The 130,013-nt window shown below is 38.5% G+C and overlaps 4 protein-coding genes across 10 annotated transcripts; 1 reads left to right on the forward strand and 3 right to left on the reverse strand.

Annotated features, from left to right (window-relative positions):
* Positions 1–353: 353 nt before the first annotated feature.
* LOC134804798 (transcription factor BCFI-like) lies at positions 354–54,339 on the reverse strand. Of its 7 annotated transcripts, XR_010146182.1 has the most exons (10): positions 32,735–32,948; positions 31,183–31,552; positions 14,916–15,028; positions 14,340–14,572; positions 13,960–14,017; positions 8,941–9,155; positions 7,868–8,032; positions 6,523–6,622; positions 1,169–3,432; positions 354–1,114 (listed from the first exon to the last, which is right to left on the reverse strand). XR_010146182.1 is itself a non-coding variant. In XM_063778047.1 (9 exons), exons 1-9 carry the CDS (start codon positions 53,985–53,987, stop codon positions 3,179–3,181), a joined length of 1,551 nt encoding a protein of 516 aa, XP_063634117.1. In that variant the 5' UTR covers positions 53,988–54,339; the 3' UTR covers positions 354–3,178. The 7 variants fall into 7 exon arrangements, 6 of the variants coding, with proteins under 6 accessions (XP_063634117.1, XP_063634118.1, XP_063634114.1 ...); XM_063778047.1 differs by lacking the exon at positions 32,735–32,948 and adding an exon at positions 53,945–54,339 and having other exon boundaries at positions 354–3,432; XM_063778048.1 differs by lacking the exon at positions 32,735–32,948 and adding an exon at positions 49,146–50,002 and having other exon boundaries at positions 354–3,432.
* A 7,660-nt stretch (positions 54,340–61,999) lies between these two features.
* LOC134805318 (diamine acetyltransferase 1-like) lies at positions 62,000–66,987 on the forward strand. The gene is made up of 4 exons (XM_063778638.1): positions 62,000–62,191; positions 63,290–63,341; positions 64,225–64,430; positions 65,147–66,987. The coding sequence occupies exons 1-4, from the start codon at positions 62,093–62,095 to the stop codon at positions 65,315–65,317; spliced, it is 528 nt and encodes a 175-aa protein (XP_063634708.1). The 5' UTR covers positions 62,000–62,092; the 3' UTR covers positions 65,318–66,987.
* A 1,382-nt stretch (positions 66,988–68,369) lies between these two features.
* Positions 68,370–82,103, reverse strand: LOC134805286 (uncharacterized; the record flags this gene model as incomplete). The annotated part of the gene is made up of 13 exons (XM_063778601.1): positions 68,370–69,032; positions 69,374–69,491; positions 69,924–70,075; positions 70,146–70,323; positions 70,631–71,088; positions 71,233–71,373; positions 71,846–72,017; positions 73,585–73,734; positions 74,082–74,375; positions 74,475–74,595; positions 74,887–76,307; positions 77,598–77,951; positions 81,878–82,103. Coding segments are annotated over 13 exons (4,077 nt in total), but the record flags the coding sequence as incomplete, so codon positions are not given.
* Positions 82,104–101,853: 19,750 nt separating this feature from the next.
* LOC134805287 (uncharacterized) lies at positions 101,854–128,455 on the reverse strand. The gene is made up of 5 exons (XM_063778602.1): positions 128,334–128,455; positions 121,120–121,224; positions 104,552–104,619; positions 103,308–103,456; positions 101,854–101,979 (listed from the first exon to the last, which is right to left on the reverse strand). The coding sequence occupies exons 1-4, from the start codon at positions 128,453–128,455 to the stop codon at positions 103,317–103,319; spliced, it is 435 nt and encodes a 144-aa protein (XP_063634672.1). The 3' UTR covers positions 101,854–101,979; positions 103,308–103,316.
* Between the last annotated feature and the right edge of the window lie 1,558 nt (positions 128,456–130,013).

Genomic DNA, 130,013 nt, shown 5'->3' on the forward strand with positions numbered 1-130,013 from the left:
TGATTTGCCACCCTACTAGTTGTCTGCTTCAGGGGCCTAGAAAATGTTATTTATGTAAAATATATTTTTTTTGCTACGGGCCACCGTTTACGAGTCATTTACGAAAAACTATAAAAATGAATATTTGAACCCCACTTTACCCGTTAGCTTCACCGTGTCGGTACTTTTAGTATGTTATTTAACACGCCATTATCTACTACTATGCCAAAATTCGTTTGTACACGAATTATTTCTCCTACCTACGTTTGGCGGCTTCATTGGCATTTGACATTATAGGATTGGCAACGGCCTGATGGTATTTTTTAAAATGTTGGTGTTCCACTAACCGCTAAAATAATAATATATTCAATATATTGAGTGTAGTTATTTAATTGAAAGCATTGCTAACATAATATTTACACGCTGTAACATAAAGGGGTGGCTAATGTTGGCATCAGCTAAAATGTACCTATATTTTTTATTTACTTATAAATACCAATCGGAAGGATATTTCCTTACGTTTTCGCTCTACTAAGTTAATGCCAGCAAAAGCCACTTCTTTAACATACAACTCATTCAAATTACCTAAATCAAATTTCAGTATAAATTTCATTTAACGTCATAATATATAATATTAATATTCTTCTTTAACATGCAGTTTTTACTACACAAATAAAATACAAACGAGTTACATCAACAATATAAGGAACTATTTCATGAGGCACAGTCAAGACACTTTAGAGAGGTTACAATCAGATCTATGATGTTTTGTTTAAGACATACTTATATTTTCGATAAAATAGAATGTGTGTTATTGAAATCCTTAACAGCCAGTTAACAGTGTTACGGTCAATGTACCATTTCGTGCCTTTTTACAGTGACAAACATATTTTCTGGCGTACAATCTAAAAGGCACTGAAGGTGAGTAAGTCCTGACAAATATAATAATGTAATGATGTAAATAACATGTTAAATTTACAGGGGTTACCTACTATTTGTACCCTAAAGTTCAGTTCAGGCCAAAGGTATCACATTGTCGGTTGTCAATATGGGTGAGACCACTCCGTTCCGGGTTTAGCTAGACAACCTAATATGTGCAATTTATCAATGAGGGTAGAAATTCCTTGTAACAGACCTTAAATAACGACGTAATCTAAGGTCCGTTACAAGGAATTTCTACCTATTGGACTACTACGTTATGGCAGTAACACCTTATTACCAATCGACATTAAGTTACTCTTTGCTTAACGGCACATTCTGACAACGTTCTATTAAAGTGCGTCATTACATATGTATTCGATTTGCCTGGCCATAACTATATTACTGAGCATGAAATCCATTATCTACATTGTACCGTTATACCGTCCATTTTCGCCCTGGAATCCTCCAGGTCCAACAGTTCGAGTTCACCATTACCCAATTGTGTCATTTATCCCTATTGAAAAATCGTATAAAAATTATACATAGGCAATGGGGAAAACGAGCAGGGGCCCAATTTTTGAATTTCGATCGCTCGATTTCGTCACTCGAAAATCGGTCGAAAACGGCGAAATGCAATTTTTTTAAATACGAGCGATAGAAAATGGGAACCGAGTGGTATTGACTACTCGTTTTCAATTATATTAGTAGAATTTAAATGCCTAGTATTGGAGATATTATTGAACGAAATACACGATATCGAGCGGTCGAAATTCAAAAATCGGTTCCCTGTACTCAGATATTAATTAATTGTTTGATTATCACTGACTTGATGAATGTTTGATCAGTGACGACCTTTCCGTACACGGCGGGAAGAAGTTGATAACTGGCGGGAAAAAGTTTAAGAGATTTGAACCTTATGTAATTCTATTTTAAGAACAAATTTCTTCAATTTTATACCTCGTGTTATGAACTTCCTTTCCGCCGTGTACCGCTTTATACTTGCAGGGCAAAGTTGTAAATTGTCACTCACTGTATCTATTGTATTTAAAACTTCAATAAAATATAGGGAAGGAATGTTTCAACATACAATATGTGTATTTACCTACAGTGTACGTTCACGACTTCACGTCTACGACATTGATCTCCATACTTGATGCGAGTTCAAAAACGTTGCTTATACACGATCCATCTTCATTTATACAAGTATCAGTCGAATTAGAGACTATCTTATCATTTCTACAATGCTTAAGTGTAATAAATTTAAGGAATGTTTAACAAAGTCATGGAGTTTGGAGTTATACTACAACAAGAAGTTGGTAATATAAAACATGACGATAGCCTCCTAGCGGCGTGTCACACAGATAGGGCGGGATGCTCCGTCCTCTAGCGTGTGTGGAAGGAAGGCAGGCAGTCGTAGGTACTCGTATTATTTACGAGATTAATATTTGGTAACAAAAATAAACACAAACAATTAAACTAAATGTGACGCTCAGTATTTGAACTTCAATTCGTCTCACTTATGTTGACAGGTGTCAGTAAATTATCTTTTATAAATGTAATTGCAGTTACAAATATATCAACTTAATAATCTACAATGTAGATGTAGACTCTACATATAAACTAATAATAATAATTACATCGCACCGGACTACATAAACTGTGACCTTCAATCTGGCGGATCATTTTCATCTTAGACATTTAGATAAAACTATATAGGTATATGTATATTGTAAGTTTAAGACTTGTGCACATACGTGTCTAGTAAATTATCCTCGAATATGGAAGATGTAAATATTTACAAAATAATAATATCCGACTGTACACATTGAATATTTGGTCAACTAGCTACGACTCTTTGGTCGAACTCGCTCACATTCCTAACCTAAACTACTTTACTAAATAAAGTACTTGCTTAACTAAGTGAGATTCTATATTATTATTCTCAACGTTTAAAATATATTATTTTACGCAAGGAGTCGGTGAGTTTTCCTAGCTAACTCCAGTTTGTTCCGCCGTAGTGTCACGTTGATGACATATTAATGAATCGCTACTTATACGTACAACAGCAAATATTTATGACATTTTATACTTTTGTACCCTGATTTGAGTTTAGCACATAGGTACTAGGTAGGTTTTTTAACCAAAGTCACCGAAACTCATTCTTTATTTGAACGATCACGCAAACACCATTGATAGATATCTGTTGTCGTCGTCGCGTTCCTCGAAAGGCTCGCTTCGAGCGACTCGTCGGAGGTGTCAGGATTCTCAGAGGTCGAGCTCAGCTGCCGATGGAGACGACGGTGGGGCGTTCTAGGCGATCGGCGGTCTCGGGTGCGCGTCGAAACTCGTCCTCGTAGAGTTGTTGCGCGTGCACGTGGTGGAGGAGCGCGGGCGCGTGCGCGTGGTGCACTAGGGCGCCCCCGTGCGCCGGAGGCGGCTCCTCTCGCTTCAGCTGCTGCTGCACGTAGTAGCCCAGCGACAGCCCCCGACTGCTCTCGCCCACGTTCGACGCCGCCGTTGCCCCCGCGTCCACTGCACAATTACAAGCAATAGCTTTATTTTTTCTACCCATCATACTTATTGCTGTCCTAAATAAGTTGGTACAGTACCACGCAAAAATACTGTAAAATTAAAAATTAAAGTATACATTATTTGCCTCATATCGGCCTTCGGTAGTTACCCTGCCTACAAAGCAGGAAGTCCCAGGTTCGAATCCTGGTATTAAGGGCATTTATTTGTGAGTTTATCACAAATATTTTTTCCTATAAAAGTAAGTAGGTATAAGATAAGTAAATAACTATATAATTATATACAGAGGGCTTTTGTTATGTTTGACCATACTCTGAGGGTTGAATATGTAGGTCATACTAAACAACTTTTACTTAGGGCCTAACCCCGAACACGCAAAAATAATGTGCTGTCTCATACATTTTGGCGAAACTCATATTAATGTTTTCTAATGAACAGCAGTTTTTTATTTCGACTTCGGGGTTGGCCGACCTATTCACCCTTTACAGTATGGTCAGACATAACAAAATCACTCTGTATATCGTCATCTAGTACCCACAACACAAGCCTTACTGAGGTCACTGTGGGACTAGGTCGATCTGTGTAAAATTGTCCTATAATAAGGCACTTGGAGGTAATAAGGCCTGTAGTATAATAAGGCTTACCTGAAAAATAATGTACTTTCAACAATGTAACCGTCTTGGTTATTAGAGTAACATATAAAATGATGTAGGCAATTAAAAGCTAACAGCAATCAAGTACCTCCATAAATGTTATCGTATGTGCAGTCACGGACTTTAGTGGTTGAGCCATTACGGGTGCACTTTACATTGGACGTTTCATACCGTTAGTATTGACAACCAAATTAGCTTGAATCCTAAATTGATCAACAATTAAAGTCTGTGACCGTACTTCTTATGAATTAGTTTTATAAAAGTTTCGGTTAATAAGGCCTACTTATATGTGCTTCACGCAATAAAACCTATATATACCATTTAACTAAAGTAACGAATTTTCTGCAAATAATGTTTCGTACAGTTGTAATAACAAATACATATACTCGTATACTTAATGTAAACAACGGTGAGTGCTTTCTAAATAAAGTTAATTGCTGAAACATTTTTCATGATATTGCACTTTTACGAAATCATACAAATGCCTTAATAAACTACCAGGTTTTATTTACTTGGTACATGATTTATCTTTTAATTGTAGTGAAAATTCTGACGCTTGAACACGTGTATTTTATGTGTATATTAGTCTAAATTTACAACTAGCTATTTAAATAAAACATAGGTATATTTAATAAATAACGATTTAAAGCGATTTGAAGTTAGGTAGGCCTTATTATACCCTCAGCCCCCTCAGGTCCCTTATTTATCTATTATTTAAGGTGGTTCGACTAGGTTACTCAAAGCTTATACCTCGCTAGACGGCGCCACTTTCGCAAATTATCTGGTTTTATTTTTTTCTGGAATAGTCTTTCAATTCTGGCAGTCAATAACTCCAGTAGGTATAGTTTTCCGTACCTGGGACTAACTAAACCTCATCCATCATCAGAACTCGAGCTTGACAAAAATGTGGCTTAAAAACTTAGCTTGCTTAACAAACATAACGAAGAGGAAAAACCGCCAAACGTGAACTATGCGTCGTTGAAGAGTTCTGTTCTGGTCATCATCAGCAGTTCCACTTCATCAAATGCGACAGTTTTTAATGAAAATGCTTGATTTTCTGATGTAAATACAAAAATCTCTATACGCATGCCTTTAAGATTTGAGGAGTTCCCTCGATTCCTCATGGATCCCATCATCAGAACTCGAGCTTGGCAAAAATATGGCTTAAAAACTTAACTTGCTTAACAAACATAACGAAGACGACAAATCGCCAAACGTGAACTATGCGGCGTTAAAGAGTTCCGTTCTGATCATCATCAGCAGTTCCACTTCATCAAATGTCACTTTTTTGGATGTATATGCTTAATTTGTTGATAAAAACCCAAAAATCACTATATGTATGCCTTTAAGATTTGAGGAGTTCCCTCGATTCGTCATGGATCCCATCATCAGAACTGGGTTTTGACAAAAACGGGACCAATCTGTATGCATATACATACAATCAAAAAAAGAATTTTCAAATTCGGTCCAGAAATGACGGAGGGGTCTCTATTGTTTTCCAAATAGTTTTAAGTCATAATGTATTATGTGTCCGAATTTTCGTTAGTCATAATTGGTTTTTCTCAGAAACGCGTAACTTTTCAGGATTACCATAAAACAAACCTAACCTAACCTAACCTATCTATAGAATAACCTTACGAAAATCCTGAAAAGTTCACGGTTTCAGTTTTATGACTAACGATAATATGACAAACAATATAGGTACATTATGACGGAAACAAAGGGACCCCATGACGGGTATATGGAGTAACAAACATAAAAAAAAAAAAAAAAAAACATACAACCGAATTGATAACCTCCTTCTTTGAGATTTGGAAGTCGGTTAAAATGTGGGTGGTTTTACCTCCTTTTCTACATAGCGCACCATCTACAATAATCTTTCACCGGGCCCCATAGAAGTCGGTTTTTTTTTCTTAAAAATTATTTGTACTATTCATCGTTGTTAGCACATAGTACATTAATTAGCACGAATTTTAATTCATAATTTTTCTAACAGATGGCGCTAGTAGTAATACAAAGTGTTATTCCTTTTTTTTTTTTTTGGTTTATATAATGATATTTTTATGTTTGATAACACATCTAGACATGAATTTAAATTACTATGTTAAATTTGAAACCTATTAGTGCGATAGTTTTTCCGTAAAGTGTACCACAAGAATGCATAGTTTGTCGAATAGTGATACTAATAAAAATTGCTTTGTGTTTAAAATTATATGTATTTACATAACATAAGATAATAATTGTGCTAGTATAGGTCCAGCCGGTTTTAAAAAATCGTGACCTCGTAAAAAATACTCAAGTATTTTTTTCCCACTTCGGTCTCAGTTTTATCTAGAAATAACATAAAAATTTGAAACCTAAAAATGTAATGTTATTGTTATTTATGTACGTTCTACAGTTATATCGTACTGTTGAGTAGGTATTGTTGATAAATACTTACAGAGATTTTCCATTTTGACTGCAGTGGAATGCGAGTGTTGGCTTAAATTTTTCAAGCTGCGCTCCGCTTTCAGGCTGTTCTTAGGCTTTCGCTTTCTCGTCTGAAATACGGTAAAAACAATCTGTCAAAATGATATGATTTATTTTCCAAAATTGTGTCCAAGCGTATCCGGTCGTCGCACTTGTATCTACTACGATGTTATGTTATGCGGCAATTAAATTACATTGTCATTAAGTAGGTCGGTCGCCGCATGCAAACAATTACGCTTACTTGGTACCATGGTCTAATAAAACATGGTCTTCCATTCCCAGAGTGACACGGGCCTACGTCACAATAACATTGCCACTTTATTTCAACATAACATGTTACATGGGTACATTATACCTATGGTTAATAAGTTAAAATATTACTTTATAATTTTATAATTTTCATTTATATGTATTTTAGCTTAAATTTTACAATAACACGTCATTTTTAATTACTCGTTAGCAATATCTTCCGATTCACGAAAGAAATTTCAGACTTTCGGGTAATTCTGTTTACATTACTGGCAACACAGGATAGCGCTGTGCACATTTGACAATTCGGATCTAGATAACTTCATGCCCTGACCGTCATCCTTGTCGAACGCGTGTTAATTGTTATTTCCTTCTCGCTCAGTGTCAGCAGTCGCAGTGTTTTCCAAACTTTTCACGTCGTAAGCTTGGTAATTAATGTGTAACTGTGAATTAGTTTTTTAAACGTTTGTCTTGTATAGATAAATAAAGTGTAATTTAATACATTAGATTTGTTTTATTTTACTATGTTTCTACATGAATAACTTAAAATTAATGCCGTTAAAATAATTTTCACCGTTGGTTAAAATTCTCCCACATTTCAAAGTTTGAGAACCTGTAAACAGCATGATGACGTAGGCGCGTGTCAGTTAGGTCATACGCGAATCTCGGAATGGAGTACCAGGCGGAGTATATTATTATACCATGCTTGGTACCTAACCTTACGTTAGGATGCGGCGCCCGAGTAAGGGGAATTAAGGAGTTCAAGTACTTATACAAATAGTCTCTAAATAAACTCACTCTCCATCTGATGGTAGGTCAACGAAATATTTGGTAGTCAAATACCCAAATTATTACTATAATTACTAATTATGCTCCCAAGTGGATTTTACCCTTATTTTTTACCCTTACATTTCAATCACAATTTGTGGAAAACCTCTGGACCAATCAATTGTTGGCCCATGTTAAGGAGCCAACTAGTGCGGGACTAAATATAAATAGGTAATGCTTGTTCAAAAATTGGCCCAGTCAGCTGGATTGAATCGAATAGATAGATAATGGATAGCTACCTGTATGGAGTCTTTCTTCATGGCCATAGGACGGTTGATGTTGTGTAGCTTGTAATAGAGGCCGCAGGCGTTACACACGGTCTCCCCGTGCGCGTTGCGGCGCCACAGGGACGTCATGGTCGTGTGGCAGTTGCTGCACGATAGGCCCGGCCTCTTCGTTCCCATCTGTGCATTCACAAGTCCATGTTGTTATCTCACTACTACGTTAGGTACATACTACTAAACTTTAATGGCTATCGGCTGTCTGTGTCCATTGGGGGGCCTAGCCAAGTGACGATCGTTTATGGAAAACGCTAAACGAAAGTTAAATAATGAATGGAAATGATCACGTCGGTTTTTCGTTTCATCTTCCCGATACATTTTTACTTTTCGATTGGCATTTGTCGATATACATACGAAGTCTTGGCAAAAAGCCGGGACAACGCTACTAAGATGATTTACGATTGTCATCTTGGCTACGGTCCCTGTTCTCTCTCTACATCTGACTGCACCTATATTAACTAGGTATATAGTCGAAGCGATAACCATTAAAATTTTGATAGTAGGTACTGGTTAGTATTTTTGTTTACATAGGTAAGTAAGTTTCTGTTTTTTTATGAGTAGGTACCTACATATACATATAAAAACTTAGATTTGATTTTATTATTTCATGCGTGATGATTAAAGCTTGGTAGAGAAAAGATACAGCAACGTGTGTTAAAAAGCCAATGCATTAAGTATGCAAGGGATCGGATGCAAGGATTGGACGGATCGAGATTAGGGGAGGACGTACCCCTTTCTTCGTTTTGTAGTCAGAGGGGGAAGGGCCGGCGTGCGACGACGCACACAGCGGCGCAGGCGCGGGCATAGAGTGCGCGTGCGGCGACGCGACGCCGTTATACAGGAAGCCTTTGTAGAAATCCGCGCCCGGCGGGGTCCCCTCCGCGGCCACTGCAACTAATACAACTGTCACTACGAGTCGGGGAAGTGGACGCTCGACGGGGCGCGGATTTCTGACGGGCGTGGGGCGATATCGGTGGCGGTGTGAAAGGTGGCGAGTGTTAGCTGTGTCGAGCGGAGGAATGTCTGCGTACGTCGTTGGCGGGGGCGGGCACGGCGTGCGCCGCATGCCGCTGACGTACCAGCCGGCGGGGCTGCTTGGGCGGCCGGTTCATGCCGTTCATCTTGTTGTAGAGGCCGCACGCGTTGCACAAGTAGTGGCCGGTGCCGTCGCGCCGCCACAGCGGCGTGTCGATGGCGCCGCAGTTCACGCACTCGCGCCCCTCCGTGAAAATCTCCGCCATTTCGACTGCGCCAACACACCGTACGTTAGCTCACCACACACCAATCCCTCACTCACTCAATTAAATAACTTATCCACGTCAGCCGAGCGTCCATTTTGAAATACTTTGTACATAAGTTAGTTAATACATCGAATAGTATTCCAAATCGGCATTTATCAGTATTCGGCCTTCATATTATCTTGCAGGAATACGGCGAAATATATAACACAATGTTCAATTAATATGATTGTTGAATTCTCTTAGTCAACCTCGCAAAAAATACTAATAAAAACCTAATTAATGAATTAGCGCCACTTGCATCATCCCACTAACCCGGAGTTAACCGGTTAAACCGTTAACCCAGTGTCAAATTGTACTGTCAACCATGGTAACTCCAGGTTTAACCGGTTAACCCCGAGTTAACTAGTGAATGCTGCAAGCGGCACTTGTTACGTGGGCCACGCATCTTTAAAATACGATGTCATGTTATAAATCTCGGAAGAATTTTTCGTCAATTTAATGAATCAATCAACAAAAGCCGAAGCAAAGCGTGGCGTGGATCGTTTCCGTCCTTGGCAATGACTTTGTTCAGATCGATTCATTGATCGCTAATACAAATCGCTGAGTCGCCGCGGCCACGACGCCGCGGGCTGCCGGAGACGCCGCGCGCCGCAAGAGCACGTCGCGTCAAGGTCGCGCCGCCTGCCTCAACGTGTGCGCGCGTGACTCTTCATATTATTCTTTTGAACGATAATTCATACTATCCTCTCGCATATATTATTATTACTGTTGGCCGGAAGGAGTAACATGAACTTCCAGGAATAACATGAGGCTGTGTAGATCGTATAGTTAGACATAGACATAGAAAAACTTTATTTAACATCACATTAATGGTACATTTGAACATAGATCTAATAATGTGTATTTAGTCTAAGTTATATCAAGTTTGAATTCATCAAATTAATTTCCTAAAGAGTCAAATCAGCTTCTATTTATGAAATGCCATTAATATGTATATTTGCTACTTATGAGGTTACTATTTATTTAGACGCCGTATTAATTTCATTACAACCTTTTTTTGTTAACTTATTTAGATCTTAGGTATCTACTCGTAAATTAAAAAAAAATATGTTTACTTATTTTTGTAATAAAGTTTTACTCGTAAACGTGGAATGTGGCCTGTTATGTATTTAGAGTTATACCCTGTCAGATTTTAACATATGTATTAAGTATATCTATTTTATCATAGTATTGCATGTTTAAATATAATTTATTAATAAAAATATGTTTTAATTCTATCGAAAATCTTACCAGCCTAAACACAAACATGAACCGTTGGGATACAATTACACGCGTGTGCAGGACACTGGTCTGGTCGCAGAGATTTTAACCGGAATGGGTTCTGGCGTTTCCAATTACTCATAATAGCGTTGGCAGTTGAGTGCTGGGCGAATGTGGTTGTCATTAGGCGTATTATGTTATTGAGTGGTGTAACGGGAACCGAGGCCATGTGCGTCGACGCCCGGCTTGCGCTTGCGCTCATCATCGTCCTAAATCTGCACATTCTACTTACTGACTTTTACACATAGCCATAAATATAAATTGAAAAGAAAGTAAATTATAGTCAATATTTAATTAGATACCCTAGGCTGTAACTTTAAATAATTACTGTTGACGTTCGTTTGTGTTGTCGCTTTACTTAGCTAGCCAACGAAGTAGAACAAAGTTTAGTGCATTGTCTGTCGACAGGGGCGCGTGCGGTGCGGGTTACGTCATGGTTCAACTATGCAACAAACATCATTAAGGGAGCTTTCTTTTCGTAATTCCCTAAGAAAGAATATTATGAGTAATCCGGACTACTCGTCCCGGTAGAGATAAGAAGTGCAACACATTCGAGACAGTATTAGTAAGCAAATATGTGGAGACGAAATGTAGATATCGTGTGCCAGTTTGTTCTGTGTTGGCTGGTCTGTTTGCAGCGCCGGCCCTCGTCCTCTGCTCGGGGCTCGGGCCGGTCGGCCGGACGCGGGCGATGTTTGCGCGCGGCACGTGCCTTATCCGATACCATTTACGGAATGCGATTTTAATGCGCTTAAAAGGGAACGACTTTATTTTAAAAGGAGACAACGTTTTTTGTCGGGACCTATGCAAACACGCGGCTCGTTCGTTACTTGTCTGATGCAACATACATGGTGCTTTGTTTTAATTTATTTTTATGAACGTTGGTCCTTTGCTTCGCTTAGTTGATAATACAACACTATCATCACCACAAACTATATCTCTAGAGAAATTACCTAAGGTAAGACTAATAAATTTATAAATAACTAAGGATATTAATATTTGGTTATACCTACCTAATACTGCCCGGGGTAAGTAGGTAATCTTATTTATCTAAATGTTATTTTGACGCCAAAATATAAGCCCGGCTATTACCCTATTGTTATGTACTTAGCCTCCGTGCGCAGTGATTCTACCCTCTCAGGACTTAGGGATTGAATTACAAAACCTTCATTCAAAACTTTAAAAATATATATATGTTACAATTTAAGTATGTTATATTAAAGTTAAAGTAAATATTGTATAAAAATCTACCAAAAAGGCAACCAAAAGATACCCACCCTTCACGTATTGGAACTGCACACAGTGATATGATTGTGTAAATTTATACACAATAACTAATTTAATATGTTTTAATAAATCCGAAATAATCTCGGTAAGTACCTACCAAATATATTGCGTAGGTACCGTAAGCAACAATAATACCTATCTATTGCGTACCGAAAAACAAAAACCATGGAAGGATCACTCTTAAACTTTAAATAAGGTTAAGTGCCGCTCGTCAACATTTTTATGTTGGCAAATAAAAAATTACAAGTGTGGGTTCCGATCGCAAAAAGTAATATTTTAGGAGGCTTGTACGAGAAATCTATTTATATCTACTATCTATTTATAAACTGTCAAACATATTAACTAATATTATCTTAGTAAGTATGTACCTATATTGTAAAAAGTATTAAATATTAATAAATAAGTCGAACGTAACGTAGGTAGGGAACTAAACAAACTTAACGTTTGGTCATTAGAGTACGTTATTTAGTCAGTAGAACAGCTAGTTACTGTCATACGTGTGTGCAAGGATAACACGTATGTAGGTACCTAACTACTTAAGAGACACCTGATATACCTAGTAAGTTGGCTTAGGGCCACTTGCACCATCCCATTATCCCGGGGTTAAGCGGTTAAACCGTTAACCCAGTGTTAAATTATACTGGTAACCATGGTAACTCCAGGTTTAGCCGGTTAACCCCGGGTTAGAGGAATGGTGCAGGTGGCGCTTACGACTTGATTGTTGTTGTTGCTGTATGTTTGTAGTTACCTAATTTAAAGTCGATCCTGCCAGAGGAACTTAAAAAACTCGAGTTAAAAACTACAACTATGTAATAAATTATAATAAATAAGTTTCACATTGAAAAACACTGCCCTTATCACACGTTTTGTTTATCACAATGACAATACATCTCCACTGTTATTTAGAAAAGAATATTTTATAGTTTTGACAGTCGACCGGGGTTATCGCAACGACCCGCAGCAAAAAATAAACACACTAGCTCAAAGAAGCGAGTGCTCGCTCAGTACTGGTATTGGATAGTTGTAGTATAGCTACGAGTGTAATTCACTGAACATATAATTTTGACGCTGCTAAACCCTATAGCCCATCTGCCATCATCACCCCAAGCACATCTAATCAGGGAGCCCGCTTATTCTGGTTTGCCAGAGACGAAGCTCCCTGATCCCGACCCATCCGGAGCCGAGCACACTCGCACGCGCCGCCATGTAGATACTTCCTGCCCAACCACCATCGCATCCCACTTTTATCATGTTATGTCTTAAAATAACAATAAGTAACTTAAACTTTTTGTTTATGTGTTCTAATAAATGTGTCAACAACATAAATGTTTTTTTCTAAATGTACCCTTTATTTTATTTAGTTATTTTGTTTACTTTTTTAGTCCATTAGATGTGAAGTCCAATTTAATTACTAGTACCAAATAATAAAAATATATTACCTACCTATGGAGGTAGTAGTAGTACCAGCAACTTATTCACGAATCATAGGGTTCAGTTCTTGTATTATTTTTATACGTACCTACGCGTGGGTACAGTGTTCATAGATAGGTACTTTGATTCATAAATAGGTTGAAAATAATTACTAATTTACCTAGTTGATTTAGTTTTGAAGAATTGATCTTGTTTAATTATTATTTTTTGACTCAGACTGTCCTAATCAAGGTTCGTACAAGGTACGAAACAATTCCGCCTCACGTTATTCTAATTGGATGTTCATTTATTTAGGTAGAGTAACGGCCTAAAACAGCTTTAATTAATATTGTTTAAAAAACAATTCGTGGGGGCTAACGCAAAATTGTATTGTTTTTATATTGAATTTTTACACGTTTTAATCAAGGGCCAATGTCACCTTAAAAGGTTAAAGTTGGCTCGATAGATAAAATAAAAACTACCAAAACATATTGTCTATTTATCCCTTATTTTCAGTTGTACCTACTTTTTATATCGTTACAATGCATACTATAGCAGTATAAATTAAGTATAAAATTGCTAGCCGAATTGATATAGCCGAAATCAATTTTTAACATACCTAAGTACATACGTCTGTTTTCAGAGTAAGTAATTGAAAAAAACCCGCGCTTTTATCTTTCGTCGCAAGTTTCACGCGGACCATTATATCTTTTGTTTCCTTCTAGTTTCTTGGCTTTACACCCTTTCTTAAGTTTAGTACAAAAAAGATTTAGAAAGAAAAAAGATCCTTACTTGCTGACAGGTTGGCGGCGGCAGAGTACTGTCGGCGACTGCCTTCTAACCATACTTCCTGAAAATATCAAAATGGTTCACTTTATCTCAAGGGGGACAATATCATAACTGAAATACTATACATAAGGTAGGTATTATGAATCTGTGTTACCTACTGTTAAAATGATAATATAGTATATACTTACATACATCAAACATAAGTACATTTACATATTTTTGTTTTCTTATAGATGGTGGTGTTAGTAGGTGCATGTAGGTACCTTATTTTTACTAGATCTGTAAATTGGATTAGTTTTTATTACTTTTTTTATATATTTTATTGAAATAAATACGAGAACGTGTGATTTAAGGAAACATTAAAATAGATCAATCTTAGGTACCTGGGGCACATAGGCGTTAGAAGACAAAGCTGTGGTCCCGTAGACTGTGGAAGGGCGCGAGGTGGCACAAGCGAAGGGCGTCCCACCGAAGCGGGTGTTGAAGGCGGGTAACGCGCCGCCACTGCCGGGCGAGCCTCCAGCGCCTCCGGAGCCCGAGCCGGCGCCGTCGCCGTACTCCTCCAGAACCGCGCCCGGCGCGCTGCCACTCGATCCGCCGTACGACGGCGATCCGCCTACGAACAGGCTCTATGTTCACTCGACAACCACCACATCACACAAAATCTACAAAGTAAACGCATCTTTCATCGACGTAAACCACTGTATCCCATCATGTTCCTAATTAACTCCAAATGTAGCCACGTCAACATTGCATTTTTACCTATTTATGATATGAAATTAAGCGACCCTAAACTTTAAAATTCCATGCATAAATTTAAACATTCGCATAGCGCATAACAAGATTGAATAAAATCGCTTGTTCACTTAGCATTGCTTATATTCGCTAGAGGCTCCATGTGTAGTATCCTAAAGTACAAGTATGCACAAATAACAAAATTTGTGGATTGTGTTCTGTACCTGCACTAGAGGTCCAAATCTGCGGCTGCGACGACAGGTCGGCGCCGTTGCCGAAGTAGGGCGCGCTGCCGGGATACGCGCAGCGGGCGTACACGCCGCTGCCACCGCCGCCTCTGCACATGCAAACATTCACTCGCTCAGTACCTATGCAGACACATCTGCCAGTCAAAGAGTACATGTGATCGATAAGAGTACATTATACCGGGCCGTCCGGGCCGGGGCTTCACAGGCGATTACTTTTCTATGACATGACAGGCGATCACGTGATGTTTTCCATAGAAAACGATGCGCCGGACGCGGCCCGGTCTAACGCGAGTCATCCTTAATTAGGTAACCAGAGTTTAAGCAAAAGTAAGTAGAAATAGTAATCTATCTTCCTCGGTCTGCAGGAAGTAGAAGAGAGTTTTGCTCTATAAATGTCCAGGCGAAATATACCTAGTACCTATTACCTACTGTAGCTATTTTAGTCTCTAAGCTTTTTGTGCATTACACTTTTATAAGTGTTTGTGGTCCTAAAGAAATGCTCCCGGTACTGAATTAGAATGACAAGAACTGGTCATTCTCTGTTTTGGTACGGTTTTATGTAGAAAACCAGTAACGGAACATACCCGCAGGCGATGGATCAACTCAACCTGCAATAATACCAATAACAGTTGGAAATTCAGGCCCCAGTGCCTGAGAGCTGCGGGCAAATCTCTCCTTTCAACATTCGTATTTAGGTATCGATTGTTTTATGACCATTCACCATTAAGCAATCTAGCTGCCCTAGTAGGAGCCACACGCCAATAGCAGTGCAAAATTATTTTTTAGTTACTTGTGTGGGAGCTTTCATTACTTATGCTACATATCGATCAAAGCTGTAATATTGACTGAAGCTAAGATATTACGGGTATGAAGTGGCGGTAGGTAAAATGGAACGCAGTCACTGAGGCTAATGGCTCGGAACGTCTCGGAAGTGCCCTGTGTTGCTGTGCTTATCGCTCCTGCCCCTCCCCGCCCGTCGCCCGCGCCCTCGACCCGTTTGCATTCATTACCGTGTGGTGACGGAGCTACCGTTGCACCAACACAAGGGGGCCTTGTACCGTACCGATGCTGATAACGAATACAAATTCAAGTGATGTCTATATTGACAACCCCGTAACAGACGAAACTTCGTCTGAGTTTTCAATGTATTAGGTCCATAAAACTTATTAATCCCAGTAGGTCCTGATACCTAAACTATAATAGCTTACTCAGCGAAGATAAACCGTAACGGCCGGCGGCGGCGAATGCCTTGTGAGGAAACGAACATATGGAAACACGGATATTTACAGTAACTAAACACCGGCTCACGTCGAATATAGTGAGTCGTGGTCTTTGAACCTAACCTATTAAAAATAGTAGGTACGCTACCAATATCATACTGCTGCGGGTAAGTCTTGCTTCAATTACTTTTGTGTTGAAGTACTTATATTTATTTCTGTTACACGTGTTTGAATTAATAATGGTCTCTAAAACCTACCTACCGAGAAGAAATATGTACTGAAGTTAGGGCAAACATAAGTGACACAAGCCCGCATCAGGGTACGGAAGCGGTATAAATCGAGTACACGAAGGTGTACGCACTCGGTGCAGGACAGTATCACCCCTGCTGCTGGTTGTCGAAGCGTGCGCGGCCGCACCGCAGCCCGCGGGCCGTCGTGTTCTGTCCACTGGACCTCAACACACGACTCTCATCTCACACAGATATCATCCTGGGTACCTATTATCAGTCATTTCCGAAGTGCCCGCAGCCTAAGCTTTAGATTTTCCAATGTATTCATTTAGTCTTATACGCTTAAAATTAGCCGTTATTTGCGCATCATCACCCAGGATTCACAGCAGAACGTTAAGTGCCTATACAAATAAATCATTTCGAGACACTCGACCCGTCATTCGACGAGGACAAAAAATGAGTGTACAAATTTTGAAACGATCCAAGGGCTCTTAAAACGTGTAAAATGGCGCGATAAAGGCAGATGAGAAACAAAAAGTGTGGTTATGTTGTCAAGGGGTGCGAGCGAGTGGCGAGGGGGTGGCGCGGCGACGAGCGAGCGCCGGCTCGGCTCAGGCCCTGCGCCTCGCGCCTGCGTCACACGCTATAATAAATAATCATATCATATTATAATAAAAATATTCAACAATATTAGATTTCTATATTTTCGATAGGTATTAAATTCATAAATTATTCGGTGCCCGACCTATTTACCTGTATTCCTGATAGTGATTAGGAATTATGATGTAGGGACCTACCTACTCCTTCCTACTCTTTGTTATTATAAAAAGTATATAAGATAGGTACTCGCCAATAGGTACATTTGGAAAGGTAAGCAAATAACTTAGTTATATTTTCCTTATATTAATTACTTGTTGTAAACAATATATTTTAAATAATTAGGTAGACCTTACAGGAAAATGTAGTTATTGTGTGGCAATTATTATACTCGTGACTTAATAAAATAAATGACAAATTATTAAACATGGTACTGTTGCGAAGGATACGGACGGTAACCACAATGTACATACTTAACAAACATAATATATTATTATGTACAAATATGTATGGTGATGGTTGGGTTAAGCATAGAAGTTAGTCTATTAAATTGGTCAAATAAGAGGAACTCAAGATTAAAGAAAACGTAGGTATTTATATAATGCTGAAAGTAATCAGTTTAATTAGCATATCATCGTATCTATTGGTTGATAAAGAAGCGACTGTTTGTGGCAATAGAACTAATAGGTATAAGACGTTTGGAATGAAAGAAACGAGGGATTTTTTTGCATAGTTGATCTGTGAATAGGGGCTATATTTATAGTGTAGGTCATTCACCAGGAGATGTCTCGTGGAATGTATGAAGGTAGGTATATTAAATGTTGTTATGTGTGCAGCTTTCATTGAATATCGTCTGGTTCTCACGTGCGCCGGCCGCTCACCACGCGCGCAGCCGCGCACCCGACACCGCGGGCGCACTCCCATCCAGATCTGACGTCATGCGGTCAACCACACACACATTATTGTCATTATCATACTACTCTTTGTGCACACATTTCTACAGCTAATCAAAGTAGGTAGAAATGGCTGCTGATGGTTTTAATCCAGTTAACTGCGGTTTCTACTTTTCAATATGCACCAGTCAGTCAGTAACAACTTTTCGCAAACACACTTTTGTTGTGTAAACACCCTCTTTCTTCATCATGCAAACAACCCCATTTTTTATATTCTTCCGCTGGAGTTTGAAGTTTCTTCCCTGTTTGTGACAAATAAAAAAAGTCCCGATCCTATATTATACCGAGCACAAACGCCTGAGCTAGCACAATATTTGCATAAACAATTGACTTTATTTAAAGGTACCGTGTGCTTTTAGTTTTAGAATGTTTGCCATAAATTAATGTGAGTTTGGGTTGTGAAATAGCGTGTGTGAGCGTGATGCGAGGTGTGCCCGCCGAGTTGGAGCGCTGCGTCGTCGGAGGCGGTAGGTATACGCAGGATCACATCACCGGAAGTCGATGCCATAATCATATTTTCGTAGAAACCACAATGAGGCTGCTCACTTATAAAAACAATTGCCTTTGATAGTTTTTTGCGTTTTAATTACCTAACTATTACTGTTACGACAGTAAATTCGGTCTTACTTTCTACACGTTACCACTTGAACACATTACTAAAATGTAGTAAATAAAGTATAGGACTTAGTTACATTGTATCTTTAAAGTAATGTATGAATCCATCGTGCCCTTAGTAAATCGCAGGAGCATTTTATTCGCAATTGCAAGCTTAACAAAATATTCGCTTGGCAGCATAAATGAACAAGTGTCCCCACTTCACAACAAACTTTAGAAAATCTTGAATGCATTCATTTTCGTCAGTAGGTATCATGTCCTAAAATAATTACAAAATTAACACCTCAAGTGTTAAAATTATGACAATCTATTCAGACATTAAAAATTACAGGGCACGCTAATGAAAAAAAAAAACGCAAATTTTTAATTTTGGTTATTTGGGGATGATTTAATTAAGATTTTTCAAGAATTTATAATGGCACTGCTACCTCAGTCACTAACAAGCATAGCTAAACGAACTATACAACCTACACAGTTCTTAAGAAATACATCGACAGAGCCCTCTGAAAGAAAGACGCACGGAGCAAGGACAGCCGAGGCAGCCGCAGAGGTATTAATGCGGTTCCGTTAATCATCCTCGATATGGAATACTAAAAAAATGTTAAATGAAAAAAGACTAATAACAGTTTAATGAACAATGCCTAAAAATGTCTATCTAATAACAGACTGTATAGAAAATACGTTTGAATTCTTTGTTGTCTGGAAAAGGTATGGAAAGGCTCGTCTCGTACGTAATGGCAGACATCATTAGACGACGAAGTGATCAACTTTCAGGGTTTTAAGTGTGTGTAGGTAATAATGGGTGTTCTACCTAACCTTTTTGATCGAAACTAAACAATTTATTCAAGTTTAGTGTTACCTGATATTTTTATTCATAAATAAGTATAAGTAGTTATTCGGACCATTATTGATCTAGATTGACGTGACCGCATGCTTAGAATAATTTCCTATAGATACGAAATGCATACCTAATTATTTGGGCCAATTCCCATGGGGTTCTTATTTTTTTATAAGAATGGTAAAGTATTATTTATCGACCTCACTAATTCTATAATATGGTATAATAATAATGTGGTCATCAATTTTGACTCAAATGATTTAGCTGCTTAATTTGTACTGTTTTTTAAACCACGAGGGTTATGATTAGAGATGCCCTGAATAGTGGTTTTGGCCGACTACCGAATATTCGGCCCCTCTCTCGGCCGAAGCGCCGAATATTCGGCACGACATGCGAACATTTTGAGTCACAGCAACTATTATGACACTGTTCGCCAACAAAGTACATACAACGTTTGCTAAGATATATTTTTTTTTGAAAATAATTCATGAATGTAGGTTAGAGCCAATCAAATCAGACTGATAAAAATAAATTATTTTGTAATCAACAAATACTCAAAAATAATCATTTGTTTTACAAGGGGGCAAAGTTGTTGTTTAACCGCTCGTGCTAATATTGATACCCGAGTAAGCGAAAGACTCCAAAATTTAACCACGAGCGTAGCGAGTGGTTCTTGAAGTCGAATCTTGAGCGTTGCGAGGGTTTCAAGGCACGAGGGTTAAACAAATTTTGCCACCGAGTGAAACACAACATTTTTCACCACACCAACGCGAGGAAAATACCAACTGTAAAACATCAAAACAAAATGAAATTAAATCAAATCTAATCCAAATGGTTATTATTACATATTATTTGTCATCCAAAATCATCATTTAAAGAGCGTTTCTTTTATTTTTTGCCATTTTTATTATTGTGACCTTTTTTGTCACTTTTGTGTTATTTCTAGACAGGATCGCGAGCCCTATTCATCCTTAAAGGAGCAAAACAGTGTCCTATAATTCCCATACATTTTTCAAACTTTCCTTTTTGTTACCGCCATACAAAGCATATGGAGAAATGGTAACACAATAGGAAAAAAACTCTAGGACATTTTTTTATCCTATCAGGATCGAAAGAGCTCTGAGTAGAAATAGAGATTCTGAGTAGAAATAATACAAAAGTGGCAAAAAAGGTCACAATGTATAAAAATGACAAAAAATAAAAGAAACGCTCTAAAAGTCCATTCTATCAGCCAACATGAGCAAACAACTCAAAATTTGCATAATATTACTTTGCCTCACATGTGGATAAAATACAATTTCTTATCAGTTTTTGAAGTGCAAAGTAAGCCTTGCCGAGCTGGCGTGGTGAAAAGGGTCTTCCTATTTAACTTCTTTCCAAGAATACGTTTTAAATATTATGTATACCTAATTTTTGGTTATTTATATTGTGTAATTTTTCTTTTTAGGTAGGCGTAAAGATATTCGGTGGTCGGCCCAATAGTAGGTAACATTCGGGCGAATACCGAATATTCGGCAAAGTGGCCGAATAGGACGAATACCGAATAGTTGCCGAATATTCGTGGCATCTCTAGTTATGATAACACTAACGATAAACTGACACTATAAAAATATGTAATTTATTTAAACAGTGTAATTTGTTATTATTAGTCAAAGGCGGAGAGCAGGCGAGTAGGGCCTGACTCCACAGTAAAAAATAATAATATTGCAATGATGTCGGAGTACGGTCAACATACCTAGTATGTAATTACGTATCGAGCAGAGCACAAAGCGCAGTACATAATAATACCTACACAGTACACACGCAGTCGAGCCGACTGCTGCTCTTGCTTCGACCCGCACACACCCACATGTATGTATTGTATGCCTGACACACACAACCTCTAATTGAACACCACACAATGAGCTGATAACGGTAGAGGACAATTGGCATCCGTTCCACACTACCACCAAAATAATATGCAACGTGTCTTGTTAGGGCTCCACCAAAAAAACCAGAAAAATACCCATTTAGTTTTGTCAGGCCCAAAATTAAATGGGTATTTTTCTGGTTTGAATTTATTGTTTATAGCTACTCTATCTCTATATTCTCTATTGGTAAGTAGGTACATTATGTGACTGACGGGCATTTATTAATTTTATTTTTTCTGTAGACAGTGTATACGTAAGGGTAAAGGTTGACTCACGTTAGACCGGGCCGTGTCCGGGCCGGAGCTTCCGGCGCTTCTATGACATGACAGGCGATCACGTGATGCTTTCCATAGAAAACGATGCGCTGGAAGCTTTGGCCCAGACACGGCCCGGTCTAACGTGAGTCATCCGTAAGGGTATTATCCTGGTTTTTTTTTGGGCGGAGCCCTAACAAGACCCGTTGCACATTATTTTGGTGGTAGTGTTGAACGGATGCCAATTGTCAGTGGCACAATATTTGATAGGTCTGAAAATCATACTTGAAGGTTTCGAGAAAATCTCCGTCACTTTCTAACCGTATGTTCACAAAAATGTGATAACAAATCAAGTACCTACATATAAATAACACAATTACTATTAGTCTTAAAAACGGCTTTCATGTGCCTTGAAAGAACACTCGTTTGTTAACTACACTTTCTGTTTTTCTCTTTTAGTATAACGTGGCGGTACGGAACCCCATATCGCGTATGTTCCGACACGCACCAGGCCGGTTTTTTACTTAACGGAAACGTTCAAGTGACACACTGATGATAGATAAATTGGGCAACAAAATTCTTTTAAACTAAGACGACTTCTTCAACTCTTTACTTAATCGAATTATTACACATTAAATGGTTATCCGTAAATGAAGTAAGCTATTAAACAGACCGCAGTCTAGCCGGCCGGTAGATGTGACCGCTGACCGCGCACGCGGCCATTCCGATACGAAGCCAAATTACAATAGGTACTTACTTAATTACTATTTAAGGTCTTGAATCCATTGACAATCTTCACGTATAAAAATAATAGTATATATTTTAATATAATCCTTATTAAATTTGGCTAACTTATATTCGGTATTTCCCTTTTAATTTTTTTGACTACACATTTATTGACAAAAGTCTTGCCAAAAGGGCATTGTAACAACATTGTTAATTTACTAATTTAGTTGAAGAAACATATAGGTGCCTACTTAATTTTGTCAGATGACAATTATATACCTACATTTCGTAGCTGCCCGTATTAGAGTCAGTCTAAACTAAAGGATGACTCACGTTAGACCGGGCCGTGGTCGGGCCGGAGCTTCCGGGGCTTACTTTTATATGACATGACAGTCGATCACGTGATGATTTCCATAGAAAACGATGCGCCGGAAGCTCCGGCCCGGTCTAACGTGAGTCATCCTTAACTAAGCTAACTCTGTGCAGAGTTAACTTGACCCGACTCTAATGTTTATTTCAGACACTTTTTATCCTGTACGGGTATGATAATAATACCGTTTGATGATCGCATATTTCATTTTATATTCTATCGTGCCAAGCGTAATTTTCGGACTACATATTTTAGACAAAATGTCACAATTGTCACAGCTTTTTGATCCGGAAACTATAAGACTACCTATGATATTATTTAGAATGCTAATATTAGTGTAGTAAATGAAGCAAGTTGTTGTATGGAGACCCATGCATTAATTTCTCAGTCGATGAAATTTAGCTTGGTTATTGTATAGTATGAGCCGAGACTAACATTATACATATCCAAAAAAAAAACACTCCTAACCCTAATAGCATTTTCTTGTAGGGATTTGGTTGGGCCTTTGTTTACGTATTAGTTGGGCAACCGTTATATTTGGCCGTACGATTTGCTGGAGGGCCCTCGACAAAGGCCCTCCCGAAGATTCCCAACAGAGGGCCATAAGAGTAATTTTTTCGTTGGGCCTATTTAAATAAATCATACAATTATTCAACGGTGGTGGTTTTGGTTGGGCCGTGGTTGGGCCTATACATATTTGTTTGATGGTTGGTTAATTGTTACATTTGGCCGTACGATTTGCTGGAGGGCCCTCGACAAAGGCCCTCCTGAAGATTCCCAACAGAGGGCCATTAGAGTAATTTTTTCGTTGGGCCTATTTAAATAAATCATACAATTATTCAACGGTTGTGGTTTTGGTTGGGCCATGGTTGGGCCTATACACATTTGTTTGATGGTTGGTTAATTGTTACATTTGGCCGTATGGCTTGCTGTAGGGCCAACTGCAAAAAAATAAAAAAGGGCAATTTTTTCGTTGTGCTTCTGTTTGCAAATTCAACAATTACCCAACGGCAAGTCAGGTAGGTCGGTAGGTAGTCGTGCACCAGGTTGGAGGCCCAACACAGCTTGTCCCACAAAGGGCCAACATTGTAACTTTAACGTTGGGTCTTGTGTAGGATTCTTACAATACTACCATAGGTAAATAGTTGTGTAATTTATAGTGGGCCTACAGTCTAATTATGTAATGGGCATTTGTTTACGAGTCCTACAGTTACCCTACGTTAGGTAAGTGGTTGTGTAATACGACGTTGGGCCTTTGCTGATAAATATTACAATTACACGACGGTAGGCATTGGTTGTATACCCACATGAAGGTCCTAGGCACCAGTTGTTGTTAATCTTCTCTGTATCGTTCCAATTTTAGTATATGTACTGCCGAAGCAAGTACACTTACTATACACTCTAATTTGTATATATACTAACCGCACTTCAAAACTTCGTAAGCGAGATTTATGTTTTTTGAGATTTAAATTGAGAAAATGTTGGTAAAATACAATTTTTTAAATTAATGTATAAATTTTATAGTTATAGCTATTAGATTTATAAGTTACTTTTAAAAAATATTATGATTATATCCGGAATAATCGAGAAAATAACTATAACTTCGATGTTTGGAGACAGTAACGCCATCTAGTGACGCCACAAGCAAAGTTCCACAGCCAATGTTGGTAAATGCGACATTTGTCGTCATTGGGCCATCGGATGATATCGTTGATTAGCCAACGTTACCAAAGTAAACAAAGGAGGCCCATTGTTGGGCATCAGTGCCACAGCCAATGTTGGTAAATGCTATATTTGTCATCAGTGGACCATCGGATGATATCGTTGATTAGCCAACGTTACCAAAATATACAAAGGCCCATTGTTGGGCATCAATGCTACAGCCAATGTTGGTAAATGCGACATTTGTCGTCATTGGGCCATCGGATGATATCGTTGATTAGCCAACGTTACCAAAATAAACAAATGCCCATTGTTGGGCATCAGTGCCACAGCCAATGTTGGTAAATGCGATATTTGTCATCAGTGGACCATCGGATGATATCGTTGATTAGCCAACGTTACCAAAATACACAAAGGCCCATTGTTGGGCATCACTGCCACTGCCAATGTTGGTAAATGCGATATATGTCATCATTGGGCCAACTAATATTATCGTTGTTTAGCCAACGTTACCAAAATACACAAAGGCCCGTTGTTGGGCATCAGTGCCACAGCTAATGTTGGTTAATGCGATATTTGTCATCATTGGGCCATCGGATGATATCGTTGATTAACCAACGTTACCAAAATACACAGAGGCCCATTGTTGGGCATCCGTGCCACAGCCAATGTTGGTAAATGCGGTATTTGTCTCCATTGGGCCAACGAATGTTATCGTTGTTTAGCGAACGGTAGCAAAATACACAAAGGCCCATTGTTGGGCATCCGTGCCACAGCCAATGTTGGTAAATGCGGTATTTGTCACCATTGGGCCAATGAATGTTATCGTTGTTTAGCGAACGGTAGCAAAATACACAAAGGCCCATTGTTGGGCATCACTGCCACTGCCAATGTTGGTAAATGCGGTATATGTCATCATTGGGCCAACTAATATTATCGTTGTTTAGCCAACGTTACCAAAATACACAAAGGCCCGTTGTTGGGCATCAGTGCCACAGCCAATGTTGGCAAATGCGATATTTGTCATCATTGGGCCATCGGATGATATCGTTGATTAGCCAACGTTACCAAAATACACAAAGGCCCATTGATGGGCATCACTGCCACTGCCAATGTTGGTAAATGGTATATATGCCATCATTGGGCCAAATAATATTATCGTTGTTTAGCCAACGGTACCAAAATACACAAAGGCCCATTGTTGGGCATCTGTGCCACAGCGAATGTTGGTAAATGCGATGGTGGGCCAATACAAATTTTAATGTTGGCTACGGAACGAACCTCATCCCAACGTTTTCCCTACCGTTGGCACCGTGGGCCCCAACGAAAATGCTACTAGGGAAGTTAGGTAAAAACACAAATCTGATTATATATTGAACCGAGTAATTCCTCAGTCCAAAATTATTTTACAAAATAACTTATTTGTATCAGTATGTGATACTAGAAAAAAATCTAAAAGTTTTGTCAAACATGAGAATATTTTTTTATGATACTTCCTTTTTTTGGCGCTCATTTTCATCGGAAAATTGCTCTGTCATTTTTTTCTTCTTATATGATCTTAGAATATAATTTGGCGCAGTGGGAAAAAAAATCCAAAAAAAATGCGTGTCGAAATGTATGTATTATAGAACTATTAAAAACTGAGAGTGGAAAATTTTTAGATTTTCATTTTGTAGGTATAAAACGGCAATAAAATGGCATTCCAGTGAAAAAATTAGACTGAGCAATTTTCCGGTCCAAGACACGCCAAAAATTTTTATTTTATTAATACTGGTATTTCTGCTGGGATAATTTTTTGATATTTCATATATTGTTGCAATACGTTACATGAATATGTCTGGTGAAGAAAGTTTGAACGGAGCATTTTTCCGTAAAAAGATATTAACGATTTAAGACTTTAGGTATTTACTTTAATTCTATTATTATTATTCTTTGGAAATTTATACAATACTTTTTATTTATTGATACTTTATCATACTGTAAAGTTTTTTCTGGCTGAGGAATTACTGCGGGGTCCACTACCTTTATTTACTACACTATATATACATAAAAGGCTATAATTTGTAAGGCGCTAGTAGTTTTAGAAACAGGCCAAGAGTATGTCGGGCCATGCTCAGTGTTGGGTTCCGTTGTTGCCCGTCCATCACAATAGACTGACTTAAAAGGATTTTTTTATAAATATTATGGACTTACCTAATAAGCAAAAGGGAGTATATCCGAAGATGGGGTTAATTTTTGTGTAAAACTCAATAAACGGCTTAATTGATAATGTTCGAAATATATTTCATTACCTACAAGTGATTAAGCTTTCCTTTCAGTTTTTTTTAACACATTTTGTTATATTTCAGTCCAATTCTTTCTAAAAATATAAACTTTGTCAAAAATCGCTTCTGAAGACCCCCCACCCCATTTAAAAAAAAATACCTTTTCAACGACACCCCCACTCCAGAGTTGTAAATAACAAAAAATCACTCCCAGTGTAAGTAATACATACCTATAAGAATAACATATTTACTTAAGTACAGTACCCGGCGATAAATATTGCACATCGGTCTTTAGAAAGGGAATATTGGTGACAACGAGAGAAAAAGACAACGCTCTACGAAGCCGAAATTCCAATGCAATGTTTATCGCCGGGTACTGTACGTGCAGAGGAGCAACCTTATAAACATTTTGGTTTTTATATTTACCACTTTGTCGGCATTATTTTTCGCACACAATCTGAATGAATTGGAATTGTTAATTTAATTTTGTGGTGCCGACGCAAAAATGAAATGCAAGGACATTTGGCACGCCGCAATTTGATTGTCCCGTCTGGGCTGGCTTTTATTTATATGTACTAATGATCACTGAGGACGAACACGTGGATGAACAGACAGACATGGTGAAACTATAAGGGTTTCTAGTAGACTATGGAACCCTAAAAAGTAGGTGGCGACACAATACTTACATGTATCTAAAAGTCCGATGCCGTTAGAGATATACCTCTTTGAAATAATGAGAGGTTAAATAACTCGAATTACCTGTGCATATGCCCCTTTGTTCAATCACAAGTATTGGTAAAATATCAAAAACCAGTACCAGTATACCTATACAGATAAATAAAAATAAACTGGAAATGAAGTAGTTTGGGTCGAAAATGCTTACTATAAGAAAATAAATGTGAGGGTGTTGTCAAACACCAATTTATTGGGTATGATCGTCAATGTTTTGGGCAGATGTCAAAGTCACGTGTCCGTGTATAGATACAATGTTGGAATGTTTTCGTTGTGTCGTGTTGCAACCATGTCCGCACAATGTGTCACAACATGCCAAGCGCCGGCGCGGGCACGTAGCGAGACGTCGCACGTGACCGCGCGGCGCATGCTGCCCACCGAGCTCACAATCACTTTCATAATTCGGATACATCTTGGAAGCACCAACAACCAATAAAGCATGTGATGTATTGTCACCTCAGGGTCTGAAACATTTTACTACAACTTGGTGTCGGCTGCGTAACAAAACTATGGTACTTCCTCAAGGTGGATATAGCACGAAGGGCGGCGACGACATGACCGACCGAGACGAAGATGACGGATCGACGATCCGGGATCGTCCTGAGATGTTATTTCAATCTCTTACCGAGCGTAACCGTATCTGTGTGTCCTCCTCATCTTTATCTTTCTCGCTGTTGCATTCTAAAGGAGCACGGGCTCCACATTGATAATCTAATCCTAAAATTAGCGCAGGCACTTTATACCACTAAAGAGGTTTTGATCGGTTTCCTCCGAAACTCAATTGGTAGGTAAATATCAAATCATATTTCCTACATAATCTTAAAGAAACCTGGAGCCCGATTCTGATTCGGGCTTCTGGTACAGGTGGCACGTGTACCAGCCGGAGTTCGAAAATACGCACGTCTTCCCATGCCGTCTGTTCACAGCTATATGTTCTGGATATATTTTAGTCACTTATTATTAAAAACAAACGTGCTAGTAGTCAGATGAAGGAGGTAGGGAATATCCAGCGCAATAGAAGAATAATTATGGGCTTCAAAATGTAAATCTTAATCAGCGTACCCCGAACCAAAACTTTACATTTATTATCCAGCCAAATGTAAATTAAATACATAATACACGCGCAATAGGTACTTTTCTGATACACGGAGTGGTAATGAAGTTATGTCGTGGCACTTATGTACTTAATTAACTACGAGTCACTACAAGTACTCGTAATTGTTACCGATTCTTGATTTACTAAATGCTTTGTTTTACTATATGGCTTGCATTGTTTAATTTACTAACTTTGTGCTAAACTGTATGTAATTTTGCGTTCCTAATCTAATTGTTGTTTTGAAGATAAGGATCGAGAGTACTTCGCGTATGCACTTGTTATTAAGTAGTTGTTTTTTGATGATAATATGAAGGTATTAATCCATCCATCCGAGAAATAATTATTACTTTATTTTCGTATTGTGTTTCGTAAAGCAATGGTGGCCGAGTGGATATGACGTCCGACTTTTAATCCGGATGTCGCGGGTTCAAATCAAATCCTGGCTCGTACTAATGAGTTTTTCGGAACTTATGTATTTACGAAATATCATTTGATATTTACCACCAGCTTTTCGGTGAAGGAAAACATCGTGAGGAAACCTGCATACATCTGCAAAGAAATTCAAAGGTGCATGTGAAGTCCCCAATCCGCATTGGGCTAGCGTGGGGAACTATAGCCCAAGTCCTCTCGCACTTGAGAGGAGGCTTGTGCCCAGCAGTGGGACGTATGTAGGCTGTTACGTGTAGGACGTATGTAATTATTATTATTATTCCGTACTGTGAAGTTAAGAGGATATCATTGTCATCGCCTGAGTAAAAAGGTGTCAGCCAAGGCATTAAATGGAAATGGTACAATTCCATATTTCGAACGAAAGTGGAAGATTTTGAGACTGATTGAGAAAAACAAATCATGTTATTATTTAAAGGTGTAAATGAGTTGTTACTAATGTGCTGAGTCGTTAGCTGGAGGTCGACAATCGTCGCGGCGCCCACGCCATTAGAGAGCCAGCCAGCCTAGGCTGTTGTTCCCACAGTGGGCCAACCACTGCCGAGCGGTTGTTTGAGGTGAACCAGCATAAGCCTTATCACTGTATAGGTACGCATTATTGGATGGATCTAGGTCACAGTTACTTTAGCCGAATGCTCGCTTGGACGCGGTGACCGATGAACATTATGTACAGAACTTGTAGCTAGAGACGCACTGCAGACAACGAATTCAATTAATAATAATACCTATTATAAACGTCAGTGTAGCCAAAGTCACTCTTTGTCTATATTTGAGTTAAAACGGGCTATTCACATGCGGAAATTATGAGATGGGATAATCGTTGGACCACATGGTTTTGATTTGGCAATTTGACGGATGGAGTGAAAAGGTTTTCTAAGAGTGATTCGATTGAGGTTCAGAAAGTCGTTCTAGTTATATTAAATGCATTGTATACACATGCCCAGCTATACCATTGATAACGGAGTCCAACTAAGCACAAGTATACCCAAAATAGGTACTCATCATCATCCTGGACCTTTATCCCTATTTAGGGTCGGCCTTCTTTGTCCTAAGCAACACGTGGCACGGTTCCTGGACAGGTTCTTGTCGATATTTTGTGCTTAAAGGTCTTTTTGGACCGTCGTCCACCAAGTGGCGGAGGGCCTTCCGCTTCCACGCTTCGTCATCGGCAAGTATAAGGCTGTTTTGACGATATGGTCTTCTGGTCATCTTTGTATATGACCGTACCATCTAAGGCGTTTCTCAACAACTTTCTCCCCAAAATAGCCGAAATAGGTACCTACTGCCAGATACTTTCAAACACATTTTAATTTTTGTAGTATTTTAGGTAGATATTTGCTATATTTAGCGTATCGGATAGCTGCATTGATAAATAGCTAAGCTATTATATTGGTAGGTTATTTTGGAAAGTTACTCCTTAGAGGACGAATGGAACCTACATTTATCAGTTAGGCAATTATATCGTTTCAGTTTCAACGTATCATCGTACATATCCATTATAAAACTTACTTTAATATCTAGCTAATAAGATTAGTACCTACATACCGCGTTGTGAACTTTGAATTATTTGAATACCCCTGCGGGAAGACTCAAGAAATAAATAGGTCAGGCGAAGCTAATAATGCTTTATTTTCCTGGTAGTTGCACGATCTTAAAACAATGAATCATAAAACATTATAATACAGCGGTTATTTATAGATGACTACTACTTTGATTATTACCTAAGTATTTATTCTAAAAATGCTAAATTAAATATCAAAAGGGAATTTTCTAAGGGAGCTACATAAACACGAGTCATTCCTTCATTTTGTTGGTTTTAAGCACGTATGATTATAGTTTCCACATGAGGTTGTCCTGTTGAGGTTGACCTATATTTAAGCTCACATACTGAGTCAATGCCATCCATTGCGTATGCGCAAGAGTTCATAGAGCCTGAAAGTTACCAAACACCCTCCTTTTCTCGTAAGAAAATATAGACAAATGGGACCTAATCCCAAATCTTGATATAAGAAATCCTTTAAAGAGATACATATATATAATTCGATTCTACCTACTATTATTTAAGGACATACATAGGTTTATAACGGCTATAAGCAGTGCCACACCAGATTGGATGGCCCAACCGACTGAACCTGAACTATCATTATATTGCCTCATTAGGCAGACAGCGTCTTCTTTAAACAATAACTCTGAATAATATATTTTTATATAGCTAAATAGGTGACTTTAAGAAGATAATATACCTACAACAGCCGCTCTTACGACGTAAATAAAAATTAATTTAAATTATCAATAATACAGGCATATATAGGAAGAGAATGAGACTTACCCGTCGACGTGATGATGGTGATCGTGGGCGTAGGCGGGCGGCGGGCCCGGCGTGTAGGCCTCATAAGGGTGCACAGAGCGGTAGTCGTCGCGGCGCTCCGGCGACGGGCTCATCTCGGGGCTGCGGCGGAAGATGAGCACGCTGCCGCCGTCGGTGGAGGACGGCGTACCCGCCGGCTTGAACAGCGTCTCCTCGAGGTGCGGGTAGGTCTGCATGTCGCGCGCGTGTGCCGCCGGTCGCAGCTCCTGGTAGCTGCGCGAGTGGGACGGCGACAGCCCGCCCTGGTGGGCGTAGCCGAACGCCGGCAGGGGGGGCGGGCTCTCTGCCTCGCCGCCGCCCGCGCCCTCCGCGCCGCAATCCGCCTCGCCTTCTGCGCACACGCATACATGTTTGGTTTATGCTATAATCGTTTCACTGGACTGGACTTAACATCGCACACAGTTGTCTTATCCGAAACAACGATTGGCGTATGCGTCCTCGTTATTTGTGTTGTAATTCTACGTTAGACAGACACATTTTGCCCACCAGTATATTGTGTATTCATGGCTTTTAGTTCCTATTGCGCAGATGCCCTAGTGTATTCGCATACAGTTACTAAGGTATTAGGTTTAGTTAATGCACTTTTTTGTAGAAGGCCACAATTTAACCATAAGACAAGTCAATTGATAGTTCAGTAAACTTTAATACTTAGCTCAATTAGGTTAATAGGTCATAAAATGTTTTAATACAGAGGACCTATTTATGCTCTTAGTTAGACTTTCTTCTTTAGTATGATTAACCAAACACAATGTTCCTACGTAGGTATTGTATATTTGCCTGAGACAGGACTCAGAACGAGATCCCAATTGAGGTAAGTAAGAACAAGAGAAGAACTCGTCTGTCCTTGCCTAAATAAGTGTCAGGGACATCTTTTTTTCTCGGCATCTTTATTCTAGTAAGAAATGACAGGTACATACTCTGTTTTTATATCCCAGCGCAGTTCCATTGCCCAATCTACTACCCAGTCTATATGGTTAAAAATTCTACTATCTTCTGGTTACAATATTATATTGGGTATAAAAACAGTTTAATTAAAGCTTTATTTAATAAAGATTGGAAATGAACAAGTACGTTATGTTAGACCTAATTGCGTTGGTTAGGTATGTAGCGTTAAAAGTTAAAATATCAATAATCGACAAATTTCCATCAACAAAGTTTAAACCCGTTAATGGTCTACTTAATAGCGATAAGGTCAATAAACAGTTTAATTACGAGTGCTCATTTAGGAAAAAGTTAGAAAGAGTAGGTAACTAGGTACCTAATTACTTAGCACACTTAATTTGTGCTAACAGTTACTTTCGTCTCAAATGTTTATGTGACATACGAGAAAAGTTACGAGGGTACTTTTTAAACACATCATAATGTTAAGGTGCGGTTACTTGGAGTTCGTTTTAAGGTAGGTACCTACCGAAATATTATATGTTTTGTTTTATAAAGCTTTTCCTAATCACATAGATTTTTTTGTATTATTAACTAGGTACCTATGAACTAAGAGAAGGAAGCTGCATATTACCTTTAAGGCAGTTGTTGTTTACTTCAGCAATGAGAGCGTCCAGTTCGAGGATTTCTGTTTTGAGCCAAGGGCTAGTAATGCCGGCCGCCGTCCCGGGCCACGCTTCGTGCAGCATGGCGGGCTGTGTTTACGTATTCAGTTACAAGTGAAAAAGGAAGTCGAGCGACGTGTGCTCAGTAGTGCTGCACACTGTAGACTGTCGGAGCGCGGCGCGGGCGCCGCCGCCGATACGCCGAAGCGGGCGCGAGGCGCATCCCCGCCACGGCGAGGCTCATTGGCCATTCACTCCCCGAACTTTTTTGGCCCTATTCCTTTTTTTGGGAGGGTCCAAAGCTCTCCGTAACCGCATTTATTCAAGCCTATTCATGCTATTAGGCAATTAAATTTGTGGCTGTCCACACAGAAGGGTCCTTATGCTTTAAGTGCAATAAGGTCCTTTTATCTGAAATTCCAACAGAAGTTCTTGTCATCATTGTACATGAAGCATAAGGACCCTTCTCTGATGGATAGCCACATTTATAGGTACTATTACTTGTCTATGTCTAGAAAAGTTTATTTCCACGATCTTATGGGGATAGATTTAGGCAGATAGGTTAAGAAAGATATGTACCTAGATTTCGATTTCCTATAACGTTTGAATGGCAGGTATGTAAATGTATAAACGAGGGTGGTGTGGCATTGAAGGCACAGACCTATTCGGCATCCAGCCACGATTCAATATTATATAACAATATTTTAAACGGTTATTAAATTAATGAAATTAAATATAGTTAAACGTAAACAAAAATATAAAATTATACTTAAACATACATACACATATGTTAGTGACATTAATGGCTCTAAAAGCTGGTTGGACCACTGTGTAGTATCTGAAGCGGCACGGAAAATTATACGTAGTGTAAAAATACATTATGACGTTTACTGGTCGGACCATCATCCGTTAGAATTAGTTTGTAATTTAAATTTAATCAGAAATAATAATATGAATAATAATAAAGTATGTAACAGGATTATTTGGGGAGAGCGTGACGCTGCACAATTGACATTATATGAGAATTATTGCAATGAAAAATTTAAATATATCGATTTTCCAATTGAATTTACCGAATGTAGTGACATAAAATGTAATAAGACTGAGCATAGGTTATATATTGACAACTTGTACGCGAATATTATTAATACTCTCGGGAATGCCGCCAGTTATAGTTATATTGACGAGTAAGAAGCGTCATGTGGTAGGTTGGAACAAACATGTACGTCAAGCTCATGCGGAGGCTCGGCTGGGGTTTCAAAATTGGGTCATGTGTGGAAAGCCAAGGGCCGGGGTTGCCTATATGAACATGATTGCATCTCGGAAAGCTTTCAAGGACAAATTAAAATGGTGTCAGAACAATGCAGAGCAAATTAAAATGGACATTTTAGCTACACACCATTCTAATAAAAATTTTAAAAATTTCTGGAAGCAAACCAATAAATTGAGACCGAGGGCGGGCCTCCCTGTGAGTGTAGAGGGTGTTAGCGAGCCTAAGGAGATAGCTGATTTGTTTCAGAAGCATTTCAAGGTTGAGTCTCCCTTGGGGCCCTGCGGGGGCTCACCTCCAACGAGGTGTGTGCGTTCGGGGCCTCTGGTGAGAATCACAGCTAAGGAGGTGGCATCGGTGGTGAAGAACATGACGCGAGGAAAGTCGCCAGGACACGACTCCCTTAGCATTGAGCACCTGCAGCATGCAGGGGTAGACTTACCTAGAGTACTCGCCATGTTCTTCAGCTTCTGTGTCAGCCATACTTATATACCGAGCGACATGATGAGAACCGTGGTAGTACCAATTATTAAAAACCGTACAGGAGACACCTCGGACATTAAAAATTATAGGCCCATTTCGTTGGCTACGATTGTAGCAAAGGTGTTGGACAGTGTGCTTGACAAACAGTTGGAAAAGCACACGGTGCTTCATGACGCACAATTTGGATTTCGGCCGGGCTTATCCACCGAGACGGCAGTCCTTTGTCTTAAGCACACTGTCCGATATTACTCAGACAGGAAAACACCAGTTTTTGCGTGTTTTCTTGATCTCTCGAAAGCCTTCGATCTGGTGTCCTATAACAGACTTTGGCAGAAACTGTACGAGGAGACGTCTTTACCCGGGGAATTGGTGGAACTGTTCAGGTTTTGGTACGGCCACCAAACTAATGTCGTTAAGTGGGCGGGCTCGCTATCCGATGAGTATAGGTTGGAGTGCGGGGTCAGGCAGGGGGGGCTTACGTCGCCCAGACTCTTCAGCCTATATGTCAATCGGCTGATCGAGGAGCTCAGCAACACTATGGTCGGATGTTCAATAGATGGAACGTTCGTAAATAACATCAGTTACGCGGACGACATGGTGTTGCTAAGCCCATCGATCGACGCCCTTAGGATACTAGTAGGTGTTTGTGAGCGGTATGCGGAGGCCCAGGGGCTCAAGTACAATGTCTCTAAAAGCGAGCTGCTGGTTTTCAGGGGAAGAACAGTCCAATTAGACGACCAAATGTTACCTCCAGTGAGACTGAATGGCACTCCTCTTAAAGTAGTAAGAGAATTTAAGTACTTGGGACACTGGGTAACCGCATCGCTAAAAGATGACGTAGACGTGGAAAGGGAGCGTAGGGCGCTGGCAGTAAGAAGTAATATGTTGATTCGTAGGTTCGCAAGGTGTACTAGCAACGTTAAAATCACCCTTTTTAAGGCGTACTGCCAGTCATTTTACACCTGCAGCCTATGGATCAACTTTACTCAAAAAGCTTACAGCGCTCTACGCGTCCAATATAATAACGCTTTTAGGATGCTGTTGGGGCTGCCGCGCTATTGCAGCGCTAGCGGTATGTTCGCGGAGGCGCGCACCGACGGCTTCCACGCCATCATGCGCAAGCGGGTGGCGTCGCTGATGCGGCGCGTACGCGGCAGCGCCAACAGTCTCCTAGCCACTGTAGCAGACAGGATAGATGGCGCTTTCTGGGAGTACTGGAGTAGCGTACATGTTTATAGAAGTTAAATAAAGCACATAACATAGATAGTCACTAACATAGGTTAAGAGTAATAATAATAAGCTACTAATATATTATGGAAATTTAATTTCTGAAATAAATAATTATTTAATTTAATTTAATTTAAACGTCAGTATATTAAAAGAAAAACTCATTTACGATACTTGGTTTGTATTAAGTAAAAAATTAAAAAAGGTATAACTCCCTAGGGAGTTATAGCTCCATAGTGATAGTCGATAAAAATGGAACCGTGCTGAGCCCGCAGATGCCTTTATAATCAGCTGATTGGTTATTTTTTTATGTTGATGGTATCACGCTTCGTTCCTACTAGGTAGCTGTCAATGTCAAATCGTACAGATGTAGAGCATACCTAATTGTTTTCCATCGTATTTTCTTGGAAGCGTTCGTATTTGTCATGCTACTTCAGTCAACCTCAGTACTTATTGTACCAAGAGTAACTGAAATAGCAAGACACGATCGTACGTTTCCGTGAAAAAACGATGGAAAATAATTATGCATTACATCTGTAGACGTTTTTTGGTATTTTAACACATATTTTATTTAGAAATGTAACACGTTAGTAGTAAAAATACGGTAAAAACCTATTTCTTAAATTATATTTTAATTTAAGTGTATCCAAAAGCGACTTGGAGGAACTGTCATAGGGATCATCATTCGCCGCGTCAAGAATATTTATTTTAAAACTTAGGTTCTGGCTAAAGTTATTTTTAGTTGGTACAGGCATATATTTTTAAATATGCTTAATTTTGTTAATTATAATTATTTTATTATATATTTAGGTTAGATAGAGGGGTAGGTAGAGGGTAGATTACTGCAGGTTCATCTACCAGGTAGGTACCTCCTTAAACCTACTATGTAGGGTGTTTAAGTTGACATAATATATACTACGTAATGCTTCTTGTATTTTTTATTAGATTTAGTTTTGAGTTTTAATTTAGCTTGCATTTTAATTTTGTGCTCAGCTCCAGTTTAGTTGAAATTTCAAACATTACAATTATTTTGTGTGAAATAAATAAATAAGTAAAATAAAATGCATGAAGGCCATGTCCAGAGCGGGACGTATGGAGTATAGGCTATAAATATTCATAGTCATATACATGTACTAGTAGGTATATATATATTTAAACAAATGTGAAACTGTTACATGGGTTAGGTACAAATTGGATGTATGTAGGTAGGTACAAATTAGATGTCGATGTCGTGACCAGCTGGCTTCACGTCGAACTTGTACTATTGAGTATGTTATCGTCTTCGGATGGCAAGGAAGTATAATCGGTCGCGTAGATATTAATTACAGACTGTATGTCTAGCGTGCGCGATGTTGAACGGATCAGCTGATCAGCAGCAGCGCTATCGGCGGCACGGCGGCGGCGCGGGCGTCGTTGATAAGCCGGTATATCGACCACGTGCGCGCACCGGCCTTATCGCATACCATCTCCCGACCTACACTTACTAGATATTATACCACCTAACATTTCTACCGCAGGCTACTTACAGCACAGGACAGGCTTAATGTATAGCTAATTGGCGGGAAAATATATTGCAAGTGTATCCGTTAGACCAGGGTATCTAGAAAACTGTCCAGTGCATAATTATAAGACCGCAGTTTGCCTACTGATCTTTGTAGTCCGGCGTTCCTAGGACTCAATTAACTCGATGTTGCCAGTCTAAAAGAGGTCCCGTTACCGCCACCAGTCGTTTGGACTACCTCTAATAGGTAAATCCTATTACCTACTGAAACAGGACTGAGCTCTTCTGACGGTGATTGCATGAATATGAGAACCTTAACCTCTTATACGAGGAGAACTAGTGCAGAATAAACCTACTAACACTACATCTAATCAAAGTTTCGCTTGCAGTTCCCGCTTAATTAAGTAGGTAAATAATAGCTAGCACAAACGATACATATTTTTAAGGAGTTGACTAAAATACTGGCTGTCAACAGCATGTTTCGATAAATGTTTTCTGCCAGACGCGATGCTGAAACACAGGGCTCGCCCCGAACTGAAGGATTAATCGCTTCGCTCCCAGGAACCAATAAATTTTATCGTATTAGTGGTAAAAAGGTTGTAAATCTTAATAATGCTTGTCGTTTTTCCTGGTTCCAAGTATTAGCATACGGCATGCGTGAAAAAAAGTGTTGTGACAGCGAGTCGCGAGAGTCGACGCCCCGTGGCGAGCGGCGCGCGCTAATCCCACATAAATAAATATCCATAAAACCAATAGCTATTAACTAGTCATCATCGTTGACTGATTTTACTGCCGCCTGTTCCCGGGTCCCGGTCCCGACCGCCCTTTATCTCTATTTTAACAACTATTTTAGTTCACGCTACGCTTGTTATTGTTTCATTTGCATTTGTTTACCAAATGTCAACAAATTAGGGAACAATATATACTTTTACTAATAATAATTACCTAGGTAATTATTATTTAAAGTGACTTCAATTCGGTGCCCACATTACAGACCTAATTTACATATTTTTTATTAATGGATGACTGTAGGATTTGTTTTTAAAATCTGCATTTTATATCGATGACAGGTTACAAAATTTTCACATAGGTACCTACTTGCCTATATATCGGTAATTCGATTGGATATATGGTGGTCTACAACATTTTTCTATATGATTTATATTTATTTCATTACATTTATTAATTTGAACTTTATTATGTATTTAACCCATTTAACAATTGTTCTCACCGCATACAGATAATAAGGGGTCCATTAATCCATTTTTATCCCGAGAACAAAATTAACTAATCATAGACAAATATTATAAATATAACTGATACAAAACCGGCCAAGAGCATGTCGGGCCATGCTCCGTAGTTACTCTTCCGTCACAATAGGGATGAAATGGTGCCTTTCACCCGAGTTAAATTTTCATATAGAATGCGACAAATGCGAGGAAACCAAGCTTCTTCTGAGCGTCGGCGTCTAGTCAGCGCTATGGAAAACGGCATCGCTGCGCAGAACGTTACGCCAACGTTGCGACGAGCGGCAACCATAGAGTACCTAGAGTTGACTAGACGCCGCCGTCGAAGGTCGGGAGACGCTAGTGTGGGGTCTCTCTAAGGGTTCCTAGTTGACTACGGAACCCTAAAAAGACAGTCCTAGCTAATTAAAATTTAATTACTATTCACTCATAGCGCAGACTAACACGTTCTGTACTAAATAATCGATTGAGTTATACATTCTTAGTTCAGATTATAAAACTTACGGAACACTAACTTTCGGAACCCAAGTAATAATCCAGTGAAATTGTAGAATTTTGTAACGTGGCTCTTCTGCGTCAAATCCGGTAGTTCTGATTTTTTGCAGACTTATTTATGATGTTGGCCCAATTAATAATCCAAGTTTGTGACCTTGAGCGCCTAACGCAACTTTGTCAAAAATCGAAAAACCTGCGAAAATTTCGGTTTTTATTTAGTTTTGGGCGATTCTAACCCTAAAGGACTAGTTTTTGATAGTACCTTCAATACACGTTTTTAAAGAAGACTAAATTTGCTACAATACGAGTTTAGAACTGTCTCTGTAGATTGAATAGTTTCCGAGATAAAGGCTTTCAAAATTTAGATTTTTTTGAAATTGAGCTCGTAAGCTAAGTGAGTGCAGTGAGTATGCACTTTTGACTCAGGCGATGCCGCTTGGCACGATTGTTCCTAAGGTCAAACAAAGCTGATTTGGCCCAGTAGCTACGAGATCGTACCGTGCATACCCCCCAAAAAGGGAGGGGAAAGGTCGGATCCCCAGGTCCAATCTTTGCTATATTTCTTCCTACTCTTAGGAGCTAGGGCACGTTATATATCATTTTCATATAATTGTAGCAAATTTAGTCTTCTTTAAAAACGTCTAAGGAAGGTACTATCAAAAACTAGTCCTCTAGGGTTAGAATCGCCCAAAACTAAACAAAAACCGAAATTTTCGCAGGTTTTTCGATTTTTGACAAAGTTGCGTTCGGCGCTCGAGGTCACCAACTTGGATTATTCATTGGACCAACATCATAAATAAGTCTGCAAAAAATCAGAACGACCGGATTTGCCGCAAACGCTAAATGTATAATTTTACTGTATTATAAGTACATATTTATATCATTGAAAAATCAGTAGTTTGACATTTATGAGATTGATTAGATAATCAAAATTCAACATAGGTACCTACAACATTGCTACTTTGCCTTTTTGTATTTTAACTCAAAAAGAATGCAATCCCAGGTAAAAACTAAGTAATGACTCAACTCTCAGCAATGATACGGTGAGTTAAAATAAGCTAAGCTGCAACGTCTTTATGTGTGTGTGTCTTTGTGTATGTAGGTGAAAGTGATACATACCATAAATTATCAGTCAGAGTAAAATGTAATATAAAAAATAAAGAGCAGCACAAAATCTTGCCCACAAAATTGAACTCTTAAAACGTAGGTAAGTATACAATATTTATATTCTTATTCGTGTTATTGGATACGTTTTGTTTTAATATTAAAAATACACAATATTGATTTAATATTAAAAAATACCACAATACCCACTTATCGCTAATATACCGCCAATTTAAATCTTGGAGGTCCTATTTAACGAAAATCACGGTTCGCCCCTTCTGAACATTCTCTATCCACCATGAGTAATTAAATTTTAGTTATTTCTCACGGTCCAATTCCTACAAGTCGAAAGTTCCTGTAAGGGATTAGTCGAAGGTGATTTAGGTGATCCTATTGTTTCGACGTATAGGCTAATGAGGTTCGGGGAAAGGAGCGGGCGTGTGGCGCGCTTCTAAAACGCAGCGCACCGTCCGCATGGCCTTTCACACCCAGCAAAGCAAGTAGCTACAGGGACCCGTCACTATTGTTAACAAAACCCATGCCATACGAGAACACTTTAACATGGTCACTGTGGTACTGGGTCCGGTCTATTCGACCCCTTACATATTGATTGACTGACTAATTGCCGTCTGTTAAGGGGAAATATTTGTGATAATTTCACCATACAAACGTTCTTGACATTTTCGTCTCTGAATTTTAGCCCTAGATGAATATTTTTTTAGGTATATGAGTTCAATGTTACCAGTACCTGTGTCTGTACGTTTTGCTTTTTTGATACTTCAAACAGCGCTAAAAACGGCAAAATAAATACGCCTTAAACAGACGCCTTAGCGTGACAAGTGCACTCGAATAATTAAAGAACGTATCCGTTCTATCCATCTGACCGCTACGACGCCACACAGATAACAAATATTAGGTACTTATACGCATTTATAAATACACTCGCTACACTTAATAACACCCCTCGATATCCCCGATAATAATTCGCTCTAAGGGCAATCGTGTTGACAAACAAAAAGGATTAAATAGGTAGTTCAGGTTGACGGTTTTGCAGTAAGTAGGTAGGTATTAAGTACATACATTGATAGTAGGTAAATTATCCACTTAATGTATTGTATACCACTCAACGCCAATCCTTTCCCTTATTAGGTCTAATTAACTTTTTTCAGCGTTCGATTTCGACGACGTCTTTGCCTTCTATTTGGATTATATTTTGAATAAAATTGTACTAGTATCCTGTCAAGACATATAAATTAGGTACCTACATACCTACTCTTTATTGCACACCTTAATAAAAGTAGGTTAAAATAAACACTTGATTAATAATAGCGATCTCTCCCTGACAACCTTTGGGTAGCCGAATTAGAGAATTATAATAAAAAAGTGCGGGTAAACTTCAATAGTTATTCTTTTACGTGGATTAAACCCATCAGTCATAAAATTAGGCTGAAGGTATATATAGTCCTTAACTTTGGATATTAGTATTAAGTACATACATTGATAGTAGGTAAATTATCCACTTAATGTATTGTATACCACTCAACGCCAATCCTTTCCCTTATTAGGTCTAATTAACTTTTTTCAGCGTTCGATTTCGACGACGTCTTTGCCTTCTATTTGGATTATATTTTGAATAAAATTGTACTAGTATCCTGTCAAGACATATAAATTAGGTACCTACATACCTACTCTTTATTGCACACCTTAATAAAAGTAGGTTAAAATAAACACTTGATTAATAATAGCGATCTCTCCCTGACAACCTTTGGGTAGCCGAATTAGAGAATTATAATAAAAAAGTGCGGGTAAACTTCAATAGTTATTCTTTTACGTGGATTAAATCCATCAGTCATAAAATTAGGCTGAAGGTATATATAGTCCTTAACTTTGGATATGTTTCAAGGAGAGACGTGATGTTGTGTATGACTCAATCACCATAATTATATTAATCTTAGTGACTTTTGCCGTATCATACTCGTAGGTCTTAAGTAGGAAAACTCGCATTATAAGCTAATTTCTCATGTTTATACATAATCAACAACAAAAGCCGTATATGGTTACTACACTAGATACTAATTCTAAATTACAATAAAAGACATAAAAGCGATCTACCTTTTCTGCGTCATTAAAATTTTCTCATCTGTTTAGCTTTATACCATATTATTCATAATATTAATATTTACCTTAGGTAATGATGGTACCAACATACATTAAATCAATTACAATTATTACCACCGATAGATATTTAAGTTTTTTTAATTGAAATATTGTGTAGCCTTAGCCTATTTTTCTAAAATGTTCAATAGGTTTCCCTCTTGTCAGCTCTTGTCACGCAGTTGAAGAAAAAATATCAAAATAGGTATTACAAGGTTACTGGGTGACTGGATTTACGCTTTTGGCATTAAATGTCAATAACATCAACAAGTCTCGTGCTCGTGACCCACGACCCTGCGAGTCCGTGGATGTTGAACATTTATCATTCATTTGTAGGGTTCCGTCCTCCAAAAGGAAAAAACGGAACCCTTATAGGATCACTCGTGCGTCTGCTGTCCGTCTGTCACAGCCTATTTTCTCGGAAACTTCTGGACCAATTAAGTTGAAATTTACTACACTTATGTAAATTAGTGACCCAAAGACGGACATGTAACGTAAACAAATGAATTTTAAACATGGGGGCCACTTTTGGGGTGTAAATGAGAAAGTTAAAAAATAAATCTTTTCAAACTATATCGTGTTATAGGTACATATATCAAATGAAAGTGCTCATTTTGGGGATTTCAAATATATTTGTTTTTATAATTTTAAAATAAATAGGTTAGAAGTTATTTAAGAAAATAGCCAATAAATGTCCCCCCCGACTTGACTTAACCCGTGGAGCGCCCTAAACAGACACGTGTGCTGGTAACTAGTATAGGAGTTCCATACTACGGTAATTCTCGGGCGCTCCTGACTGTTTTGGAAAATGTTCTTTGATTTACGGCTTATAAATCATCTTCTTTCATGAACAGAAATAATTATGCAACCGTAAAATATGTATGAGACGATCTTAAGACAAATAAGGTTCTGATTGAATTCGAACACAGAACTCAAAACTTTGCATCTGCAATTTCAGCACTGCAGTGTCTAATTAATAGGACTTCTAGCTTGAGAAAGCACTGGATTGTTGCTTGAGTAAAGTAAAATGAAGACGTTTACTGGTTCTCTATCTGACTACCGTGTTCTGTCTGCTCTACAAGCAATCATAGTAAGAAAGCGTCATCTCCACTTGCCACTCACCTCTTTATAAAAAATGGACATAATAGCTTCTTTTTTCGAGATTGAATATCCTTGTCAATGACTAAAATACTTCATAAGGTATAATTAACATATTATAGTATTTATGTAGAAATGTTACTTCGCTCAAAAGTTACGTTTTGTTTGTTATTTCTCACTGCACCCACCGTTGAAGCTTTTCTGTTTTGCCCTATGGTTGACTGTTGTACTCTTTTTTTATGTGCAATAAAGTATAAAATAAATAAATACTTACGTTCAATAAATATCTGAGTCGCGTACATACAAAACGTAATTAAGTACTGAGGTACTTAGTAAGTTAACACAAACATCTGCGCCACTGCCATTTGTATTGTTATTACTTATAACCGACTCTTCGTTCGGTTCGGAGACGTAAACACATTAACTAATTAACTTTGTTTTATTTTCAGTGTAATTAAAAAAGTATAGGTTACGAATATAAATACATCACTATTTGACCTGTCGATTATACGTTTTACAAAATTATTCTAAATGTGGCAACAACTATTCAACAAATTGCCTTTTGGATATTAAAAAAATGGTTTTAATAAATTAGAAAGTATTTACATGTATGACTCTAATATTTGTCGTTAGAAGATGTGTGAAGGTGCCTCTGGGATTAAGGTTCATTAAACTTGTACAAACTATCTATAAGTGCCTACGGAAAATTGAGTTAAGAACATGAACAAAGACCGAACGAAGGACTACGGCTTAAGATTTCGAGCCTTGTGGGAATAAAGGTTTATTACTGGTAGTATGACCAGATTGATGAAAGCAAATCATATTAGAGTCGGACTAAAATCTAATTTTGGGCAGACTTTGCAATGACAAAATGCGCAAGTGGCACCATGTATTTCTATAAAAAATTGACTTTTACTGTTACACTTCTAACACACACTTTGTCACGTTCAAGTCGGTGGTTAGCTATGTAAGACGGACTCTATGCAGAAAGACGCTAGAAGATCACGACCTCAGACATGTAGGAACAACTACCTACTAAGAGAGTTTATAAGTAGGCATGAGTTATATTTGTGGCAGTAACGAATGATTTGGGTTAAAATGATAGACACAGATAGGGCTAGCTTAGTTGCTTCTTGGAAAAACAGTTTCCAATAAACCTAAGTTATATTTAGAACCGATTGTTTGTACCCTTAAACGTTGAATATTGTCGCCGCCCTCAACCGCACTGTATGTATTCATTCCTTCAAATTTTTATGCCGCGACGGTGGCTAGCTAGATGGTAAGCGATCACCGTAGCCCTTGGACACTTGCAACTTGGAGCATCAACATGCGCCATGTTGCAGCCGTGTACGAGGACTCAACTTTATAATCGTACGTTTGGAATTTGAAGATTCAATGTTTTGACAACTTAAGGGACAGGTGTAGGTTTAACACTTTCTTTTCGAAAAGCAGGCCTATTGTTCTAAATGCTTACTATCTTATTGTTAGTAGCATAATTGTTGCCGTAAACAATGGTATATTAAAGTTGCAGACTTACCGGAAACGGACGCATATGTACTCGCTCCCTAAGTCTGGTTTTCTATGCCCGCATTACCAACCTACTCACCCAAATGACTAATGCACTAACGAAAATGCCATACGTCACACGTCATCGGCACTACCTACTGGCCGTGTGGTAATTGTACCTTACAATAATAGAGAATAGCTAATGAAGGTGGTCCTCCATTAGTAGGTGTTTTTTGTTTTAGGTATTATTAGTTAGAGAAATAATCACAATTACATTTCAATACTAGAAGCATAGGAAAATTAGGTTTTCATAATTATGCAGTGGAGGGTAAAAAGGGAAAGCTTTCTGTAACCACGTAGATAACGAAGCTTTGCTACCAACTTGTAAAAGGTGGTACCTACGTGGTTTTCCACCAAATTGGTTTGCGCCCCTACCAGAGTCAGGGTGGCATTGAGCCGTCGGAAGCCTCGTTTCCAATAATGTAGTAGGTTGTGAAGTCTAAATTCATGGCATTATATTGCATGTTATAAATAGTTACACCGAAAATTGAATTAAATAAATAATTGAGATTTTAAGGTCAGTTTACTAGAATTAAGTCCGGGGTACCTATTATGGACGGGCTATGGGCACACTGCCAGGTTCAATTTACTTAGAATATATTCAACAGAATGTTCTTTTCCAAAGACATTACGGCCATTTGTAATTTATACCTATACGGCTATTTAGCGCTTATTGTGTTATTTATATTTATATTTTTTATTTAAAAAAATCATAAACTTCGTCGTAAATATAAAAGAAGGGCTCACTGTGCTCGCACATAATAGGGTACCCTAGGTACCTATTAGTAATCTCCGTAATCATAAAACATTTTGAATAGGAGTCTATCTAAATATATTATTTTAGTTAGACGTTATCTTTAACACATTTACCTAATTTTCAATCTTATGTATTTATATCGTTGACCCTAAGATGTTTTACGGGAAAGTCATAAAATGTAGGATCCTGATCTATGATACCCATGTATATACAATGTACAACAGTGTAGATCATTAAAGAGATAAGTGCGACAATGAGTCCTTGTGCAGGGTGTAAGGGCCGAACATTCGGGGTAGTGCAGTGCGGGGAGAGAGGTAGCTCGTGTTTAAATAAATACAGATATAATATTTTTAAACGCGAGGCCGGAGGTCGCCGGTCCAGCCGTTATCAGCACCGCCCCCTCCCCGGAGCTCGCCCCCGGTGTCGCCTCACGTTTCTCGCTTTGTGGAAAGTTACTCATTAACATGGCAACAGGGTATATTTTAAATACACTTTACATCACCGTCACGGGCATTTTGTCGCCTGTTAATATAATTGTAAAATGGCTCTCCGTTGTCAATTGATGGCGTAACATGTGATTAACATCTCAGAAGGTGATAAAAAAAACTGATAAGGAAATGTTCAGTCCCTATATTTATGGCCCAATCCTCATAGTACGGGGCATTTGTAAAATACGATACTACGTGAAATTACGGTGTATATACCTGTAAAGGAATTTCACGCCGCAAGTCATAAACATTCTTATACCATTTTCAAGGAAATTAAATATATCTTAGATTTTACATAAGTACCTATTTGTGATCAACCGGTTCGGTGGTTAGAAGAAGATAAGATTCCTTACCTTTATCAAAAAACCTAATTCATAAAGTTTGGGTTATAAATATTACACGCCAGCTACGACAAAAGGGGACAAAGTCGCTTTTATTTACCCTCAAAAGTCAAAAAGTTATTAAATTCGAACATGTCGCACTGATGTGACTTTAACTTTTTAAATTGAACATGAAACAAATGTTAAGTACGTCGTAAAAAACCAAAACCATCGAAAACCTAGATCTACTAGCCTGTCAAACTCATGCTGCAGATATCATTAGGTACAGAAGAAAAACTGACGCGTCCTTTGGATACCCAAACGGCCAACATAGTTAAATTAACGGATTTAGCAAAAAAAACTTATAAAGAAAATATTCAAACAAATAATACAGATATAATAAAATACATAAACTACAAACATAAAATAGGAATTAAACGTCGACTGCTTAAATAATGTCGTGTAAGCGAGCAGTCGGCCGCCAGCCGCGTTGGCGTCAACACCAACAACGTTCATTTCTCGGCGAACTGCTGGGCTGGGTGTGCGAGCTAGATTGGCGACACAAGATAATAAGGACGGTTTCAGACTAGCGTATTTTTACGCCCGTATACGGTCGTTTGGATGTTACGGGCTTATACGCGCGTTACAATTTCCTACTTTAGATATAGGTATACGCGCGACAACGCGCGTACGCGTACGCTCGTATACAACGCTAATATGAAACCGCTCTTAATTAAGATAAATCTTTTCCAGGACAATTAATTATAATCGGTTTATATCCCTACCTTCTGTCCTTGCGCCGATACATCAATTCAAGAAAACGGAAGTCAATCGAATTTGTCAGTATATTCTATATCATCAACGACATCAGTAATTTAAAACAGAGTGAAAGTGATACTGATACAGTTTTCCCAGCATGCGGGTCTCTTACATTGACTTTTCTTTCTTTATTTCCCTGCACATTCATTTTGTAGATTTACCCGAGCTTGCGGAGTAGGTTACACGTATCCAAAGTATTTAAAATGTTTCGAAGTCTGTTGTTATGGAAAGTCATGGTTTCTTATCTGTTTTCTTTTATTTATTTAAAAAATATAGTTTTATAAAAAACCATACTTCAACACCACATCTAGAAGGCGTTGGGCCACACCCTTTGAGCGCTGGTCTTCATGTCTCTTTGCTTCGTAAAGGAAAGATGAATGTCAAAATCGATCTTCGTCGACATAAGATTCGGTATTGATAATGCTTTGTAAATATCTACCTATGTACCTAACGGCTGTTGCTTTTTACTACCGATGCAATTATGTTACTTATAAAATGTACTGAAATGCATAAGCGCAAAACAGAACGTGCAGTTGCAGCGCGCGTGTCGCAATTCCAGCGTCCGATCGATAACCGAGATCGACGTCACGTTCTTACACGGCGTCGATGTAGAAACCGCGCCGTACGCAGCCGCTGGCACGTTCTTCGGCTGCTCTGCCGGCCCGGCCGTGCATGCTCCTCCCGTGCGTGATGCTTATTTAAATATTAATAACATATTAACTCGTTTATGACTTCGATCATTTTATTAACTAAATAAGTATAAAAATATTAAACCGTACTTAGATAAGAATAAAATCATTCAATAAATAGTAGGCTAGTAAGAAACAGTAATTTAATTTAATGTGCAGGATGAGTGAGAGGGGTCGGGTAGAGGAGAGACGCACGGGCGCGGGCGCGGCGGTCGCGGGTGTTAGGCGGGTGATCTCCGGGGTCAGCGCGAGCGCCGCTTATCGCCGCCGTAGCGTCGGCTCCCGCCCCACGCCACTCCGCGCGATCTAATGAACTATTTATTACTAAACCATTTTGTTCTCAACCTAACTGTATCTATAAAAAGAGTATCTATGGAAACCATAACCAAAAATCACACAGCATCGAAATGTTTGCTAGGTGAAATATTCATTTGTATTATATTCCTGTCAATTGTAGGTACATATATAAAGCGATGTTCGGTGTTCCTACAGTCGTCACCAATAATTTTTCTACTCTTTTTTGCCAGGCTACACAGAAAATACATCCTGCCTATGCTTACATCTAACTTGATCCTATCGAGACGCTTGACGGAATTCATGACAGGTTTAGCTTTAAACAAATATAAATTGTAATTCGTACAAGTTTTATGTAAGATGAAGAATCAATGAGGTGTACAATTATGAAACCTTACTCGTATTATGTAGGCAGTAGCAGACAAAACTACGTATTGGGTATCTACCTACCTAGTTTTGTCTGTTTGTGGTTCCTAGGGGGATAGTGTTAATTATGCGGAGTAAGTACGTTATCGGGCTACCTTAGAGCTACCATGCTAAGCACAACGAAAAAACAAACGAGTATATTAAGTATTTTTTTTAAATAGGCTATTAATTTATTTTGTTATCGGCAGTAGCCGGAAGCGGGCGCAGCGCCCGCGCGGCGCGTAGCCGCGCTCGCTCGACCAGCTACTTCGAGCTCAATTTATTGCCAGCGTTCTTCAACATTGCTTGCATTTACGAACAATAAAAAGTAAAAAAAAATACTTTCGCTTAGAGTTGCTTCGTGGCCTTATGGTAACTCGTGTATATTTTTTTAAAGTTTAGTAAATTTTATTATAGGAATGCGCCATGCGTAAACTGTTAGGTGCACTAAGTATTGACTTACATAATTGATATTTAACTGTATTCCTTGGTCTCGTCTGTAGTAGGTATTAGGTACTTAATCGCATTAACCATTGCAAGGTTCTGTTCTAGTTGCGAAGTAGGTACCTATTACAGTAACAAAAACTTGTAAGTGCATTTTCTATGCAGTTTTTGACGTAGACCGGGAGTGTAGTTAGCGTTTGCGCCTGGTGGTGCGGCAGAAACCGGGTCAGCGGCACTCGCGCGGTCAACATTCGCTAACAATAACAAGGAAGCCTGTGCCCGGCGCGCGGTCGTCTCCGCTGCGCGCGCTCTGCCACCTCGGCCCAACATTTCAATCACACAGTGTAGGCCCATAGTCTGGGAGGCATAAATTATAATGACAGGTGTGCCGCTCTTTCAGCGGCACCTGTGACTGTTGCACCCGACGCGACAGTCTGCTCACACGAGGCGCGCGATGCGAGCAGGGCGCGCGCGAGCCTACTGCCGTTCACTGAGTTTGAGCGATTTCGCTTTATCTAATCGCCGGATGATAAAATGCTACCACGCTTGCTTCGTATCGACTCTAGATGAAGCCGCCCGTACCGACTTTAGTAATTTCGACTTTGTTAAGGTTTTTGAAAACTGTAGGGCAAATATTCCATCCCACACTATTAGAAAAGCGAGGTAGATGTCGTGAACTCGAACTAGTGCACAGGATATAAAAATAGTATGCGAGTGTAGAGCGATAAGAAACAGTAAAGTAGAAGTAAGTAAGGGCAGGAAGCGACGACGAGCAAACTTCGACCTTGCGGCTCGAGCGCAGCGCAGAGGCCTCCGCGCGCAGGCGCGGCGCTTGCGGCCCTCCGCCCAGCGCACTCCCGCGCAGGCACTAAAGTCGCACGCCCGTTAAAACCTACTCGCAATAAACCTAGACTTCGATGCAAACAATGAATTGTGTTTTCGTGCTCACTGCTCTTTCAGTTCAACCGAAGTGTAACTTTTAAGAAAGAGCTAAATCATTTCCAATGAAAATAATGGCAAGTCGTTGGCAAAGGCAAACCTAGATATGAAATATCCCGCTAATTATTAAAATGTAGGTACATTAGGATTTAATTTTAGCAGCATTCCTACATGACACATTTCGCGTCATTTGTTCAATGTGTGTTTGGTAGCCTTCGCTTACCGCGAAACGGTAAAATACAAAGTTGGTCGTAGTTAGGTAGGTTGATTAAGGGAGCCACTTTCTCTTTTGTAGGTAATTTTAACCCATCACATAAAACAAAAATGTAACATTTTTGCACAAATGCACTTAAAAAAATTAACAAGCATTTATAAAGATCTACATACATGCATCAATTAAGGCATTATTAAAATATTTTATAATTGCCTATTATATTAGGTTTCCAAAATATTCAATATTTACTTTCTTGAATTTTATAACTAATTTAAAATGTCATAATATTGTAGGTACCTATCATAATAAATTATTTTGGTTTTTGAGATTATTTTTGCATTGGAAATTATTGAATATTTATCCTATGGCTTGTTTACACGTTAGTAGTAAAAACTTCTCCAGAATATAAAAAAGCAAGTAAATAGTAAAGAAGAGACGCTTTCCATATAGACATTGGCAACCGGCATCATGGGCGGGACAGCAATATAATTATTATACGAGTGCAATAGAGATGTCAACAGTACAGTACAGTAGAGGTGTCAATGTACCAAAATCTATATGGGAAGCATCTCTGCTTTAGCTGTTGCCAATGAACGAGTGATAGAGTCTGTGCGGAAGCGATTGCCTGACTAAAGTAATTACATGTCGTTAACGCAATTTGACAATGTTTACAAAATCAACACATATCTATGCTGATCGGTGGCATCGGTTGACATTGACCCCTATCTTCATATAAACTATTTTTTATAAAATTTTATTTTATATTGTAATTTACAATTATGTAGGTACTTTATAAATATTATGCCTCAATCCCTGTACCACCGAATAAATAATAGTACTAGGTACAGAAGACTCACTCTCTAACAAAACGCGTCTGTTACTATCAGGACAGATATGGCCGCTAGGTGGCGACAGCGCCACGCGCGGATTATGGCTAGCCACCAAAATTGGTGTGGAACGGATGTACTTTTAGCTTCGAGCAACACGGAAGGGAGGCGGCATTCGCACTATTTCCCCTCTGCCGAGGTACAAGATTAGCGCGTCAATCTAATCTAGCGCGGGTAATAAAACTAGTTGCACTTGGATTTTTCACTAGACCGAGTCCAGACGCGCGCGTGAACACTGCTGCACAAAAATGCCTATTTGCTCGGTTTTTTGTTATAAAAAGAGGTCGGGGACATCAAATTTACAAAAAGAAAGTGTTACATTTCGCATGTAATATTTTTTTTTACATATCATACGTTTAATTACATTCAAACACAATTATTGTATTTTAGTCTCATGTAATTGTTGGATTTATCGATTTTGCTCGCTCAGTACAAATTGCGGATCGGTCGAGCGACAAATCCGACTTCTTATCTCTCAGAATACAATAACATACTTCAACGAAAATGTGATAGTGTGCGTGTTGTGACACTTGTCACTCGTCCGTACACAAAAAGAGATCGAGGTTTGCCAGATTTGTGTCATCATTATAGATTGGATTTTGTATGTAAGTGTGTGAGAAGTGCGACTGTGTGCACCTTTCCCCCCGCGAAAAATGGCAGAAAGATTTGTACGGTGAGATATCGCTTGGGCCCCTCCCTTCCGATGTGTCGGAAGCCGGTGTTGCTCGAAGACTTTTAGCTACCTGTAGCAAAGCGACGAAATCGCGGAGTGAGCCACGCCTGCCTGTACCAGTTTTTGCAAACATCCTTTTTCCACATCTACTCAAGTGAGATTTAATGAAATGTCACTTGATTTGGGTTAATGAACAATAAAAGTCTTTGACACTGACATATCATAACCATAACAAGTCCGTAACCTGTTAGTACAATCAGAATAGGCCCCCTCAGGTATTTTACTTTAAAACCATTGTCTTACGTGCGCTACTACGGCATTTTTTGTAAATGCTTATTTATCATGGGTTTCGAAAATACATCAAAAACGGATTTACTTATTACTTGCGTGCGGTAAGGTAGCTGACGATATATGTATATTGAATCTATTGAGTGATTGAATATGACATCTTGTGGAGTTTTACATTTAAAATTTTATTATCTTGTTGAAATCCTCATTGCATTTTCTTTAATCAAGAAATTACACTAAAACATATAATGTTTCTTGCTATACTAAAATATGCCAAAATCTGACACTCTTCTCCTATATTTTTAACGGCCTCGTAGCCTAGTCGGTAGTGACCCTGCCTACGAAGCAGGAAGTCCCGGGTTCGAATCCTGGTAAGGGCATTTATTTGTGTGTTCACCACAAATATTTGTTTCTGAGTTATGGATGTTTTCTATGTAAGTATATAAGTATTTGTATATATGTGTGTATTATATATAAAAAATCCAAATAAACTGACATGTAGGAGGTTTCTCGTCTAATTAAAATTATCTTAGATAGGTATGGAAAATTATATGGCATATTATCTAGGTCTTAATTGTCAATTTCTAGAGTTAAATCAAGTTAATTTGTCACTGATTGCGGAAACGTTACAATTGCGGTATTTTTTGGACTTGTTCAAATTAGGAGACGGTTCAGGCAGGTAGTGGATGTGTTAAATGTCCATACAGTGCATGTGTTAAATACGCACTTTACATTTTACCACTTAAAAATTAAGTATGCAATTCACACAAACAATTCCACCAGATTTACATCAGAGTAAAATTATAATCTTAACAATCAATACATCTTATAAAACAAAGTCCCCCGACGCATCTGTCTGTTTGTGTGTTTGTAAATATGTTCGCGATAAACTCAAAAACTACTGAACGGATTCTCATGCGGTTTTCACCTATCAATAGGGTGATTCTTGAGAAAGGTTTAAGTGTATAATTTGTTAACCCGTGCGAAGCCGGGGCGGGTCGCTAGTTAATTAATACCAGAAGTATCATGTAGGCACAAAATATTTCTTACCTATAAAACCTTGCCACTGGCAAACCACTGGTACGTAAGTACCTACGCTTATTTTCTTATCGGATATTCGTCTTACGTACCTAATGTTATTTGACAAAAAGATAATTGTTCTTAATTTTTTCATAATTGGTGTATTGATAGTGAATACGTACATCATGTTACCAAATGATAATGTGAATCTTTAGTCAAATTTGCATAATAAAATTGCATTTGTAATCATTGTTTGTTGATATGTACTCCTTAGTTGTATGGTAAAGTAAAGACGTTTAGATATTTGCTTACTGTAATTTTAGTGGGAGATAATGAAAAATATGAACTATCTGATTTATTATGTCCTTCGTGTCCCCTCGTCTAGATACTATGAATGGGGAAGTCGATTGGGCAATCGAACTGTCATTTTTCACTCATCTTAGTAGCTGGGATGTAAAAACAGAGTTCAAGAAAAAAATTAGCCTCCTATCTCCTAACGAATAAACTTACCGTAGAGCTATCGTAGCAGGCAGGGGTGCTACGAATTCGCTACGCTCCAATGAGACTCGCTATTCCTCCAAAAAGTGTAGCTTCTTCTGTGATATATTTTTCTTAATGTATATCTTTATCAAATTTTACAAAATTATTCTACAATCGCTTTTAATGCTCTATGTATTGGTATGAATGTTTAGTGGGACTGGTGGACAACAATGGGGAAGTTTCTTTTTGTATAAATAGAGAGCCACGGCAGAATAAAAAGTTCATAATAATGTTTATAATTGTCAAATGAAACTTACCGAAGTGATATTCGTGTTTAGTGGTCGTCATAATGGTCTCCATCTGCACGAAAGACGATCGTTATCGTGGTGAAGGGAATGAGTAGGTTTGTAAGATCCGAGTGCAGCATCACCGGATGAGACAGGCGTCCGTCTGTATGTGGCTGACTTTGGAGCACATCGCTCTGCAGAAGAGACGAGTGTCGCGGCCGCGGGACGTGGATCGGCGCGTGCGCGCGGCGGTCGTTAGCGCGCGAGTCCTCGCCGGGCGGCGCGCAGAGCCGGCGCGCCAGCGCGCGCGCCCCTCGCGCCGCGCGGCCGCCCGCCGCGCTGACGCAACCGAAGACGTCGCCGACACGCCTGACCCGCGGCCCCCGGTCCTCCGTCTGCTGACAAATGGCGCTCCATCACACCCTGACACCAACCCCTACCAAATCTTCTCCTATCCAAAAAATGTCGTCAGAATTGGTGAATAAGGTAGGTAAACGTACTGGTGCTCGACGCGGTCCCAGTACATGTCATCTTGAAGCTTAAGTCATTGTCAATAGAGTTATTTATGTGTAGAAAAATAATTATTAAAAAAATAATATGGCAAGTAAGGGGTCATCTATTAATTACATCACACGTTTAGGGGGAGGGAGGGGGTCAAGAAAATGTGACATGTTGTGATAAGGGGGAGGAGGAGTCACAAACTTTGTGACGTCACTTTAACTTCATCAGTAACCGAAAATGTATTTAAATTATTTTATACGCTAATATACATTTAATTAACAAGTTTTTGAAACAATAATCGTTTTTATTCGTTTAATTTTATTTCTTAATCAGTTTTGGGTTATAAAATTACTAATATTTCTTTTGTCAAAAATATTTTGATATAATATTAAATGAATAATTGCCGATTTCGTTGAAGAAATGTGACGTCACACCAGGGGGGAGGGGTTTGCTAAATGTGACCAAGTGTGACACGGAGGGGGGGAGGGGTAAAAAAACCTAGAAATTCGTGTGACGTAATTAATGGATGACCCCTAAGTAGTGAATACCCTAAAATACAAGTATTGACAACTCCGCGTCAATAGATTGTGCCAGTACCTACGCAAAATGGAAGCAACTCGACGATTCATAAAATATGAGTTGTTGATATTGTCACCTAGTTCTTCGTGAATTAAGGCCTGAAGTTCGATCACATTTGAAACTTATATATGTACTTACATATATAGGTAAACTCATATTGTTAGAAACTTAATAATAGCAAAATAGCCTATGAATGTTATATCGTATCCATCTTGCGTGTTTTTTCAGGTTGTTCTTGTATGCGGGCCATTTTTAAAGGCCTATACATATTTTAATTAAAACATAGATGTGTTACGAGTGAGTCGATTTCGTAAAAACTAATGTCTGTGTCAAGTCTTTACTAGCGTACTCCAGGCTCCCCAAATGAGCCGTGGCAAACAACGCTAGGAGGATGACGACGTACAGTATATTCTCACCTTTTAATGAAGATGTTGTTAGGTTGGACGTGATGTTTAGTAGTGATGAATTGGTACCTAGTTGGTTGGGGATAAGAATGTTAAGGATCATAATGTACTTACTTACATTAAGATTTTATTTAAAGTGTTATTAAGTACAATTATTTTTCTTTCACAAGCCTTTACCTTTTTTTTGTACAAGCCTTTATATGACTGGCATCACTGCGACCATTCTTAATCTATTGTGACCTACTACAGTTCTCGATCTAGCTCTGCAACTTCAAACAACTATAGACTCGTTTTGATCTAAAGAAACTTTAAACTCCTCCGGGAGTAAAATATACTTTCCCAGAAGTGAGTCATGAGTAGAGATGCCACGAATATTCGGCAACTATTCCGTATTCGGCCACTTCGCAGAATAATCGGTATTTGGCCGAATGTTCCCTACTATTCGGCCGAATAACGAATATCTGTTGCACCTACCTAAAAAGAAAAATTACACAATAAAAATAACCACAAACTAGGTATATTTAATATTTAAAATATATTCTTGGAAAGTTGTTAAATACGAAGACTGTTTTTTGAGCATTTGTTGATTACAAAATATTTTATTTTTATCATGTGCCTGATTTGATTGACTCTAGCCATTAGGTATACCTACTACATTTATTAATTCCATTCAATGAAAATTATATCTAAGCAAACGTTGTTGCCGAATATTTGGTCACCGAATATTAGGCGCTTCGGCCGAGAGAGGAGCCGAATATTCGGTATTCGGTATTCGGCCAACACCACTATTCGGGGCATCTCTAGTCATGAGTGCGCTTGAACGAGTCAAACCTGGTGTTTCTCTTCAAATTCAATTGATTTTGTAATACCGGTACGTCTTTAGGATGAGTCTCGTTAGGCTTTTGGGGATACTATAGGTTTAAGGCCGCAGTGCTTCCCCTGGTCCTGTTCGTTCGAGTTCGTCGGCTTTTTCATTTTATGTTGCCTGCATGCCATGGGATCTGTTCATAGACCCAAGGTCGTCCTTACGTCATAGAGGTTAGGGATTAAGTATCTTCTAAGATTTACATAACTAATTGTACTTCGTTGTATTGCATTTTTCAAAATTCTAAATATATTTTTATTTACTTCCTGATGATAGAATACGCTATAGTAGAGCGCTGGTGGCCTAGCGGTAAGAGCGTGCGACTTGCAATCCGGAGGTCGCGGGTTCAAACCCCGGCTCGTACCAATGAGTTTTTCGGAACTTATGTACGAAATATCATTTGATATTTACCAGTCGCTTTTCGGTGAAGGAAAACATCGTGAGGAAACCGGACTAATCCCAATAAGGCCTAGTTTCCCCTTTGGGTTGAAAGGTCAGATGGCAGTCGTTTTCGTAAAAACTAGTGCCTACGTCAAATCATGGGATTAGTTGTCAAGCGGACCCCAGGCTCTCATGAGCCTTGGCGAAATGCCGGGATAACGCGAGGAAGAAGGATAGAATACGCTATAGTAATATATTCAATCTAGATTTTTTCGCGGCTAAATTTGTAATTAAGATTTATTGCTGCTGTGTTATACCTGTAGGTGAGTACATTATAAAACACTACTCTCCCGCCCCCTCCCCCGTTGGCGTCACCCCCTCCCCCCTTGAAAAGTGTCCCATTTTACAGATTTTCTCAATTTTCAGGAAAACGATACAAGCTAAGATAAAATGGTCAGGGACTAAATTATTTATTAATAAATTTCCTACAAATAAGTACTAACATTCATTTGTATACGAGTTATAGTTTTCAAGCTATGGTGCGCCAAAGTTTTAGTCTAACCTGTTCACTTAAAAAACCGCAAAAGATGTACAGGCTAGCCGTTTGGCACACGCATACTAGAGGTCCAAACAAAATTTTTGACCCCCAGTTCCTAAAAAGTATTCCCTTCGGAGGGGAGTGCTGAGTCATTGTTTTTTTTGTATGGCAATTTTTATTTTATTTCAGAAACCTATCGTGTGTGGTATTATATAAAAGGTCTTTTTGAGACGATTCTAAAAATATATCACATCATTACATTTCCGCCATTTTTTTTTTATTAAAACAAAAATAATTTTCAAAACATACCAAGTTTGGGCTCCTCCAGATACGATATGGCTGATTTTTTTTTCGTACAATATACCACAAACGATACGTGATATCCTCATATCTAACCCTAAAAACCATTTTTTAAGAATAATTTCATTTAGCATTTCTTATTTAGTTTTTCAATTTTACTAAGTGATAAAGTCCTACTTCAGTCCCAATTTTACGACACTTAATGGAACTGTACATTGTATGATTAATAATATTAATATGCACCGTATCTGCAGTATAGTTCCATTAAGTCTCGTAAAATAGGAACTAAAGTAGGACTTTATCACTTAGTAAAATTGAAAAATAAAAAAAAAATTTAATGATGTGATATATATTTAGAATCGCCTCAAAAAGCCCTTTCATATGATACCACACACGATAGGTTTCTGAAATAAAAACAAAATTCCCATATATAAAAAAAACAATGACTCAGCACTCCCCTCCTAAGGGATTTTTTTTTAGGAACTGGGGGTCAAAATTTTTGTTTTGACCTCTAGTATGCGTGTGCCAAACTGCTAGCCTGTACATCTTTTGCGGTTTTTTAAGTGAACAGGTTAGACTAAAACTTTGGCGCACCATAGCTTGAAAACTATAACTCGCATCAAAATTAATGTTAGTACTTATTTGTAGGAAAATTATTAATAAATAATTTAGTCTTTGACCATTTTATCTTAGCTTCTATCGTTTTCCTGAAAATTGAGAAAATCTGTAAAATTGGACACTTTTTAAGGGGGGAGGGGGTGACGCTAACGGGGGAGGGGGCGGGAGAGTAGTGTTTTATAATATACTCACCTAAAGGTATAACACAGCAGCAATAAACCTTAATTACAAATTTTGCCGTGTTGCCCATACATTGAAATCTAGAATGAATCCATTATAGGTACATATCCGCGCTTTAAGTACCTACTGTACCAAATTATGGCACAAAAAGGTGTATTTCATCCATTTTTTGACAATAACGTTTAGTCCACAATGGTCAGATTGACACTGGCGGGGTGGCTGCCTTTAGTCCCCGTGGGTTCAAGTTCTCCTCTCACGCGTAACCGAGATGGCTGTGGGTGCGGCGTGCGGATCACGAATATGGTTTTTGTATATTCGTAATATCGATGTAATTTTCGTAATATAATCGATGTGTTCGATCAAAAATAAAATTGCGCATTTTTAGAATCAATTCTCATATTTTTAGCTTTTGTGCATAAATTATTACAAATGTTTAAGTTGCGTTTTAGACCTATGTTTGTTATTTTTTTATCGAGAGAAAGTCAAGAAATCGGTAAACCGAAATAAATGTCATATTTGAAAGAAAAAAATATCAAGGCCTCCAGTGTCCAGAGCTGGAATCGAACCAGCGTCCTCTGTTTACGCGACAACGGTGGCATGGGAAAATCAAGAAATCAGGTTTAGTATCGATGAAGTAACTAGAGAAAGGCGTCAAGATTGTTAATAAAATTTTTGGCAACCGTATCGTGACCGAAAAAGGCGCTACGATTTTTCAAAAACTCTGCTGGCTGAATCTAAACCTGCACCAGTGCAACTACGACGTAAGCATTGTGAATATGGCATCGTTTCTGGCTTAGTGCTAGCGCGCATACATAGCCACACACACCATCGTCTTATGAGCGTTTTCAGTCTGATGGCAACATCGAGTTACTTGAAGCCTAGGAAAACGTGGCGCTGTTCATCAAAACTATATGAAAAACGCTGGAGCGTCCATCAAATCTGAAGGTCGTCGGACTTATTAGGAGTCGTGGGGTAGCGGAGACTTTTGGATCTGGGTGGCTCCGGCGCTGCGGAAGAGCAGCCCTTCCGCCCTCGCGTGACGAAGCACGGTCACTACAGTCGGCTCCGCAGCTTTGGCTTGCTGGTCGTCTTCGGCAACCACCTGCCGCATTCGGTTTTGGCTGACCTTGATATTTTGGTGGGCGTGAGGATGGTGGTGTGGTATAAAAGTTAATATAAATTGATAAAACAGTAAACCATAGTCACCGTCAGACAACCCTGCAACCATCACGTTTACGTTGACACTATTGAGCGCATTAACAATTTGCCTTCAGCAATTTGCATAACGTTTCACGTTTGAAAATGACGACGCCTTTTGTAATTTGACTGCGACATATACATATTCATTTATTACATCGGATAGGAAGTTCAACTAATTACCCAACACCCTATGTTACAGGTTTGGTTACAGGCAAACAATGTACCTACATACTCATCTCTATAAAACGTTTTTCATGTAGAGCCGAACTAGTGCTGCCATCTATTTCAGATATATTTAATATCAGTTGATATCAGCATGGTATCTGCTGAGTAGAAAGTAAAAAACGTGACCGTAAGGAGTTTCCATACAAGGGGAACTAGTGCTGTCAAAAAAATTATAAACAAAATGTACCTACTCTATTTCTATTAGGTACTCTAAAGAGTAAGCCACGAGACAACTGTAGCCATTCAGGGAAAATTCAGCTTTTTTGGTAGTAAGTACCAAAACATTCCATGTAAAATGTTAGTGTTGCCAAGACTAACAAGCACATATAGCTTTAATACTAAAAAGTTATTAGATCTCGCAGTAGGTAGCAAGACTTTTACGCAGTTAGTCCTAACTTTATAAGCTCTAACTGTATAAAGCCAACATCTTGCTCAAACTTTCGTTGGTGCGTCATAAGATAGAGCAACTGTAGCTGTCTCAGTTTTGTGTAGTTGGTAGGGCTGTTAGAGTATGTGCGGAAAGAGAAGAGTCGTAGAATGTATTGGTTCCCATATAATCCACGACTCTTCTCTTTCTAAACAGACTCTATTATGTTGACCGTTTTATGCATATAAAGTAGAAGCGACCGGCATTAGAATTTTAATAAAAACTGATCTGTATTTTAACCATATTTGACAGATTTTTAAAGCTCGAATGCTGCCATCTATAATCAAGCTCATAAACTATGAAACGTATCAAATCAGTAGACGAACGGAAATACTTTGTGAAGGTACGCAGTGAACTAGTTCAGATTGTTTCCTACAGATGGCAGTATATGTACAAGTGCGTCATGTACAATACGTTCTATTCTGGAGCAACGACCTTGAATATTATTATTGGATATATTATGTCATTCGTGTCGTGTAGGATAAAGTTACAAAATTATGATGATTATTAAGTAATTGCATGATTAGTTAGATTTTATGTCAGATTTCAAAAAAAATTACAATATTACTAATTTACTGTGGGACTAGGTTGATCTGTGTAAAATTGTCCTATAAAATATTTATTTATTTATATACTCTCACTACGGCTCACTAAGACTTAAAATCGAATTATTTAGGTTTTATTGTCCGCGTTGATATTATATTTATTAGCAGATAGATGCAGCTTCCTAGCTAACGTGGGCCGTTATTATATGTTACTAAATACATTTTTTTACACAAATACAGGTTTTAATTTCCTCTAAAATATATAGGTTTAAGTTTCCTCTAATTGAATACTTATCTGGGAGACTTTCCAAAAGAGTTTATAGTAAGTATGACTTCTATGCATGTAGGGTGTCCGGGAGTTGATAAATAGCGTGTACCTATATCATTATACATGTATAGTATGCATAGCGTAGGGACGGGTGTGAAAGGATTTCGATAACGTTTTATCACAATATAATTATGTTTTGAACGTTACGCCTATATCGTTTAGTTTTAATAAAACCAATAGGTATCGTTTCACAAAGTCAACATCCTAAAAACGGATGTCAAAACGATAGGTACTTAATGCCTTAATGGCATTAAATTTCAATTCAATTTCACTAGCTGTACCTATTCAGTAGCGTTGCCGTCTAGTTTTAGTTAACGGGTAATACGGATGTAGTGAATAATCCTGTACCATCATATTTTCATGGAAACGCACGAACGTGTTAAGGTGTATTCGGGTATTACCGAATGTCGGATAATTCCGAAATTCAGATGAAAATCACCCTTAATTCCATCATAATAAAAGTCTCTTTCGGAATTATCCGACAGTTTTCGACATTCGGAATTACCCGAGTAAACCTTATGCTATTTCAGGCATTCTCAGCACAAAAAGTTATTTTTATTTTTTATAAATTTCTATATACTTACAATTATTTATATAAAAGATATTAAATAATAACTAGCTTAAATCTAAAATAGGCCCTTGAGGCATTGTACCAAGGATGCTGGCGGCATTTCCTCGTTGTGAAAGTTATTAGATCAAAGAGGTAAGTACCTACAATTGGAATCATATCAAATCATCAAATGGCCAAGTCACGTGTTGTTTTTTTACATTCACAACAATATCATATCAATTGCAATATTTAACTACTTACTGTGTAGTAAATATTAGCCACCCATCGCATATTTTTGAGCAAGCAAGTACGAAAATAACGATATTACAGACACCGTTACAGTAGGTATGATAATGGTTTTGATAGTAACCTAAGCGCAACGTTGTCGCGGCTCGTATAATCCGGACTCGCGGCATTAGAGAGGAGGGAGCGGCGGCCGCGCTCGCGGCTCGAGGACGCAACACGTTGTTTAGTTGCCGCCTGCCATGTCAGCTTGCAGCACGTTCGCTCAGCAACATTATAGCACCAGTAATTAACATGGCTGATCATGCTGACAGTACTGAACCGGAATCGGTCGAAATAACAATCCGCCTAGCGCGCCCTGAAGACATGAAGATTGTCCATGATATGATACAAGTGAGTTAATTTTCACATCTTGTCCAACTATGTTTACCTATTTAATATTTATGTACATTCTATATGGTTACAATGATTAAAATAGCTAAATTATCTATGCATTATTGATTATTTGCATAAATCATCTGTCAAGATGTTAAAGGCCTGATGATGATGACGATTGATTATTAATTTATTTTATTTATTACCAGTGATCGTTAATTTTCCAGCAATTTTGGTGCAGCATAGTAAAAATAAAGGACTTTCTTCAATTTTTTCTAGGGAGAGGATTGGTTAAGGTTAATATTACTGTCATTAACCCTAACTATCTATTCCACCTAGAGTAGGGCATACAGATGCTTTTAACCAACAATGCACCAAAATTGCTGGAGAATTAACGATCACTGTTTATTACTATTCGGATATTGGTTTTATAAATGTGATACAAAACGCCAATCAGCAAATACAAATTAACAAAAGATTGGTGGTTAGCAACTTAGCACCATTGCACTATACGTATATTTTAACGCCAAAGGCAGAGTAACTATTTTTAATTCGAATTAACTAAAGAAGATTCAAAAGCAATAAAGAAAAAATACAGCACACAATGAAATTTCAATCCCGTCAATCAATAAAACCCTCCGTCAGGATACGCCGCACAGTTTGGATTAGAGGATTAGAGAATAGAGCTTTACCTACTATTTTAGGGTTCAGGTCAATCTGTCGGTACCTACGCGGATCAGAGAACATAGAAATAAGTTACTACGAGTAACATAGAAATAAGTTACCTCTCCGACCTTTAGATGTAAAGCTGTATTTTTTGTATGTTATTTGTCTTTTTAATATCTAACCTTAAGATGCGGCTCACAAAATAAGCCTTATGGTCCAAATTCCATTTATTTAAATATAGCTTATATGTATTTTTCGAGAAAAAGGCTATGGCATACGGACAGACGCACATGGCGAAAGTATATTTTTGCTATTTTGGCTTCGGAATCCTAAAAATTTCAAGTACCTACTTAAGTCGACTTTAGGTAGGTTCGTTTGTTTTTTACACTTTGAGGTAAGTATATTGTACCTTTTGGTACAGTGATATTAATAATTATTTTATCATTTCAGGAATTGGCTGTATATGAAGGAGTTCCCGATGGTCCCAAACTAACAGTGGCAGGTAAGATAAAAGTATATTCTGTAAAAAAAAATCACTGGGCACCCATTCAGTTTATATTAAATCTTCGCTGGCATATTAAATCCAAACTATTGCTTTTCTTTTCGTTTTGTAAATGTATTCCTCCATACACCTACATTCTAACTTAACGCACCTACATACCTCCATTATATTTGCATGTACCTACTTGACATAGGTACTTACTTAACAGATTACCTTCTTCGATTAGTTAGACTGGTGGTTGGTGGTGGTGGTGGTGGTAGAATTAAGTAATTACTTAGTAAATTGATTAAGTAAGTAATTACATTGTAATTTTCACAAATGATTCTTAAGTCAAAACAGTCATTTTATGGTTTTCTTCAGCAGTTATACTTCATATGAAACAGTGTTTACGCGAGAGTTCCTTTAAAACATAGGTACCCAAATCATTACATTTGAAGTTCTATAGAGTCCTCGACTTCTATAGAGTTCCATCATTAAATTGTGACATGATGACAATTCCTCTGAAACAGAGAACTTATGTAGTTAAATACAAATTGGTGTAGCCGTCTTGGGAAATCCTTTATGAAATCTGATGCGTTATGAACCTATGTGAGCATTTTCGCTTCAGTGAGAAAGGACCCACGACGAATTTCATACATTAACCAGCTTTGAGCGGACGAGAGCGGACAAGACTGAAATGATGGTCCGTAAAATAACTGGAGTAATTTGCATTAACAAGCAAGCGCACTCAAATTTCGAAAATGCGATCTTGAGTTGTTGTTTTTGGACGATGCTGATTCTGTTTCAACCCAATGTATTCAATTAGCATTCCTAGTACCTATTTTAGTTGTTATAGTGAGATTTGGATGGGTAAACTGTAGCGCATTGTGTTTATGTATTACAGATCTAGTGGAAGATGGTTTCAACAGTGAACACCCGTGGTTCTTCGTGCTGTTGGCCGAGAAAGGCAACGTAGTGCTGGGGTCGGCGCTATGCAACCGCGCGTATTCGAGCTGGTCTCGCCGCGCCTTTTACATCGAGGATCTGTTCGTGCGGCCCGCGGCGCGTCGCCAAGGCATCGGTCTTATGCTCATGAGGGAGCTCAGTCGGGTAATATGTAGTTCTAATTTGTTTTTTTTTACTCCTCGTGCTAATATTGATACCCGAGCAAGCGAACGATTCCAAAATTGACCCATGTGCGTAGCGATTGGTTCGAAAAGTAGAATTCTGAGCGTTGTGATGGTTTCAAGGCACCAGTGTTAAACAAAGTTGGCTACCGAGTGATACAAAAATTATTTCACCACACTAACTCGAGGAAAATACTAACTGTAAAACGTTATAAACCAAATCAAAACGAAGCCTATTAAATATTTATCATTTAAAGTCAATTCCGTCAGGCAACATGAGGAACCAACTCAAAAGATGCATAAATTGCTTTGCCACTCTTGTGGATAAAATGCAATATTATCATCAGTTTTCAATAATAAAGAGAGCCTTTACGAACTGGTGTGGTGAAAAGTAATGTACCCAGGTACACACTACTATAAATAATAATGTATTTCGCGACACATATATACGAGACATTATGTTAGAGATTGATAGATTTAATGCTGACCGTACCTATGTGCAGTTTCTTTTACAGCCTTAATCAAATGCTTTTCGATTGAGTTAACAAGATAGGTACACAGTTCGCCACGATGTGGATAAGCGTCATCATTTTACCTCCACAATATTGTCAGACGCAAATATTAGTTTGGCTCCCTCTCTCTGATATACATTACGATCCTTGTCGCGTGATAGACTAATGATCTGTTTTTGGTTAGTAGCGGGCGGTAATCGAAGGCGTGAACCGTATAGACTGGCATGTGTTGAAGAGCAACACCAACGCGTTGGCATTCTACAACCGGCTAGGTGCGCGCGACCTGCGCGTCACCGAGGGTCGTACGGCGCTGCGCCTGGACCGCGACTGCATCGACGCTCTCGCTTCAGGAAGCTAAAATATATATTAATACTACGATAATTATTTCACTACGAGACAGAGTTCTTGACTGATTTCTTCCGAGGTGTAGGTTCTGTAGGTACAGTCACGACACGGGATTGTTATGCCATTTACGGTTCTTATTAAATTGGAAATTCTATAGCGTAAGTATTAAACAACCAATTTAACTAGGACCCTAAATGGCGCAACAATTGCGGTGCGTGATGGTATATACTTATGAGCAGTGATCGTTAATTTTCCAGCAATTTTGGTGCAGCATAGTAAAAATAAAGGATAGGGAGGGGATTGGTTAAGGTTAATATTACTGTTATTAACCCTAATTATCTATTCCACGTAGAGTAGGGCATACAGATGCTTTTAACCAACAATGATGCACCAAAATTGCTGGAAAATTAACGATCACTGCTTATCAGCGGGTATGGAGGAAGGTAGACCTTATCGATGACTACCATATTGGTGTCTTATATTAATCGGAACCAATATTTGGGACCAAAGCAACTCGGTTTATTTTCCCTTTTGTGTTATTTTTATTAGTTAGGTACATACATACGGTATGCAGCATAAGTTGCCAAGCGGCGAAGTATTCGAAATTAACTGTAGGTACCCAACTTTATTTTTATAAGAATGAGGGTGTGCAGGTGCTTTTCAGCACCTCACGGATACCTAATAACGTACCTATATGATACCCACCGCTGCTGCACTATCAAAGTCGCCCGCGTTCTAGTCGGGGGGCGACGAAAACATACAGAGAACGCAAATGAAAACACACGTGGACGGTTCACTTAATTCGTGAATACAGGGGGGCGATTTTTGAATTTCGATCGCTCGATTTCGTCACACGAAAATCGGTGGAAAACGGCGAAATGCTAATTTTAGAAATACGAGCGATAGAAATTGGGAATCTAGTGGTATTGACCACTCGTTTTCAATTCTATTAGTAGAATTTAAATGCTTAGTAGTGGAGATATTATTGAACGAAATACACGAAATCGAGCGGTCGAATTTCAAAAATCGGCCCCCAGTTGGTAATCCTTTTGGCGGAACTTTCTCGCCGTGAGTTTGTTGTATTTAGGTAAGTAATATCTGGGAGACCGAGCTTTGCTCGGATAATATATAAAAACTCAAAAATACGCGTTTTCCCAGTGATAAGACCTCTAGCTAGATCGACTTATCGCCCCCGAAAACCCCTATATAGCAATTTTCATCGAAATCGTTAGAGCCGTTTCCGAGATCCCCGAAATATATATATAAATAAATAAATAAACAAGAATTGCTCGTTTAAAGGTATAAGATAGAAACCGCTACACTGCGATTCCTCGGACCTCATGCACGAACCACTTATAAATGATTCAAGCTTGAAAAAAAAGTTATTTTCACCTATTATTTTCAGTGTGCTTAGAATTTGTTTGAAGATGTGGACTCATTGTCGAGCTTTAAGTTATAAGTGCCAACTTACTTTATATTTAAGTACCTAAGTATTGAGCTCTGTGATAAAACTGATAAATGTGAAAAAGATAAATAAAGATAGATCGACTAAATATATGTGTTCACTCAATCATTGTTATGGAAGACTTTATTTAATAACATAATAAAAACACTAAGAACTTATAAATAAAAAATAAAACTATATATTGTGCATATACATACATATGTATATATATAGCAGATCATGCAATTATTGTACCTAGGTAATCGAAATAAATATTTTGATAGCAAAATTTGGTTTGCGTTTTAATTTAGCAGTATATCATCATCTATCATCGTATCCTTCCAGTTTGAAAAATACTATAGGAAAACAGAGCTTTAGCATCGAATTAATAGAATTTACATCAATTGCATTCAATCATGCACGGACCTAGATGATCCTGGATACAAAATATTCTTCTTATCTTTCGTATACCTACCCATATCTATAATTAGCAAACATGAAATGATCTTCTGTTTATGGGAATAAAATTGTAGGAACGTACTTACTGGAGAAAAAACTTCATATTTTTTCAAATTTTAAAATATTCACAATTTAAATTGAATGATTTTAGAATTTCACGCGAAGTGTGATAAACGGACCCTTATCACTGTGCCACCGCTATCCGTCTGTACCATTTGTCTGTCAGTCAGCAGGCTTTATCTCAAAAACCTTAACAGGTTAAAAACGTAATGGGTAGGTAGGGTTGCCAGATGGTCTGGATTTGGTGGGATTCTCCCGATTTTTAGCATGCGTTTCCCGACAAAGTGAAAACCGTCCCGAAAAACAGCTTCACGTTATAAAACAATAATTTCAAGTTCCGAACTGTCGTCGAGCGAGCGAGCGACCCGCGTCGAGCCGCTCGCCGCCGCGAATTTTTGTTTGTTTGTTCAAGATCTCAAAGAATTTATACTATTTTTTTTATATAAAAATGTCTATGGGCAGAGCAGCTGACGTAGTGCCAATAATGTAAAATATCGTTGTTTTTAATACAATGACTTTCATTTGAATGATTTTTTTCCGACTTAAGTCCCTAAATCCCGAAAAATTTTTATTTATAAATTTATATTTATAGATTTGGCAACCCTATGGGTAGGGTATATAGTGGTAATTCTCATAGAACAAAAAAAAACTTTAATTAAGTTAGTTCTGATCTGATGAAGTGAAGAAGTGATCTTAGTTTTATCAACCTTTTCGACGCCGTGTCAAACACAAAAGCTGTCACTTAGACGCCACGTCACCGAAGTGACAAAACTAAAATTGAACTTTATGCATAGGTACGCACGTAGGTCTATGTTGCTCTGTGGTCTGTGACCGATTAATCGGTCTTTGGCATTGATCTTGCGGTGCGGATATATCGGTCATTGGCGTCCAAAAGGTTAAATTTTTAAGGATAACATTTGATTTATTTATAACAGGATTCTTGATTTTATTATATGAAGCAATTTTCCCTTTTTTATATCATTAATTAACATTATTTCCAGCATTTGTAGAATAGAAATTCTAGGAAAGTTAGGTAGTAAGTACATTTTTTTTTGTATGTAGTCTTATGAAGAATAAGATTATCACATGTAATAAGACAACGTTATATGATAAAAGATATTTATTGCTATAATAATGAAAAGTTTCAAAAATACACAAATCACCCGAGGTAAATCACAATTTAAGTTGCAAGTGCTTTTGTAAAAAAAATAATTTTACACATGCTACTTCTAATGACTTCATTACAACTTTAGGTTAAAATCTCTATGAACGAACGTTCTAAGTTAACGGAGGTGAGTAAACAGACCTCGTGGGGAGAGGGACGTGCTTACATTCATACGTTTACATAACGTCGTGAGAGAGTATACTACCGAAATAAATTATTGTCGATGGAGAGTCGAGCCGAACTCGACGAAGTACGGGAAGAATAAAAACTTCCGTCACGAGTGCAGTGCGGGCACAAAGGCTAGTCGCCTAAGGTGGACACGAGTTAGGGGTTTGTGCTTCTTCTGTGGTCGGAGGAGCCAGAGATGGTGCGGGCGGAAGTGGGAGCAATACGAGCGCGCCCGGCGCGTCAGGGCGTGTGCGGTAGCGCGCGGCATTGGCGCGTGGCGCCGCCGGAGCCAACAGAGCCAGTGGCTCGATGGGTGGCGAGCGGGCTTCCGTCGTCGGCACCGCGCCGCGCGCCCCTGCGGCGGCCGCGAGCGCGTCGCCCCGTTCCAGCGACCACTGCCGGCGCAGTCCACGAGGGCCTCCAGCCAAACATCTGAAAATTAGAACAAGGATCTTGATAAAATTACCGGAGATACACGAGGGTATCTATTTTTAACGATACAACCACTGTGTGCACAATTAAGAATATTTATTTACATTACACACTTCTTCTATCTACCATACGTATAATGTGAAACATAGGTTTTTAAGGAGAACAACGTATTTTGTTCCCGGGCTTCTTATCCCGGAGGTCTTATCTTACTTAGGTTCTAGTTTCTGCAAGTACCTTAAAGTTTCATTTTCTTTTGATATACATATGACGGAAAGTCTTTTTGTTTTTAATTGATCAATAACTTAAACATATTCTGTATAGAAATATGTATATTAAAAAACCTGTAACGAGAATATGGTGCGCTCAGATCTGTCGGAGTGGCCGCCGCGGACGTTCCCGTAGCCGGCGCGCGCGGCGGCGGGCTGCTGTCGGCGGACACCGCGCCCGAGCGCTGCCAAGCTGTTTCAACAAATGAACATTAAACACGTCTGACGAGTTTATGCGACTCAGCCTACACAATTAATAGCATTAAATATATGTGCAATTACACCAACACACATATTATAAGCGCTCTATCATGTATTCAGGAACCGCAAATATCCGCTGGTTGATCGAGCGATTTTCCACGAAAGTGGTGTGATAGTTTCTAAACAACAAAAAGCAACTAGGTAGTATCGTTCAGTTTTTTTAATAAATGGCTTCTAGCGAGAGTAAAATTAAATGACAATAATATTATAATAGTGTACGGTTAGTAAGACAGTGTACGGTTATGAGTTCTTGTTATGTTAGGCGATAGCTGGAATAGGTACTATTTAAACTTGTTTATCAAGATTAATTCTTCATTATCCGTACACTTCCAAATTTCACTTCAATAAATTAAAGATAGCTTACCAAATTTGTCAGAGCTTGTTGATGCATCAGAGCGCTGACGCTGGACCTGGATCTCCGGCTTTTCGTTCGTAGCATTTTCATTTATTTGCGTTGGAGGCGTCATTGTTTCGCTATCGTTTTCACTATCAGCCTCAAATAAGATTTCTTCACTCCTGTAACCAGATAAGTTAGGTAATTATGTGTAATGTTTGCTGCTTGTTGACTTACTAACAAGAGACTTACTGAAGAGGCGGTGGTGTCGGGAGTGGTTTGTCGAAGCCCTCCTTCCCCAGCAGCCAGTAGGTGTGCATGGCCCCCTTGCCCTTGATTTGAGTCAAGCCCCGTGACCGTAAACGGTAACCTCCAGCTGTCGTTAATCGCTCAGCAGTTGTCGCGGAAATCTGAATACGCCACGCAGCACCTGGAAATGTTGATTGGGATTTTTGAACAACGAAAAATAAATCGAGTTGATATTTGAAAATTCGCATTACTTGTTTTGTGTTATTTGTGTATTATTGAAAGGGTTCTAATGTAATGAGTATACATAACGATATTATTGTGAGGTACATTCACGTCTAAAAATATCGACACGAACAGTGCCAAAAAATGTATACACGACCTTATTGTCCATATATTAAGATAGTGTACACATATTTTTGGCACTTTGTCCGTATGGATATTATCAGACGTGATGAATCTCTATGATCTCGTGACTAATAATCTCTTACCAGTAGATTCCATTCTTGAAGCTGTGTTAACAGTGTCACCGAAGAGACAGTATCTGGGCATCGTCAGACCGACGACACCCGCGCAGCACGGGCCGGTGTGCAGGCCGATACGTAGATGCAGAGGTGCCGTCGGCGCGTGCCTGATGCGGAAACGTCCCGCCAGGTGTAGCAGGTGCAAGGCCATGGTGGCGATACTCTCGGCGTGGTCTTGCGCGCGAGTGGGCAACCCGCCCACAACCATGTAAGCGTCGCCGATCGTTTCTACCTTATACACTCTATATTGTTCTATGGCAGCATCGAATACCGTGTACAGATCGTTAAGGAGGTCAACCACTTGCACTGGCGTAGCCCGTGCCGCCAGAGCCGTAAATCCGACTATATCGCTAAAGTAGATGGACACGTCTTCGAATTCTTCGGGTTCTACTCGTAATCCAAGTATTAGTCGTTCTGCAACCGATCTGTAAAGAGATCGAACTACTTAATATGATTACCCTTAATATCTGCAACTCTTAGGTAGGTAGCTATGTGAAAATAGAATCAAAACAATTCTAGTTAGTGGTTATCAAATGCTCAAAAGTTAGAGGAACGAAATTCTTATTTACCTCGGCAACATTCTATTGAGGAGTTGTTCTGTTTTTTTCTTTTCCATGTCTAACTGTTCCGTCCGTTCCTTTATAAGTTCTTCTAGATTGTTGCTGTACTTCTCTAGCATCTCAAACATGGAGTCTACTATGTTAATTTTCCTGTAAAAACATAATATTTAAATACGTCACCTGTATTTACGACATTGATACTTACTAACGACACTAACTTTGTTTTTACCTGCGGCGGCAATTAAATAAAAAGCGTATTATAACGTGAGTAATTAATTATAATGGAGTAGTTCGACACCTGTGGTTCTAACATCGTGTCACATATGCGTCGGTGATCTTTTAATTAATATGAGGACTCTGTTTGACAAAGGGGTAAAAAATAGATATATCATCGTCAACACCAGCGGTCGGCAACCTTTTAGCAGCCAAGGGCCACATAGTAATTAAGGAAGTTGACGCGGGCCGCACATTTGTAAATATGTGTGACTTTATCGGACATTGTTGTTTGACAATATTACATACAAAATAGCCAGGGGGGCTCGCGAGCCGCTTGTTGCCGATCGCTGGTCAGCACTATGGATACCAGTTAAACTGGTTGCCTAAATACGAGACATGAGCATACCTGCCGCGGTGCATGTGCCGAAAGATGTCGTGCAGGGTGTGGAAGTCGGGCCGCAGGTCCGGCGCCTCGCTCCAGCACTGGCGCATCACGCTGACCGCCTCGGGCGGCGCGGCACCCATCGACACCGACGGCCGGATAAGGGGAGGCGGACGCATTATCTTCTCTACGATCTCTGAAATTGTTTAACTTGTTTATTAATTTTATTATATTTCGAGTGGCGGACGGTTGGTATCGTGTACTTCTAAGCTGCCATTAGCGGCCGCTATGTAGCTCCAAAGTTGTCACGTTTTTTCTTTTGTAGTTTGATTCTTTCGCACTCATAAAACTTTGAAATTTATGGTTCCGTTAGACGTAGAGCTTCGATAATAAGAATGGGCTTTTTGAAATATTTTTTTTTTTTTTATTTCTTTATTTAGAAACAAACAGTCTCTTATAGTAATAAATTATTACAGTAAACGGTTATTAGACTTATAGACCTACAGTTTCCTTAATAAGAATATATAAACCATACAACTTATATAAGTAGTACTAAAACTAAATGGAATTTCAAAGTTGAAATGAAATTAAAGTTACTAAAATACTCAATGGAATTTCGAATTTGGAATGAAATAGAAGTTACAAAAATACTCGTGCATCCTAACGAAAACGGATAAATTTTAATAACAAACAAAAAGTGCACTTAGAGTTATAAACTATCTAATTAAAGCCTATTAATACACTTCAAGGTCAGTCGTTTGAAACTATATAACTTTTCATTGAAAATATCTAAATTTTGAAATTTATCATCGTACGTCCTGCATGCTCTTCTAATGAAACCGTTTCTCGCGTATGAAGTTCGGCTACGAGGAATATAAAAGAGGTTCTTCTTTCTACATGCTCGCTCACAACGACGGGGTACTCTAAAGGAAAGAGATTTTAACAACTCAGGGGCGTCGATAATGTTGTTTATGATTTTATAAAGAATTATAGCATCAGTGCGTTCACGACGCAAGCACAAGGATGAAATATTATATCTCTTCATAGCGGTAGAGTAATCTATGTATTTATTTCCAGTGCGATAATCAATTGTTTTTACAAACTTTTTTTGCACTTTCTCAATTCTATCGCTATGGATTTTATATAGCGGATTCCACACCGCGCTAGCGAATTCCAACCGACTACGGACATAACTATTATACAATATCTTATAAGTCGAAGGTCTCCTGAAATCTTTACCTACGCGCAGGATGAAACCCAACTGTTTAAAAGATTTATTTAAGATATTGTCAATGTGGGGCACAAAGGTAAGCTTTGAGTCCATGATTACGCCGAGGTCACGAATCTGGTTTACACGGGTTAGCTCTTTATTGCAGAGATCATACTTGAAATTAATATTTGTCCTTTTTCTACTAAAGCTAATAACAAAACATTTTCCTGGGTTTAAGAAAAGATTATTATAATAAAAGTTACTTGTTGACCTTATAGCAGGTAATTAATATATGTAGGTATAGACTGAAAGAAATGTTTGCTTAACAGTAACACTTGCGAATTATGTGTTACCTGTTCCGTAATTGGTGGTAGGATATTGAGCATAAATTATTTCTTAATTATTTACGTAAAGGTTTTTAAAGTACCCAATGAGTTTAGCTAATTATTTGTTTCAGTGTAAACCAACAGTTCTCTAATCACAATTAAGTAAAAGTTGTGAGCTTATATATTTGGATGTCCCACGGTGAACCATCCCCATCACCATCACGAACCTTCAGGTGTGAGAGCGAGCATGCAGTACGGCTCGCCGCGAACAATGACTTCCTGCATGATGATGGCAAACGAGAACACGTCTCCCGGCTGCGACCCGCGCCCCAGCCCACCTTCCTCGCGCAGTATCTCCGGTGCAGTCCACAACAACTCTGTTCATAGGAAATACTTTTCATTCATATTTAAATTACCGACTACACATTTAATAAGTAATCGAGTAGATGTGGGACCAACAATAATAAAACAAAATTCGGTAATTAGAATAATCTTGCTCGGCTTGCGTCGGTTTAAAAGTTTTAGATAATGACAACAGCTGACGTCACAAGTTGTGAATAGTAAATAGTAACTTGCTATTTTGATTGTAAGTTTAAGTCTGACATAAACGGTACAGTTTGAATCATTACTTATAGGATAGTAGGTAGCAAATACAACAAACGCTCCTAAATTATTTGTTACCTTGTCTAATGAGTAGTTTTAACTCTGTCTGTAGATATCTTACCCCTTGCAGCCCTTGGCGGCTGAGGTAATCCTTGTGCACGGTAGAAGCTAGGCAGACCGTAGTCCGTTATTCTAAGCACCCAACGTGAATCGACAACGCAATTCCTCGAAGACAAACGGCCATGCTGACGCAGCGAGGACGAATGCACATAACGCATCCCTTTGACTAGGTCTGTAAGCAAAGACAGCCGGAACGTCCAGTCAAGCTTGATATCGTCTGCCATAAGCACGTCCTCGAGAGACCCGCGACCGCAGGCGTCGAATACTAACGCAGGCCGCAACTCGCACAGGCAACCTGTAAATTAAAAACTATTATGTCTTCTATCATTACTTAAATATTAACCATGAATATATTTGTATGTTTGCGTGAGTCACTTTGTTATATGCACTTTACCTATGAATGGATTAAGGTTTTCGTGCCGCATTGTTTGCATCACAAGAAGCACGTCGGTAGCTTTTCGTTTTATTTCGAGGGTCCCGGTAGACGGCAAATATTTTACGTGGACAGCATCACCCTGTTACAGACCAAATATTACCACATTATTACTTAAATAGGTACCTACTAAAATTTTACGAACCATTTCAATATTGTACCTCTATAATGTCTGAATATAAAATAATAATATTTGAATGGTTCAATTCATACATTTACCTATGATTAAACTGCATTCCAAAACTTTATGTCTGATGTGCAGCGAAAAGTCCGTCTTTCAAAGTCTAGCCGTCCTCTAGGCTCAGTGTAACCCAGATGTAGTAAATATATAGAAAAAATATAGATACGTAAGTACAAAACGAACAGTATGTACCTTGTAACGAGTGCGGCGATCGTGGGTCAGGCGATTGACGCTACATGTGGAAGAAGGCGCGGAGGGTGCGGCCGCGGCGGGCGGCGGCGCTGAGCGCGGCGACTGTTTTAGCAGGTCGGGCCGCTCCAGCTCAGGCCCGCCGAACTCATGCAATTGTTGTAGCCAGCAAGACAGCATAGTCTCCATTCCCTCGCCCACCCGGCGCCGCTCGTCCGCTGGGAATGTGAAGTCACTGGCCAGGAGAACTGCGTCACCTCGCCTGCGCCGCCGGCGGCGCCTCGTGGCCGCATACCGGGTAACCAGCGCCGCCGCTGCTGCCACCATAAGAGCACAACAAACGAACACCACAGTCAACATCCCATGTTCGAACCGAGCCCATAATTCATGATCGGAAGCGGCATGTTGAACGGCCCATTCTTCAAAGTTATATGTCGAATTCAACACCTCTATAATAGTCGACCAGTCTTCGGTGTCATCGAGTGAACGTGTCGAAGTTGAATTAAAAATTGTCACGAATTCCCATTCGCAAGTTCCATTTTCGACCACTATTCGTTGATATAAATAAAGTTTTGTCTCGCTACTTTCCGTCCTGGTTCGTTCCGCTCGGTCGTGTCGATTAAGATTTTCTATTACTTCATTGTATACAATTTTTTCCCAGGAATCCCTTTTTTCCTCGGTTTTGCCGACTCGTAGTAGAAAAAGATGTTGTTGAAAAGCGTCTAGGTGAAGTAACAGCGTGTTGAAGTCGTAGAGGGTGTCGGAACCGCGCGGCGGGCCGGTCGCGGGCGACGCGCCACCGGCGCCGGACGGCGCCGCGGGTTTCCCCGAGCTCCGCCGTGAGCGAGTAACATTTGATCTTTGGCCTTGAACTGGAACCATTCGCGCATTATCTTCGAGCGTGTTTTTATTAAATGTTTGTTTTGCGGGTCGAGTATTATTATAGAGCCCGGGAAAATAACCCCGGAATCGACTCTCTAATGTGCTATTTTTTATAGTGTTTACTACGTTTTCGGTTCGTAAAATACCAGTAGACTCCTGACGAGTTCTCTTTTTGCGATAAGGGCGCACGGTTATGTTGTTTACGAGCGCAAAGGCTAACGGCGTCGAGAAACTTTTCTTATACAATGGCGGAAGGTTGCTCGATAAATTCGGGGTTTGTGAAATATACGTAGATTGGTTAGATGACAAATTCTCTCTCGATTGTGTATAAGGCAAATTTCTTATAGCTAAAGTGATATTGCTCATTAGAGAAGTCAGTTGGGGATCTCGGCGTGCCAAGGATGTGATGGGAGAGGGCGGCGGAGGGTCTTGGTCGAGGTGCAGCAGCAGCACGGCGGGCCCGACGCCCGCGGCGGCCGCCGCCCGGAGCGCCGCCAGCGCCTCCGCGCCCACTTCTCCCTGTGGTGCGCACAGGATCACCACTGCAACAAGGAACATCAGCCGTCCAATGTCGTGCACTACACCTACTTCAATAATTATCTAACGATAACAAAAGCGATTCTATGAATCACGCACCTTGCTGTTATTTAGTGAAAAATATTACAACACCCGGTTAGCGTTTGGTACGTAACAATAAAATATCTAACCCCTTATTCATAAAAATGTGTACAGTTAATTTATGTGTTATCCCTCTTTTACAAATACATGAGTCAAAATGAGAGATAAAGACAAACGATTAATAACTAATTGAGGCTTGCAGCGTGTACATGATACACCTTAATTTACGGCATACCTAACGCAGCATAGCAAGGCAAAAGGGTATTGTAATTTATTCCTAATCATGGTCAAATTATTTACCGACGCAATCACGCCTGTAATCTGTACATGAACCCATATTCAAGGCATAAATGAGAAAATTAACTAAGGATTAAGTGATGGTTATATCGAAAAATTTACACGATATTAGCCATCACCATTCATTATCAATATTATCATTTAATGAAAAATGTATGTTGAACCTACAATATTAATGATATAAGTACTTTACGAGCCCCATTCACTTTGCGCAGATAGTGATAGATATCTCGGAACAAATATTACTAAATATAAATATACCTATATCCGTGCAGGCATGTTGGTAGTTCTATTAGATATTCCAGTATGTATTAGAGAGATCATATAAAGCCTGGCTTTAATGGAAAAGAGCAAATAATATAGGATTACTAATGGATTTTTCATAGGTAAAAGGTCTAAACACCGTCGCCAGACATTATAATGTCTGCTAAATCCATTAAACCTATTAATAATGTATCTAACAATGCTCTTAGTGCTCTAGATAATTCATAGGATCGTGCGAGGTACTTTATTCATCGTTAATCCCAGCAAGTTAATAGACGTAAGGTGCAGCGGGACAATTTCGACTGCGGGGTAATTTCAACTAATCAAAATAACATTATTAACTAGAGTGCCATATATGTCCAGATAGCGAAAAATATGTGTTGAGTGTGTTGTGTGTGACTCTCGTTAATAATGTAAAACACGGAAGATTTTTTTTGAGTAAATTGGAAAACAAATTTAGGTACTAAGTAAAAACACACTTTTAGTTTTTTAAACCCACTAAAAATTAAAATTAAAAAACATGATATTCGCGATCCCGGACACGCACAGCCATCTCGTTCACGCTTATGCTCAGTGAGAGTGAAAGAAGAAGCTGATTCTACGGGGCCTTCATAAAAAGAAAATATATAAAAAAACAAATTCTACTCACTTACCATGTGGTCTCCAAGCCAATTGTTCAAGTGAAAGAGCTGAGCGACGTGCAGCTAGACCCGCTGCGGTGATGGCTCTTGCAACTTCGCGAAGAATAACCGCGCATTCCCCTGCGGCCGGTGGCAGCAGCACGCGACGCCAGCGCAGGCTGGCAGCTAGACGGGCAGCTGCAGCGGCGCGGGCCGGCAGGGCGGCGCAGGCGGCGGGCTGCGGCCGGCGCAGCGCGCGCGCCGCTGCCGCCAGCGCACCACATGCGCCGGCGCCCGCCCAGCCTGCGCACACCGCCGCGCCGCCCGCGCTGAGAGCGCTTAGCGCGCCACTCGTTACAAGCTCTCTCCACTTTGGCCCGCACGTGTCTGTATGCATTTAGTTATTATTAAACCTCAGTACGTTCAAAAAGCTTGTTTATTTCAGCGTATCATTTGTTCACGGTTGATGGGATAATGGATGGATATGTATATGAACATTTACTCTACACACAAATTATACCATATACTAAAGAAAATATGCCACCTCGCTGAGTTTTTCAGCATGATAACGACCCCAAACACAAATTCAATCATGTAAAGACTTCTTCAAATCGTAGAAAAATCTAGGTTTTTGAGTGGCCTAGTCAACGTACGGATCTTAATGCTATTGAGCTTTAATAGAAAGTGTTGGATCAGAAATAATTCCATCAAGGGGGTTTTTTCCAAGGACTTCAGTCAGAATGGGCGAACATACTATATGATCATATACAGGGTGATTCATGAGACGTGAACAGGTCTAAACTTGCACACTCAGTAACTGATAATTGATCGATCACCGTCGTATTTAGGTGAAACAACCACACTCTTTCCTATTTTTTAACATTTTGGTGAGGGCAAATTTAATTCTCTACAATCATGGTCACCCTACAGGACCTAATTAATAAACAAACCCTCTTTAATCGTAATGACAGCATTTTGATTACGATGAAAATACACTGTCAAACTTGAGTGAGATACGAGTTTTCAAAAGTAACCAGTGGGCGCAGCACGGTTCCATTTTTATCGTCTATTTACACTTACGTACTTGTTAGAACGTGACAGGCATGGTGACAAGGGATAAAAACGCGACCGTGCTAAGCCGCCAGACCGTGATGACAGTGATGACATTCAATTTGACACAGAATATCGGTATTAGTTAGTATTCTAATTTTAGGGTGACCATGCATGTCGTAAATAAATTATTAACTTTTTTTTCAACACGACTAGTAAATAAACGTTAACCTCACTAATACTGATACGAAACAGTTGCTTATAATTTACGACATACGCAGTGTTAGTCCTGCTCACGTCTCCTGAATCAAATCCTGTATAGAAGTTAGGGGACTCTATGCCGTCTCGTACTGCTGTGAGGAAGGCCAGAGGATATATGCCATTAAATATTAATGAAATGTTTTATTTAACCGTCTTGCCAGTTCAGCAAAAGCATTTCATTAAAGTGTCAAAATACTTTTGCCTGTAGCGCAAATTATCAGAGTTAGGCATACATACATTTTTTCGTTTAAATAAATTATTTATAGCGCGTGGCGGTGACGATTTACATACCAGTGGAACTATGCCCGAAGTCAATGATTATTTTTTTTTACTAAAACACTGAATTTGGCATTTTAAAAGTTTAAATATAATGTTTTAATGATTTTTCCATGCGTTTTTGCCCTTTTTTGGTACAAATCTGTTATTTCTTCCATACAAACTTTCTCCCCCCCCCCCCCCCCCATTTCCCCTCCTTAAGGGTTGATTTTATAAAATTTTATTTTATCTTAAACTTAAGCCTGTCGCATTTAATTGATGTTGAAAATTGTAGATCCTAAACCACTGAACATTTTAAGCTGAAAGTTTGAACATCGATTAATGACAAAAGGTATAAGTTAGTTATAAAAACAAATTTAAAAATATCTACCCTTAAGGGGGGAAATGGGAGGGAGAAAGTTTGTATGAAAGAAAAATAAGAACAACAAATTTGTACCAAACAAGGGCAAAAACGCATGGAAAAATCATTAATACATTATATTTAAACTTTTTAAATGCTAAATTCAGTGTTATGGTACATTTTAAATTTTTGACTTTGGGCATCCATTTGTATGGAAATCGTCACCGCCACGCGCTATAAATTATTTTTTTTTTACGAAAAAATGTACGAATGCCTACTTTAAAGTGATATTTTCCAGAATAACGAATACATGGGCTACATCGTCCAATTTTTATTTAGTGCAAATCGCCACACTGTGATTGTAACATCCAAAATTGTCACGAAAAATTACATAACATTGTCATTTTTGTACAAAAATCATTTATTTTGTATGGAAAGGTATAATAATTATTTCAAAAATGAATTCCTCGTTCATAAATTATACGAAAATGATATATAACTTGCCCTAGTTGCTAAGAACAGGAAGAAATATAGCATAGATTGGACCTGGGGAGCCGACCCTTTCAACCCCCCCCCCCCCTTTTTTTGGGGGGTATGCACGGTACGATCTCGTGGCTACCGGAACAAATCAGCTTTGTTTGACCTAAGGAACAATCATGCCAAGCGGCATCGCCTGAGACTAAAGTGCATGCTGCTTCAAACATTTGTGCTCCTTACTAACCCTACTACAGCAAATGAAGTTATCATGTGGACTCATATCCTAAAGGACGGTACGGTCCACACTTGTCGAGCATTCCGCCGTCCCGGTCAGTCAGTCAGGCATGTGAAATTTCCGGTTGCTTTCGTCTTGCTAAGGGCGATAATAATGCACAGATTATTCACTGCCAACTTGTTCTCCTACAATTGTAAACTGCAAAGAGCGGTTTTACAAGTACCTAATCAACATTATTTTTAGCTTTTCAGTTCACTTTAAAATTCGGCAGTCGTGTTTTTAATTAATTTATTTTATTATTATCTCGAGCAATTCTTGTGTATGTATTTATTTCGGGGATCTCGGAAACGGCTCTACGATTTCGATGAAATTTGCTATAAGTATAGGGGTCGTTTTCGGGGTCGATAAATCGATCTAGCTAGGTCTTATCTTTGGGAAAACGCGCATTTTTGAGTTTTTATATGTTTTCCGAGCAAAGCTCGGTCTCCCAGATATTACCAAATAATGGGTGATTGAAGGAATTACTCTCACTAGACTAGAATAATAAGGTACCTGAGGGTAATAAGGCCTACCAAACTTCAAATCGCTTTAAATCGTTATTTATTAAATCTAGAATTTATTTAGGCTCAGGTAATAAAGCTCCTTGTAAATGTATATTAGACCAATATACTTACAAATAAAGGCAAAAATGAGAAATTTAATCGGCGTCCGCATTTTTAACTCAAAAGTTTGTATCAAAATAATTATCTTAAATTGCAACTAATTGAGTGTCTTTGTATAAGTTAATTTTAATTAATTTTGCAATGCTAGGTACATATTATTTATAATTCTTAAACATAACATAAGTATACTTAATGCTGAATTCACAATAACCGCGTAGTACACCTACGCGGTTATTGTGAATTTACTACCTTGGTTACACACCAATGTTTATTTTATTCTGATTTTTTCGCATGTGTATCAAAAATTAGTGATGCCACGAATATTCGTCAACTTATCTGCTTTGCCTAAAGGGTGACAGGTAGAGAATGCCTTATGACATTAAGTTCGCCTTTTGTACAGTGTATTTTCTTATGTGCAATAAATATCAAATAAATAAATAAATACCATTCGGTATTTATTATATCTGTTGCACATATTTAAAAAGAAAAATTACACAATGATAATAATAATAACCAAACACTAGGTGTACTCATACCTACCTACCTACTCGTATTTAATAAATGTATTCTTGGAAAGTAGTTAAATACTAAGACCCTTTTTTGAGCATTTGTTGATTACAAAATATTTTATTTTTATCATGGGTCTGATTTGATTGACTCGCTACATTCATTAATTCAGTTCAACAAAAAAAATCACTTAGCAAACGTTGTGCTTTGTTGGCGAACAGTTTTAATAATAATTGTGACTTAAAATGTTCGCATTTCATGCCCAATATTCGGCGCATCGGCCGAGTGATCGGCCGAATATTCGGTATTCGGCCAAAACCACTATTCGGGGCATATCTATTAAAAATGTCGTTTATTTTACGTGTGCATGTGTACCGCATTATGGACAAGTCCCGTGTCTTTTATTAGCCTGTGGCTCATAAGACATCTCGGGACTCGTCCATAATGAAAAACTTTGCATACTTGGAGTAAAATGTATCTGCTATTTTATATTTATTTCACTTACCATCGTAATTGAGAATGCGGATTTTGCGTTGTGTCAAGGTGGACTTGCCAATTGAAAGTGCGTATTGATGAAAGCGAGCTTCCGAGAAAAGGTCTTCGGGGTGAGGAGCGACGCAGGCAGCTCTCAAGAGCAGCAGCACCGTGGGGTCGGTGGCGCCGACGCGGGGCCAGGCGCCAGCGGCGAGCAGGAGCAGCAGCGCCGCCAGCGCTGGCGGCGGCAGCGGCGGTCACGGCCACACGGCGCGCCGGCCCGCGGCCCGCCCTCCCGTTTCGCGCTCCGCCGCTCTGATGCGTTCCGCATAATTGCGCCAGATCAAACGCCTGCTGATCACTTGTGTCACGTTCATAATGCGATCGATGCCTTACTTAGCTTGTTTTCTTTTCTGGACGGAATAAAAATAGATGTTAAGAAACCTTTTTACTTTGGTTGGTACTTACAGTTAGAAAACAAAAAAAAAATGCCAAGAGCATGTCGGGCCATTGTCAATGTAGGGTTCCGTAGTTAATATTGTCAGAATAAGTTAAACGGGAGCTATTAGTGGTAAGTATCGTGTACATTAGAAGCATAAATGAGTACCTTCACAGCACTTTGTACATCTTTTTACTAAGAAGAAAAGACTTTTGCAATAACTCAAAAACAGCTGGACCGATCATGTTTGCTATAGTTTTAATTAAAAGTATTTATTAAGCTTTAGATTTACTATTTTTTTCGTATTGTTTGGACCCCTGAAATCTAGTCGGAGAGAGAACATATGTTATCTACAGATGCAGCACCTGCAGCAACAATCCCCTCGTAAAATGCTACTGGCAGTACGCAGTCTGTAACTTCCCTTCATCTCAAAAAAGTTACTTAAATAAATTCTAATGTACCCAGTAAAAAAATGTTATGTATAAAAATGCATAATATCGGAATACTTTTTTTATTTAGGAAACGTAGAAATAGTCGCTATAGTAGTAGCAGGTTCATTTATAGAGGTTCTAATTCTAAACAACTCAAGCCGCTTCAAGCGTGCTTCGGACAAGAGCGGTATAAAGGAGCCTTATGGACCTGGCATCTATGAAGTCCCTACTGATCCGAATGACGAATCCTAGTCTTCTGTAATAGGTACGACCCAGCGTATTCATATGTTTAATGGAAGTTAAGGTTCACATCCAGAATAACCCCTAAATCATCATACATGATGTACAAGAATAATATTTTTCTTATTATGAAGGAATAATACAACTACGTCGTAGCAGCCGCTACGCCGTAGTCGTCTATATACACTGCCATCATTATGAATTACATACTCTAAACCAAATTTATTCTAAGTAGTGGCATTACTTATATAGTTATATAGGTACCTACCTATGTATGTCTCAATAGAAATAAAGGCTCCCAGAAAAGTGAGTTTGGGTAGGTTATAGAACTGCGCTTCCCGTATAAAAAGTTATATAATAATTTTTATTAAAAATAAAACGCAATATCTATTTAACAGTCAAAATAGTAGGGCGCAATTATAAGGGTTTCTAGCTGATTATGGAAGTTATGAAACCCTAAAAAACTAACAGATATGATCGATTACCTAAGCCATTTTTGAGTTTTCGCAATAAGTTATCTCATACGGACCCTACGGACGATTGACTAGGGAACCCTACACTGAGCATGACCCGACATGCTCTTGGCCGGTTTTTTGTATGCAGGATGTTTTTGCGACTTTGACCACTAAATCAAGGAGAAGAAAATATGCTTGGAGAACTAATACTGTAAAATAAAAATAACTACTAACTATATACTTCTACCCTCTTCTTGATTAGGTCCCTAAAGATATTGCTTTAGAAACATGATTAATTTAAGATAATTGATCATACCAAAGTTAAAACACTTTATGCGTATACTAAATGAGTTATTGGCAAAAATGAAATTATTGGTACCGGAAAACGGGGTCAACAGAAATCGCGGGGTGAATAGAGAAATTTTGAACTTTTTCTTTCAAGTAGTTATATTTAAAAACGTACATCTCTAAAACTAGATTTTTTGGAATGCGTATATAGTAGACTATTTATTCTCTACAATGATACTAAAAGAACTTAACCAAACTGCCTAAAAGTTAGATTTTTTTGACTCTAAAGTAAGGTCTTGCCGAGGTAAGAAATGAAGCCTGTCTGAACTTTGTTCTAGTGGTAAATGTTTTGACATTAAATAAGTAAAAGTTAGCTGACCTGGTAATATAGTATCTGTAGTACCTAAATAATAAATAATATCACTAATTTTCTCTGTAATGAAGCATTTTTTTTGCAAAAAACGAATAACAAGCAATTTTACGTGATAAAGGGGTCAGTAGACACGCCATAGGGAGTGATTAGATACAACAAAGGGGTGTAAAGACACGCCTTGGGGGTTAAAAGACACGAAAAAATAATTTTGTGTCAAATAGCTGTTTAACATATATATGTACCATTTGCCAATAGAGTATCAACATAATAATGACCAAATTCGATGGCTATGACAACTAAAACTTAATATTTCTATTCACCCCTTTCTTGTGTCTATTGACCCCGTTTTAAGGATATGGAGAAAACAGGTAGTTTTTTTTTGATTTTCTTGAATTGGGTAGCTAAAAATTTTTTACACAAATGCAAAATTGAAGAACTAACCAAGACTCAAAAAATGATATCAAAATTTTTACTTTTATCATTTGGATTATTGGCGAAAATCGTCCTTGAAGTTGAAAATCGTGTCTTTTCACCCCGTTTTACGGTACAAACTTTTATCGCTGACTGTACTTTTCTTTCCACAGGCAACTAATAATAATAATAAAATAAAATGTGACTCTGCGGCCCTGACCACCGGCAGCTTGGGCCAAGCCCCGCTGCCGGCGGCACCCTAGGTTAGGTTTTTTATAATGTGTTTATATGTATTTTTTATTGTTTTGTAAGTGTTTTTATATTTTACTTTTATATTCATATTATAAATAACCTAACTAAAGACGAAAAATAAATAAAGAGATATAAAATAATAATAAAAATTCTTTATTTCAGACCAAAAGCGATCCATATTTTGTTACCAACATTTTAGACTTAACACTATGTTAGTAACCTATATCTACTTAGACCTACCGATGACTACCCATACAACCATTTCCAGTCGCCGTTACGACGCGGTGTTGACACATCTTGTGTCGACACCGTCTGTTTCAGTCACAATTCCAGTCGCAGAGTCGTCGCCGTGTCGACACAGTTACCAGAAATGGGGAAGGGTCGACACATGACACAAAGTGACATAAAGTGTGGTCGCCGTGTGCACACATTGTTTCGAGTTTGCGACTACTTTATGCCAAAATCATTCGTTCATTCGTTCATTTTGTTCCTGTCAAATGGAAACTGTCAGATGGAAAAATACTTAAATAAAAATAAGTGACATTAATACGCCATCTCTAAAACGGATTACAAGACGTAATTTGTAGGGTATGCCAACAATTGTAACATATCGGGTAGATATATAATAAAGTCAGTTAGTGCCCAGCTTGCGTTTTACTTAATACTTTCCATTGGCGCAGTCGAGATTTTTAATTAATTAGCGAGTATTTACGCGTTTCGGAGTATCTAAGTGATTATATTTGAGTGTAGTGTGCCGCGCATAATAAGTTTTTTGCGGGTTGTAAAATGCCAATCGGTAAAATCGAAGCGTTTGACCTAACCTCGAAGCAATGGCCGGCTTACGTACGACGTGTCAAACAGTTTATTTTACTAAACGAAATTAAAGAGACTTTAAAAGTGCCGACGTTAATTACCGTGGTTGGTGAGGCAACTTACTCATTAATGTGCGACCTTTGTGCTCCTAACCACCCAGAGACAAAAACATTTGACGACCTCGTCAAGTTGGTTTCCGACCACCTCGAGCCGCAGCGCTCAGAAATCGCCGAGCGCCATGTTTATCGGCAACGGAGGCAACAACCTGGTGAAACGCTGACTGATTTTCTACAAAGTCTTAAACATCTCGCAGTCAATTGTAATTTTACAGGAAGGTTAGAGGAGGAGTTGCGAGATCAGTTCGTCTCTGGTTTGGCAAGTGAGGCCATGAGATCACGGATTTTTGCAGAGAAAAATATTAAATACGCTAAAGCAGTGGAACTAGCTCTGGCACTGGAGGCCGCGGAGAAACATGCGGTCCTAAGCGGGACCGGCGGGGGCTCGGCGGCGGCGGGTGCGAACGGCGGCGGCGTCGGCGCGGCGGGCGAGGGCCTGCACGCCATGCGCGCGCGTCACGGCGGAGCTCGGCCGCGAGGGCCGACCGGGGGTGCAGAGCGCGGCGGCGGCGTCGGCGCAAGGGCATCCGGCGGCGGCGGCGGGGGCGCATATAGCTCGACGGGCGACGATACAACTTGCTGGAGATGCGGCAAATGGCATCGCGCAAATAAGTGTCGTTTTGCTAATTATAATTGCGATCAGTGTAATCAACGCGGACATTTAAAAGTGATGTGTCCAAAAAGTGATCGGCGTAATAGTGACAAGCGGCAGCATTACTTAAGTGATAATTCCGAGGACGAGTTCTACCATATTCAAATGCAATCCCGAGGTAACGACCCTTATTTTGTTGACATGGAAGTTGATGGGTTAAATGTAGAAATGGAAATCGATACCGGCAGTAGAATATCAGCAATTAATGAACGATTTTATAAACAATTTTTTAAAAATAAAGAATTATTAACTGATCATACAAGGTTTCGTAGTTATCAGGGCTCACGAATTGAACCTCTCGGATACCTCTCTGTCGAAGTGTACTTTGAAGGTATGAGAGTGTATAACCAATCTCTATATGTTATTAGAAACGGTGGCCGGCCACTGCTAGGTCGAGACTGGCTTAGAGCGTTCGGTATTAAAGAGATAAAAATTAACCAGATAGTAGAGGATCAATTCGTGAAGCAATTGTGCAAAGATTACCCAGAAGTGTTTACTGACAAGTTAGGGACATGTAAAAAAACTCTCAACTTAGAGCTGACGGATTGCGAGGGGGTGTACATGCGGGCGCGGCCGGTGCCGCTGGCGCTGCGCGCGGGCGTCGAGCGCGAGCTGGCGCGCCTGGAGCGCGATGGTACTATATACAGGGTGAGTCATTCTGATTTTGGAACTCCCATTGTGCCTGTTATCAAAACAAACGGGGAACTTAGGTTGTGCGGCGATTATAAAATAACAATTAACCCTAAGCTAAAGCGGGACTATTATCCTCTACCGCGTATTGAGGAGTTGTTTGCCAACTTAAGTAACGGGCACGAGTTCACAAAAATCGACCTTAGACATGCATACGAACAGGTGATGTTAACTGAAAGTTCACAACGTTTTACCACAATCACCACACATATAGGTACGTTTTCTTACCGCCGCACACCCTATGGTCTCTCATGTGTGCCGGAGAAATTTCAAAAATTAATGGAGGAGACTTTGCGGGGGGTACCGGGCACAGTGGTATTTCTAGACGATATTTGCGTCACGGGACCGGACCGCCATACACACCTCCGCAACCTCAGGATGGTACTTGAGAGGCTTAAGGAAATGGGGTTAACTGTCAAAATGGAAAAATGTAAATTTCTTCAAGAAAGAGTACATTATTTAGGATTTATCATCGATAAAACCGGTTTGCACCCGGACTCGACTAAGCTTGAGGCAATCACTAGTTTACCGACGCCTACTGACGTCACGCAGTTAAAGAGTTTTTTAGGTCTCTTGAATTATTACGGGAAATTTATTCCGAATCTTAGTACCTTATTACACCCACTTCATGCGCTTTTAAAAAAAAATGTTAACTGGTCATGGAACAGTGATTGTGAACAGGCTTTTAACTATGCAAAAAAAATGTTGGTTAGTGATTGCGTTTTGGCGCACTATGAGGAGGGGCGCGAGCTCGTGCTATCTGTGGACAGCAGTTCGTATGGCGTCGGCGCGGTTTTGGCGCACCGGTACGCAGACGGCAGCGAGCGGCCCGTCAGCTGCGCCTCGCGCACGCTCAACGACGCGGAGAAGAACTACAGCCAACTCGATAAAGAGGCCTTGGCCATATATTATGGGGTGACTAAACATCACCAATATTTGTTTGGGAGGCAGTTCTTACTCCGCACGGATCACAAACCGCTTATGTATATTTTTGGGGAAAAGAAAGGCATTCCACAGACGGCTGCCAGTCGGTTACAGCGCTGGGCGGCGCGGCTGGCGGGCTATGATTATAAAGTTGAATTTGTTAGGTCCGCGGACAACGGCCCTGCGGACAGTCTGTCTAGACTTCCATTGTCACACGAGCGTCGCCCCCCCTCAGAGACGTCGTGTTTTAATATGTTGGAAACGATGCCTATTAATTTTAAGGATGTGGCTAATGAAACAAAAAAAGATCCTTTGTTATGTAAGATTCTAGGTTATATAATGTTCGGTTGGCCATCATCCCCTAATCGAGAGGAAGAAAAACCTTTCTTTATTCGTAAGGACGAATTGTACATAGACTTAGGGTGTATTTTATTCAAATATAGAATCGTAATTCCCACAAAATTACGGAGTGATATATTAAAGGAAATCCACACAGGTCATTTAGGCATTAACAAAATGAAAAGCTTAGCTCGTAATTACATTTATTGGCCTAACATGGATGCCGACATCGAGGCGACGGCGCGCGCATGTACCGCGTGCCGCGCGGTTCGGGACGCGCCCGCGCACGCGCCGCTCCACCCGTGGGAGTTTCCTTTACACCCGTGGAGGCGATTGCATGCCGATTTTTTTGATTGTGCGAATAGACGTTTCCTTATTGTTATTGACGCTCAATCCAAATGGGTAGAAGTTTTGCTTATGTCAGGAACGACCGCGGGGGCGACAATAAAAGCTTTCCGTTCTATATTTGCAAGATTTGGCTTGCCCTCTCAATTAGTCACGGATAATGGCCCGCCATTTTCTTCGGAGGAATTTAATACGTATTGTAGCAGAAATTCGATAAGACACACCACATCGGCGCCATACAGACCGCAGGGTAATGGGGAAGCCGAAAACGCGGTAAAAACAGTAAAAAAAGCAGTCAAACGGGCAGTTATCGAGGGGGTAGACATTATAGAGGCATTAAGTCGATTTTTATTCCAATATAGGAACAGCGAGCATGCCACCACGGGCGTGGCACCAGCCGTGGCACTACTCGGGCGGCGGCTGCGCGGGCGCCTCGACGCGCTGCGCCCCGACCCCGCGGCCGCGGTGCACGCCGCACAGAGCAAGCAGGCCGCGGCGGCCGGCGGCCAGTACCGGCGGTTCCACGTGGGGCAGCCAGTTCTGGCGCGTGATTATACTAAAAAGGGCGAAAAATGGTCTGAGGGCCAGATTACTGCGACCACGGGTCCAGTATCGTACAAAGTGGACGTGGGAAACGGTGCGATTTGGCGCCGGCACCAAGACCAAATTATTCCGTTGAGGGATAATAATAACACTGCTCGGTATTCATTGTCGCGCGCGAGTATGTTACCGGCGGACACCAACTCTGGCAAGACGAATGGCGCCGATGAGGGATCGGTGACGGAGGTGGCTGGCGAGTCCGCGGGGGTTAGTAAGGAGACTAATAGGGATAGCGTTGCTGACTTCACCAAGGCAGCTGAAGAGTCAAAGGCCGAGTCTGACTACGAGTACGGGGACGCGGTAGACACGGACAGGTTGCCGGGGGAAGACAATGACGAGGGCCCCGCGGGGAACACAGCCACTTCCGCTCGAAGCATTCGGGCCCAACGTAGGGCTAACAAGAAGCTTACTATAATTGAGCCTGATCGAACCTAAGGTTTAATTAAGACAATAATAATAGAAAAAAAAAACATTTAATTAGTCTTTAGTTATTTAGTAGATTTATAAAATAAATACGTTTTTTTTATGTCAAGATAATTAGCACAAGCCTTCATTTTTTGAGATCGGCGTATCAAACGCATACACTTCAGTATTAAGGTACCTATTACTGCATATAAGGTACCTAATTAATTACAACATTTAACGGACGTTCACGGAAAATTTAGGCTTTTTCTAAGTATGCACAGTTAAAGTATATTATTAATACTATCATGTACTTATTTCATTAGATTTGCCTTCCAGTGGTGGGAGGGATATATAGGGTAAATGGGTACTGTGATTTGTATATAAATAATAAGGTCAAATTCACACGAAATAGTGTTAATTACAATAGCGATTATTTAAAGACTATGTCTTGATTTGGTGGTGGGATGTGTAGGGTATGCCAACAATTGTAACATATCGGGTAGATATATAATAAAGTCAGTTAGTGCCCAGCTTGCGTTTTACTTAATACTTTCCATTGTAATATATTGTTTGCATTTATATTACAATAGGACTTAAATTATTATGGGGAATTAAACTGCTCGAGTGATTTGATAAACTAAGTGTAATATAATCAACGCGCCACCACATTGTTTTAGTTTAGCCGGAAATGAAATTGTTTACTTCTCAGTGCCTGTGTTCATAACTATATTATTTGAAGCATTTTTAGTACTTCGATGCGTATACTATACTTAAATAACAGAAAGAACGCTTTACATACTACGAAACTTGTTAATTATGATGTATAAATATGGTTTAAGGATGAGAAATATTGCAGTCACAAAGTAGTTGCAATGTTTCGACTTTGTGTCGACTCTGTGTTGACACATGACACGCGCTGTCACAAGTAATAACAAAGTTACTGGTATGTTACTGGATTTGCAAAATGGCTCCTTGTGTTGATTTGTTTTCAGATATTCTCAAAGTGTAAAAATGCCGTGGTCAGAGATGGGCAATCGATTAACTGTTTATTCGACTAATTAATGGAATAAAAAATGTTAATTCTCAAATTTTAATCGCGATTAGTTTAGCCGACCTAACATAGATTGAAATTGAATTAATCTGAATATTAATCGAATAAATTATCGATTAAATCTCGATTGAAAGTTGACAGGGGGCCATTTTTGTACGTAAAAATAATAGAAATGTCTTGCATGCAGATGGTAGCAAAACACTTTGTCATAAAAGTCGAGATGGGTGTCGATATACAGGTTTTAGGGAGTGCCGATTTCGAAAATAATGACCATTTTGGAATCCGAAATGGCGGCCATGCACTGTGTCATAAAAGTCGTCATGGATGTCGTTTTATACGTTTTAGGGGGCCCCAATTTTGAAAATGATGACCATTTTGGATTCCAAGATGGCGGCCATGCACTATGTCATAAAAGTCGTCATGGATGTCGTTTTATAGGTTTTAGGGGGCCCCGATTTAGAAAACGTTAACCATTTTGGATTCCAAAAGGGCGGCCATGCACTATGTCATAAAAGTCGTCATGGGTGTCGTTTTATAGGTTTTAGGGGGTGCAGATTTCGAAAATGATGACCATTTTAGATTCCAAGATGGCGGCCATGCACTATGTCATAAAAGTCGTCATGGATGTCGTTTTATAGGTTTTAGGGGGCCCCGGTTTAGAAAATGATGACCATTTTGACTTCCAAAATGGCGGCCATGTACTATGTCATAAACGTCGTCATGGGTGTCGTTTTATAGGTTTTGGGGGGCGCAGATTTAGAAAATGATGACCATTTTGGATTCCAAAATGGCGGCCATGCACTTTATCATTAAAGTCGTCATGGGTGTCGTTTTATAGGTTTTAGGGGGCGCAGATTTCGAAAATGATGACCATTTTAGATTCCAAGATGGCGGCCATGCACTATGTCAAGTCGTCATGGATGTCGTTTTATAGGTTTTAGGGGGCCCCGGTTTAGAAAATGATGACCATTTTGACATCCGAAATGGCGGCCATGCACTATGTCATAAACGTCGTTATGGGTGTCGTTTTATAGGTTTTGGGGGGCGCAGATTTAGAAAATGATGACCATTTTGAAATCCAAAATGGCGGCCATGCACTATGTCATAAACGTCGTCATGGGTGTCGTTTTATAGGTTTTGGGAGGCGCAGATTTAGAAAATGATGACCATTTTGGATTCCAAAATGGCGGCCATGCACTATGTCATAAACGTCGTCATGGGTGTCGTTTTATAGGTTTTGGGGGGCGCAGATTTAGAAAATGATGACCATTTTGGAATCCAAAATGGCGGCCATGCAGTATGTCATAAAAGTCGTCATGGCTGTCGTTTTATAGGTTTTAGGGAGCGCAGATTTCGAAAATAATAACTATTTTGGAATCCAAGATGGCCGCCATGCACTATGTTAAAAGTAGTCATGGATGTCGTTTTATTGGTCATGGTCATCAATTTCGAAATCTGCACACCTGTTTCAAATAAGGTATCGGTAGATGCATCCTAGTAAGTCAACAACATCTATATCTACTATCGAAATGTACTTTTGATAGTACTTATGTAGTAGTACGAAATGTAATCTGAAAGGAATCAAGTAATATATATTCCTGTACCTAATGAAGAATCGACATTGATTTCTATTACTAGTAATTGTAGTATTCGAAAAATTGATTTCTGATTCCTCAAATGGAATTGTACTTAGTAATTCGGTATTGTTAGATTACAAAGTAATCTAGGAATCGGTAATCAGATTACAAAGTAATTTCAAGTAATCGTGGAATCAGGAATCAATTACGAAATGCCCATCTCAGACTAAGTAGCACTGCATTCAATTGATCTGTTTGGCGAACCGCGAGTTCACAGTTCGGGGCGAACTACTATATGTATAGGTTTTTGGGTGTGCAGAATTCGAAAATGATGACCACTTTGGAAACCAAGATGTCTACCGTACACTTTGTCATAAAAGTCGTCATGGATCTCGATTTATAGGTATTAGGGAGTGGAGAATTCGAAAATTATGACCGTTTTAGAATCTAAGATGTCTGCCGTGTACGTTGGTCATGGTCATCATTTTCGAATTCTACTCTTCCTAACACCTATAAATCAACATCCATGACGGCTTATATGGCAAAGTGCACGGCAGACATCTTGAAATCCAAAATGGTCATCATTTTCGAATTCTGCACTCCCTAAAACCTATAAAACGATATCCATGACGACTTTTATGACAAAGTGCACGGCAGTTATCTTGGATTCCAAACTGGTCATCATTTTCGAAATCGGGACTTCCTAAAACCTATAAAACGATATTCATGACGACTTTTATGACAAAATACGTAGCCGCCATCTTGGATTATAAAATGATCATCGTTTTCGAATTCTGCACTCCCTAAAACCTATAAATCGACATCCGTGACGACGCAAGTTATCTTTATTTTCAGATCTAACAAATTGCTACAGAATACAAAGGACAAAAAAGAGGCCAGGAGGTAATGAAACAAGCAAAAATACAGATGATTCCTCGACGCAATTGGGTGATTCTTAAATTGTGTCCAGATTTTTTTTGTCATAAAAGTTTTTATTTTTCACATATTACTCTCACAAGTTCCGTGACATTTCGACCTTGTAATTTTTTAAGTAAATGTTTTTGTTTATCTATGAGGATCTCACTAGAATAGTATAATCAAGGTATGTTTATATTTGATGATTGAAATAGTAACGCAAAAAAAAATATATTTGTGTCTTATATTCCTGCCGAAGACTTTTATTTTACCTTTTCCTTCTACACAAGTTTGGCCAAGTAATAAGAATTTAGGGCTCTCAATTTTATTTTGACTTCTACAACAGTAAAGCTACGAGGCCATGTTTGGTATCGTTTTCGTAAAAATTCGCAGTACCAAATTTAGTTAAGGTATCACATTGACACTATTCCGAAGTAAAAACATATAAACTTATTAAAATACTTTCTTTTAAACTCCTCTTCACGCTTAAACTGCTGAACAGTTTTAATTTAAATTTGGTACACATATATTTTGAGTCCCGAGACAGGACATAATAAGTTATCTCAAAAATCATTCTTTAAAGGTGTGAAATGTAAAAATTCACAATTGAATTCTTGAAGTTAAGTTGTTTAAGTTTAGGTTTGAAGTCATGTTTTTTTATCATTTTTAACTAAATCAAAGATGTAGACCATCCCATATTTCATATAAATCGGTTCAGCGGTTATTGATTTCCCGTACAAATTTCCACGCCACTTTTCACACCTTCAAAAGATGATTTTGGTTATAAGATCTATCCTATGTCCTGTTCCGGGACGCAAACTATTTCTATACCAAATTTCAACGAAATCGGTTCAGCGGTTAAGCGTCAAGAGGAGTTTCAAAAAAACCGGCCAAGTGCGAGTCGGACTCGCGTATTAAGGGTTCCGTACATTAAGTCCGACTCGCGCTTGACTGCACATTTCTAATAGGTTTTCCTGTCATCTATAGGTAAAGAACTATTTTGTGTATTCAGACGGACATACATACAGACGCACGAGTGATCCTATAAGGGTTCCGTTTTTTCCTTTTGAGGTACGGAACCCTAAAAAGATTTTTTTTTCATTTTGTGGAATGGTGTCAATGTGATACCTTAAATGGATTCAGCACCCCAGATTTATACGAAAACGATACCAAACACGGCCTAGCACCTTCACTGATATAGATATATCAAGATAAAATTGAGAGCCCTAAATAAACTTTCAAGAGCGGATATCTCAAAAACTATTCAACATATCGAAAAAATTGACTGAATAAACTTGTAACAAATTAAATTAACTTTGATTTTGTATAAGTGGCCATGTCGCTGAGATGCATAGTTTCCGAGATATAATCGAAAAACCGGAAAATGGGACCTTCAAAGCCCCCTCTCTCCCCCCCGCTCAAGGGCTACGGCCGGGGACTTTTGATATGTTCACCTCCTAACTTGTCAAACCGAGTTACGGAGTCAAAAATTGTGTTCCGAGCATTTCCCTCTACAACTTTTGGAGCATTCGTTGCCTGACCTAAGTAGCTTATTGCATTTCTTTAAAAACTTTTCTGTAAAAGGTTGACGTGTGTTGGGTGTTTATATGGTTTCGGTCGATTATTATCATTTGCATTGCCCATGATGACTTACTAGAATACGAGCACCCGAGACACTAATAGTAGTTTGACAAACCTTGGTTTTCCAGAGGTATTTTATATTGACATTTGCTGTCACAAATTTGCTGTCAGATTTAGTCGCAAACCGCACGCAAAGTGCACACAAATGTGTCGACACCTTGTTACGGAAAAGTGTAGACACGGCGACGACACTTTGTTTCGAAACAATTCTAGACACATTGTGTGGACTCTGTTACGACACATCTGACATTTAGTTACCACTTTGTGATTCTGCGACTGGAATGGTTATATGGGTAGTTCTGCCCAGTACTTTAATGAGCGGGCAGTCGAGGCGCTCGTCTAACGCCCTTAGCATGCTGTTAGTGCTGCCGCGCAGTCCGCGCACACGTCGTAGTAATGAGGCCACTCTTTTTCGTCTGATGGCATAAAAGTCATACGTTCGCGCCTCGGCGAACATGCCTGACGCACTACAGTGCCTCGGCAGCCTTAACAGCATTCTAAGGATGTTATTGTATTGGACTCGCAACGTGTTGTAGGCCCTTTGTGTAGAACTTGCCCACAGACCGCACGTATAAAACGTCTGACAATACGCTCTAAATAGCGTCAGCTTAACTTGCATATTACAACGTGCGAATCTGCGGGCAAGCATGTTGCCCCTTATAGACATTGCCCTCCTTTCTCTTTCTATGTCTAAATCGTCTCTTAGTTCATTATTAATTACATGACCTAGATATTTAAATTTATTTACCACATTGAAAGGTATGCCTCCCAGCACGATCTTAGGTACAGTGGTCGGGTTATACTTTCGTGCCTTAAATACCATCACCTCACTTTTTCCTGCATTGTACCTAAGACCATGCCGCTCAGCGTAAGCCTCGCACCTCGCAAGTAGTTTCCTGATCGAGTCAACCGAGGGTCCCAGCAGCACCATATCATCGGCGTAACTGATATTGTTAAAGCAAGCCTGACCAATATGACAACCTATACGCATGCTGCTGAGCTCCCCGATTAACTCGTTCATGTACAAATTAAAGAGGACAGGTGAGGAAAGCCCCCCCTGCCCTGCCTCACACCACACTGAAGCTTATACTCATCAGAGTCTACTCCTGCCCATCTCACCCGATTGATCTGGTTGCTGTACCAGTACTTTAAAAGGTTAATATATTCTATCGGCAAACCTGTTTTTTCTAATTTATCCCAAAGTATGTCGTACGCAACCAGATCAAACGCCCTGGATAGGTCCAAAAAACATGCATATATTGGCGTGTTTCTATCCCTATAGTACCTGACAGCTTGCTTAAGGCACAATATAGCGGTTTCCGTTGACAGGCCTGGCCTAAACCCGAATTGGGCGTCGTGCAACTCTATATGCTTACAAAGTTGTGCATTAAGCAAACTGTCAAGCACTTTCGCCACTATTGTTGCAAATGAGATTGGTCTATATTAGTTCCCTGGGTCCGACAAGTCACCTGTTCTATTTTTCACCAGTGGAATATTGTTCTTGTGAGTTGCTCGGGCAGGTAAGAATGTCTTAAGCATAGTGTAAATTAATACTATCTAGAAAATTCTAAAAAACCCAAACACAGTTACAAATTAGGTTGCGTTGTTTTATCACAGAGTTCCTATGGCCACCTCCTATCTCCATCATCAGATCAGCTCGATGGTACTATAATATTGCATTGTCACACGTTTTATATATATGTTTGCAAATTGTCAGCTTCATTGGAAACTGGGAAGTGGGACAAATTTAATTTGCAAGATTTGATTAGAGATCCACACAGACAACGGGACTTACGGGACAGGTGAAACTAATCAAAAACTTGTAATAGCAAACCCGACCGATGCGAGTCGGATTCGCCCACCGAGGGTTCCGTACTTTTTAGTATTTGTTGCTATAGCGGCAACAGAAATACATCATCTGTGAAAATTTCAACTGTCTAGCTTACACGGTTCATAAGATACAGCCTGGTGACAGACAGACGCAGACAGACGGACAGTGGAGTCTTAGTAATAGGGTCCCGTTTTTACCTTTTGGGTACAGAACCCTAAAAAGTGGGTAATACCGATTTTACTTTTTATTCTTTGGTCAACTTTTCAAAATTCTATATTTCTTGAAATAGAACCTAATTACAATTAGCTCATTCACACTAAGAAAAGTTGATATGCAAACGTGTTAGTGCCTTAAATGGAATTTTATATTTAAAAAGTACTTGAAAGACACGAAATCGCAGGTAGCGGTCAAAGTTGCCGAATGACATTGCCGAAAGACATATATATAAATTAAATGATGTAAGAATGATTTTTAAGCAAACACTTAACTCGCAAAAATCCCCTTACCAAACAGCTAATGTTAAAGGTCATTATACCTTTAATATTTAGTTATTTTTTAACCAACTGACTGGCCTGTGGTTTTCGTAGATCCCTAAATACAAATTGTGAAGAAATATAATCAAGCGCTAGCAATATAGAAGGTAGGTCGTCGATGCTAAAACAAGCTAAGTATCTAACAATATATGCAGTAGATACTCTTACAAACTATCGTCATTTAAAAAATGCAAAGCAATGTAAAACTGTAAAATATAAAAGTCGCTTTGCAGGTATTTCGTCCTGTAATAATTTTAAATAATAAAAAAAACACAAGTTGGCAAAGTGTTCTACCTATTTGTAAACTTACGGCAGCGTTCATGCTCAGCCACTGGGTCCAGGTCACTTATTTCTTTAACGGTTGGTTAAGCTCGGATTTATTATTTGTTTCAATATATTAATTTTTGAGTAAGATAAGAATTTATCATAAATTTTATTAACGCGTGAAAGCGCGGCGAAAGCGTGCAGATTTGGTTGTAAAGCTAAGTCCGGAGCAAAGTGGGTTTGTACGAAAAGCGTAGCGCACGGGTATTGCGAGTTCTGTGCAGTGTGAGCGTGTTCAGGTCGCGGCGGATGGCGCGCCGGCACTACCCCGACCCGCCGCCGCGCCGGCCCGGCCCGGCCGAGCACGCGCCCCGGCGCCCACGGCACACCCCGCCGGGCCCCGTGGCGGCGCGACGCGCATGACGCTGCCCTACTCGTACACTCGCCACCAGAACTAGCTAAGCGGGTCTAGTGTACAAAATAGTTCGCATACGCTCTTATCCTCTTAAGGATAAAGTTGTGCTTAGTTCATTTGGAACACTTCGCCAGATTAGGAACTTTTGCCGCAGGCTGTACTAAACTCTATTACATCGCTAGGGTCAACTCTGTCACCTACCTCTGACAACATACATTCTTGCGCATAATTTATTAGTACACGATATTTAATATAAAAAAAAGCGCGTTGATGTGGAAACTAATTTATACCTAATTTTTTACTACTTATTGCTTTCAGGAAAATGTGATTCTACATTTGTACAGTATTGATAAATTCACTAGGATTGGCTTTTTCTTTATCGCCATCTACCCAGGGTTGTTCGGGCATGCGGCCCCCTAATTCCAAAAATGGGTCGGGCACCTGTTTTTACAAAAGTCTATCTGACTACCATCTGACCTTCTATTCAGTCCGGTTTCCTTAGTGCAGTCCATTTGTAGGTTCACCACTTATCTGAGACGGTTGATCAAGTACTTGCGTGGTGGTACTTATTGAAGTTGGCTTCGTTTTGGGACTAGTTTAAGGTAAATATTTAATTTTAACTTACTCAACCAAATAACTATTAATAGTATTAATCAGTCGCACGCAGCAAATGCTTTTCAACCAGTGCCTTATTAACAATGCTAAATAACTTCTTACCAACCACCTCAGTCAAGAAGTAGACCTATAAACATTTTCATCTTATCGTGGTTTTGCTAATACTAACATTTTAGCTACTATATCGAAGGAAGTGGTGGGATTGAGAATGATTTCTACACTTTTGTACATTTTATCTCTTTGGGCGATAGTGTAGTAAATGAAGCAAGTTGTTGTATGGAGACCCATGCATTAATTTCTCAGTCGATGATATTTAGCTTGGTTATTGTATAGTATGAGCCGAGACTAACATTATAAATATCCAAAAAAAAACACTCCTAAGTTAGGTAAAAACACAAATCTGATTATATCGACGCTTATCATGAACAGTGGTACAACTAAAAATGAAATGCTATTGCATTTAATATTCTATCTTTTACAGGTAAGATTTAAAGTCGAATGGCATTTCATTTTGTTTTGTGTCACTATTCATGATAAGCAACGATATATTGAACCGAGTAATTCCTCAGTCCAAAATTATTTTACAAAATAAGTTATTTGTATCAGTATGTGATACTAGAAAAAAATCTAAAAGTTTTGTCAAACATGAGAATATTTTTTTATAATTCTTCCTTTTTTTGACGCTCATTTTCATCGGAAAATTGCTCTGTCATTTTTTTCTTCTTATATGATCTTAGAATATAATTTGGCGCAGTGGGTAAAAAAATCCAAAAAAAATGCGTATCGAAATGTATGTATTATAGAACTATTCAAAACTGAGAGTGGAAAATTTTTAGATTTTCATTTTGTAGGTATAAAACGGCAATAAAATGGCATTCCATTGAAAAAATTAGACTGAGCAATTTTCCGGTCCAAGACACGCCATAAAATTTTATTTTATTAATACTGGTATTTCTGCTGGGATATTTTTTTGATATTTCATATATTGTTGGAATACGTTACATGAATATGTCCGGTGAAGAAATAGTGTAGTAAATGAAGCAAGTTGTTGTATGGAGACCCATGCATTAATTTCTCAGTTGATGAAATTTAGCTTGGTTATTGTATAGTATGAGCCGAGACTAACATTATAAATATCCAAAAAAAAACACTCCTAAGTTAGGTAAAAACACAAATCTGATTATATATTGAACCGAGTAATTCCTCAGTCCAAAATTATTTTACAAAATAAGTTATTTGTATCAGTATGTGATACTAGAAAAAATCTAAAAGTTTTGTCAAACTTGAGAATATTTTTTTATGATACTTCCTTTTTTTCACGCTCATTTTCATCGGAAAATTGCTCTGTCATTTTTTTCTTCTTATATGATCTTAGAATATAATTTGGCGCAGTGGGTAAAAATATCAAAAAAAAATGCGTATCGAAATGTATGTATTATAGAACTATTAAAAACTGAGAGTGGAAAATTTTTAGATTTTCATTTTGTAGGTATAAAACGGCAATAAACAAGCATTCCAGTGAATAAATTAGACTGAGCAATTTTCCGGTCCAAGACACGCCAAAAAAAATTATTATATTAATACTGGTATTTCTGCTGGGATATTTTTTTGATATTTCATATATTGTTGCAATACGTTACATGAATATGTCTGGTGAAGAAAGTTTGAACGGAGCAATTTTCCCTAAAAAGATATTAACGATTTAAGACTTTAGGTATTTACTTTAATTCTATTATTATTATTCTTTGGAAATTTATACAATACTTTTTATTTATTGATACTTTATCATACTGTAAAGTTTTTTCTGGCAGAGGAATTACTGCGGGGTCCACTACCTTTATTTACTACACTACGAACTAAGCTTACGGGACCCCAAGAAATGGTCGGCAATTTGGATATAACTGCAAAATACACAAGTTGTTACACTAAACACATAAAATATAAAAATCATATATTTTTTGTTTTGTTCCCGAGCAATCAGGTCATAGATTAATTTCTGGCTGTGAATTATGTCGTCACTAACAACTGACAATAACCCAAGTAAAAAGCACAAAATAAATGTGAAGGACTATTACTAGGTTACTGCTCAATTGTAAGGATACGATATATACGAATATACGATATATACATAATAAATACGAACCTGTTATGAGGAAACGATTAGAATCTGCTTCCAGCGTTACCCGTAAGTATAGGACTATAGTCGAGGGTGGAAGCCCTAAACGACGGCGTTGCATGAACAAAAGATTTCCTTTGGCAGGATTGGTCCTTAGGACCCAAGGATGGATGTAAGAAGTGGAGCCACCGAGATTTTTGATGTTAATTTTTAGGGGGGGGGGGGGGGGGGGGGCTCTCAACTTTATCTTGATATCTATATCATTTTAGTTACTAGGCCAAGTTTGGTATCGTTTTTGTATAAATCGGGGATGCCAAATTCATTTATGATATCATTCCGGCACCATTCCGAAGTAAAAACACATAAAATATGAAAAAAATACATTTTTTTTATTCCTCTTCACGCTCAAACTGCTGAATCAATTTAGTTGAAATTTGGTATAGAGATGGTTTGAGTCCCAGGGAAGAACATAGGATACTTTTAATCTTAAAAATGATCCCTAAAGGGTGTAAAAAGGGAGGTGGAAATTCGTATGGGGATTCAATAACCGCTGCACCGATTTAGATAAAATTTGGTATAGAGATAGTTTAAGTCCCGGGGAAGAACATAGGATAGTTTTTATTCCAAAAATAATCCCTTAAAAATTAAAGGTAAGGTGTAGGATTGTATGGGAAATAGTCGAAAATGATACTAAACTTGACTTAGAACCTAAACTTAAAGAATTATAACCTCAGACGTCGCAGACGATTAAACCCCCTAAAAATCTGGGTGGCTCCACTTCTTAAATCCATCCTTGGGTCCTAAGGACCAATCCTGCCAAAGGAAATCTCTTGTTCATGCAACGCCGTGGTTGACCTTTTTATGCTCTGAGCACCATCAACTACTACATTTCATTCCGATATTTATTTCCGCTGACTTTATGTCAGTTAAGTTGGAAATATCACCCAATGCTCAACTGAGCAGTCCAAACAGTTTTTACATAGTAATTATACCTACCTATGTATAGGAAACATCATGGGTACGATTACGTACAATACGTACCTCACGCACCCACATTGAAAATGATGGTTACTTTCATTAGAAATTAGGTATTAACCTATATACAATATTATGATATATAGCACAAATAAATGATAAAGGTAAAATAACAAGAATTTAAATGAGATTAAATGCAACAAACACATAATTAAATTTATCTACTAGACATTAAGGCAATGCATACAAAATATTGAATATATATGTGGAGACAGTAAGCTTGGCGCAGGTTTAGTTGGAAGTCCGTCTTCAGCTGATTTGTTTTGCCGGGCAAGGATAGGCTGGTCGATAGGGCTGCCCTCCGTCGTTGCGCGGGTGACGGATGGCGCGGTGATGCCTCGTTGGAACCTCGAAGCAGCCCCTTGCCCTGTCCCACAAAACACGATACATTTTTCTTCAATTTATTCAAGGCTATTCCCTACTTGACATTAAAACTTAATACCATAACATATCTTCTTAGCTTCAGTGTTTATCTAGGTCCTTAAGTTTTAAATTTTTAATAAACTTTTTCGAAAGAACGAAGTCATAAACAATAGTTATTTGTTTTACAAGGGGGCAAAGTTGTTGTTTAACCGCTCGTGCTAATATTGATCCCCGAGCAAGCGAAATATTCCGTTTTAAAAATGGAATCTTGAGCGTTGCGAAGGTTTCAAAGCACGAGGGTTAAACAAAATTTGCCCCCGAGTGAAACACAAAATTTTTCACCACACCAACCCAAAGCAAATATTAAATGTAAAATATCAAACAAAATCAAATTCTAATGAATGTTATTAAATATTTATATCAAATTTTAACTAAAACATAATAAAATATAAAAACAAGTTTTTACTAACTTGTAGGTTTATGTTTTTTACTTTGAAATTGTGTCAAGGTGAGATATTTAAATGAATTTGGCATCCCCGATTTATACGAAACGATACCTACCAAACTTGACCTAATACCTTAAATAATGTAGATATCAAGATAAAGTTGACAGCCCCTGCCCTAAAAATTAGATTCAAAAAATTCGGAGGCTCCACGTCTTAAATCAATCCTTGGATCCTAAGGACCAAGCCTGCCAAAGGAAATTTTTGGTTGTAAACGCCGTATTTCATCGGCTGAAACGACTATATACGTAATCTAAGTGTAGTTATATATTTACAGTAATAAAGTAATATGTATTATGCTCCTTTGAGGCATTAATTGCGATGTCAAAGAAATAAAAACAACATTAAAACAACGGGTTGCACTCCGGGAGTGCCGACAGAAGTGAAAACTCAATGACTAGTCCAAAATGTTTGCAGCACCTTGACCCATCCTCCTTTCTATTGAAAAACTTTAGTTCCGAAATTGCTGGTCAGTGAGCTTGTTTAAAATTCGAAATTCAAATTTGTAGCGTTAATTGTTTAAATTTCGAATAGAAATCGTAAAGTTACCTTGCAGACCTCGCATCTAAATATATTTGGTCATGATATTTTGAGTTTTATTTACCAGTACTAGAGTTCACTTTTATTAGCGATTTCATCAAGATGTAGCTTTATTGAATTATATTTGAGTGATATAAAGTTAGAATGTAACTGTGAGATCCTCGTATTTCAGCCCGTACAAGATTAGAACATTGAGCTTTATTGCTTAATATAAAAGTCGAGTTTATCATTTTTTCCCCACCTCAAAAAGTGCACAGCGCCGCTAAAGAAGTTTTCACTTCAAAAATACCTTTTCAAATTAGTGTAAGCAGGCGCGGCGGTCGAGCGCGCGGTTGAGCCGTTCGACGTGCCGCAGCTGCCGCAGCACGAGCCGCACGTGCGCGTCGCGCAGTGCTCGCGCGCCGCCCGCCCAGCGTGGTTCCTCGCCGCCCTTGCCTCCTACATCCAATATATACCACTCCATTAACCCGATACAGATCATTACATTACACACACTTACCTCATAAACTATCTCGCCTAGATACCCTACTTGTGTGGTACCGTCAAACTATAGCCAACTTTGCCTCCTCTTTGCCCAAAAACATATTTTTAAACAAATTCGTTTTCACCACACCAGCTCGGAAAGGCTTACTTTGCACTTCAAAAACTGATAGCAAAGTTACATTTTATTTACATGTGAGGCAAAGTAATCAAATCCAAATTTTGAGTTGTTTTTTTATGTTTGCTGAAGAATGATTTTGGATGATAAATATTTAATAACATTCATTTGGAGTTGATTTGGTTTGATTTTGTTTGATATTTTACATTTAATTTTGTTTCGGGTTGGTATGGTGAAAAATGTTGTGTTTCACTCGGGGGCAAATTTTGTTTAACCCTCGTGCTTTGAAACTCGCGCAACGCTCAAGATTCCATTTTTCAATTTTGGAATATTTCGCTTGCTCGGGTATCAATTAGCACGAGCGGTTAAACAACAACTTTGCCCCCTTGTAAAACAAATAACTATTATGTAGATGAATGTATAACAGTTATAGTAACACTAATTTATAGTAGAAGATAGATTATATTTGTGACAAAACTATAAGTACACCGTGGGCTCGAATAACCCGACAGATTTCAAAAGGTGTTTTCTTGACTTGTGAAGACGAGAGTCCTGGGTTCGTATCCCGGTATGAGCATTTATTTGTTTGAAGAACACAAATATTTGTTCCTGAGTCATGGGTGTTTTCTATGTACATATGTAAGTGTGGATTTATCTATATCGTCTATGTAAGTATGTATATCGTCGCCTAGCACCCATAGTACAAGCTTTGCTTAGTTTGGTTTGGGGCTAGGTTGATGCTGTGTAAGATGTCCCCTAATAACTACCTATAAAAATAAATAGGTATTTAAAATAGACGCTCTAAAACTACATGTTTTATTCATCGAAGTCACACTTCGTATAAATTTAATTATAATCGTAGCACAGTACCTAATAGCAGTAGTTCTTGTTTAAATTGTATTTGATATAGAAAATACTTCATTCTCGAGACTTACTATTATTACATTCTTTTTTAGCGGGTGTTGTTTTACACCATGAAGACTTGTGTTGAAAGTCCGTAGATCTATAACAAAATTAAACGTTAAATAAAATACTTATAGGAAAGGAATAGGATTGAAGTAATAAAGTAAAATAATGAATAGTCAAATTTTATATTTTTACTAATTTTTAAATAAGCTAATCCTACTTATACATATTTACTCTAACACTTATAAGAATACAATGCTACAACCGTGGTAAAGTTTTCAAATCGATAATGGCTTATTATTAACCGGGCAACTAAAATATTAAACAGGAACTTTCACTGGGCATATAATAATATAATTTGGCTATGCATTAATATTTTAGCGCCAATAAATTTATATTAGCCTCAAATTTAAGCACCATATTATTAAAAAACTGGCAGCAAAATCAAGCCACCCAAACAAATTATAGGGAACTTGAATTGATAGGTTGGCGTCTAAAATAATAAGTTGGCAACTAATATTGTAAAGCGATCATAAAATTTGGTTGTTTATATATGTACATATACAGAATACCTCTAGATATACATAAGCTTTAAATCCTCCATGTACATATATACAATTATACAGAATACCTAAGATAGCTATATACATAAGCCTTAAATACTCAATTTTTAAATAATTTAAACATAATACGAGTATGCATACCTAGTACTTCAAATTGACAAATTTCCTAATCCACAAAACACTACAAATTTATTTACCAACGGTCAGTACCTATACTTATAGTCGAAATTCCTAATCATGAAACACCTTATGGCCATTATACCATTAGGTCTTTAAATTTTTAATAACTAATTTCAATAGTTATCACGGTGTTCTGCAAGAGTCAAAAGATAGGTGCGACGACGAGCGAAGCGAGGAGGAGCGTGTTAGATTGACCGTGTAGTGACCAAACAAAATATTATAAAACAACTTAATTTTTTTAATTAATAGATAGCCGTTTTCTTTTTAAAATGTGCTTCGTAAATGGTCTCCAATATAATAATTCAGTTGCCAAATAAATATTTGGTACCTGCCTAAAAATAAATAAAAGCTGTAACAGCATTAACATGTTGTCTCATTTTGATATATTTTAAGGCTCTTTTTTGTTGCCAATAACTTTAGTACCCATTTCTATTTTTTTAATCTACTCAAATTCGATTAATTAGTTGACCGGTTAAATACATGCCATTGATAATTAAAGCGTTGCAACATATTCCAAAGAAACTCACTTTGATTACTACGTTTGAGTTATCAATTTGGGCACCTTTTTAGAGCCTCTAACTTTATGCTTGTAGCCTGAGAAAACCTAATAGCAATGTAAACTGTAAAATGAGTAAAAACTTGCAAACCATAAATAAAAATGCAGTATATATAATTGAATATTGCGGTACAAATTAGGTACCTATATAAGGTAATGACCTTATGTAGTTTTAGGAACTAATACTAATTACTCCATGTCGATAAAGTGAGCTATACTCGTATCTAGATAACTTCAAATACTTATAATCTGATATTTTTAATATAATCAGACATATACATTTTTGTGTCAAAATAAAGTGATTGACAAAATAAAATACGGCAAGTATGTCTGTTATCGATGTTACCAAGATACAAGATACAAGATATTTATTGATAAAAGTCAATGTTTTACAAGTCAGTAAATAATAAATTAATAATAATATGCAGTAGGTAGGTTGGTACAGCATTTGCACAGTAATTTTTATATTACTATTAAATAAACAACTTATTTTAAGCGAAACAAATCAAGTAAACAATCAGTAAGTAGTCAAATAGGGTCGCATATAGCTTGAACAAACATAAGTTATTATATTATTAATTTCATAAAGTAAGTATACATTTGTTTATATTGTGTATAAGTATAGTAGATTACTTAGGGTTAGTGCACGTTTCGACAAATTCGTCGACGCTGTAGCATGCTAAGTCAATTAAAAATGTTTTAAGGTTTCGGTCAAACATTTTATCAGTTTTTGCCATCTTTATTTCCTCGGGTAGTAAGTTATATAATTTTACGCCTAAGATGCCAAGAGACTTCCGAACTCTTGCAAGTCTGCACCCCGGGACGATTAACCGGTTTTTCCTACGGGCCTGCGAATGGGTAGCGTATCGATCCACGTTGGCCCTAACATACTTACAGGCAGTTAAAATGTAAACACTTGGAAGAGTGAGTATCTTATGGTCTTTAAATAAACTTTTTGCGGGATGATCATGTGACTTACCGCTAATGATACGAACAGCACGTTTTTGTAATTTGAAAGGCCTATCGCGGTCAGCCGCCGTCGCCCACAGGTCAGCACCCATGATAAGAACAGAATGAAAATATCCGTAGTAAGCTTTTTTCACATTTTCGTGAGACAATGTCGGTGCTATTCTCGAAAGTGCATAACATGCGGAAGACAGTTTACCGCACACATGGTCGATGTGGGGGGACCACGTGAGACCGGAGTCCAGAATGAAGCCTAAGTATCTTACCTCTTTAACTTGTGGTACTTCGATGTTATTTAGTTTAATATCTAGTTTATTATTGATGTTATATCTAAGCTGGAAATATAAAATATTGGTTTTTTCTAAATTTAACAGCATTCCGTTTGCAGCAAACCATTGAGATATTTGTTGCATAGCAATTTCGACCTTAGAATTTAAAATTTGAAGGTTGTCGGCACTCACCAGGATGCATGTGTCGTCAGCATACGTTATGAACTCCAAATCAGGACTAGCCGATGAGATGTCGTTTACCAGGATCAAAAATAGGACATTCCCCATTGTTGACCCCTGCGGTACAGCAATATTGCCAATATTTTCTAAATTCGATTTAGAGTTCATGACGCATGTGCTCTGTTTACGGTTATTTAGAAAGGAGCGTATGGTATTATGAAACTGGCCACCAACACCATACCTAGATAATTTTTCAAGGAGCAAAGAATGGTCGATCATCTCAAAGGCGCGCGACAGGTCGCAAAAAATAGCAGCGACCTGTCGCCCGGCGTCGAGATGAGACAGCGTCCGCGCCACAACATCGCGTGTCGCGTCCGTGGTCGACCGCCCCGCTTGATAGGCATACTGTTGTTTATTTAATAAACCATTCCCTATGAAGTATCTCATAAGTGATGAACTCATAAGATACTCGAACACTTTGGACATAATGGGTATTAGAGATATTGGTCGAAAACATTTCTCGAGTTCCATTTCTCCCTTCCCCTTATATATAGGTTGTACTTTTATAAGTTTCAATATATCTGGATATACTCCGTTAAGTAGGCACTCATTGAATAATAGCAGGAATAATGACACCACCACCGGCGGCAGATAATCCAGCACACAAGTAGACATGTCATTTATATCTTGGGATTTTTTACGTTTAATTGTTTTAAATGCTTTAACTATTTCAGTTAGAGTATAGGGTTCAAACTGGAATGTAGGCACATACATTGGTAAATAGTTATACAAATAGATAAGAGCAGAGCGATTACACGGCTTTGTATTGTTTACATTTGTTTGTATATAATACCGGTTTAGGCGGTCGGCAGCAGCGACGGCGCGGGCGGTATCGCTCTCACCAGCTGATTTAGAAATAAACACGTTTATGGCACTATTATTCTTATTAGAGGTTTTGCATGTTTCGGAGGCGATTACGCGCCATATGCACCGAGACAAGTTTTCATTCGATCTAGCTATCTGACTGTTTACATATTCGGAACGAGTGGTTTTCAACGTGGACCAATACAGTACTTCCATTTTTTCAAGGGTCAGTCGTAACTCACAATCATTAGGCGTTTTAGATATTTTTAACTTAAGTTTGTGTATTCGGTAACGAATTTGTCGAACCGTTTCGGTAACCCAGTTACTCACATTGTTTTTTACCAACTGTTTTCTAAGTGGGAAACATATGTCAAAATAGTGTTTTATTACGTTCATCACTAAACCCATCTTAGCACCAGGACATATACATTTATCATGAATTTCAAACCAATTATATTGTTCCATGTTTGAAATAAAATTGTTTATGTTACTATTTGAAAAAGTTCGCTTTAATATATGATTACATGTATTTAAATTATTTTTAATATTTACAGTAACATTTATGCTTACGTGGTCAGACAAGTTAAGCTCAATACAAGATAAAGTTTGGATGTCAGATTTCGGAACATTAGTAAATGCATGATCAATACAAGTGCTAGATACAGTACTTATTCTAGTAGGCATATTAATTAATTGTCTAAATCCATATTGTTTGATTATATCATTCATTTTACATGTCAGGCTACATTTCGTCAGCAAATCTATGTTAATATCACCGACTAACAAGATTTTATAATTTTGCATGATTGTCATATTTAATAATTCGGTTAGCTTAGAAAAATATAATTGTACGTCACCGCTAGGAGGTCTATAAATGCACACCACGATGAGGTCGGCGCCGATGCACTCGACGGCACAGGTTTCGAAGTGCATCTCACCATAACGTTATACTACACAATGAAATGTAGTTATACTTAGATATTTATTAAATTTTATAAGAAGATAGCTACCGTGAAATACACAACACGGTTGATATCTTCTTCTCTTTTGATAGTTTGGTAGTTTTCTATTATTTTAGCTCCGTATACTACATTTTTCGTTTTAGTTTTTAAGTACTAAATATATATAATAAATAAATTATGTACCGCTTTGTAATTGATTTGCATTATTGAAATTTCTCGGTAACTTACCAACAGCAAGTAGAAGTTACATATTTTAAATATTAATCTACCTATGACTTATCGATAACATATTTATATTTATAGATGTTTATTTTCTCAAACACTCGTCTTTGCCACTAAAACTTACATGTCTGAATATAATACATATCTATAGCAGAAAAGAAAGTACATAGGTAACACGTGAGCAAGCCAGTTTGATAAACAGCTTAATTTAATATTGATAGATAGACAGACGCTGATGTTATCCTGCATTAGTATTTTATTAACTATTCGTCTATTATAGTTAATTTAACTCAATAGCTGAATTAGTTATACAAGAAATGTCTATGCATTTTATAAATAGCTCGGTTAGCATTAGCAAAAGCTCGCTTTAAAGATGCAACCAGCTCACAATTCTTTGAAAGCACTCAACGAGTCCGCCACTTGTCCGGACTGAGAGCCGCCATATGCCTAGTTAGAAGCGATGCTTAAGAATGAAAGCTGCCGCTTGCATGCCTTGAGGTATACTTTAAAACATACCTACCTACTTGTAGAGTCACAGCCACGTGAACCTCACGTTCTTATAGCGTGAGGTACACGTACGTAGCTGAGACATAAAATATTAAAAATATAACAAGGAAAATCATAAACGTGAAAATGAGCGGTTGTGGGACAGAATGGATGTAGGTATAAGTACGTATCTTACTCTGTTATTTAACTTATAAGTAATAAAAAAGAATTTACCAAAATGCTGAAATTATTTTTTATCACACTTGCGCAAAAACGATCTTATGCTGCATGCAGCAGGTGTACTAAAGGACAATGACTTATATTATTCCCGCTGGAGTCATCATCCCTAGGGAGTTATAGCTTTTTTTGATTAAGTCATTAATTCATACGAACCAAGTTCGTATACAGATGTAGTGCATAATTGTTTTCCATCGTATTTTCTCGAAAAACTTTCGTATTTGCCATGCTACTTTAGTCAGGTTTTCGTACCGGGACCGACTGAAATAGCAAGACACGTTCGTACATTTCAGTAAAAAAAGGTGAAAACACGATGGAAAATAATTACTTATGCACTATATTTTTTAATGAGTTTTACAGTGAACGCATATAACCATGGAAACCGCCTTTGGGAACATTACCGTTCAAATTCTCAGGCCAAATTAGCACACATACACAATTACGCCTACATTTAAATAAGACGATACGTTTACAGAGCCTGTAATCAAAGCTGGTAAACGAAATAATAGTCATCTCTATTACACTAACGTACACAGCTAAGTGTAGATGAAATGCATATAATGTCAATAACTACCAATCAGCGACATTAATCCCCTAATAACCTTCTTGCTGTACGTACTGGCCGCTGAGAGTTCGCGGTTCATATTTGATTAGAATATGACTTGGACAGGGATAGGTTTATGCCATACATTGAAGAACCAGTCAAATAATTCACGTATAATAATTTAATGCAGATTAAAATATAACTAGTTAAAATGTTCTTGTGAAATGACAGACTAACTCAACATAAGTAAATATTCATTGTTGTATAATGTATTCCGCTTAAATAAGTATTTTGTATATTTTATTATCAATCTGTATGGCAGTGCGAAGTCACGTTCAGGTATAGTCTGTCCGTTTTTCTAAGATCAAGTACGCCATAGTAAATGTATGGCGAACTTGATCTTAGAAATCGGACTGGCTATACAGCCTGCAAAATTTACATGGGTACACGAATCGGGTCAAAAATATTTGAACAGGCGGAGTCACAATAAATCCCCACTTTCAGTTCCAATGGAAATATTTTATATGTGTCTATAATGCCGGTCAAGCAAGTTTAATGTATCTACATATTCTACATATAGGAGACCGGGTATGACTATCTCACGGGTTATCTCATGTATAGAACATATTCTAGATATATTGCCAGGCATCCACTCAATTTCATGTCTCTCTAATTGGACAGCTTTATTCCATAATTCTCTGCGAATAGCATCTTGTGGGAATCTGAATGGAAAGTAATGTAAAATGCCAATACCAAATTTGATGATTAATTTGAAATAACTAGGTAGTTTTTTTATAGCTCCATCTCATGAAATAAAAAAGGAAAATACACATCTGTAAGAAGGAATTTATTACTACATTTATAATTATATAGAAAATACCTAAACCAAACATAAGTTAATAAAATAGTCTGCTTCATTTGGCATAAAACCATCCCTATTATCCTCGCAATTTAAAAAGTCGTATGTTGTTATGAAAGTCGAATGCAGTTTTAGCTTAGCACGGTACCTATAGTATATTGTCATGTTTATTCCAAATTTTACTGAAGTTATCTGTTTACTACAAGAGAAAAGTGATTCCACTGTCCTTGATATGGACTAAAATAACTTCTGCACCACTTCACGACACATGAAGACATTTTTAATTACAAAACAACGTAGTTTTTATAAACCAATTTAGCCATCGTTCACTGACTGTCATCTCGGTCGAACTGAAGTTGCCAATCGAATAGTTTGTAAGCACCTACAATCGAATAGTTTACGTTGGGTCATAATTGAGCGGACAGAATGCTTCCATCGTTATATGCGTTCACTGGAGTTTTACTTTTAAAATACTGACGTTTATAATTTAATATTTTTGTTTATGTTTATGAACGGCTGAATGCCGGATAGGTCTGCGCCTTCGATTGTCAAAAAATTACAATATGGCGGACGAATGTTTGAAATGTATTTAAGAATTAAAATTTAGTTTTATCTTCGAAAGTGTGATGAAAAACATTGTGGATAATTCCACGTAAATAGGGACATGATGAGGCAAAAGTCAACTTGCGAGATAGCAACACTTATTAGGGTTCCTTACCTCAAAAGGGAAAAACGGAACCCTTATAGGATCACTCGTGCTTCTGTCTGTCTGGCTGTCTGTCCGTCTCCACGGACGCACGAGTGATCCTATAAGGGTTCCGTTTTTCCCTTTTGAGGTAAGGAACTCTAATAAGTGTTGCTATCTCGCAAGTTGACTTTTGTCACAGCCTATTTTCTCGGAAACTACTGGACCAATTAAGTTGAAATTTGGTACACATATGTAAATTAGTGACCCAAAGACGGACACGTAACCTAAATAGATGAATTTTAAACATGGGGACCACTTTTGGATGTAATGAGAAATTTAAAAAATAAAGTTTTTCAAACTATCATCATCATCATCATCTCAGCCATAAGACGTCCACTGCTGAACATAGGCCTCCCCCTTGGACCTCCATACGTGCCGGTTGGAAGCGACCCGCATCCAGCGTCTTCCGGCGACCTTAACAAGATCGTCTGTCCATCTTGTGGGTGGACGTCCTACGCTGCGCTTGCTAGTCCGTGGTCTCCACTCGAGCACTTTTCGACCCCATCGGCCATCTTCTCTGCGTGCAATGTGGCCTGCCCATTGCCACTTCAGCTTGCTAATCCGGTGGGCTATGTCGGTGACTTTAGTTCGTCTACGGATCTCCTCATTTCTGATTCGATCACGTAGAGAAACTCCGAGCATAGCCCTCTCCATAGCTCGTTGAGCGACTTTGAGTTTTGAGATGAGGCCGATAGTGAAAGACCACGTTTCGGAGCCGTAAGTCATCACTGGTAACACACATTGATTAAAGACTTTCGTCTTGAGGCACTGAGGTATGTCGGACGAAAAGACATTACGTAGTTTCCCGAACGCTGCCCAACCGAGTTGGATTCGGCGGTTGACCTCTTTCCCGAAGTTGGACCTACCTAATTGGACTACTTGTCCTAGGTAGATGTACGAGTCAACAACTTCGAGTACCGAGTTCCCAACAGAGACTGGGATGGGCACAACATTGGCATTTGACATAAGTTTCGTCTTGTCCATGTTCATTTTCAAGCCCACCCGTTGTGAAACTCGGTTGAGGTCATCGAGCATCATGCTGAGTTCCTCCATCGACTTTGCCATGACTACGATATCGTCGGCAAACCGAAGGTGAGTGATGTATTCGCCGTTGATGTTGATGCCAAGTCCTTCCCATTCCAGGAGCTTGAAGGCGTCTTCCATTACGGCAGTAAACAGTTTCGGAGAGATAACGTCTCCCTGCCTTACGCCTCTTCGCAATGGAATCGCCCTCGTGCTCTGCTCCTGTACTCGGACCGACATGGTGGCGTTACTATACAAACACTTCAACACTTCGATGTACCGATAGTCAATATGGCATCGCTGAAGAGACTCAAGCACCGCCCATGTTGCCACCGAATCGAAGGCTTTCTCATAGTCCACAAACGCTAAGCATAATGGCAAGTTATACTCTTCGGTCTTCTGTATAACTTGCCGCAGCGTATGGATGTGGTCTATGGTACTATAGCCTTTTCGGAAACCGGCTTGTTCGGGAGGCTGGAAGTCATCAAGTCTGTGTTCGAGACGGTTCGTGATGACCCTTGAAAACAGCTTATAGACATGGCTCAGAAGCGTGATGGGTCTGTAGTTCTTCAATAGGTTGTTATCACCTTTTTTGAAGAACAGCACCACCTCGCCTCTACTCCATGTTTCAGGCGTTATGCCCTCGGACAAGACGGAATTAAAGAGCTTCTGGAGGACTTTAAGTACCGGTGTTCCACCCGCTCTCAGAAGCTCTGAAGTGATTCCGTCTTTGCCCGGCGCCTTGTTGTTCTTAAGCTGCTTCAGGGCCATCCTAATCTCGTACAGACTGATGTCCGGGATATCTTCGGTATAATGTCGGGACAGCTTGGCTCTTGGATCTCCTACCAAGCTGTCAACGGGCTTTGCGATCGAAGTGTATAACTGTCCATAGAACCTCTCGATCTCACCTAAAACCTCCGCTTTGCTCGACGCTATGCTGCCATCTTCCCGTTTCAGCTTTGTCAGCTGGCTTTGCCCAATAGACTTGTCCTTTGCGAACACTTTGGAGCCTTGGTTTCGCTCAATAGTCTCTTTAATACGGTTAGTATTAAAGAGACGCAGATCATGTCGCAGGGACTTAGATATACGTCTATTGAGCTGCCTATATGACTCCGCGTCATCGGGAGACTGCAACTGTAGCGAGCGTCGTTCAGCCATGAGGTTCAAGGTTTGCTCGGTCAATTTCTGAGGTCTATCTTTACGGCGGGATCTAAAAAACTTAGACCCTACTGTGTGGACAGTTTCCACTAGCCCGTCGTTGATTTCGTCCACTGAAGCCAAGTTCTCTAGGCAAGCAAAACGGTTAGAGAGCTCGAGTTGAAAGCTTTCGGGGTTTTGAACATAGGCTCGAGTAGGTCGGAGCGTAGACTTCATCAGGCTGGACCTTTCAAGTTTAATATTGATATTCAGTGTGCCTCTTACGATTCGGTGATCACTACCGGTCTTTACCCTGTTGATCACAGAGACATCACTGAATATCCGTTTCTTGTCGGTCATGATGAAGTCTATCTCGTTTCTCGTGGAACCGTCAGGACTCATCCAGGTCCATTTCCTGTGAGGCGGCTTCTGGAAGAAAGAGTTCATCATGAAGAGTTCCTCTCTCTCCAGAAAGTCGGCCAGCCTCTGACCCCTAGGGTTCCGTTGCCCATACCCAAATTGCCCCACTCTCAACTCATCCCCGCTTCTCTTGCCCAACTTTGCGTTGAAGTCCCCCATAACAACAGTAAAGTAGGTTTTAGAAGTATGTATGGCCCTACTTACGTCCTCATACATAGCTTCTACTTCATCATCGGAGTGTGACGAGGTCGGTGCGTATACCTGAATGACCTTCAGCGAATATCTTTTGGATATTCTGAGTATTAGGTATACCACCCTGCTCGACACACTGTCGATTTCAAACTATATCGTGATTATATGTCATATAAGAATAAAGAGCTCATTTTGAGAATTTCAAATATATTTTTTTATAATTTTAAAAGAAGTTATTTACTAAACTAGGTAGCTAAGCATGAGTCGGGCTTGATGTACGGAACCCTTGGAACGCGAGTCCGACTCGCACTTGGCCGGTTTTTTGTATTCATAATTAGCTTCGAGCAACACGGAAGGGAGGCGGCATTCGCACTATTGAAAAATGCCTAATTGCTCGGTTTTTTGTCGTAAAAAGAGGTCGGGGACATCTAATTTACAAAGAGAAGGTGTTACATTTCACATGTAATATTTTTTTGTACATATCATACTTTTAATGACATTTAAAAACACAATTATTATATTTTAGTCTCGTGTAATTGGATTGGATTTATTGATTTTGCTCGCCCAGTACAAATTGCGGATCGATCGAGCGACAAATCCGACTTCTCATCTCTCAGAATACAATAAAATTCTTCGACGAAAATGTGTTAGTGTGCGTGTTGTGGCACTTGTGACTCGTCCGTACACAAAAAGAGATCGAGGTTTGCAAGATTTGTCTTTGACGTGTGTCATTTTCTTATGTATTTGTGTCGTCGTTACAGATTGGATTTTGTATGAAAGTGTGTGGGAAGTGCGACTGTGTGCACCTTCCCCCCCGCAAAAAATGGCAGAAAGATTTGTACGGTAAGATCAAAGAGTATAATAATATAAGTATGTATAGTAAAAGAGAGCCAACTCGCGAGTAAATGTCAAAAAACGTCGGCACTAACGTTCCTAGCGGATTTTTGTTACTAACCTTTACGTATGTGTGCGTGGCACACATGCATACTAATAAAAACTATGGCGCCTTTTTCCTTGACCGTTTACAGTGAACTACAATGAGGGTTCCATTCTTTCATCTTCTTGCAAAGCAATCACGTGAAAAATTAATGGCTACAAATATAATGACCACCAAAAAATACTTTGGTACCCTAAATAAAAAAATCATGCTTACCAATAAAAATTACTGAGTACCAAAAAAATAAGGCCTAAAAATACAAAAGTACCACCGTTTTAATTACGACTGCACTTCAAATTGTATTCAAAATCAAATATATTGAATGATCACCAAAAATCATTAATGATCACCAAATCCTGAAGACCAAATTAATGCGATATTTTCACCTAAATATACACTATGATTACCAAAAAATGTATACATATTACCAAATAAAGTAAACTGATGCCAAAATTACAAGCCCCTCTCGCTCAACCCCCCGTACCCCGCACCGCATACCTACCTAACCTAACCTACTTTTCTAGTAGCATTTCGTTATGCTACTAGAAAAGTAGGTTAAACTTTTATCAGTTTGAACTGCTAACAGTTAAGTGGGTTAGGTTAGGTTAGCACTGCGACCCTTACAGAAATGAAATGGTACTAGAAAAGTAGGTTAGGTTAGATTTGAACTGCGACCTTTACAGAAACGAAATGCTACTATAAAAGTGGGTTAGGTTAGGTTAGAACTGCGATCCTCACAGAATCGAAATGCTACTAGAAAAGTGAGTTAGGTTAGGTTTCAACTGGGACCCATACAGAAACGAAATGCTACTAGAAAAGTGTGTTCGATTAGGTTTGAACTACGACCCATACAGAAACGAAATGCTACTAGAAAAGTGGGTTAGGTTTGTACTGCGACCCTTACAGAAACGAAATGCTGCTAAAAAAGTGGGTTAGGTTAGGTTTGAACTGCGACCCTTACAGAAACGAAATGCTACTAGAAAAGTGAGTTAGGTTAGGTTGGAACTGTGACCCTTATAGAAACTAAATGCTACTAGAAAAGTGGGTTATGTTAGGTTTGAACTGCGACCCTTACAGAAACGAAGTGCTACTAGAAAAGTGGGTTAGGTTAGGTTTGAACTGCGACCCTTAAAGAAATGAAATACTACTAGAAAAGTGGGTTAGGTTAGGTTAGAACTGCGACCTTTACATAAAGGAAATGCTGCTAAAAAAAGTGGGTTAGGTTAGGTTTAAACTGCGACCCTTACAGAAACGAAATGCTACTAGAAAAGTGGGTTAAGTTAGGTTGGAACTGCGTCCCTCACAGAAACGAAATGCTACTAGAAAAGTAGGGTAGGTTAGGTTTAAACTGCGACCCTTACAGAAAAGAAATTCTACTAGAAAAGTGGGTTAGGTTAGGTTTGAACTGCGACCCTTACAGAGCCAAACTGCTATCAGAAAAGTGGGTTAGATTAGGTTTGAACTGCGATCCTTACAGAAACGAAATGCTACTAGAAAAGTGGGTTAGGTTAGGTTTGAACTGCGACCCTTGCAGAAAAGAAATGCTACTAGAAAAGTGTGTTAGGTTAGGTTTGAACTGCGACCCATACAGAAAATAAATGCTACTAGAAAAGTGGGTTAGGTTAGTTTTGAACTGCAACCCTTACAGAAAAGAAATGCTACTAGAAAAGTGGGTTAGGTTAGGTATGAACTGCGACCCTTGAAAAGAAATGCTACTAGAAAAGTGGGTTAGGTTAGGTTTGAACTGCAACCCTTACAGAAAAGAAATGCTACTAGAAAAGTGGGTTAGGTTAGGTTTGAACTGCGACTGTTACATAAATAAAATGCTACTAGAAAAAGGTGACGAAGTGGATTAAATTCATTTAATAGGATAACGATATATTAAATATTTGCACATTTTTAATTAACATGTGGTTACAATTTTGGTGGTCAATTACTATTTTTGGGTTTACAATGATTATTTTGGAGTCATTTGCTTTACTAGGATAGCAAGATTTAAAAATTTGGTTATAATGTTACATTAAAATGGAGTTCTAATTTCGGTAGTCATTAACTATTTTTGGGTTTACAATGATTATTTTGGTGTCATTTTCTTTAATAGGATAGCAAGATGTAAAAATTTGGTTATCATTTCACATTCAAATGGTGTTATAATTTTAATCATTTATTATTTTAGGGTGGTAAAATAGATTATTTTGGAATTAAATTTTACTAAATCTGGTGATCAGTTAAATAGCAGCCAAAATTAATATACCTCATTGTAGTGCACTGTACACGGTCAAGGAAAAAGGTGCCAATATATTATGTACTATAATACCTATTCATTCAGTGACCATTTACTACCTAGACCAGTATTTTATAAATGTTCATACCAAAGAATATTTTAGTCGCAAAAGTAAAAACACGATGTGTAAAATTGTCATTTATTTTTCATTACTTACATGCGTAACAAACCAAAAAATATTTTCTAAGGGTTCCACTTATTATAGTAAATTAGTTCGAAATAATACAAATCCGCTATTAAAACTTGGACGGAAATTTGACTAGCTAGCACGAGCCACGAAGCATTGATGCGTTTTGGAGTCATTTTGTTTTAATCCGCACAGCCGAAAAGGCAATATTGTTTCTTTCTCCCAGGCGCACTCATTTTCATCAATTTATAGTGATTATACTTTAAATTATTAATTAAAATTACAAAAAATTAAGTTTTCTGTTGACTATGGTTTGACTTTTATAGTTTGACGGTTACTATGTTTTTTGTTTTAACGTTTCCTTTCACGTAAGGCACTTGGCGAAACTATTTAATTAGTTGTTGTTAATAAAAACGATTATTTTATTTTAATATAAATAAAATTATATTAAAACGATTAAAAAATGTGAGGTACCTAAATTACAGAAGATTTTAAACGTTTTATACTTGAAACGGAATTTGTGATAAAAATGCAAAGACAAAGTTTTTTTTTCTTTTTAACAATTATGGCCTGGATGCGTGTTTTTTATATAAGACACCACAGACAAAGGAGCAAACATATTTTTCTGCGGTGACACCATCTAGTTGATTTATATGGAAGCATCAGGTGAGCAAATTTTGTCATTAATATGACACCGACGTCGCCTGTTTCTATGTAAAAAAGCCCCCCTTTTGAGTTTCGCCCCCCTGGGTAAGATACCGCTTGGGCCCCTCCCTTCCGATGTGTCGGAAGCCGGTGTTGCTCGAAGATAATTAGCTTTGAAGGTGGAAGTATATTTCAAACCCATTTGGAATGAACTTATTGTTAGTGCAAAATTACTCTACATAGTTTGCCAGTAGTGTTTTTTCTATTAAAGATTATTATATAACATTTTCAGTTATTGTTCAATATCTGAAAGTTTATAATTACATTCCTAAATTGAAATTCGCAACTTTGCTTCAAATGTAACGTCAGTTACGGTGGAATCACCCTTGTGTGTAACTCTAGGGGTTAAGATAAGAATATTGCAAACTCGGGTCTTTAATTCACTCCAGCCTGCGGTAGTCATGTATTAACACCCTATTTCACAAAACGTAGCTTAGTATGAAAAGTTGGCTGCGCACAGAGTTGGGCAAAAATTAACTTGAATAAGAATAGGAATAAAAACGAAAATCTTATTCTTATTCAAATCGATTTGAATTAGAATAATTCTTGCACTAGTTATTTTAGAATAAAATTAAGGTGAATAAATCATGTGACTTTTATTTTAAATGCGGAATATAAAACCGAATAATTATTCTAGAAGTAGGACTATTCTAAATAAGGTTTTATTCAATTAAAATGTTATTTAGAATTAAGTTAATTTTTGTAGTACAATCGGTTATATTTTGTAAGTTGATTTTCAGCCTTCTATTTAAAAGTCGGATTGATTTGATATTTGTTACTTTAGTTTAGATACAGTACCCATTGAAGAGTTCCGCTATATACTATCCAGTTCTATCATCCGATCAGGGTGCTTAGCCAACATGCCAAACGTTAACGCTCCGTAGAGTTGCGTATAGTCTCTCTCTATCACTCTTATTAGTGCGATAGAGAGACAGATGGCGATTCGTTGTCATAGCATTCGTAGCGCAAACGATTGGGTGCCTAGCTAAGATGCCAATTTTTGTTTTTAATTTAATAACCAAATCATTAGGTACAATTTAGCTGTTTTTAGCGCTTTCTGTCTCTATCACTCTTACATATTAGCGCGATAGAGAGACAGAGATAGCGTTTCGTTGTCGTAGCGCAAACGATTGGCATGTTGGCTACGCACCCAAGGTGCCTAGCCAAGATGTCAATTTTTGTTTTTAATTTAATAACCAAATCATTAGGTCAATTTAGCTGTTCTGGGGGGCTAGCCAAGATGCCAATCGCTTGTGCTCCGACAACGAAGCACTTTCTGTCTCTATCACTATTACATATTAGTGCGATAGAGAGACAGATAGCGTTTCGTTGTCGTAGCGCAAACGATTGGCATGTTGGCTACACACCCAAGGTGCCTAGCCAAGATGACAATTTTAGTTTTTTTATTTAATATCCAAATCTTTGGGTACAATTTAGCTGTTCTGGGGGGCCAAGCCAATATGCCAATCGCTTGCTTTCCTACAACGAAGCGCTTTCTGTCTCTATCACTCTTACATATTAGTGCGATAGAGAGACAGAAATAGCGTTTCGTTGTCGTGGCGCAAACATTTGGCATGTTGGCTACGCTTCCAATGTGCCTAGCCAAGATGCCAATTTTTGTTTTTAATTTAATAACCAAATTATTAGGTAAGAGCGCTTCGTTGTCGGAGCGCAAGCGATTGGCATCTTGGCTAGGCCCCTAGACCCGCTAAATTGAACCTAATGATTTGGTTAGTAAATTAAAAATGATACGGTTACTGAAACTATGCGATATGCGACAGACAATTTGTAAGATTGTATTCCATAAAATAGGTATAAATTAGACAAGAGACTAACTACTATTACATCTACCTAACTATACGTAATTAGTGCCTATACGGTACCCAGACTACATTTTTATTCGTGAAATATTATTTGGAATAAAAATCAGGATTATATTTATTTGATTAAGAGTATGTTATTCTCATTCAATTTTTTCTCATACGAATTATTCCCGACCAAAATTATTTGAATATTTTTGACGGGAATAAAATCGGGATGATTTTATTCCTACGAATTCGTATTCAAATAATGATTTTATTCTTGAATGCCCAACACTGGGCTGCGCACATCCTCCTAAATCTGAGAGTAGCTTACGTGAGTGTTTGCACGGAGAGGCTGCGGCGTGAGGGAGGTGAGCTCAGCGAACGGGTACCAGAAATCTGCCTGTTCTTTTTCACAGGTCTGTCCAACTTAGGTTTCCTTTAAAAATGTTTAACATTTTATTTTATTTTATTTATTAGGAAAACTTACAGCTTGAGTAACAAGTTAGGTAATAACATAGAAACAGTAACCCAATTACAAGTTTCCACAGGTAGAAACTCTGTAATAAGCCAATTACAAGTTTCCACAGGCACCGACACATATTTTGTATATTCGTGTTTCGGGTTATCCTTTTTTCTATTATAATAATCTAATAATATATAGGTAGCTGAAATCTAACACAATGCTTAGTTGAATACACGTACTTGTTTCCAGGGTATCCAGATATGCTTAATTTTGGGGTCTATTTGTTCACTTTACATTACTTTTTATCATATTTATTTCCAATAACATAAAGGAGATTATTTTTTTGCAATTCTTATAGGACTAGTATCTCTATGAGCTGTAGACCTCGCGAGCATAACTTAAAACTGAGTAAGCCATTTGGAAGAATTTCCAAAAACTAAATCGACAAAAATGAACTATTTAATCATCGAACCTGCTCACCAAATTTCATGAAAATCGGTTGAGATTGGCGACCTGTAGTGAGAACATGCGATCATACGTAAGCATTTTTGCTAAATCTGAAACGGAAACTTGACCAAATCTTAAGGGGCTACCCGAGGTTTTCATCGATATTTGACAAGTTTGGAATCGTATCTCCTTTTTTTGCACTACAAATAGAATTATAAGACCAACGGTCTCAAACGGTTATCGGTTTTTCAATCGTTTATCTTCGGTTTTGTCCACCGGATTTTGAAAGAAATTAATACTTCTTTTTTTATGATTTTTTTAAACATTGTCTAAAAAAACACCTTTTCGTATCTAGTTTGCAGTGAAGGATCTTACATGTACGAAATCTACATATTTGGGTTCGTCTTTGACGTCTCGAAAAACGTGTCCAGGGTTTTAATTTTAAACTAATAAACACAAAAGTTATGGCCATAAAACCAGTTTTTTAGCCTAAAATTGTTCAACTTAGATGCCAAATATCTCAAAGACAATGAACTTTGAAGTAAATATGAGATACTAACTATATTGCTTAAAGCCGTTGCTGTTAATATAATAAGCTACAAAAAACATTAGAAAACTAAGGGATTTAGATCGAAGGTCATTGGCGTGGGGTAGCCCCTTAAGATAGGTTTTAAACAATACGAGGGCTGATCCGAAAGTTGTTAGTTGCTCCGGCTCTACTCATGCGATTGCAATATGATTTATAATACCATTGTGAGGGATATTTCAATGCTACTTATGTCCATGTTTTTTTTTAAACCGATGCGTTTTTTTTATATAATATATTTTTTACTGAAAGCTGTTTTGTATGGAGTTATAAATTACTCAAAAAAAAAGGGATTTTTTTCACTATTAAATGATTTTCGTATTGAAATCTTTAAAAATCGGACTTATATTTACCCGGGTCTAATTATTCGGTTCCTTCTGCCATTTTCGATATATAATTGATAAATAATTTTATATGATAAAGCACATTTTTGAATTAGTATCTGAAATTACTACTTTTGATGAAATGAGTAATAATACAGTAATTTTATACATTTCGCGTTTGCGTTAAATCCGGTAGTTCTGATTTTTTGCAGACGTGTTTATGATGTTGGCCCAATGAATAATACAAGTTTGTGACTTCGAGCGCCGAACGCAACTTTGTCAAATATCGAAAAACCCGCGAAAATTTCGGTTTATTTTAGATTTGGGCGATTATAACCCTAAAGGAGTAGTTTTTGATAGTGCCTTCTCAGGACGTTTTTAAAGTGGACTAAATTTGCTACAATACGAGACTAGAATTGTCTCCGTACATCTAGTAGACTCCGAAATAAAACCTTACAAAATTTATATTTTTTTGAAATTGTATTCGTAGGGTAAGTAAGTGCAGTGAGTACTGCACTTTTTCCCCAAGAGATGCAGCTTGGCACGATTGTTCCTAAGGTCAAACAAAGCTGATTTGGCCAAGTAGCTTGAGATCGTACCGTGCCTACGCCCCAAAAAGGGAGGCGCAAGGGTCGGATCACCAGGTCCAATCTATGCTATATTTCTTCCTGCCCTTAGCAACTAGGGCAAGTAATATATCATTTTCATATAATTTAGGGATTTCTTATTCTATAAAGTATCACTTCAAAGCAGGCAGTCATACATTTTTTTGGAAAAATATGTAGCGGATAGAGTGACGATTTCCATAGAAATGTAATTATGGCCAAAGTCCAAGGTTAAAAATGCAAAAAAAAACACTTAATTTGGCATTTTAAAAGTATGAATATAATGTGCTCGTCCTTAAATTATATAAAAATGATATATAACTTGCCCTGGGGAGCCGGCCATTTCCCCCCCTTTTTTGGGAGGTAGGCACGGTACGATCTCGTGTCTACCGGCTCAAATCAGCTTTGTTTGACCTTAGAAACAATTGTGCCAAGCGGCATCGCCTGAGACAAAAGTGCATACTCACTGCACTTACTTACCCTACGAATACAATTTCAAAAAATTATAAATTTTGTAAGGCTTTACCTCGGAAACTATGAAATGTGCAGAGACAATTCTAGTCTCGTACTGTAGCCACTCTAGTCCACTTTAAAAACGCCCTGAGAAGGCACTATCAAAAACTAGTCCTTTAGGGTTATAATCGCCCAAATCTAAAAGAAAACCGAAATTCTTGCGGGTTTTTCGATATTTGACAAAGTTGCGTTCGGCGCTCGAAGTCACAAACTTGTATTATTCATTGGGCCAACATCATAAATAAGTCTGCAAAAAATCAGAACTACCGGATTTGACGCAAAAGAGTCAGGTTACAAAATTCGACAAAGTTACTGGATTATAATTACTGACACCTATTAAGTCATAATTATGTTTACTCAATCAAAATGATTTATACGAGTACGTAATAAAACGGTCGAGATTCGCAATTAGCAGCAGCTAAAAAATCTAATATGATTTTAATCCAATAATGTTTATAAAATGATACCACATAATGGAGTCTCAATTACTGATCATCCTGGCTGATGGTTAGTCTTCGGCACGTCGAAGTAAAAAAACCGGACAAGTGCGAGTCGGACTCGCCCACCGAGGGTTCCGTACTTTTTAGTATTTGTTGTTATAGTGGCAACAGAAATACATCATCTGTGAAAATTTCAACTACCTAGCTATCACGGTTTATGAGATACAGCCTGGTGACAGACGGACGGACGGACGGACGGACGGGGGTCATTCTCGCATTTCGTGCAAATCGGTATTATTTGCAATTTACCAAAAATGTTGGTGTTTTCGAATATCTGTTAATGCAAGGTTGTAACATAGGACCTAAAGTATATTGGTCCGCCATGAACAATTCTAAAAAGGCGGTTATTATCTTTATATTTTCAATTAACCCCCACTATTTTCATTCCTCTCTGCATGTAACGCGTGAAGTTGTAACTTTGACCTCCATTTGAACCTTAAGATACTAAAAATGGAAAACTTGTTGTTGGTTCAGTAAACAAGTAATTTAGTTATGTTTTATATCGTATAATATTATACGCTAAGAAATTAACAATAAAACTATACAGCCTTATAAGTGTATGGTCCAAGCAATTTCTTCATTACCGACGCGAGAAATGGATTAGCTATATTTTGCTATATAGCAAGGGTATATAGCACTTCCCCCGGATACAACACATTGTTCGTCAGTCAGTTGGCCGCGTGCTACCGCAGCGGTCGTCTGTATGTTGCTTTTGACGAAAATACCTACGTTCTCTCGTGTCGGGAAGGAGTGTGGTTCAGATAAATCTTCATCGCCATCTAGTGATTTATACAGTAAGTACCAATTATACATTATTGAAATTATACCTAATTGATGTGTTTTAGGGTTGCCTTTCGGGTGGCTTATTCTGCGAAATCAAGGTCTGATATCAACCGACCTAGGCGACGAAAACTTCCAAAACTTCATTCATATCTGTTTCATTCATTTCTTTGCCTTCCAATTTTGCCAGGGAAGGTAATGAACGAATTTAGAAGGTAATGATAATGTATTTGAGACAGTGCATTTAACGGAAAGAGGGTTAAGTTATTATAAATAGTATGTTGGTATAAGCATTTAAAACTGTATGTAATAATATATAGGGGAGCCCAACTGGTGATTTTTGGATTTTATAGAGCGCAGTAGATTAACATAACCTGCCGCTCTACATATAATACCAGACCGCACTCAAGAACTGTGCTGAGAAATTTGACACGTTAGAAAGAGACTAAGTGAGTTGGAATCATCTGATACCTGTCGACGATAAGGTAGAGAACGGGGCAACTGTTTGGAATAAAAGGCAGAAACTACAGGAACATAAACAGAGGCCGATAAGCAATAATAGTGCCTCCACCGTCAAAAGCGACAATTCCCAATCCGTGCGTGATAAATCTCAGAAAACTGATACCAGCAGTAAAAAGCGGTGTAACAAACCTCTCAGGGCGGTGGAGCATCGCAAGTTCATCCATCTGTGGAATATAGCTTGAGGATCGCAGGACATACGGGCATATCTGCTGTTATTCATGGTGCACTGTCGACGAAGTTAAGCTCAAAGGGGACTCCAAGACTTTCAAAATAGGTGTACCCTCGACAATGTATGAATCCTGTTTATTTCCAACTATGTAGCCCGATAATCGTGGTCATTTCGTAAATCCAATGTCAATGGGAGTCAGACAAAAACCAACCAGTAATACTTAGTTCTGAATCCTGATTCGAAACCTTCACTGGATCTAATTTACCAAAATGTAAGGGGTCTTAACACCAAAGTAAGTTTTTCGGGCTTTTATGCTGTTGGTGCAGACTAGGTACCTGCATAAGGGGTCTTAACACCAAAGTAAGTTTTTCGGGCTTATATGCTGTTGGTCCAGACTACTTAGGTAACTGCGTATATCTTAAAGGGGTGTTTAGAGCATTTGAATGGTCCAATACACTTCATGCTTAATCTGGTACCTATTCTCTACAAGTACATATCCTCACCATTGGAAGATTTCACGGGTAAGAGCGATCCCAAAGTCAAGGTATTCTTTTCTTTCAGCTGTAGCAAAGCTGTTTGAGTCCATACTCCATGGCACGTTGTCGAAACAAGTGAAACCATTATTCCTGTGCAACACTCAGTATGGTTTCAGAGCGAAACGGTCTGTGGAAACTAACCTGACCTTGGTTGACACCATCTCAGAGCATCTGGATATGGATATCCTGGTAGACGTTCTGTATTATGTATTTCCGAAAAGCCTTCAATCGTGTGGGTAACGATGTATTCCTACACAAACTAGACGCTATTGGGTTCAATCCACATTTGCTTAACATTTTTGCCAGTTATCTGCGTGATCAACCGCAGTACGCAACGACCAGCATGGCCACTTCGTACCAGATCCGTACCATACTCGTTCTGGTGACAGCCAAGATTCAATCTTGGGGCCTTTCCTATTTGGAATAATGGTCAATGACCTGCCCTCGGTTATCCATAACGCTCGTTGTCTACTCTACGCCGACGATCTTAAATTGGTATATTGAGTTGAGAAGGAGGAGGATTGTAAGTTGCTGCAGGAGGATGTTTCATCTCTGTTCCAATGGAGTCGGGATAACAAACTGACTTTCAATGGGGCTAAGTGTCAGTTTTAATCGAGCCCTATTTCCTACATATGCTCAATATTTTCTTGGACCTGAGCCAATAGACTCTTGGGTCAATAGACTCTTGTAATAACAAGAGTCGTCTCAGTAAAGGATCTTGCGGTCATATTCGATACGCGGCTAACATTTCACGACCACATCAAAACACTTGCCACTGTAGCTTCAGTAGATTAGGCTTTGTCACTCGCAACGTCAAAGAATTCCATGACCCTTGCCCCATAAAAGTTTTTTACAATGTTCTGGTCAGAAGCAAGTTGGAGGCGTCAGCATTAGCCTGGATCCCTTACGAGTCAACGTACATTCTACTATTGGAAAAGGTCCATAAGAATTTCCTTAGGATGTATTACCAAAAATATTTATTTTAGGAACCCTGGACTTCATTTCTTTGGAGGTGAGGCGCAACTTAAGCCTACTACTTTTAGCTTGTTGGGCTTTTCATGGAGACTCTGAACTAGTAGAGAGGCTTGTAAGACATTTTATACCGGACATTAGAAATATAACCCCTAGGCTTCTCCTGGTGCATCTCCTGTTGACTCATGAGTGCTTGAGATTTTGCGATTTTATGGAGCTGCGGTGGATGGATTGGCAGTCGAGTGTATTTGGATGTTAATTTTAAATTAAAGTATGTAGTTTCTCAGTATGTTGGTGATAAGACTGATGTAGTGCTGTGTAAACATTAAATAAATAAACAATACTAAATACGTCTTCAATCACGTAAATTGTGCTTGACAATCGCTACAAGCTAGGTGGTAAATCATAAGTCGCGATTGTCAAGCCGGAGTATTTGTTATGTCGGCTTGATCGTCTGCTCAGCGCTTAAGACACGTGATTTTAATGTTGTTAATTATATTAATGGTGTTAATTTTCGTTAAATAAACTTTTTTTATTGCGATTTCATAAGTTTGTTTCATTACCGTCCCCTGATAAAATTACCATCCAATGCCCATTTCATTACCAGCGCGAAGTTCATTACCACCACTCTTATTAAATGAAAAGTAATAAGGTTACGAAGGTGCCTTTAGCATAAAAGTGTTAATAAATGAATCCACAATGCATGAAAACCCAAAAATTTACAAATCGAGTAAACATCACCGATTTGCACGAAATGAGAGAACGACCCACGGACAGCGGAGTCTTAGTAATAGGGTCCCGTTTTAACCCTTTGGGAACGGAACCCTAAAAATAAAAACTATGCGTTTTCTAAAAATGAATTGACGTCACCTCTTTACGTACTGAAATATCCCTCACAATGGTATAAATCATATTGCAATCGCATGAGTAGAGCCGAGGCAGCTAACAACTTTCGGATCAGCCCTCGTATCTGCAAACATTACAATATTTTCTAATTTATATTTAATGGTGTTCACAAAGGCCCTTCTTTTTAGACTATAGTTTTCTAAGCTACTGCGCGCGAGTTTCCTCGTGTCTAAATTACAGATTACTATTTAGATGAGCAGCATAGCGAGAAGTAAAGCCTTACTTTACGTTATTAGCGTCTGAAGGGAGCAATGGCAAGGAAGCAATTAGTTCCCGTAGGAGTCGTTGCACGAAGCGGCGGGACCCGCGGGGAGCCCCGGCGGCGCCGCTCTTCTCCTGCAACATCCACACGGCTGAACATCGCTAATAACAACTTCCGCGCCCTGAGACCTTCTATCTATGCCAACTATACCTACGCTACTTGTAATGAGGTGCCACTATATTATAAATAAGTGTATCAAATTTGAGTGTTTCTAACTGAAATTACTAAGGTCTTCCAACGATATTTAGTTGTAGTACCTATGTAGATCTAAGGACAAACTTAGTATAATTATGATTACTAACAAATATAATATGATAGATTTTATTAGACCTAAATAATTACTAATAATAATTTGTCTAACCACTGAGCATAAGTAACATAAATAATAATTCATAAATAAGTTCGTCTAGACTGACATAGTACCCGCAAGTATAAAAATCATAAACAATTATAAATTATACAAATGCGCGCTAAGTTAGCACATGTTTTGTTTTTTTCATGGCAGATGTAAGCATCTGCCATGAAAATGGAACATGATTCTGATTACCTCGCACTAATTACATTATATATATAATTCTGCAGGATAATAAACATTTTCATCAAGCATCAAAGTCAATAATATAGAAAAAAGACTTCCGAGAAGCTTTCCGAAGCAGTATATTTCAACTGAAGGTGTGTTTTTGTGGCGATACTTAGTTGTTGGCGACTTTATTTTTCGTATGTCAATCTATTTCGTAGTCTGGCCATGACAATTATTGGTTTTACCGTCCAGACAGTTTCCTCATAAAATAACTATTTTTATCTCGCGGCTTAGATGGCGAGTCTGATCATCATCATCATAACATAAAAGCTTTGCTCTTGTCGGTGAAGTAATCGCCAATCATTTCTTTCTTGTGCCAGTCTTTTAATTTCCACATACGTCGCATTATTTTTTATCTGGCGAGTCTGATACTTGTGAAATAAATATAATATCTAACTGCAAACGGTCAAAATTACGTCTTACCTAACGATTTTTCACATTACTAACAGTAAATATAAAACTTCAGTCAAAAGAGGAATGAAACAAGTCTGTTAAAATAGGGTTTCGAATATCGAGATATACTATACATACAGTACATAGATACTACATTTTGAATTCATCCCAAATCATCAAGTTTCAAAATATAACTTTACTGAAGGTGCTCGGGAAGGGTGTCCTAATTGTATGAGCATCTGGTCCTCTCCTACTGCGGTTACTTGGAATTCGGTCCAAAATCCCTGCAAAGTAACCTCTAAAGTGAAATTATTTATAAACAACTATCCAGTATATGCCTGACTCTGCAAATAAAAGAATAATAAATTAGAACGCAGCTATAACACTTATTATAAATTATAATATACTTAACCACTTTATTCGCTAAAAAATAAAGAATACTTGGGCAGGTAGGTATTTATAATACCCAGATAATACCAGTTTTGGCGATAACATTAATTTATAATACCGTTTTGAAGATATTCAAATGCTCAAATCTGCGCAGCTGTAATCATACAAAATAATGAATAGATAAGGCTAATACGGGTTAGTTTGTCTGGCCCACACATTGGGCATGTCTACACATTGATTAGTGTTTGTTGACTAATCAATGTGTACACAGGCCGCAA

This window comes from Cydia splendana, chromosome Z (genome assembly GCF_910591565.1).
Source record: "Cydia splendana chromosome Z, ilCydSple1.2, whole genome shotgun sequence".
NCBI classification, from domain to species: domain Eukaryota; kingdom Metazoa; phylum Arthropoda; class Insecta; order Lepidoptera; family Tortricidae; genus Cydia; species Cydia splendana.

Coding starts and splice junctions, on each gene's coding strand:
- LOC134804798 (XM_063778043.1), bottom strand. CDS start 32,849: ATGCTGCACGAAGCGTGGCCCGGGACGGCGGCCGGCATTACTAGCCCT. Junction 15,029..31,182: donor CACCATCATCACGTCGACGG/GTAAGTCTCATT, acceptor TTGCATGTGCAG/AGGCGGCGGTGGCAGCGGCG. Junction 8,033..8,940: donor TGCCCGCCCCCGCCAACGAC/GTACGCAGACAT, acceptor GTGAATGCACAG/ATGGGAACGAAGAGGCCGGG.
- LOC134805318 (XM_063778638.1), top strand. CDS start 62,093: ATGGCTGATCATGCTGACAGTACTGAACCGGAATCGGTCGAAATAACA. Junction 62,192..63,289: donor TTGTCCATGATATGATACAA/GTGAGTTAATTT, acceptor TTATCATTTCAG/GAATTGGCTGTATATGAAGG. Junction 64,431..65,146: donor TCATGAGGGAGCTCAGTCGG/GTAATATGTAGT, acceptor TTTGGTTAGTAG/CGGGCGGTAATCGAAGGCGT.
- LOC134805287 (XM_063778602.1), bottom strand. CDS start 128,455: ATGTTGCAGGAGAAGAGCGGCGCCGCCGGGGCTCCCCGCGGGTCCCGC. Junction 104,620..121,119: donor CTCTCCGTGCAAACACTCAC/GTAAGCTACTCT, acceptor ATTTTGTTATAG/ATCTACGGACTTTCAACACA. Junction 103,457..104,551: donor TAAAAAAGAATGTAATAATA/GTAAGTCTCGAG, acceptor TATTGGATGTAG/GAGGCAAGGGCGGCGAGGAA.